Below are 121,896 nucleotides of genomic sequence, written 5' to 3' on the forward strand. Positions count from 1 at the left end.
GAGTGACTGGCCCAGTCACGATTGATTGATTGATTGATTGATTGACTGACTGATTGATTGATTGATTGATTGATTGATTGATTGATTAAAGGCTGCCCCATGGGGCAGTCTAAGCCAATCTTGTCATGATTGTGATGAGAAAAATGTCCTCCCGAGGTGGCCCGTCCAGGCCCTGGCCAAAGCCACAGCCCCGCAGGGAACTCGGCCCATGGGAGCAGGAAAGGCAAACAGCAGGGGGCCTGAGCACACAGCGCCTCCTCTCTGCAGCCCGGGGGAATTACACCTCGCTCAGGTTCCGGGGAGGCGGGAACACCGTAGCACAGCAACAGCCAAGCTCCAGCGTATAACTGGCTGGCGGGGAAATCCACAGGGTGGCCTTCCAACCAGCGTGCGCTGTACCTGCTCTTGGGAAAGAAACCCACCTCTGTTCCAGCCACTGCCTGGGTCTTTTCATTCCCGGCTCGGGACGACCCCTCGGTAAGTTTTCCTTCCAACGCTTGTATGAAACAAGACTGGAAATGGTCCGGGTGCTCTGGGCAACGCAAGGATCTCTCTTCTGCCAGATTGGTAAAAGGCAAAAGCGGTGCTCTCCGAGAACTGTAAAATGTAAGCTTTAATTTTAATCGCAGTCTTCGGAACACAGAACGCGGTGGGATAAATCCTAGACCAATGCTGTCCAAGGTGGGTCGTCTTGGTAATTTGAAGTTATCTCCGGAATCGCAGGCAATATCAACGCAGCTGCTAGACCGCCACAGTCACCTTCTTGTGGTTGGTGCCGAGCTGTTGAACGCATCCGCTTTGGGGCACCGTGGGCGGGACTTGATGGGGCGGGATTCCTTTTATCGCCTCATTTTGTGGGCTGAACACAGGGAATAAACGCCTTTGCAGTCTCGTGCTTCTTTATGCTAAACTCACCTATGCCGAACTGTGTCCGAAATGGAACCATATGGCAAAACCCCAAATAACCTCAGAGTTATTCCGAGCTGCTGTGTCTCAGAAAGCTCCCCCCTGGAGAGATTAGCCTATTTTCGCGCGCGTGCGTGCCCCCCCCGCTCCCCGCAATTCTTTTGAGGCGGGGGGTCACTTGGGTCATTAAGGAAACTTGAAAGGGAAGGAAACTATCAAAACTGCATAGGACATCCTTCTCACACAGTCTCCTACCTAGAAGCATGTTAGTGCACACACCATGGTTTCTCCTTCCGGAAAAAAGAGCAGCAAGAGGGAGATGGGGCGACTGTCCCAAGAAACGAAGGACAGGGAAAGGGGGAACAACATTGGAGGGAGAGATCAGGGTACAGAAGGAAAGAAAAGAGAGGGGAGTTGTTCGGGTGTTCCAAAAAGGGTTAAATTCACCAGGCAAACCAGTGGTCTTCGAAAGCCTTGACCCTTGGGATCAGCAGCAACATCTACAACCACGTCCACCTGATACTAACTCCTTGTTTTCAAAGTAGTCTTCCTATTGGTAACACAGAATATTTTTATAGCATTCAAATTTTAGAACTGCATCACAAACTTTGGACATGTGCACATTTTCATATACATGGGCTTTTATTTGCATATGGGTTCAAAATAATAAAATTTGAAGCTGAGTCATTATAAGTCCTAAGGCTTGTGCACTGGTAGTCAGAAAGCCAAGAAAAAGCCCAGTCAGGTCTTGCAAGGAAAATGCAAGTAATGGTCTAAGACAGAATTAAGGAACATAACTGGACAAAGCAGTGAAAGAACCAGGCCAAAAAAACCCAAAAACAGTTCAATGATCTAATCAAAGTGCAGAAAGATGCAGCAAATCAAGGTATAAAGCAATGCAGGAAGAGATAAGAAAAAAAATTCATATGGAAAGACATGCTCTGCACTCTCAGGATACAGACTTGTGGGCCAGGTGGATCTTACTTTTTGGGACCATGGGCCAGATGATCTGACTTGTGGGCCAGATCCAGCCCATGGGCCACAGGTTGCTGACCCAGCTCTGTGCCACACAGGGCTTTGTGAGTGATAATATCATATCCACCTGGCCTGCAAGTCAGCAGAGCACGTCTTAGTTTCCCCTTGTAGCCATGCCTCCCTTTCGCTGGCTGCCTCCCGCTGAAGTAGTAGCCAGAGCTAACCCTGCTTTTTTTTTTAGATCAGTCAAGGTCAGCTAGGTACTGTCCCAGGGAACCTTTAAAAGTGTACTGGTAAGACTTGGAATTTAAAATTATGTCATACTTCTTGTCATTTCCATTAACTCAGCTCTAGCAGAGTTTGATGAACCCAAACGATCAACTTTTGTGATGTTTGGAGTGCTTACCATAGCTGTCAGGATCTACCATGACCGATGGGGATATGGTGTCTACTCTGGACCAATTGGGACGGCAGTTCTCATGATAACTGTCAAATGGGTAAGGTCACATTTTTGTCACAGTAAAAAAGTGCTGCCACATAAGGGTCACTTCAGCTGAAATCCAAGAAGAACTGTAAAAATAAAATTATCCCCAATTCCAGGGAGGGATTGGTTTCCTGATGGAAGTGGCCAGGATACTCCCAATCACTGCCAGCTGCCATTTTCTTCCAATGCTGTCCTGCTATAGTTCCATGACATGGCTTGGCACCATTTGCACCCCTTGCAGGCACCAGGGGCTTCCTCAATGGAATTCCATCATGGTCAAACTAGTAGAAGCAAAAATGATCATCTCAGTAATAGAAGGAAAAGGCCTTTCAGCATAAATTCCACTTTGCAAAAAGGCAAAGACTCCAGAAGATTATAATAAAATTCAAAATGATCTTGATAGGACTAAGAAATGAGCGATAATTAGAGGACTAGGAACTATGAAGACAATTTGGAGGTCTGGAAATGTCTCACCTCAAGAAAAGAGACTGGGGGGTAGGGTGGGGGAATGATGGTACTCTCCAACTATCTGAAAGAATGCCATAGGGAGGAAGGTCAACATCAGCATCTTTTCCAGAGTTCAGGGTAGGGATAATGGACTTAGATTATAGGAAGAGAGATTCTGTAGGGAGGGGTAGAAAGAACTTTCTAACAAGAAGGGCAATCTGACACTGGAACTACAGTTCCTTCACTGGATGTGTTCAAGCAGGGTTCAAACACAGAGCCATTGGTCTGGGATGGTTCAGCTGAGATGCCTGCAAAAAGCAGTGTGTATGTGCATGCAGTCCACGGTCCCCTCCATCTTGAGGACGTTATGAATTAAGAGATGAATTAAGCTCCCCCCCTCCCCATGGCCTGGCAAAATATAATAGAACTGAAATTTCTTAGTAGGTAACAAAAGGTCCTAACCATCTGAAAATAAGCCCCACTGAACTCATTTCAACTAGACAAGTTTAATAGTATATTCTAACATCTTGAGGGGTATGAAATATGTCAATACAAGCAAAATTGTGTGATGGAATTATTCATGCATCCTCATGGTTCTAGTTTAAAAATAACTGTTGTGATTGGAGAAAGTTAGATCTTTGTAATCTCTTCTCTTTCCAGCTGCAAAAAATGAAAGAGAAGAAAGGGCTGTATCCAGATAAAAATGTCTACACACAGCAGATCGGGCCTGGGTTCTGCTTTGGGGCTCTGGCTTTGATGCTGAGATTTTTTTTCGAGGTAAGGTTGTCTGATAAAAATGCAAAAGAGAAAAACAACTCAGAACAATCACAACAGGCAGACTGTATCTAGACTGCCAAATGAAGCAAAGAGTTAATGTTTTCTGCCTCTGGATTTTGGCAACCCAGGTATTGGACAGTATGCCTAAACTGGATGCCTCTGATCTGGGTTAAAGATTTTTAAGGTTTACAATTTTTTGCTGAGCTAAGGAAGCATTTTTTGGAATCAGGATGTGCTGGTTTGGGAGAAGCAACATTATTTATTATTAATTTTATTTCATTTAAATGGCTGCCCACTCACAAGTTGGGGGGGGAGTTGCTGAGGGAGGAGGAGAGATACAATGGGCACTGCCTCCTTTTTCTGGTCCCCCCCCCCGACCTTAAATTAAAGCACCTGAGCATCCTGTTGGACCTGCTCGCTTAAGAAATGGAAAGAGCTGACACTAACAGCATAGACCAACCTGGCTTATTCCACTGAGACTGGCCAGGACCTCTCGTGAAAAGGTCACCGAGACAGGGGACAAAAAGGTGAGCAAGCATTTTAGATTTTGGAGCTCCTGGCTTCTCTGCTGGCATGAGTGGGCAGCAGCAGGTGGGGTGCCACGGCCAAAGAGAGCTTGTGCAGGCAAAAGATTCTTCTTTTTAGACCGGATGCACCGACTCAGCTTGGGGCATGTGTGAGGCAGGACAGAAATTTGGTGGAAGCCTTATTTATTCACCCCCACGGTGCTCCGTGTGGTACTTTAAGTTACTCTCTGGGACTGAGCCAAAATATTTTATTTGTATTTAAACAAGCAGTGCATCAGCAGCCATGGAAAATAAAACCAACAATATTTAAAAAGAGTAAAAGGGAAGTCTGTTTTAAATATGCAGTTTAGACTTGTAACCTTAGGGAGAGGGTCTTTTTGAAAACACATATGCCACTTTCTGCCAGTGGATTGTGGGTGAAGCCCCCATGTAGGATGCCACTGCCTTGATGTCCTGTTCCACTGGGCAGCCCAGCCGTACGGGGAAGTCTACCCCTGCCAGTTGAGTCTGGGCACCAGATGGCCGTTCTGTTTCAGGGGAGGGAGGGAGGGAGGAATACAGCCAGGTACCCAAGATTTCCAGATGAGGTCACCATCAGTGCAATCTTTTTTCCGGTGGAAAGACCATTTGCTCCTTGTTACTGAGGGAGGCAATCTTCTTCCCCACGGAGGAGCAGCCAGGAAGACTGTTCTCCTCTGAGTCTTTCCAAAGGAAAAGATTCCTTTCTCTGCAAAGCGAGGGCTCTGGGCAGGCAAGGCGGAGGGGGGGTCTTTGGCCAGGAGCAGGTGGAAAGCCGCTGCTCCCCTTTCTCCTGCATGGAGAAAGAGATTTTAGGAGCAGGGCTTCATCGAGTGGGTGGCGGCTCCCCTCCTTAAAGGGCCCCTCTCTGATATTATCCACACCATGTAATTTTCAGCTCTCCATAGCTTAAGCCCCACTCTGTCAAAGAGCTTAAGTCCTAGTGTGATAGAAGAAAAAAAAATAGGGCGTTTCCTAGAAGTAAGGACAGAGGTCTGCAGGTACCTGTATTCTGTTGCTACCAGCTAGGGTAAATTTCCTCATTTCTTAAGATTAATTTCACTCCTGCCTGTAAAAGATTAAGTAGCAAGGGCTGAGGCAGTGGCTGGCACTGTGGCTGCAGTCTTGTACTCTGTGTTGAAACCAACCAGCCAAATAGCCCAATGAGAGGCAGTGAGCTGGCACAAAAAGCCTTTCTTTTATTTCGTTTTGAGATCGGAGCTGGGGTTGCTCCAATCCCAGAAACACTCTGCTAAGAAGCCCCCTTTGCCGCAGGTGCAGTTTCCCAAGCTGGCGATCTAGTTTCCAGGGGATGTTTGTATGTACATGATTGTGAGACACTTAAGAGTCTATGACTGGGAAGACACAGACATACTGTAGAAGAATGAATGAATGAATTGTTCATAACAGCAATGAAAGACTGGAGAGCTTGGGGGGGTGTTTGTGTGTGTGTATTTATGTATGTATATATGTGTGTGCGTGTGTATCTCTCACGAGTATTAAGCAAGGCTGCAGGTTTTCCCCTCCCTCCCTCCCCTTCTCTTACGGCAGAACTTGATGCTGACACAATAGAGCGTGTGGTTACTTAGATATTACCATCCTCTCATGCATGATTCCTTTCGTTAAGGGCAAAATTTAGGCTATTATATTATGCTAATTGTTAATAAAGTAGCTGCTGAACGGTGTGGAAGTAAAAGAAACACAAAAGAAAAACCCTCGAGAGACCCCATGGCATTCTCCCCAGAAGGCTCGCCCATTTTTCTACAAGGAAGCGAAGGGCAGAACCTCATGCGCAAGGTTGCAAAGTCGAAGTCTAGCCATCCAGGGAGGGCTGGGAAAGGCTCTAGCCAGAAACTCTGGAGGGGCAGTGCCAGTCAGCAGAGGCAACACTGAGCTAGACAGACAAGACACCTTTCCATGTTCCTGTTCTAGAAGAGGAGGAGGGGCAATTTTGTCTTAAGAAGTGTGGAGATCTTTGGCAGTGGAAGCCGGAGGCATGCCAGCTTTGAGGGACGCAGACAGCAGAAGCAAATTACCAGCTGGAGCCCTGCAGCTGCCCTGACAGTTGTGTGTCAACTGACACAGTTCCGTGTTGCCTGCTCTGTAGTCCACTAGGATATTTGGAACGTTGGCCAGACCTTCTACAGACCTACAAATCATTACGCTCTGCCTGTAAGACTGTGATGTGGAGGTTTTACGGCTGTGGACAGACGTGGACTACAGTACAGGGGAGGGGGAGGAAGGGCAGCTGGTTCTGCCCTGGGGAAAGCGATTGCCCCTGGTTGTGGCTGTTGGCAGCCACCAGGTAGCTCAGTGAAAGCAGGATCTGACCTGTGGCTGGAGGAGGGGTGGTGGATTTTGTTCTGTTGGGCAGGTGGTACTCGGGAACTACTGAGTGTCTATCAGACGCAGCTGCCTGGGGCACTGCCAGCTCAGAAGGTGGGACAGTTGGCACTGGAGAGTATGAGTCTGGGTAGCTGGGCATCATGGCCTGGGGGTGGCATGGATCACCTTGGATCCAGGGAAGTATTCAGATGGGGGAGGGAGGGCAGAAAAGAAGATATTGGTGGTGATATGCAGAGGGAGATCCAGTGGGGGTGGGGGGTGTTGGGACACAAGCTGTTGTTTGAGAAGGCAGACCTGGCATCTTACCCCTGCATCGCCTTCCAGTTCCCAGCTTCCCAACAACTCCCCAGTAGCCTTGGTCTCTGGCGCCTCCTGCTACTGAATGCCAGACCTGCCTATGACAAAGCCTCCCCCATCCACAGCCTTACCATGGAGGAGAGGGCAGACCCGATGTGTGTCATCAGGACATAGATGGGTGTGCGGTGGGGAGCTCCTCTCTCAAGAGACACTCCATCTGGGGTTGGGGTCTGGCATCAGCTCTGGCCCCATGAGTGGCTATTGTCATTTGGGAAACAGAGATTTCAGAGGCGCTACTCTGCAGGTGTTGGGCTCCAGGCATTGTTGCTCCTGTTCCTGACGTGCAGAGGCTTCCTTGGCCACGCTGCTCGAGCCTCTGCTGGACGACTGGTAGAGTTTCCTGGGCTGATGGTTCTGGAGGCTTCAACCTGCCTCCTGTCAGCAAAGCATCTGAATCACATAGGTGCTGCATGATCCAAGTGGGAGACATTAACCCAGTCCCTTGCCATGGCCAAACCACTGGAAATTGCCCTGGAGCTCCTCTTCTGATCTGCCCTGGATGCCTGCTAGCTTGAGGAAATTCCTCAGATGGGCACTTTGAGGGAGGCCGCAATGTCCTCTTAGAGGAAGCTTCCCGAGCTTCCTGTTCAGGAGCTGAAGTGTAAAAAGAGACGCCCAGAGTGCCATGAACTCCCAATAGTCCAAATTAGTGGTATTTGCTTGGAAGCCAAAACAGTAAAAATGAATTATCTGAAAGTGATGCCTTTCTCTTAATTAGCAGGGAAAGCGCATACTATTCAGCAGCCCATACAGAACACCCCCAGCAGAACACACTTTTGGCAGCGCAAGAAACCCACAAGGGCTGCAGCCGGGCTGTGAGCGGCGAGGAAAGCGGCCACCTCTTGCCACTGCAGATGGTGGGGCTAACCACAATCCACGGTGGGATTCACCCTCCGCCACCAGCATGGTTTAAGCTGCAGAAATCTGTATGTGACATATGGATGAGGACACGTACATCCTCGTATTTCTACGTGTGCCGTGCGCACAGACATCCGGCCCCCCAACTCACACCGGGTGCCATCAGGAGGAGTTACCACCAGCTTTCGTGAGCTACCGATCACTTCTACGTGGAGGGCCCTCCCAGCACCTCATCCCCCCTCATGTCCTATCGCAGTCAAATCACTCTTGGGCTCAGGTGCTCTTGGACTTTTTCCAAGGGTGGTTTAGGGTAGACTAGCCTAGCTCTCCCCCACAACGTCTACGTAGCTCTCTGAGGTCCAAAGAGTTGTCCGTTCCTTTGCTAGAAGGAGCTCTTGTCCTCCTTCACAGCAATTTGTCCATTCACCACCTTGGCTGCATTCTTTGGCCCCAGAACCTTTGAGTCGAGCTGTCTGGATGCTGTCCCAGGAAAAGAGACTGGCCAGGAGTCAGCATAGCTGAAACCCTCTGAAATGCAAAACAAATAGCCCTAATTTCCCAATTTAGCAAAATGGCAAACTATGGTCAAGGAATTATTTCCTGGCTGGTTCTTGGCTTGCATAAAGTGTGGTGCAGAGTGATTACACATGTGCAGAACAATCACTGACGTTTTGGCTTAAATGTTGTCTAAATAAGGGCACTGTCTAGGGACCAAAGTCATTAGAGTAAGGAATACTATCCACCCCTCTCTCTTTTTAAAATGTTTCTCAAACCTTTGTCTTTCATTCAACGAATGCAGTATAAATGCAGACAGAATGAGAGACATCAGCTGGGATGTGTCCTTCTTGACCCTAACGTGATCGGTCCTACCTTTTTTCTAGGACTGGGATTACACCTACGTCCACAGCTTCTACCACTGTGCTCTGGCCATGTCTTTCGTCGTCCTCCTCCCCAAAGTGAACAAGAAAGCAGGCAATGGGGGATCCCCAGCCAGATTGGACTGCTCAACTCTCTGCTGCTGTGTTTGAGGACTTGGCCCTTGCAGTGAAGGTTCAGGGGATATTTTCCAGCCCTGCAGATGCAGCTAAACACAGCTCCATCACCAGTGTATGGTAGGTCTGATTTCTGCAGCCCATCAGATTCTGGGCTCCTGGATACTCACTCAGCAGCGCGCTTGGCTTGGGTCCAATATTACAGCAAAGCTCTGCTTTATTCTTAAGTGATTAGAACTTTAATCCCATTAAAACTTGCAGGGAAATGCCACAGCACTTAATCGAGCCACGCAGCACAACGTCTGCAGGCCGAAGTAAAACAGACCAGGTTGTTGATAGAAAGATGTGGCTCCATTCTGAGGATGGGCCACAATCCCCCGCCGAACAGTCTACCCCCAATTTGGGAAGTTTCTCCTCTGCGAGATTAGGGTTAACGCTAACCCTGGCCCTCCGCTCACCCCTGGCTCCTAGGGGCAGCTGGCGTTCTGTTTCCATCACTTCCAGTTTTATTCTCGTAGTTTTCTTCTGGGTAAAGCTTTAGGATGTGATGCTCTTATTGTATAGTGCCTCAGATACTTGCTGTGCAATATTTGATTCAGAAATGCAGTACATTCAGACCCTAGTAATGTTTGCTTCTGGCCACCCTGGAAATGTTAGAAATGAAACCTGAAATAAACCAGAGATGAAAAAATGAAACTTGCTCCCAAATGTCTCTGTTGTTGCCCTTGCCATCAGGATGGGAAGTCAGAGCAGAGCCAACTGGTGACGACATAAAAACCCATCACGGATTACTATGGAAACGGAGGCATGAGATCAGCCAAAGGGCCTTCCCGTGGCACTAGAGCTCGTCGTCCTTGCGTGAGAATCCGCGCAGAAACCCATATCCCGTTCGCGAAAGGAACTGTGTTTCTGAAAGCTGCTACTGAAAGGCCCTTACGGGGCCCTCCCAGCCACGAGCCGGTCTCCCTGGTGTACTTCCAGTCACTGTCCTCTCGGCCGGGCTGCTGCCCCCTCTTTAGGGATGGGGAAAAGAGAAAATATTGGGCTTGATTTACAGCCAGGTCTGTAGTTCTCGGAGAGGTCGTTAAAATGTTTTACTTCCTCAACAAATATGAACTTGAAAGAGACAAAACAATAACTTAAGTGCAGATCAAGTTCTGGAATAATTAGCCTTCCTTACCTTTTCTTGTTGGGGCTCACCAAGACCTCTCTGGGACTGCAGGGAGACGGCCTTGGAGAAATACAGAAGAGACTTGTGGCAGAGTGCGGGAAAGCATTTGGCCCGAGAGATCAGAAAAAACACACCAGGCATTTCTATAAAAATAAGCGTATTTACAGAAAGCACAAAACATATTTACAAGCTCATACTGAGTTGGACTGGAAGGGAGGCTGCAAAGAGGAAACCAAACAAGTCCCGGCAAGTGTCCTTCAGGCAATCAGCAGCTTTATCTTATGCGGGCATCTTTTTCACACCCAACCTGAGGATACTTAAGTTTGACCTGTTCACCCTGCCAAGTGATTTCTTACCGTAGTAACTTAGTGGCTTGCTGCTTGCAAACAACCAAATACTAACAAGGCTGAGACTAGCCTCAAGTTGACTGACTCAATAAAGTATCATTCTAGTCTTCTCTTCCTGCAGAGTCCATTTTCTAATTTGATCTACCTTGAAAGGCTGACAGGGACCCCACCAAGTCATGTTCTTGGCTACAATACTGTGCTGAAGCTGTTTGCCACTGCCTCCTTTACCCAAGGATCACCTGGTGATCCCCCATCCCAGGACTAACCAGACCCAAGTCCAGGCAAGGCTGGCCAGAAGTCGCCGCCTTCTTTCTTCCATCAATCGCCCTAACCCTGGCAGACAAACACTCCTTTGCTGACTGCCAATCTCCCCTTAGAGATTTCCTCCTTCCCCTGTTTCTAGGAGGACTAGTAACCCTTTGAAATGTAAAGAGATTACATTGCAGCGATTTCTGTTAAATAAAAAAGTAATGGCGGTTATGTACAAAGCAAAAACAACCCTCTACATATTACAGAAAAAAATGCAATAAAGTTGCTTTTTTGTTTTAACAGATATTTAAAACTATAGAGTTGGAAGTGGTGATAGAGATCATCTAGTCCAACCCCCTCCCCCAGAGTGGGCTCCACTTGAGCATCTCTGTCAGATGACCATCTAGCCTGTTTGAAGTCCTCCAGTGAAGAACTCAGCATATCCTGCGCCTGCCTGCCCATCATCAGGAACCTTATAGTTATATCCTTATAGTCACAAGCCCTTGGTTCTGGTCTTCCTTCCTCATACAACCACCTCAGTCTTCTCTACTTCAGGCAAAACATGCCCAGATCCTTTAACTGTTCCTCAGAGGGCTTGCTTTCCAGCCCCTCGCCATCTTGGTAGCCTTCCTCTGAACTTGTCCCATTCTGTCACTGGAGGTTTGAACATGGGATCCAGATCTGGGCCCAGTAAAAAGATACCTGCACAAAAATCCAGAGTACATGGGAGCCTGAAGTTCCATAAGCAGGAAGTCTGCTGGATTGATCCATTAGGTCTCAACACCCATGGCCATTTTGTCTCCCAGCAAGTTCAGAATCTCTCATTGGACATCATAGATAGAAGCTGACTTGTAAATTTGGGTGCACTTGGGCCACTCACTCCCCCGCAGCCCAGCTCACCTCGCAGGGTTGTTGTTGTGGGGAAAAGAGGAGGAGGGAGTATTGGGTATGTTCGCCACCTTGAGTTATTTATAAAAATAATACAGGTGGGATAAAAAATTTAAAAAAAATTAAAAAATTAAAAAACAAGGAAAATCTTGAATTATAATCATTAAAGGGTTAGCAACACTGAACTATCCACATACTTCCACATGACTCAAACATACCCTTTATCATCATCTTCTCCATCTCTTTCAAACACATTTTAAAAACCTGGATCTGTTGAGGTAACGTCTTTGACTTGCCAGGGTTGCCCTGCCCTGGATAGAGCTGGTGCACAAGGAGCAGGTGGCAGCCATGGCTAGGGGGTCTTGACACAGATTCACCTTGTGCAACAAATTCCTGTGTTATACCACTGTGTGTGTGTGTGTGTGTGTGTGTGTATCTACATATCTATACCTATACCTATATCTATATCATATATATCTATATCCATATCCATATCCATATCTGGTATGTTATACCAGTTCTTTTCTGGGTGCAATTCAAGGTGCTGGTTATCACCTTTAAAGCCCTGAATGGCACAAAGCCAGGTTATTTGCAGGACCACCTCTCCCTGAGGGTATCTGCTCATTCTACCATGTCCGATAGGATGGATGTGCTCCAGGTCCCTTCCTTTAAATGTTGCCATCTAGCAGGACCTGGGAAGCAGTCCCTGCCCTTTGGAACACCCTTCCCACGGAGATGTGGGAGCCCCCCCCCCCCCCCCCGCACACCTTTTAGCCTTCTGGAAGGCCTTAAAAACCTGGCTTCTCCCACAAGTATGTGGCTGGTGCTCAGGAAAGTTGTCTTTTGGATGCGAGGGTTGTGATGTTTGGTGGGGTGCTAGGAGTTTTTATTTTACACCTTTAATTGTTTTAGTATTGTTTGTAAGTCATCCAGGGCTATGATACCTAAGTATGTATTGCAGGTAAATAAATAGAAATTATGCAACCTGGGCATCCTCCAGATGCATGAATTTTGACTCTCAGAAATTCCCCAGCCAGTTATACACATTGGTGGAAATATTGGAGGTTAAGAAAACTTGGTTTATGCTGTGGACAACAGATTGGATGGCCTTCTGAGAAGTCTGTTCTCTGCCCTACCTTTGTGTTAATAAATGAGACAGAGTCGAAAAGCGGAACCCTACCCTTCCTCTGCCCTTCTTCTTCAACTGTCATTTCACAGCTGTTTATAGCACACTGCCTATTTCATGGGGAAACCAGGAGTTTCACTGACTAAATAAGGCAAAGCTAACAAACAGATGTTTGGGAAACAGAAATTTCAAACAGTGGGAGAAGAAAATAATTAATTTTAAAGATTTTTTTCCCTTTCTTAATCAGAAAAGAATGCAGGATATATATTGCAATGGGCAGGGCTGCAACTAGGGGGGTCAACCGGGGCATCTGCCCCAGGCGCCACGCTGGTGGGGCGCCAAAATGAGTGCTGGGGGGCGCCAAAATGGGCACGGAATCCATGTTTGCCCCGGGTGACACAGACCCTAGTTGCGGCCCTGGCAGTGGGTCTAAATGTGACAGGTTTAATAACGTGTCTGGTTTAAAATCTGTTGGTCTTTCCAGATAATGGGCTAGATCCAGAATTTGTCAAAGCTGTGCCACTAAAATGAGTGAGATTTGTTAGATACTGTCCTGTCGATTTCAAGGGGACAAATCTATTTCAAGGTCTATCCTAAGCATGGTCAAGTCTGATCCCAATCCCATGACTTTAGAAAACAAAAAGTAGAGGATTAAGCTGCTCAGCAGTACTGAAGCATTTCTAAATTTTGCCCACATTCGTTGTAGATTGGGAAAGTTTACATTTCCCCTCACATATTTCTAGTACATATGCAGGGTGGTGCCTAAACATATGAATGTTGAATGAATGAATGAATGAATGAATGGAATGAGTGCCCCTATACAACAATATGTATATCATACCAGAGTGATGCACTGTACCTATCAACTTCTTCACAACGCCCATAAAACTCTCAGGAATTAGTGAGGAGACCTTGCAGAGCAAAAGACTGACTCTCTTGTTCAAATTAAACCAAGAACTGGTTTTGAAAAGACATGCTTGCTTTATTCACTTGATTTGTGTACTGAATTTTAACCCATCACAAGCAAACAAGTTTTGGTCTTTCTGCTCCCATGTCAGATTTGGTTGTCTTCCTTACACTTCAGGCCCACAAGCAACCTGGGTGGCTTTGTGCCACTGACCTGCTTGCAACAAACATTCAGCAGGTATTGTTCACACAGGGTTTCATTCATACACACTGAAAAGAAATGTCTCCCAAATATCTCCCAAAAGCCTGTATTAATCCTAACTTGGCCTGAAATACATTCCAGCTGTAATCACTCATCAAGATGTGCATGTAACCTAAAGAATGCAAAATGTAAGGACTGAAACTGGAGGAAGAACAACTCAGAAGAAGGTCACCACCCAGTCTCTGGAGTGCAGGCACAGAACAATGGCTGCAAGTTGAAAGTAGATACGGTTGAATGGCCTATCCCAACGTCAGGATTCTTCACACACACCCTGTCCGCCGTTTCCCTTCCCATGTAGACCGGAGCTACTGGGGGCAGGAGGGGCAGACTGGGGGACTTATCCAGTATGAAAGACTGTTAGTGCACATAGAATATCATGTTTAATGGCTTCCTGAGACTCAGTAAAACTTATTTCAACTTATACCAAAACATGGAAGCAACCCTGGTCTGCTTGAAGATGTTCCTCAGCCGACAATGTGACTGAAAATTTAATTGCTCTTGGAGTGAGATGGGCGGTGATGAAATTCAAAATATCAATAAATCAGCCATTTCTTCATTAAGCACAGTTTTATTCTGCTACAAGTATTAGTGAGAGGATTAGTTAATGTTTGCAAGCATTTTGGCTCAAATGACATTTGTTCTACAGTATAATTCACTGATGGCAGTTTCCATTTGGAGTACAAATGAAAAGATAATTAAAATTATTTTCATCGATTGTTCTCTGCTGGACATCCCTAAGTCTGCTGGACTTCCCTAATGCTTAGGCTTCACAGTGTCAAGCAGCAGCATTTCCAAGTAATGGCAGTCAGCACAGTAATAATCCCCCCCCCAAAAAATACCAAGAGGACAGAATTTGAAACTACAGAGTTTTCTAGATGGATGATATATCTTCTGACTGAAAGAGTCACAGATGCACTCTTCAGAATAGTTCCTTTGTTTTTATAGTTCAGTTTTTTAGTACCTTGGACAGAGACATGTGTGTATTTTTTATGTCTGTCACTGCGCCTAGAGACAGCCTCGTGTGACGCAGAGTGGTAGGTGGCAGTATTGCAGCCGAAACTCTCCCCGCGACCCGAATTCCATCCCGGCGGAGGCTGGATTCTCTCTTGGGTAGCCGGCTCAGGTCAACTCAGCCCCCCATCCTTCCCAGGTCGGCGAAATGAGCACCCAGCTTGCTTGCTGGGGAGGGTGGCGACTGGGAAGGCGATGGCCAACCACCCCGCTCTGTGGTCTGCCAAGAAAACGTCGCGGAAGCGGCATCCCCCCAGGGGGTCAGACATGGCTCGGTGCTTGCACGGGGGACCTTTCACCTTTCACCACTATGTCTATAATGATTGTACACAATCTACTTCATAGAAGCTCTTCACTTTGTGGAAGTGAAACAACAACATATATTGGAGAGATTTAAGCACTTTTTTCCCCTTGGCTTATCCATTTGCAGAGGGAATGATGCTGGAAAGACAAGTTAATAGAAAAAACAGAGTCAAGATTTAAAGTGTTACCAGCTGTTCTAACCTAACCAAGAAGATGAAACCAAACAGAAAGGTATCTACGGCCCTGTACTTAGATTCAAGGAATCCGAGGGAGAAATATGGGGTTGAGGGGGGCATGGCAGCAGCACGGATTAAAATGATCTAGATATCTTAAGCCAACACAAGCAAGCAGTGTAATTTGTCAGTTAAAAAATCAATGGCATGCAATCTTAGGCTTTATGAACCATCATATTGTACAGGTTATGAGAATTAATAATGTTTCTCTATTCTGTATCATTGCTCTATTCTGTATCATCAGAATCCACTGCTTTCACTGAAATAACAAAAGCAGCATCATACCAAGCTTTGCCTATGTTCAACCCAAAGAAACAAAGATCAAGGAAGGTTTAATAGCAGCCACTAATTACCTGAAGGGTTACTTAAGAGAGGAACAGCTGCTTGGGAGGCGGTGCACTCTCTTTCATTAGCCTTAACCAGGGATGACAGGTTTGGTTTCGGTGAATTGTAATTGTTGTTGCTGTTGCTACTGCTGTTTTAGCGTTGTGGCACCACAACAACATCCAACAGAAATTTATTTGAGAAAATTAGGACAAGGTAGTCAATGTATAATGCTTTCAAGAGTTTCAAGTTGTATGGGGTTTGCTATATTTAAAAAACTTAATTTGAGCTTTGGAGGAAGAACTAAAGAAGACTGGTGGGCCAGCTTTCTGATGATTTGGGGCTCACAAAGGGTCTCTCTCTCTCTCTCTCTCTCCCTGGAGTCCAGACTGACTCAAAAGCAGAAAAAATAATTGTAAATACAAACAGGTTAATTAATGCAAATTGTATTTGCCTAATATTGCAGATATGTTTATTATACTGGGGTGCAAAACAGGTATCAGAACTGGAGATAATGAGCATTGCTAAATGTATTAGGAAAAATGTGGGTGACTTTATCTGGACAACACAAGTTAAATGCATAATTTAAGTGTCTAGGCAATGTTGTGCTTTTATTCAATTCAAAAACATTGAACTGATCTGCATTTTTAAAAGCAAGCTTCTAATATAAATATGTTCCCCTTGAAGTTCCAATGCTTCACTATGAACACATATTCATCTGTAAATTGGATATCTCAGTATTAATGTAGAAATGAGCTGCAATGTCAAAAAGCCAGCAACGTTTATTAACTCCTTGCTTAATATATTATTTATAGATGTTATTCATAATTGAGGTTTTATTAAATTAAAAACACAAAGGTTTATTGTAGTATTTTTGTTGTCTGATGATTTTTCAGAATGCTAGCTTTTGGTAGTAAGGTCTATGTCTATGGACATCATTGGCAGACTTGATTCTCCCTCAGACTTGGGCTATGCACCCTCCATTTTCTCCCCCAGATAGGTGGGAGATCCACAAGAGCAGATTTGGGAAATGTGCAAAGAGTCAACTTCCTGACATATGCAGAAGTCAACTTGTGTGGTATTGTGTGCAACCCATGTGGCTGATTGTGTGGGATACTGTTGTGTACTTCCCCTTTTATCTACCTTGTAAAGATGATGCAATTTTGGCGAACAACGGAGCCCACTATCTGCACTGCTGCATGTCTGACTGGATTCTCAGTCAACAATTGCTGGGACTGCGTAGGTAGCATATATTTATTCTCTGCTGATACGTGATATGATGGGGCCAATTGCCTCCGTAAAGCTGAAAGGATAATTTCTACTGCTGAAGAAGATGCTCAGATAATTTATTAAGATAATTGCACAATAGATTTTGTTATAAAATTATGACATAAAATAGTAACTTCTTGGAGGTTATCCAGTCACCAAACAGCAAAAGTAGATATTAAATCCACTCTTTCTTTCAATGACCAAATGATTTATGTGAACTTACTGTTAGAAGACAGTGGCAGCCAAGGCTGAAGCCCTAATAAGTAGAAAATATAGTTGAACGAAAAGTAATCCCCTGCTTTTTCTCAGGACTGAAAGAAGAAAGGTGCCCTTCTTTACTGCACAATTTAAGAAGTGCAGGCCGATTTTAATTAAATGAAATAAAAAGTAGAAGCTTAAAAAAAACTTTGAAAAAAATAATAAATCAAAGAGATTTTTTTTGTGTGAGAACTTTAGAACTTTTCATATATATCCACGATTTTCATCTGTATAATTATACAAATTATAACATTCTGACTTTTTTGGGTCAGATGAAGATATCAGATGAAACAGAGCCTAGAAAATGAAATCAAAGGACATCAATGATATGCAGCCATGTATTTGGGGGTGGCAACGACTGACAGGAAGCTCTGGCGTGGCGTGAGCTGGTCCATGAAGTCACAAAGGGTCGGAAGCAGCTGAACAAATAAACAACAAAAATTTTACCAGTAACTACTAAATCCCTGTATTTATTTATTGCTAAACAAGTCCTACTGAACTTAGTGCGACAAAGTGTACACCAGAGTCCCTCTGGTGGGAGGAGATGGGTGGTGACGATAAATAAATAAATGAAATAAATACATTTTCCATTGGATACACTTTTTAGCCAGTTTTAAGCCTGACCAAGTGTGAAAGAAATCCTATAAAACGTGTTCTTTCTGAAATAGCTTGTATTTTCTATATTATTTTATGCAATATAGACCTTTATCAACTTCCTTTTAATTTTGCATAGCCATTGCGATCTACAATGTAGCAAATCTCTTTATTCCTACCACCCTTCTCAATGAATTACTGTGCAAGCGACAAGGTCCACATATAGAAGAGAGCAATACAACCCATTTCAGTAAATTCTTTTTACTGAAGAATTTAGTAAGAAGAATTTTTTAGTAAAAAATTCTCCAGCCAACGAGAAAGCATACCTATTGATAATAAAGTTATTAAACCAAAGTAAAGGACTAATGATAAAGATATATGATAAATACTTTCTCCAAATCTTATTACTTGTCACTGCTTAAATTCAGCGGGTCCCACCTCCGATCTGAGGTCGCGGTCCGAGAGGAGGGCGGGCGGTGACGCACGCCGAGGTGCGCGTGCCCGGACGCCGCCCTCCCGCGAGGGCCCTGGGGGAGAGAGGAGGGCCGAACACATCCAAGGCGGGGGGCGGGCGGGACGCGCCCCTCGCGCGGGCAGCGAGGGGGACCCAGCAGGCAGCCGCGCGTGGAAGGACGCCCTCCGGACCCGGCTCGGGGAGACACAGCCCGTCGCGCCGGCGGGGTCGCCGCCGACCTCCCGCCGGGGGGAGGCGGCGCGGCCGCCGGCTTGCGCGCACGAGGCTGTCCCCGGGGCCCGAACCGCCGCGGGTACGGAACGGACGAGCTCCCCTCGCTCCCGCCGAGGAGGTGGGAAACGGGGCTCGCGGGCGGGGAGGGACGGACGCCGTCCGGGTCCGGACTTGGGGGAACGGAGGCGCGCCGGCCTGCAAACCCCAGCCGCGCCGGAGGCGGCGCTCTCCCCGAAGGACTCGGACGCCAGCCCCACCGCGCGTGCGCGCGCGCGGCGGAGAGGCGTCCGGCCCCTGGGAGCGAGCGGATCGCGGAACAACCCGGGGCGGCACGTGCTTTCGAAGGTCAATGATCCTGCAATTCACCATTGGGGTTTGTGTCTTATGTCTTAGCATGTGATGGGAACCCACCCAGTCAACGTGTAGCAACAGGCGAACTGCAAACAGGCAGAGATCTGAGCATAGTCCTCTCCTAACAGCACCATCTGTATCAACATTTTTACTTTCATTTCTACTTCTACCTTTAAAAATTAACCCCCTTCAGAAGAGTATTTCTACAGTTACTCCAACAATCTCTTGAAGGTGTTGCACTATATTCCATCATTCATAGTGAACACGGCAATGGATATCTGAAAGTAAGCAAATTGGGCAGTGTGTTATGTCTGGCTGTTGGACCTGTCAATCAAAGCAGGGTAATGGGGCCCCTTCCTCCCAAATCAGAAAAATGTTTGGTGGTAACAGCCCCAAAAATAGGTTCTTTAGAAGTATCCCTGGGTTAATGGGATTACACTTTAATTTTGAAGGAAGAAATAAAAATAAGGAAAGGGCCCCCAAAACAGAGTGGTTATGCAACAGAAGGCTGAAACGAACCAGATATTTAGCTTGCTCCAGGTTTTGAATATGAAATACTGCAGATAATTGTCATAGCAAAATGGAAAGTCATTTTCCACCCCCACAAATCTGCCATGTTGATCAGCCAATATAAGTCGTGGTTTTAGCTGGGGTTTGACATATAAGACAACTGCATTGATTTGTACTGTTCCCAGTTTTTCTTCTAACCCCCAAACAATTAAAAATATAAAATCATTGGGAGAAATTATCCCAAGGTTTGGATCGAGCTGCTTCCAATATTATTATGATGGACTATAATAATAACAACTATAACCGGTGTGCATGGTGGCCAGCAGCTCTCTCTGTCTCTCCTCTTTTTCACTGATTCCAGGTGGCACCACCTGGTTGTCTAGGAACTGTATGCAGGCTCCATGGTGGAATCAAGGAGAGCTGATCGATTGAGATTTAGAAATGTGGAAGCGAAGTACAAGCTTCTCTTCCTGTGGCCCATTCCTGTCTCACTGATGGGAAGAAAGAAGGGTTTGATGGATCAGAGCAAGGGACATAGCAACTCCATCCATGTTCTTCCGGAAGTTCAGAAGAGGACCTTCCTGTAACTGGTTTTCTGTTTTCTAAATTGAGGCTCAACCAAGCTCTCTGGCCTGGAGTGGCTTTTATCAGCTTCAACTCAGATGCCAACTGCACCCTTACCTGGATGAGGATGGATTCGTCTTCCAAGCACAGTACGGAGGCTTTCCACTGAACAACTGGTAAAAACTTCTGCCTGTTTATCACAGAGCTGCAGGATGCTTTAATGGTAAGGTTGGCACATCTCACTGAGGTTTTACCACCAGTGGTAGTTTCAGGTGTGTTCACTGGATCCAGTTCAAAGGGTGATTTTTTGCTGTTTTTCCGACTTGAGGCCAGGTTCCTTGCCTTCTCCCACATGTATCTCAGACTTGGAAGTCAGGTGGGCTGGGGGATTCCAAGGACTGGCTTTTGTGGACTAACCTCAGGAGAGGCACCCCCAGCATCTTTTGCTCGTGACCTTCAGGAATAGGCGAAATCTTTTTAAAGTTTTTCCAGGCCTTTTAAGATCCATCTATCTAATTAATTCTGTTTTATCCACACCCTTTATGGTTGATTGATGCATCATAATAATGTCCTAATCACTGTAAGCCACCTAAAGAACACGCCTTCTGAACAATGTAGGTGAATTCATGTCAACTGCTTGGCTTCTTAAATACAAGTGCACGTGTGGCAGATCCTGGTCCAAGATTCTGTCCTCTTATGAGCTGTTTATTGGGAGGCCCATTCAGAATTATCAACCCCATTGCAACACCATCAGTGGCCACCTAGGCTACTAGCCAGCAACTCTTCTTAAAAACAACCACCACCATCAAAACAGTTGCCCCTTATCTTGCTTTATGGGACTTACCTTCAAAATAGCACCTCATGAATTTCTGACCAGAGATGGCAAATGGGATCCCCCCCACAAACTGGTACATTATCTAAAACAGAAATGCAGCTGAATTTTAGATGGAACAGGGGCAGTTTTCAGCTTTTGTGCCCAGCGTTGGTCAGTGCCCAAGCTAATATTGCAACCAAAAAGGGGAAGGGGGGGAGCTTTTTTAAGGGTTTTTTAATCCTTTATTGTTTTTATAAATAACTCAAGGCAGTGAACATACTTAATATTCCTTTCTCCTCCTATTTTTCCCACAACAGCAACCCTGTGAGGTGGGTTGGGTTGAGAGAGAAAGACTGGCCCAAAGTCACCCAGCCAGCTTTCCTAACTAAGGTGGGACTTCAGCGCTTAGCCTCCTGGTTTCTAGCCTGGTACCTTAACCACTAGACCAAGGGTTTTTGCAGAAAACCTTTGGATGTATAGACTCCACCTCTCCATTATTTACATTGTCTACATTGCAATTTTATGTGAGTGCCCCTATGTTAATTCAAAGAGGTGTGCCTGACTGGTACAGATTCCAATTGCTGCTATGTTCTCCATTTCATCCCAGTCTTCTCTAGCATGTCTTCCTGCTATGGCCAGTGGCTGCTTTTTTGATAGATGGAAGGATTATCTTAACCTCTCCAAGGTTGTGATGGGGATCGTTGAGGACCGGAATAAGCCCCAAGGTTTCCATCCCCAGCGGGACCCCCTTGGGAGTGGTGCACCACCAGTTCCTCGCGAGGACCCCTCGGAAGCCCTTGTGCATCAGGCTAATGGAAGCAGGAGCAGCAGTGGAGCCAACAGCCGCAAGAAGGGCGCCTGCGGTGGACGCCTCCAGCCCACTCAGCCATCCGGCCAAGGGATCTGCAACTTCTGCAGATTTAACGGAGAGTCCAAGAAGTTCTATTCTTCTCACCAATTGCAAAGAGCTGATGGGGTGGTCACCTGCCCCATCTTGCGCAAGTACACATGTCCGATCTGTGGAGCCACTGCCGACAAGGCCCACACGCGGACACATTGCCCCCTCAATCGAGGGGAACAGTTCATATACCGCAAGTGTGGACGCAACTCAGCCGGACGCATGGTGAAGAGATAAAATGCCCCCAAGGGGAGCCCCCAATCCATATAATGGAAAAGCTGAAGGAAAAAGAAGTTATGCCTGGATGGCGAGAACGCAACGCACTGCCTAACATTTGGAAAGAAAGAAGTCCAAAGCAGTGGAGTTTGGTTCCCCAATTTTCAGTTCTTCAAAATTTTAGTTACAAAAGAGGTGCCTTTGTATTACTTTATTTCCAAACGTTAAAAAAAAACTTCAGAAGTACTCTTTTGTTTGTTCATGATTGTCCTGAATCATCCAAAAGAAGTCAACATTTGCCTTAAATTAACCCATGAGGAAATGAAAATATGCTGGTTTCTTTTGTTTTAGTTAATGTTCATTACTGAACACATTAGACAAGTTGAAATATTTTGAAATATATTTATATTTGCGTTTGCAATATGTAAGTTTGTTATGATTATGTTTTTAAATAATAGGTTGACTGTTTACACTTAATAAAAAATGTTTTTCATTATTGCATAAAATCACTGCTTCCTCCCTTTGCTTTTAATCACTGGGTTGAATTTTCCTCAGTTGGCTCTCTGCAGAAGCCAACTCTCTGCAACACTTAAATCTTTTTCTTCTTCCTTTCAGACCTTGGCGCATACCCGCATGTAGCTTCACAACTTTCCCACCCTTTTTTAGGCTTGCGTTTTTCCAAGCTTTCCAAGGGAGGGAACCCTCCCCACCGACCCCTCGCGCCGGCCTCAGACCATCCTCAGACGATTCGAGTGCCCTCTCCTTCCTCCCCTCCCCTTGAAGGTGCATTTGGTTTGCTGGCCCTTCGGAGGGACGAGGCGGGGCCGGTCTACTGAACTCCAGGAGCTCTGGGCCGGTCTATCGGACTCAGGGAGGGCCGGGACTGGACCGGACTACCCAGGGGGACCGACAAAAAGAAAACGGGGACGGGGCATTGGCCTGCGACAGGCTCCTGTCTACCTCTCTGATAATCCTTGCGCCCCTCCTTCCATGCCAGCAACAACGGGGGTGTCGAAGAGCACGCGGGCCCTACACGGAGGGCCCAAACTGTTGTAGAAATGAAGACTAGGACACTCGGGTCTTCATCCAGGAAAAGAGTTTAATGTGCACACAGGTTCAGACAAGCTCAAGCTTCAAATTCTGAACCCCGAAGGTTCGGGGTCCTACTTCTTTTATACCCCCCCCCCCACTGGGTGATTGCTTAGCATAGAATAAGTGACAACCTCAAGATATATGGTATATGTTTAAAAACAGGTCTGATGGGAGTCTGGTGGTCTTCCTGTTCCTTATCTTTGTTCATTTAGCTGCTACATAATATATGTGCATCCTGCTTCTTATCTGCCTGTCCAGCTGCTCCCCAATATACTATACTTGCAACATATAGTTTCCTGATGAGAGAACTTCATTTCTCGCTTGTTTCCTTGACCCTTATTCTACCTCAAAACGAAACAACCCTAACACGGAAAAATTGGGAAGGGGCACGGGAAAGGGACAAGATGCTCGTGACAGAGTCCACGCTACCTTTGCCGCCTCTCCTTCCTCACGCTGCGCGCCATGGAAGACCGGGAACGGCAGCTGGGACCAGCTCAGGAAACGCCAGAGCGCGCACTTCCCTCTGTCCTCCGCCGGAACACCGGAAGGCACGGGTGGTCCCGATCTACTTGGTACCCTCCGAGACCGCAGCGGAGGTCACAGGTCCGACGCCCCTACGGCGCGCGGGGATGGGGCGCTCTGGCGGGCGTCCATAGGCGGGGATGATCGCCACCCCCCCCACCCCCCGTCGGAAGAAGGCGGAGGAGGGCCCCGTTCTCCTGAGCCTCCGGAGGCTGTGACGGCCCCGGGTGGCCCAGGAGGGGGACGGGTCCGGGGGTCTGCAAGCGGGCGGCAGGAGGGGGAGGAGCCAGCATCCGCCGTTTCCCCGTCGGGCGCGTACCTCCGTGGTCCCGGTCTACCTTTCCCGGCCCCCGAGGAAAGGGGGGCGGCTCAGGGGGCTTGAGGAGTGGGCGGTCGGCACCGGGCCTTCTTCGGGCCGGTCTCCCTTGGGACACCTCCCAGAGGTGAAGGCGGGCGCAGGATGTCACCCGTACGTTCGAAGACGGGGATCCGTCCTGTCCCGAGCGGCCTCCCAACGACACTGTTATACAGACGGCTCGGCGGCCGTGCCGGACTCCCTGGAGTTGGTGAAGCGGGACAGGGACGGTCTTCCCGGCCACGGGGAGAAGGGGAGGAGGAAGAGGAGGGGGAGGCCCCGCCCATCCTCCAGGGGATCCGAGGACCACACCGCTCCACCAGAGCAGCCCCGTGGTGAAGCGAGATCGAGCTGGGGCTGGGCTTCTATGGCAACGGAAGGGGGGGAGGCTACGCTCATAATCCGGGGGAGCTAGGGTGATTGTTGTCCACCGGAGAAGCCCCGTGCTGGGCCAGCCGACAGGACAGGCACGGGCTTTGGGGAAGAAGCCCGAGGCGAGCCGGCCCTCCCGCCGAGCCACAAGAGGAGCGGAAGACGGGTCCGGCAAGGGGGCACCGGCGGACAGGAATCACCCCAGCCCCACTGGATTATGAGCGGACCCTCCTCCCCTACACCTCCTCCTCCCCTTCCCCCCAATTCCAGAGAAGCCCAGCCCCGGCCGATCAAGCTTCGCCAAAAGTAAGCCGGGCCCTTCCCGTGGATCGCCCCAGCTCTGAGGGCTGGGCCGGTCGGGGCTGGGTGCGGGCCGCGGCTGGTGGGGTCGGGGTGTTGTAATACTGGCTCTGCTGTAAATAGGTTTTTTAGTCTCTCGAACGCCGTTTGGCAGTCAGCTGTCCAGTTTAGTAGCGCCCCCGGGTTTCTCAATTTGCGAGTGTCTCCCAAGCCCTTGGTCCTTAGGAGGTTAGTTAGGGGCAATACAATCTCCACCAGCCCCGGGATGAATCCCCTATAGAAATTCGTGAATCCGAGGAAACTTTGAAGTTGTCTCCTCGTGCATGGGTGCTCCCACACCAGTATAGCTTGGACCTTGCTTGGGTCCATTTCTATTCCTTTTGCCAAAATCCTATACCCCAGATAGTCAATTTGTTGTTTATGAAACTCGCACTTGGAGAGCTTGGCAAACAGCTCTGCCTTGCGAAGTTTCCTGAGCACTTCCTTTAACAACCTTTCGTGCTCACGTTCCGTTTCTGTGTATATTAAGACATCATCGAGGTAAACCAGCACCCCCTTAAAAAGGTGGTCGCGCAGGACCTCGTTGATTAATTGCATAAATACACCCAGTGCCCCTGCCAGTCCAAAAGGTAGCACCTTGTATTGAAACGACCCCAATGGGCAGTTGAAGGCCGTTTTCCACTCATCCCCCTCCCTTATCCTTATGCGGTAATAGGCTTCCCTTAGGTCTAGTTTAGAGAATACCTTACCCTTTGCCGGGTGGGACAATATGTCCTTTATTAGGGGCATTGGGCTTTTATTGGATACAGATGCGGCGTTGAGGCCCCGGTAATCTGTACAGAGCCGCAGTGACCGGTCCTTTTTCTCGCGAAAGAGGACCAGCGCTCCTACTGGAGAGTTTGCAGGCTCGATAAAACCCCTCGCCAAGTTCTTATCTATGAATTCCCTTAATGCTGCCAGCTCCCTCTGGGTCATTGCATATATTTTGGGTTTGGGGAGGGGTACCCCCGGGACCAGTTCGATGCTGCAGTCTGTTTTCCTGTGGGGGGGGGGAGTCTGTCCTCCTCCTTCTCGCAGAAGACGTCTGCGAAGTCCGCGTAGTTGGCTGGCAGGCCGTCTGGCAATGCCGTCCCTCTGTGCTCCGAGGTCGTCGTCGCCCTTCCCATTGCTGCCCGGGGGACCCTGTCCCCTGTGGGTGCTTGGTAGTGTCCGTCAGCAAACTTGATCTCTCTGGTTTTCCAGTTGATGACTGGGTTATGCTGCACGAGCCATGGGATCCCTAGTATAATTAGGGGTTGCCTCACCGGTGCCACGATGAAAGCCAATTTTTCCTCATGGCTGCCGAGCCGTAGCGTGGTTTCACCGGTGTATTGGGTGACCGGGCCCCCTCCCGCTGCTGATCCATCAAGCTGTGTAAACACCAAATGGTGCTGAAGTGGATAGCAGCGGAGGTTAAGTGTGGCTACCAGGTCTGGGTGCATTAAGCACTTGGAGCAGCCTCAGTCAATCAGCGCCCAGACCTTTTTTGACTTTTCCCCATGGGTGAGGGTAACACGGACATAGAGGGTGGGGCATTCTTCACTCACCCCTCTGTCGGTGTGCCTGCTGCCTTTTTCCACCTGTCCTCTGGCGCCCCTTAGGCCAGGTGGCTGGTGTTTCCCGTCGGCTCGTCGGAGTTGCTTTCCTCCTCCTCTGAGCTGTAGGGGAACTGTCTGGCTCTGTTCTCCCCTGTCGCCACTGGTCGTTTTCTTGGTGCTGGGGTCGGCGTGGCTGGTGCCCTCCGCGTGCTCTCTCTGGGTTTAGTTTTGGGGCAAGCCGCCACCTTGTGATCATCCTTGCCGCACTTGAAGCACTCGCCCTTTGTGAATCGCCGGTCCCGTTCCTCCTTCCACGTGTGGGATCTTGCCTTCCTTGGCCCTGCAGCTGTGCGTGATGCTCTCATTGCCTCCGCCTGCTGCGCTTCCCTCTTGGCTTGGAGGAAAGTGTCTTGGGCATCCTCTGCTTCCCCCGCCAGCCGGATCCACTCGGTTAGGGAGTTGGGGTTGTTGCGACAGAGTGCCCACCTGAGCACATTCAGGTTGAGTCCTTCTTTAAATTTCTCAATCAGAGTTGATTGAGACCAGACCTCCACTTTTCCGGCCAGGGCTTGAAACTCCATGGCATACTCTGCCACGGGGCGCTGTCCTTGCCGGAGCGTTTTCAAAGTCCGTTTTGCTCTTTCTTTCTCCAGGGGGTCCCTGAAGTGTAGTTCCATCGCCTGAAGGAACTCCATACTGTTCTGCAGCTCCCGGGCACCTGATTGGCACAGTTGGACATACCAGTCAGCGGCCCGTCCTTTTAGTTTTATGGCCAGGGCATTCACCTTGCCCCTTTCAGTCCTGAAACAGGGGCCCCACTCTTTGAGGTAGTATCTGGTGTTCGTTAAGAAAAAGGAGAGTTTCGAGGGGTCCCCGTCAAACTTTACGCCCAAGTCCTTGGCTGCCATTCTGGTTTGGCTCCAGGTCACATCTGGGCCATGCAGTGTGCTTCACAGGGGTTGGTGTGGGTCGATTCGTCTCCAGGCGTCTGACGGTGTCGGTGTCCTCTCTCGCCGGGTCTCCTCGTAAGCAGGTCGTCCCCTCGACAGGGTGGGGGGGTGGGATGTCGTCCATCTGGTGGGCTCCTGGAACCGGGCTCTCCCGTAGTCACCGCTGTCCTCTTGGTCGTCTCTCCGTCTTTCCTCCGGGCATGCCTCCGCTCGTCGGGTGGGCTCCTGGGGTCGGGCTCTGCCGTAGTCGCCGCCATCCGCTGGGTCGTCCCTCCGTCTTTCCTCCGGGTGCGATTCCCATCGTCGAGCGGGCTCCTGGAACCGTCTGCCGTCTGCCGGGTCATTTCTCCACCTCTCCTCCGGGGGCGACTCCGGCCATCAGGTGGGCTCCTGGTGCCGGACTTTGCGGCGGTCTGTGCCATCCTCTCGGTCGCCCCTCCGTGTCTCCTCCAGGTGCGTCTCCACGATGCTGCCGCCGCGGGATCCCTGCGCCACCATCAGCTGCTGGAGCAACAGCTGTACTGCCTGCAGCCCCTCCTCCATCGCGCTTAGCCTCGCCGCCGTTCCCGAACTCCTCTGGGTGCGCTCGGCTCTCCGCTCGCTCTCGTCTTCGTTCGCTGTGGACGACGGTCCGTCCCTCGGTTCCTCGGGGTTGGGTGGTGAACCTAGAGAGGATCCCCTTGTCTCGTCCGCGGTGGCCCGCGGGCCCCGGGACGCCTGGGTGGTCACCCCCCTTTCCTCTTCCCCCGAGCTGGATCCCGCGCTTACCTGGGCGTCGCGCCGCCCGGACCTCAGGCACATCCCGCCCGAGGGGAGGGGAGCTTCGCCGCTGGTTGCTGGGTGGTCCTGTCGCCGCACTCCATTGCTCTCCATAACCTAGCTGGGTCCCTCACAAACTGGTTGGATAGGTGCTAGGTAAATTTTTTTTGTCGATTCCCGTTTTTATGTCAGGGCCAGCCTCGCTCCGAATAAGACATGGACTCACTTAATGGGGATTAAGGATTTCCAGTTTATTGAAACGATGCTGACAGAGGGAAAAACGGGAATGGAGGTGTGGTGGCACAGTACCCTGTTTATACCCTCTTGCCGGACCCCGTGCTCCTCCACCCTCCATTGTCCCCACTCCTCTGACTGGACGGGCGATTTAGGTATTGATGTGATTTGTGATAGGTGTCTGGGCGTTTTCTCGGCTGCCGTCTTTGTCCTCTGGTTGCAGGTGCGTCCTCCGGGGCACAAGGCTTGAGTTCTCCTGTGTCATTGATGCTTATCTGGATTACCTAGTGATATCCTTCTATTAAGCTGTAGATCAGTTCATGGGTGTGGACGCTTGGGTGATTATCTGAGCATTGATTTGATTGTGATCCTTCCTCTCTTTCCTGATGATCATGTTGACCTCACGTTGTGAGGCTCTTGTGTGCCTTGCAACGGGTTCATGACAACTTCCTGCCGGCCAACTGTCCAGCTGCAGCTGCTGGTCCTGGCTCCCGCTGCCTTGGTGATGGTCCGAGCCCCCCTTCCTGCTCCCTGGCCAGGCTGAGAACGGGGAGCAGCTCCTCCGGTTGGCCCCCTTCTGCTGCACGCCACAGGGAGAGCTTCATCTTCCCACAATCCTCCCACAATTTGGCTGTGGCAAGGAGGCTAATACCATCCTTTTGTGCACCAGCAAACAGGCCAAGGCCATGCCCGGAATTCTTTTGGCCCAAGGGGGACGCAGACCTTCACCTTCTGCTGAGGTGGGAGTGGGTCACGGCCTCTCCCCTGAGGCTCCTTGGAGCACGTGCGCTGCTTGGGTGGGCTTGTCGCGCTGGGTGATAATGCGGGTCTCGGTCCCTCTTTCCAAACATGTTGTGATCTCCACGGCTTGCCATCCGACCGAAAACATCATCGCCTCTGCAGCCCTAGAGAACGACAAAGCCATTAAATTTTGGAAGAGTGACTGTTAAATACTTTTGGCACCGACATCACGTGGAGACTGTTGGGGTGGTGTCCATAACATTGGAGGTTATTTCGTGTTTGTGTTTTTTAAAAAAGGAAAAAAAACACACATTTCAGCCGCATTAGCAGGAAACCCAGAGTGATTTTTCAGAGGGAAGGTGCAGCATCACTTGATGGAGAACAGAAGCTTCCTTTTCTTTTGCCTGATCCTGTTGCTGGGAGTCTCCTTGGTTTTGCTCGGAGAAAGCAGTTGCCCTGCGTTTGGGGGGGAGGGCTTTCTGTCCCCCACAGCTAGAAATAAGGTGAATCTTTTTAAAGTCCTTATTTAAGTCCTGGCTCAGTGAGCTTACATGGAATTGCTCAGCGGTTAATGATATGCCTCATCACTCAAGACAAAAGAATATTTTTAATGCGACCAAATGAGTGTGTATTGTGTTGTCCCCTTTCTACCCAGTTTCAAGAGCCCTTTCCTCCGTGTTGTGTGCTGTCATGCGCTGCCTACCGCTGAGTAAAACACAGACACTGTTCCAGGGAAAGCAGGTTCAGGTTTATTTCAGCGTAGTGCTGGATCAGAAAAAAGCTGAGAGTGAAGGGAGCGCGCCGGTGCGGGGTTTAAATACCCCGCGCCGGTCAGCGCCCCCTCACTTTGGGTTGCGTCATCCCCCCTTAGTCCTGCATGCTTCCGTGCCGGTAGGTGAAGGGTTGCGGGGCCCCTGCTGGTGCCCCGGGATTGCCCATAATCTGTTTCTTCCTTCGGCCGGTGATTGCTGTCAGCTGGGCAATCTCCGTTGCGCTTTGCTGACAGCTTCAGGTGTGCCTCGTGATCCGCCCTGTCTTTGTCTTTCCTTCTTCCTCTTTTGTGTCCTGATGGCTGAATCATCCGGCCAGGGTCTGTGTCTGTTGTTGTGCGAGCTTTGCTTATCTTAAGTCCCTTCCTCTGCTTCCTAGGTATTGTCATGTGTGCCGTTGTGCTGATGTCTTCAGCTCAACGGCACTCATGACATGTGCTCTGATAGAAGCTATTGCGGTGAAAATCTTCAAGGCTTTTCCCTCTTAGCTGCCCCCCCCCCCAAAAAGAACCAGCTCTTGTGACCCTTTTTTGTTTTTACTTTTTAAAACCGTTCTGGCAAATTTCACAATATGTGTACAGTTTCTTCAGTGTAAAAAGTTTTTTTTATCTGGAAAATCTTTCTGTATGGACTTGTATTGCTAATAGTATGACTGTGTCTTTTCTGGCATTGACACTTTTTCATCCTTTTCCTTTCTCTTACCACTCTCTTCATATCTGACACATCCCAGACTGACCGCATGACAGAATAAAAAGTGGGATTTAATGTGGTTGACAGCAGGACCAGCTGGCTGGCGTGAGTGTGTTCTGGGAGTGGCATTCAAGGCAGCTTCACCTGGGACACCCGTAACTCGGTCCAGAGGGACAAGGCGCCAGCAGAACGTGCCCGGGGCGGGTTCAGGGCCCGTGGGCGGGACCCCAGCCGCCCAGGGGCTGGCCGCTTCTCTTCCCCCTCGCAAATGCCGGGAGCCCCGTCGCTCCGGGAACTTTGGCCAAGAAGGGACTGGAGGGTGTTCCCGAGGGCTGTGAGGTGGGCGGCAGGTCGAGGCGGCTAAGCTCTTGAAAGCCCTCTGGCTGGGGGAGTCCAGCACGATTGGGAGGGCCGACCCCAGGAGCGCAACTGGGAGCAGGGTGTTGGGTCTGGCCGGCCAGGCTCAGGCGAAAGCTCGGGGCCCGCAGGAGAAGGGGGTTGTGAAGCCAGCTAGGAAGCCAAAGGAGCCAGCAGGACGCACACTCCCCCCACCACTTTATTATTTTTTTTAATGGCTCTCGTGCTGTTTTCCTGATTCTCCAGAGTAAGGAGAAAGACTGGAACAGAAGCCCTCAAATAGCACTCGGCTGCCGAGGACTCGTGGATGCCTCTACAGTAGTTTTCTTGGCAGCCGTTTCCTTCTAGGATTTCTTTTTCCGGTAACTTGCTACCCTAGCCTGCAGCCCTGGATCTCTTGGTAGTCTCCCATCCAAGCCCTCACAGGGTCCGACCCTGCTTAACTCTCCAGAGATTAGACTGGGGGGGGGGGGTTGCCACCTGGCTGGTTTTAGAGTGGCAGTGATGGATCCCGACCGAAGGGGTGGCCTTGGGTGCAAATCCCCAAAGTGGTTCCGTTTAGCTGCTTCGGAGTAGGAGGGAGCTCTGTTAGAGGCGAGCAAGCCCTTAAGCGAGGTCCCCGCCTCTTACCCGAGAGCGCCCTCTGGCAGGCCTGGCTGTGTTGTCCTTCGGCCTCGCTCCAAGCTGACCGCCCAGAACCCAAGGTCTAGGCGGGGCCTGATAGGGCAAAGCAGGGGTAGCGACCCCTTCCCCTCAGCTGGACTCGATGCTCCAGGAAAGGCGCTCAAGACAGCCCTTGCCTGCTTGCAGCTGCGTGACGCCGCTGGCACCTTGCGGTTGAAAGGACACCCGATCCTTTCACACAGGCTCAGCGGCATCCGCGGGTTATGGTCAAAGAAGCCAAGACGGCAGCCGCTATGGTATGACCAAAGTTCCGCTCGCATTTTGACATACATAAAAAAACAGGCAGAGCTTCGATCACACTGTCGTGGCTGCCATCTTGACTCTTTTGACCGTACCCTTCAGCTACCCCAGTGTGTGGTCTTGCCAGACAGTCTCTGGAGCAGTGGGGGTTTCCTGGCCCCAGTGTGCCCCGCTGACCAGTATGGGGCCCTTCCTGTTCATTCCCTCTTTCCATTCAGGAGCTCAAGGCAGCGTTCCTGGGGTCCTGCTTCCTTTAATCCCGGAGTCAATCCTGAGAGCGCAAAGTCACCTGGAAGCCTCCTGACTGCGAATGGACTCGGGCTGGTGTCCTGGTCAAACCCATTCACTGCCCGGTGGCTTGGCCCTGGTTCTGCACCAGGATCCTGCTTCTGCAGTGCACCAGACAGATGTGAGGAAGGGTGCCCTCTCGTCCCCGCAGAGGGAATTGGATGGACTTTCCAGTGGGAAGCGTGCATGCAGCCATTGCCATGCGCTAAGTTGAGTAACATTTAATTTAAAATGTAGCAGGTTAGAAAGGAAATCCAGCTTTTAAAATTTCTTTCATTCTGGTATAAATCAGTTTCCAGAATGGTTGAGCTTTACAACACTGCCACCAAATATTTAAAAAGATATGATTTTTTAGAAAGAGCCGGTTACATTTCAGCATGCCCCTTTTCTGTCATCTTCGTTCTTTGAATGCCATAATTTTAGGCTTAAAACTTGCCTTATTTCTATTAAGCATCAACACAACAGCATTGGGGGAAATTACTCCTGCTGGTTAAAATGGGAGCAGGGATCATCCCTGAGCTTGCTTCTTTCCGTTCTCCGTCCTTGGCAGTGGGGCTGTGAGTCCCTTTGACCAGCGGATGTGCCACCCCCCACCATTGCCAGCAGCAGGAGCTCCCGGGGGTCCGGATCCACTGCTGCAGCAGCAGAGACCTTTGCAACAGGTCCCCTCCTCGCCCTTCCTGCCCCGTCTGCGGCTTCCTGATACTGGCGGTGGTCCTGGTCACCTCCTTCCTCTGAAGCAGAGCTCCAGGGGAGCAGAAGAGCCAGTGTGGAAGCGGCAGGATCTCCTGATGCCCGTTGGCCGCCAGGTCTCCTCTTCTCCCTTCATCCTCCCTGGCAGCCATCAAAGGCAGGGGAAAATACTGTTGGCTTTTTTCATTGATTTTTGTAAGAACTGGCAAATCTAAATAAAGCAGGCTGAGAAAGTGCTTTTGGAAAGTGGTAATGTTTCTCCCTTGTCTTCCCCCACCAGCCATGTCCTCCTTTCCCAGCGGCTGCCTGAGTCTTCTCGGGGACTTCGGCTTCTCCAAAGTTCCTCATGCAAAGGCCACAGAGTTTCCCTTCCCGATGCCTGTCATTCCAATCCAGGAAAACCAACCTAGGTTTCCTTCCAGGGATCTACATGTATACGTAGATGATACACATGCTTTTTTAATGCCTTCGAGTCAGTGTTGGCTCCTGGCAACTGCATGGATCAGTCCCTGCAGTTTTCTTGGCAAGATTTCAGAAGTAGTTTGCCCTTGCTTGCTTCTTCCCGGGGCTGAGGGAAAGGGACTGACCCAAGGCCACCCCACTGGTTTCGTGCCTAAGGCAGACCCAGAACTCACAGCCTCCTGGTTTCCAGCCTGGTGCCTTAACCACTAGGCCAAACTGGCTCTTGATAAGGCATGGCAGACAGATGCCATGTGAATACCCTGGCACGCAAGTATCTTTCTGCCTTCAAATCCATAATATTGCACAGCCTGTCTGAAAGTCCCTACGTACATAAACAAACATGTATTCAGACAAAATATGTCATTACGTTTTTCTTTCAGATTAAAGTTATTCTCCACTCCATATAAACATTACAGACTCAGGAGGCAGAAAAACAAAGTGTCACATGAATCTTAATCACACTATTTGCTTCACTGTAGTAAATAAATGGAAAGAGAAGAGAGAGATTAAGTTTATGGGGAAGAATCCAGATATTTTCAGATAACTTCTATATAAAATTCCAGGGCAGGTGTGTGTGTGGTTGGTTGGTTACTGGAAGTCTATCCTACTTTTCCAGCTATTAAAAACAATATTGAAATGGCTTTCGACACCATCGACCATGGTATCCTTTTGGGGCGGCTCAGGGAGTTGGGGGTGGGTGGCGTGGTTTTGCACTGGTTCACCTCCTTCCTCCAGGGGTGGTCCCAGTCGGTGGTGATAGGGAAGGAGAGATCGGGCCCGTGACCCCTCCTTTATGGGGTGCCGCAGGGATCGGTACTCTCCCCTCTCCTTTTTAACATCTACATGAAACTGCTGGGCAGGATCATCCATCGCCATGGGGTGAGGTATCAATATGTGGATGATACTCAGTTATACATCTCCATCCCGGCTGAAGTAAGTGATGCTGTGACCACCCCCTCTGAGTGTCTGGGGGCTGTGGGGGCCTGGATGGGGAACAACAGGCTTCGGCTGAACCCTGGTAGGACAGAGTGGCTGGGGGTTGATGTCTCCTCTGCTTCTGGGAAATTGTCATCCTTAGTTCTGGATGGGGTTGCACTGCCCAATTCAGACCCAGTGTGTAACTCGGGGGTCCTCCTGGACTCACGACTCCTGCTCAAAGAGCAGGTGGCAGTCATGGCCAGAAGGGCCTGTGCGCAACTTCATGTTGTGTGCCAGTTATGCCCCTTCCTGGAGCGAGAGGCCCTTCAAATGGTCACTCATGCCCTGGTTATCTCCCATATAGACTACTGCAATGCGCTCCTCGTGGGGCTACCTTTGAAGAGTATCTGGAAGCTTCAGCTGGTCCAAAATATGGCTGCGCAGGCTATTCTTGGTGCCCCTAGATCGGCACATATAACACCCTTTCTGTGCGAGCTGCACTGGGTGCCAGTTTGCTTCCGGGTCCAATTCAAGGTGTTGGTTATGACCTTTAAAGCCCTACATGGCATGGGGCCAGGCTACCTGAGGGACCGTCTCCTCCACATCACATCAGCCCGTCCCACCCGGTCAGGCAGGGAGGGCATGCTACGGACCTCATGGGCAAAGGCATTTCATCTAGCGGGGTCTAGGAGGCATGCCTGCAGTGGCACCCGCCCCTTGGAACATATTGCCCCCGGAGATGAGGCAGGCCCCTCTGCTCTGGTTCTGGTTCTGCCGCCTCACTTGGGGTGGGAGAGGCAATAGTTCCTCCTGGGGATGGCTGGTATCATAGAGCCCTCCCCAAGAATGACGTCTTCACTCCTTGGATTCTGTATCTCTTTTATTCTTTATTTATACTGGTTGTTGATATTGTAATTATATTTTTATGGTTTAAATTGCTGATTTTATTGTGAACTGCCCAGAGTCCCCCTTTTTGGGGGAGATGGGCAGTGATATAAATTTGAATAATAAATAAATTTGTTAATCTTTCTACTCATGCCATAAATCTCCTTTGAACTGTCCTCATTAATACATAGTTGTCAGGACTGCTGGCAGCCCTAGTTAAATGTAAGTCATTTTGTAGTAACCGCATGACAGAAGAAACGGATCCTGCCATTTCCAATGCACCGTTCCCACACAGAATGGGATTTGTGAAAATAACGTTGCATACTTAGAAACTTCTTTCATATACTGAAGCGATCATCAAAAAGGTCAAGATTTCATGAAATAATGAAAATTCATGCTGCCTGGAACTCAGAGATTTATGTCTAAATTTGGTAGGGTTGAAGGTTGAATGGTAGTAGAAGGTAGAAAGAGTAGGTAGAAAGAAAAATACCTCAGATATCATAAATACACATAAATAATGGGATAAACTGTTTAACTTAAATGAGCGGTCAAATCCACCAAAAATGCTAAATCTGTGAGCCATTTTTCATCGTCAAGTTTTGGCACAAATTTTCTTTTTGATTCCAAAAACGACTTGATTTCATTTCGCAAATCATAACATCTTTTCAGCATTTTACCCCGACTTAGCCACCGTACTTCGGAAAAGTAAAAGATGTCCCCATAATCAGCATCCATACTTTTAAGGAACTCCTGGAATGGGCGATGATTCAGTCCCTCGGCCCTTACGGCATTCACTGCTTTGATGACGATTTGCATGGCATTATCCATTTTTAAAGCTTTCGCACATAAATTTTCTGGAGGTAGAGTGCAGTGATACTTCGTCAAACGTGAGTTGCCGGCGGCACTTGCATCGTCTTCCATCTATTTTGTTAGTCCCTCACTTTTACCAACCATCGCCAGGGCACCATCAGTAGATATACCAGATATGTTGACAATGGTTAAATAAATTGCTTTAATGTCATTTTTACTACTTCATACAAATCAAGCGATTTAGTTGTGTCTTTTAACGGCACCAAAGAAGCCATTTCTTCAGTGACGTTATATTCGTTATCAATGCCTCTAATAAAAATGGCAAGCTGAGCTGTATCTGTAGCATCAGTACTGTCATCCATCGTCAAAGCATAAAAATTGAAATTATCAGCTTTACTCTTCAAACCTCTTTTGATAGATTTTCCTATTTCTTCAATTCGCCTGGCTATAGTCTGGTGAGACAAAAACTGATTTCAGAAAAATCGCTTTTTTTATCAGGACAAATTATATCTGCCAGGCTTTCCATACGTTGCTTAATAAACTCACCATCGGTAAATGGTTTTGATTTTTTTGCAATCAGATTTGCTACCAAATAACTAGCTTTTATAATAGAGCCCTTTTGAGTTGTGACTCTTTAAAAAAAAATTGTTGAGATGACAGATTTTTTTTCAGTTCTGCTAATTTGTCTTTACAACAAATTCCTTGATACGCTTCAAATTTGGCAGCATGTTTTTCTGTATAATGCCTTTTCAAATGGTAGTCTTTGAAAACTGACACATTTTCCCTACAAATTAAGCATAGTGCCTTAGTATTTGTCTTGACAAAAAAGTACTCATCTGTCCATTTTTTGTTGAATACTCTTACTTCATCTGCAATCTTTCTCTTTTGGGTTCTGTTTTCTGTTGAAACCATGTTGAAGCCATGCTGGAATAAATTTATTTAGGAATAAATATATATTTTAAGAAATAACAAGCCCATCGTAAATCGTTAGGTAGGCAAATAAACAAAGCAAAGTTTAATTTACACTTATTTTGAGTGGCTTTTTGTTGTTGTTATCCTGAGTTGTTACTATGTATTGTAGGCTAGCCTCCCCTCCAACATTAATGTACATTGTACTTACTAACCTGGACAGAACAAGAAAAAAGGTGATAAATAACCAGAACCAACACATTCTTGTCATGTGCTCCTTAAAAATTATATCACAGTATAATTTCGTTTTTTTTCTAATGATAAACAGTAAAGGCCTTTATGTATCTAACAGCCTATCAACATGTGAGTTTTCCTTGCTGTAGTTCCACACTGCTGGAAGTCTTTTATGGCTGAGTGGGATGAAATATATTTAATAAAAACTAGAGAAAGATTTGCTCAGCATTTTTGCGTTGAAGGTGCAAATCACTAGTAAGGCTTCGTAAAATACTGCATACGTAGTCACTTTGTGGCTTACGAAGACTAGACTGGTTCATCTGAGCTGCAAAAGATTTGTCCTAAAAATTAGGCCACAATTACAGTGTTAAAACCACTCTTATGGTCCTATAGCTTAACTGTAGCTAAATAGCAGAGGGAATAGTCAGTGCCTACTTGGCCCTTTTCTTGTAGTTCCTGGAACCTCAGAGATAACATTGCTAAATAATGGCAAAGCGATTCTCTGTTTGGTTTCTTAACCAATTAATAAGAGTCAAATATTTTGAGAAATCTGCCATGAAACCCAAAAAGAAAAGGCTCAAGAATTGCAGTATAGATCATCTATACTGTAGTATATCTATTATAGTCACATGGCTACCATTATTGCCTGAGAAAATATTTTTAAAATGGTATTGTGATGTGTGTTGCATGAAGGTGTGAAGAACACTGTATGTAAATGCATATGTATATATGTGTACATGTTTATGTACTGTATATGTGCTTCAGCAAAGGATCGTTACCTTGCCGTAGTGCTGGAGCTTGAGCACCTCAATGATGCCATGAGCTAAACCGTGAAGGGCCACCCAAGACGGGAAGGTTATGACAGAGAGGTCAGACTAAATGCGATCCCTGGGGAAGGTAATGGCAACCCACCCCAGTATTCTTGCCGTGAAAACTAAATGGATCAGTACAACCAGAGATATGTCGGTATAACATCGGAAGATGAGACCCCCAGGCCAGAAGATGGTCAAAATGCTACTGGGGAGGAACAGAGGATGAGCTCAACTAGCCCCAGACGTGATGACGCAGCTAGCTCAAAGCCGAAAGGACGGCTAGCGGCCGACGGTGCTGGTGGTGAACGGCGAATCCAATGTTCTAAGGATCAACACACCATTGGAACCTGGAATGTAAGATCTATGAGCCAGGGCAAATTGGATGTGGTTATTGGTGAAATGTCCAGATTAAAGATAGACATTTTGGGCGTCAGTGAACTGAAATGGACTGGAATGGGCCACTTCACATCAAATGACCACCAGATCTACTACTGTGGACAAGAGGACCACAGAACAAATGGAGTAGCCTTCATAATTAATAGTGAAGTGGCTAAAGCAGTGCTTGGATACAATCCAAAAAATGACAGAATAATCTCAATTCAAATTCAGGGCAAGCCATTTAACATCACAGTGATCCAAATATACGCCCCAACCACAGATGCTGAAGAAGCTGAAGTAGAGCAGTTCTATGAGGATCTGCAGCACCTACTGGACAACACGCCTAAAAGAGATGTTATTTTCATCACAGGAGACTGGAATGCTAAAGTGGGCAGTCAAATGACACCTGGAATTACAGGTAAGCATGGCCTGGGAGAACAAAACGAAGCAGGACATAGGCTGATAGAATTTTGCCAAGACAACTCACTGCATAACAAACACTCTCTTCCAACAACCTAAGAGACGGCTTTATACATGGACTTCACCAGATGGACAACACCGAAATCAGATTGACTGCATCCTCTGCAGCCAAAGGGGGCGGACATCTATACAGTCGGTAAAAACAAGACCTGGAGCTGACTGTAGTTCCGATCACGAACTTCTTCTTGCACAATTTAGCATCAGACTAAAGAGATTAGGGAAGACCCACAGATCAGCTAGATATGAGCACACTAACATCCCTAAGGAATATTCAGTGGAGGTGAAGAATAGATTTAAGGGACTGGACTTAGTAGATAGGGTCCCAGAAGAACTATGGACAGAAGGTCGCATCATTGTTCAGGAGGCAGCAACAAAATACATCCCAAAGAAAGAGAAAACCAAGAAGGCAAAGTGGCTGTCTGCTGAGACACTAGAAGTAGCCCAAGAAAGAAGGAAAGCAAAAGGCAACAGCGATAGGGGGAGATATGCCCAATTAAATGCAAAATTCCAGAGGTTAGCCAGTAGAGATAAGGAATTATTTTTAAACAAGCAATGCGCAGAAGTGGAAGAAGACAATAGAATAGGAAGGATAAGAGACCTCTTCCAGAAAATTAGAAACATCGGAGGTAAATTCCAGGCAAAAATGGGTATGATCAAAAACAAAGATGGCAAGGACCTAACAGAAGAAGAAGAGATCAAGAAAAGGTGGCAAGAATATACGGAAGACCTGTATAGGAAGGATAACAATATCGGGGATAGCTTTGACGGTGTGGTCAGTGAGTTAGAGCCAGACATCCTGAAGAGTGAGGTTGAGTGGGCCTTAAGAAGCATTGCTAACCACAAGGCAGCAGGAGATGACAGCATCCCAGCTGAACTGTTCAAAATCTTGCAAGATGATGCTGTCAAGGCATGCTATATGCCCGCAAATTTGGAAAACACAGGAATGGCCATCAGATTGGAAAAAATCAACTTATATCCCCATACCAAAAAAGGGAAACACGAAAGAATGTTCAAACTATCGAACAGTGGCACTCATTTCACATGCCAGGAAGGTAATGCTCAAGATCCTGCAAGGTAGACTCTAGCAATTCATGGAGCGAGAATTGCCAGATGTACAAGCTGGGTTTAGAAAAGGCAGAGGAACTAGGGACCAAATTGCCAATATCCGCTGGATCATGGAAAAAGCCAGGGAGTTTCAGAAAAACATCTATTTCTGTTTTATTGACTATTCTAAAGCCTTTGACTGTGTGGACCATAACAAATTGTGGCAAGTTCTTAGTGGTATGGGGATACCAAGTCATCTTGTCTGCCTCCTGAAGAATCTGTATAACGACCAAGTGGCAACGGTAAGAACAGACCACGGAACAACAGACTGGTTTAAGATTGGGAAAGGAGTACGGCAGGGCTGTATACTCTCACCCTACCTATTCAACTTGTATGCAGAACACATCATGCGACATGCTGGGCTTGAGGAATCCAAGGCTGGAGTTAAAATCTCTGGAAGAAACATTAACAATCTCAGATATGCAGATGATACCACTTTGATGGCTGAAAGTGAAGAGGAACTGAGGAGCCTTATGATGAAGGTGAAAGAAGAAAGTGCAAAAGCTGGTTTGCAGCTAAACCTCAAAAAAACCAAGATTATGGCAACCAGCTTGATTGATAACTGGCAAATAGAGGGAGAAAATGTAGAAGCAGTGAAAGACTTCGTATTTCTAGGTGCAAAGATTACTGCAGATGCTGACTGCAGTCAGGAAATCAGAAGACGCTTAATCCTTGGGAGAAGAGCAATGACAAATCTCGATCAAATAGTTAAGAGCAGAGACATCACACTGACAACAAAGGCCCGCATAGTTAAAGCAATGGTGTTCCCTGTAGTAACATATGGCTGCGAGAGCTGGACCATAAGGAAGGCTGAGCGAAGGAAGATCGATGCTTTTGAACTGTGGTGTTGGAGGAAAATTCTGAGAGTGCCTTGGACTGCAAGAAGATCCAACCAGTCCATCCTCCAGGAAATAAAAGCCAGACTGCTCACTTGAGGGAACGATATTAAAGGCCAAACTGAAATACTTTGGCCACATAATGAGAAGACAGGACACCCTGGAGAAGATGGTAATGCTAGGGAGAGCGGAAGGCAAAAGGAAGAGGGGCCGACCAAGGGCAAGGTGGATGGATTATATTCTAGAGGTGATGGACTCGTCCCTAGGGGAGCTGGGGGTGTTGACGACCGACAGGAAGCTCTGGCGTGGGCTGGTCCATGAAGTCACAAAGAGTCGGAAGCGACTAAACGAATAAACAACAACATCTTCCCAGAGAAAAATATCCCTCGCTTCACAATCACGTCTTATTCATGACATTGCTTTTTGGGAACACGTACATTTGTGAGCAACTATTTTCAAGGATGAAGCACATGAAGAGTAAAATTAGAATTAAAATTTCTGACGAGCACCTTGAGAACTCACTGAGAATTGGAACCACTCATCGAACCAGACATTGATGCATTAGTTTCACAAAAACAAGTCAAGTATCCCACCAGTTTTATGTTGCCCTCTTTTTTAAAATTTTATGATAAAAAATATAAAAAAATAAATGATGTTTTCTCAGTTATATACATTAACTATATTATATATTTTATGTGTGGCCCACAACAATTCCTCTTCACTCAGTGTGGCCCAGGGAAGCCAAGAGGTTGGACACCCACGAGTTAGAGCAACGAATCCGAGAACAGACGTGCCTCGGGGACTCTGGAGCAGACGCTGCTGGGAAACGCGCTCCCCTCGGTTCCGCAGCCAAGCCACCAGGCGCTCGGCTGAAAGTTGGGAGACTTATAGCAAGGACCTGACCGATTTCTTCTTTATGATGCAATTCCTCTTCAAGAAACTTGGCAGGATAATTTGTTACCCGGGTACCACATGTGGCTTGAACCTGCCTGGAAAATCAAAGATAAGGGGAGAGCAATAGCTGGTCTGTCAATATCTGTTAACGAAGACTCAGGATGGTCAGGTGAGCTACTGTCAAATATTCACATGCCCCCAAACTGTATTGCTGTCCAATTAAAAACCCCAAGGGAAACCATAATCCTGGTGAATCTACACATCCCTCCAGTAAACTCCAATGAGTAGACATCTGGCACCTCCTGGAAAAATTGCTGGAGGAAATTTATCTATCTATCTATCTATCTATCTATCTATCTATCTATCTATCTATCTATCTATCATCTATCTATCTATCTATCTATCTATCTATCTATCTATCTATCTATCTATCTAATTTATCCCCACCCATCTCCTCCCTTCGGAGGCCTCTGGGTGGTTTACAACAAGTGATTAAAACCGTCAGAATAATACAAAAATAAAATACTATAAAAGTACTATAAATAGAAATAAAAATGAAGAATAAAAAATCCAAGCGATGAAACATCTAAAACAGTCCCAGTGTGGGAGGAGTGGTCTATAACAACCATCCCCATGTAACTCTATTCCCCTCTCTATCAACACGGTATATCCAGATAAGCTAACCCTTGTGTTCGGCGACTTTAATGCCAGAATAGGACCGACCTCCTCACAATTAGTGGAGCAAGGGGGTCTCCAGGGGAAATTTTTAAAAAATGTGTTATTGGTTTCCCAGCGAATAAAAAAAAAAGCAGGGCGTGATTACATTATAGCATACATTTGGGCTGCAGATTTTGGGCCCCAGTGACCCTAATTTATTATATTGTTGTTCAACTACAGATATTCAGGTTCACTTAACCACTCACAAAAGTTTATAAAGCAAAGGGGTTGCCTGCACTGGCCTTCAGTGCTGAAATATGGGGGATTCCTATAACTAAGAAAATTGAAGGCATCCAGAACCACCACCTATGCTTGATCTTGGGAGCTTCCCCAGCACATGCCATCAGAGCCAAACTTGGATTGCTCACAATAGTAGATCCAATCCATTTTGGGCTGTTTAATTACTTGGTCACACCAACCCAAAGCCTCCCTAGGATTTGTCTAAATGAGCAGATGGTTAAAATCCTTGATTTCCAAAACTGGCACTTCACTATGGTTTTAGCTCGGAGCCTTTGAGTGTACCCGACACCAATATGAAACACCCTCACACAAAGAATATGAGAAGTTGGAGGACAGAGGGACATAGAAGCCAACGCAATGACTGGCTAGAGCTAGAAGAAAAGTACCCGTCCTTTCCATTGAAAAGAGGTCATTGTGTGGCCTTGACTCATCTCCGATTTGAGCAAATGGACACAATCGTGATTCCGAGGCAGATCCTGGCACGAGAGAGGCTCTGTGTGCGAGGGGCAGGTGGAACAGAGGACCTGACACCTTATATATTGGAATGCCGGTTCTGATGTTAAACATAGGGATCTATTGAGCCCCATTCCTCAGTAGCGTGAGGAACTGGAATGCTGAAAATCAACCGAATTTCCTCCCACAACGTAGCAATCCAATTGAGACACAGCAAGTTGCTCACTTGCAGTTAAGGCAGAAAGACTAAGGGGGAAAGCGATGGTAGATTCTGCCTGACACGCAACACCAACATTTCCCATGAATCTGAGAACTTATAAAGGTTAAAAGATTTTTCCTCTTCCTCCTCTTCTTTAGATTTTAGATTGGAATTTTAATCTTTGGAATTTGTTTGTAAATTAACGTCTTGTTTCCAGATACACATGTATTGCTGTTACCCGCGGCATGCTTGAAATGGAAACTTCTTCAATAAACTATTTATGTTACATTAACTAAGGGAGGCATGTTTACCATATCATACCCCTAAGTAGCGGGAGAAGGGGGTCAAAGTGCACCTTCCCACCGCTTGCATGCCTGTGCCTGGGAGCCGTGGAAGAGCAGAATGGCCTAGGCGGGGCGCCAGAGAGTCCCACTTCCGGCAATGGGGACACCTTGCAAAGGGCCTCTGCTGCTGATCGACGCTGCGGGACGCATTCAAGTGGAATGGGCCCTCTGGAGATCTTCAGGCACCGAGCCCCAAAGGGCTGCCAAGGGCCATACCGGGACCTTTCATTCAACCCAGAAGACCCGGGATCATCGCTGTTCTACAACCTCACCCTGGGCAGGGACCCTACCCAGCCAAATCATCACTGGCCGAGGGCCTGGGCAAAACCAACGTGCCTGCTGCGCTCGCTTGGAGGCTCATGGGAGATTAGTGAAAGGTCCCCACAGCCACCACGGGGCTTTGTTGAACAAACAAGACTTACCAAACTTTCACAGAGACAGAAAGCAATGTTGAATAATCCTATCACTACTTTTGAAATAGGTGAAGCTATGAAAAGAACTAAATTGGGACAAGCACCAGGTCCCGATGGTTTATCTTCATTATACCATAGATGTTTTCAAGATCAGATTCTTCAACCTTCTGAAAGAGGGAGGAACTCAGTTTTGCTAGGTTTTGCAGTGCCAGAGTCATGGAAAGAAGCCAACATTGCACTTTTACCAAAGGAAGGACAAGACCCCTCTCTAATTAAGAAATATAGACCCATTTCACTGTTGAATAATGACTATAAAATATTTGCTTCAATACTGGCCAAAAGAATGGAGGAAATTCTACAGGACTTCATTCATCCAAAAGACAGTTAAGGGACAATGTAAGAATTGTTGTGGACACTATAGAAGACTTACAATACCATAAGGAACGTCAAGCGGCTCTTATTTTCCTAGACGCAGAAAAAGCTTTTGACAATTTGAACTGGTGTTTTATGTTTAAAGTCTTGGAAAATATGGACTTTGGAGAGTATTTTATTCAGGGAGTCAAATCAATCTAGACCCCTCAAAAGGCAAATGTGATTGTGAATGGCGAGCTAGCCGAACCATGCCAAATACAAAAAGGGACAAGACAAGGATGTTTTTTGTCTCCTTTGTTGTTGACTTTGGGGTTGGAAGTTTTCTACAGAGATATTAGAAGAGAGGAACAAATCAAGAGGTTAAAGATAAAAAAGAGACCTTTAAACTGAGGGCTTTTGCTGACGATCTAGCTTTGATATTACAAGACCCTTTGGACAATGTAGAGCATCTCAAGAAGAAATCGAGAGTTTGGGTCATGGGCAGGGCTGAAAGTAAAGAAACAAAAAAGAAAGATGCTGACCAAAAATATGACTTTGTCCAGCCAGGAATTGCTGATGGGTAAGACTGGTCTGAAGACTGAGAGAAAGGTTCGATATTTGGGGGTGACCTTATCAACTGGGAGGAGAAAGTTGTTTCAGAATAACGATGTTACAATTTCGAATGATGTGAAACAAGACTTGTTAAGATGGGAAAAACTACAACAGTCTCTTATGGGGAGAGTTTCTGTGATTAAGTTGAAGTTTTGCCTAGGATGGTGTTTCTTTTCACGGGGCCTTGGCCAACCACCCACTTCTACCCATGGCACAAATTCTCTCCTCCCCACTTTGGGATTTTTTATTTCATGATCTAATATATTCATTTATTATTTTTAAAGGAAAAATGTATTAATGTCTTCCTTGAATTCCTCCTTCCCTCCCTCCCTTCCTTCCTGTAACGTAACACATCATGTACTTCCTATTGAGCTCAAACTCATGGCTCTTGTAGTCACCCAGGCCCTTTTTCCCATTTCTGAAGACAGAAACATTTTTCACCTTCCTCAGCCCTCTAGCCCTGTGCCTCTTCTCCAAGGTTCTCACAGGTCACAGAAGGGGGCTCCAAGGTGACCTCCACAAGATTCAGGAGGAGGTCCGTTTCTTGGCTTGGCCTGCCTGGAGATGGAGAGACAGCAGTGGATTATCCAGAAGGACCCCATCGCTTTCCCCGGGTTCATCGGCCACCCTTCCTTCCTGCAGGCCTCTGCCTGGATAGGCAACCCAACCAGAGGGTTCCACTGACGGAGCTGGGATTCCTCCCTCCCCTCGCCCTTTTGGCAGAGGAGGGGGGCTCCAACTGGCTTCAGACCTTAGCTTTCCCAAGCCAGCAGGACCACCCAGTCTCCTTCCTTACACCACACTTCTTTCCCAAACAAATTGCCCAGACAGAATTCCCTGCACTTCTCCTTGGCTTCTCTGGATGTAAAAAGGGGCAACTACAATCCCGGCTGGCAAGTTCCAAGCCAGGCCCCTCCAGGGCAAATCAAGTGGGATTTCAGAACACTGGGGTCAGCCAGGCCTGGAAAACAGAAAAGCAAGGCACTGGTGGAGCCTCTGCCAGCCCATCCTTGGTCTTGCCCCTGCTAGGCTCATGCCAGAGACCTGCTTGAGGCTTTGCTGAAGCCAAGGCAAAGGATGTTCTCCATGCCTGCCCACCCCACCCCAATCACCCAACCGGCCCCTCTCTCGAAAGCAGGAGATGCGCTCCATCCCACCTCCCAAGAGTGAGGAACACGTTGAGGCCAGCGCTTAACTTTAACTGCAGCAATGGGGTTTGCTTGTATTTTTTGTTGTTTTCGCTACTCTGACCTCCCTCAAGGATTTCCCAAATGGAGGGAAGGGCTGTTTAGAAGGGCATTCCAGGGGCTTACAGTCATTACAGCTGAGTGAGGCCTGAGGCATCATTTTTTAAGATAGTTAGTCTTGGCTGTATACCAGCTCTCTTTATTGAGTCAGCCCTTCGTCTAACCATCAGACTAACCCTAACCATAAAGGTAAACTAGCCCTTTGCCGCCTTTCCAAAATATCGGGAGATTCAGGGCAGCGAGCAACTCCCCCTTTGGGAGCCAGGGGCCTTCCCTCACCACCTCTCCTGAGGCTTGGCGTGACGTACATTGACCACACGGGCGACGAGCGTAGACAGAAAGGGCGAGAAACGGAACAGGCCCATGGCGTGCGCTAGGGCCCTGTCTATGCACCAAGGTGTGCCGCCTATGAGCCCGTGTCCTGGCCTCGTGCACGGCACACTGAGCGGCACCGGAGGAGGAAGACCTGAGACTTGACCACAGGGGGCAGGGTTCTCCCATATCCTTACTGGCAAAGCTACACCCTCCGACCGCCAGCGCCCAAGGCAGCAGAGGGGGCTGCTGAGGGAAAGGAGCCCAGGTGAAGGCGGTGGCAGATCACACAGCTACGTGCCACACCCATTAACCAGCACGTAGCATGGGCGATCTGTGTCGCCGCCATCCACCATCACGGCAGGATGCAGAACGACAACGGCGGCCGGATGTAGAGGCTGCATCGAAGGGCACGGCTGCTCTCCTGTCCGGCTGCCACAGCACCAACCCTCACGCTTGGAGCCCTTCCCCTAGGCTGGCAGCTGGTCCTGAAGCAAGACCTCCAGGAAGCCAGAGAGGGAGTCCGGAGAACTCACCCTTCCTGGGGCTGTCCTGGGACAGGACCTACCTTGCTCCATCATGCACCACTTGCAACGGCCACAAGGAACCAGCTGTGGAGAAGAGGGGACCGGGGTGGTCGGGCCAGGCGTCCAGGTAGTTACGGGAGCAACGTCACATGGTTGCACAGCTTGTTTCTGTGACGACCTAGGACTTTCCTTCCCGGCTTTCCTTCTGGTCAGGATGGATGGAGAGAGAGATTTCAATTGATTGATTGATTGATTGATTGATTGATTGATTGACTGAGTGCAATCAAGTTGTTTTCAACTCATAGGTAGCTTCTCTCCATGAAGATCTGTCTCCAACATGGTCCTTCAGTTCTTCCAATGGTGCCGCCATCACCACTGTAACAGAGTCCCTCCACCTTGCTGCTGGTTGTCCTTCTCCTTTCTCCCACCTTTCCCAGCATTAGAGCCTTCTCCAGGAGCTAGGTCACAGGTAAAATCAATCAATCAATCAATCAATCAAAAAGAGCAAGGAACATGGTGAGCAGGGTGCTTTTTAGATGTTTTGAACTTCTCCAGCTAACATCCTCCCCAGGATGGCGGATAGCGTAGGAAGACAGGATCTGTATCTGGGGGACATCAGTTTGCCTGCCCATATATGCAGATTGCACCCCATCAAAGTAATCAGTGCAGATCCAACTTTCACTGTTTTGCTTTAGAGTCCATGTGCACATTCTCTGCCACCTCAAGAGCATACAAATCTTACTAGGCTTCACATTCCTGTGGTGATGCTCTCTTTATGAACTGGATCTCTCTGTATTTTTCTGTAGCTTATCTTTTTCTATCATTATAATTATATAACCACCTTTATTTATTTTTTTAAAGCAGTGTTTCTTGATCTTGGCAACCTGAAGATGCATGGACTTCAACTTCCAGAATTCTCCAGCTAGCCATGCTGGCTGGGGAATTCTGGGAGTTGAAGTCCACACACCTTCAAGTTGCCAAGGTTGAGAAACACTGCTTTAAACATTTCTACCCTGCTGGAATTTAAAAAAAAAATCAGCAGCTTACACAGAATATAGCAGAACAATTCAAAACATGCATGATAACATGTAAAATCAAGTCAGGACTTTAGAAATAGCCACCATTAAAGCAGCAACCAATCCAAAACCCCAAGGTCAAAACAATAAAAAATGAGAATTAAAGATAGACTCATAAAACTGGGGGAAGGTTCCCCAAAACAACTGCCTCTTCAACAATTTCCAAAATGTCAGCAGGGAGGGGACCAGCCTAATCTCTGAGAAGCTGTTCCATAGTTGATTACTCTGTCTACTGGGAGATTTGAATCAAGTCCTAACTAACCATCACAGCAGACTGAGAACGTGGCCATCCGGGTTCAGAATGATACTTTCAGGCTAATTTGCAAACCAAAGAGACCTGAAGATTATTATGGCTTATTTTACAGTCTGCTTTCTTTCCCCGCTTCCTTAGTGGGGACAGGATCTCCTGAGCGAATGCAAGAAGCACCTGGTGCGACACTGTGGCGGAATTCCTGTTTTTGTGCATAACTGTCCCTGAGACCTTAAGCCGCACCACATGTGGGACAACAAAGACGGAGCTGGTCGGACTGCAAGAGCTCACTGAGTAAAATACGTTGGTCCAGCCGCCCATTTCCTCTTGGTTTCTTGCTCTTTCCTTTAAACCATTTTCGGAATGGAATAAACTCTTCTAGGATGGGGTTGGTTTGTGGTGGCAAGTATATACGTCACCTCTTGGGGCAGCTTAATGCCGGGTGAGGTGAACGGAAGGAGAAGAGGAGGATGACTGGCAGTTATCGGTGCCAGCCTTACCAGGTGGACCAGACAGGCAACATGACCAGATGAGCTTGTTGTTTATTCGTTTAGTCGCTTCCGACTCTTTGTGACTTCATGGACCAGCCCACGCCAGAGCTTCCTGTCGGTCGTCAACACCCCCAGCTCCCCCAGGGACGAGTCCGTCACCTCCAGAATATCGTCCATCCATCTTGCCCTTGGTCGGCCCCTCTTCCTTTTGCCTTCCACTCTCCCTAGCATCAGCATCTTCTCCAGGGTGTCCTGTCTTCTCATTATGTGGCCAAAGTATTTCAGTTTTGCCTTTAATATCATTCCCTCAAGTGAGCAGTCTGGCTTTATTTCCTGGAGGATGCTGGTTTGATCTTCTTTCAGTCCAAGGCACTCTCAGAATTTTCCTCCAACACCACAGTTCAAAAGCATCGATCTTCCTTCTCTCAGCCTTCCTTATGGTCCAGCTCTCGCAGCCATATGTTACTACGAGGAACACCATTGCTTTAACTATGTGGACCTTTGTTGTCAGTGTGATGTCTCTGCTCTTAACTATTTTATCGAGATTGGTCATTGCTCTTCTCCCAAGGATGAAGCGTCTTCTGATTTCCTGACTGCAGTCAGCATCTGCAGTAATCTTCGTACCTAGAAATACAAAGTCTTTCACTGCGTCTACATTTTCTCCCTCTATTTGCCAGTTATCAATCAAGCTGGTTGCCATAATCTTGGTTTTTTTGAGGTTTAGCTGCAAGCCAGCTTTTGCACTTTCTTCTTTCACCTTGATCATAAGGCTCCTCAGTTCCTCTTCGCTTTCAGCCATCAAAGTGGTATCATCTGCATATCTGAGATTGTTAATGTTTCTTCCAGCGATTTTAACTCCAGCCTTGGATTCCTCAAGCCCAGCATGTCGCATGATGTGTTCTGCGTACAAGTTGAACAGGTAGGGTGAGTATACAGCCCTGCCGTACTCCTTTCCCAATCTTAAACCAGTCCGTTGTTCCGTGGTCTGTTCTTACTGTTGCTACTTGGTCGTTACACAGATTCTTCAGGAGGCAGACAAGATGACTTGGTATCCCCATACCGCTAAGAACTTGCCACATACCACTAAGAACTTGCCAGATGAGCTAATTGTACTTTATTGCAAGGCTACATCGATCAAATCTTGCAAGGCTGAAAATACAGTCCTCCCCCGCCTCCTTTACAGCCCGAGAAACCAGGGAGGGTCCCTCCTGAACCTCTTGCCCCACCCACTGTGCAGCTGTGGGCGCTGCCGTCTCTTATCTGACCACTCCCTTGGCAGCATTCCCTTCCCAACTGGCTTTGCGCCCAAGGTGAGGCTAACATTTACGGTCCCCTGGTTTCTGGCCTGATGTCTTAACCACTACACCAAACTGGCTCTCAACAGGAAGACTGAGCTTTGACAAATATCTGAAGGAAGAAATGTCCATTTTGGTGGATGTGACCGAGGACCTACTGCTCTGCATCCCAAATATGATAGAATGTCTAAAAGGGCAAGAAGGCAGGGCAAGAGGCTCAGAAGGGACCCTCCCTGGTTTCTTGGGTTGTAAAGAAGATGGTGAAAGAATCATACTTTTGATTTGCAAAATTCTGTCAATGTTGCTTTGCAAGGAAGTGGAATTAGCTCATCTGGTCGTGATTGCTGTCTGGTTTACCAAGCGAAGCCGACACCATCCTTGCTTCCTGTGTATTTTATTTATGTATTGGCTTGATGTGATCTGTAACCCATCTTTCCTCCAAGAGCTCAAGGCAAGGTATATATATCACATACCCCTCTATTTTTCCCACAACAGCTATCCTGAGAGTGGCCCAAAGTCCTGAATTGCCAGGACTGGGAGTGGACTTGAACCCAGGCCTGCCTAGACTAGCCCAGCTCCTTAACCGCTACATGCCAGGAGCACTGTTAGTGCTGTGGTACCAAGGGCTGCTTCTAGCTTTCGGGAGCAAGCTGGGGAACACACCAGAGAGCAGAGGCATAGGCATAGGCAAGACAAAAAAATGGCATTTTGAGTTGGTTTCATTGTATGCAAATGTCATTAAAATGTAGTCTGTTGGCTGGTTCTCCTCTCACATTCACCTTCTGTTGCAAGAGAAACTACATTTTGATAACCGTTTTGGGATGGCTCTGGGAAGTAGCCTCAGGCCTCACCTCAACTCCTCACCTCCTTTTTCCTAAAAGGCAGCAGCGGTTGATCTCCTGGTCCCAGAAGTTGGAGAACTTTGTGGTGGGAGTTTGAGAGAAGATCATGTGGATTTTCCGCAGTCTCGCCTACAAAGGTAGCGGGGATTTCTCTGCCTGGCTGTTTGGGAAGGGCTGGGAACAACTTCGTAAATCATCCAGGAGGTTTCTGAAAGACATCAAAAATTAATAGGAGGAAGGCTCGGGCAGGAGATGACCGATGGGGAAGGTGTTTGCCAGGGGCCCCATCTTCTCTGGGTGACTACAGCATGTCTCCAGTTCAGATGTTCCTCGGGTCTCTTCTCCAAGAATGATGCTCAAACACTAAGTGGCTGAATTTGGGTTAGGGAAGGAAATGCACTTTTGAGTCACTGCCTGCGGGCACTATGGAAAATAAGGTATTCTGATGCTTTTTTGGAACAGTAAGATGTGGTTGGCCTTGCCTTCTTCTGGGGTGGTTTTTCAGTTTTCCTTTCATGCCAGATTACAGGTCGCAGATCCTTCTGCAAGAATGGTCCGTGCCCAGCGCCTAATGGATTCCACAGGATTCCAGAAGGCGCTTGGGGATTTCCCCAGCAAATTGGCAGGCAGTTCCATCTCAGGCTGATCCAGGACCACCCTTCCAAGATGGCCAGAGTGCTGGATAAGATCACTCTTGCGAGGACTCCTTGCAAGTGAGTCTTTGGTTGCCAAGGAGCCGAAGGAAACCGAGTGACTGAGAAGATACCGAGAGCAAGGGCAGCACAAGCCTGGAAGCGGAGGCCCCAGGCAGGGATAAGCGCTCGCATCTGAAGCTCTTCTCCACACTTCTGCATCCTCAGATTCCCCCAGCAGCACCCTTTGGCATAAGCTTTTGGGGAAAAGCTGGAAAGCAGGCACACAGGGGTTGCAGGCACAATTGACATCATACAGGTAGTCCTTGCTTGAAGCACCCGTTCCCAGGCCCAGGTCATAACTTTGGACCATCATTAACGAGCGGTTGTAAGTCGAGGACTACCTGCATTTTGTTTCTCTTTCTCAGACTCCCTCCTTTCTGAGGGCTGAGCTGTTGTTTACTTTCTCCTTTATTATCTCTTAATGGCTCTGCTAACAGTTCTTGCGCTCCCTCTTCCACCTTATCTCTGCAACCCTCTATAATCTACGTGGCCCCTGAGAGTCAACGCCAACTTGATGGCACATAATCAATCAATCTGTGCTCAGGCCAAGTCCTACATGGTTCTTTGGAATACTTTTTGAAGCATGCACACTCCTAGTAAAGATACTTCCCCTCTTCTAATTCAAGGAAAGGCTGCTTGGTTTTAATTCAGCTTTAATGCAGACAAGAGACTAAGTCCAGAAGATGGTTTCCAAATTATGGAATAGCCTTCCTTACAACATTAGATAGGCCCCACTTTCCAGCCTTTAGGGAGGCTGTTAAAACCGAGCACTTCTGGCTGATCACCATTGGGCTTATTATATTCATTAATTATAATTACTCCAAGGATTGCTATTAGATTTAGAGATAGTTGTATTTTGATGTGCTGCATTAGAATGGATGTTATTTATTGTATCATGGATGTTATATTGTTTTGGGCTGCTGTGAGTTTTTATCATTAATGCCCCACTGACATTTCAGTTATGCTGGTAATATGAATATTTTCTGTTAATACCTATGGATATTTTCATTTTTGAATTAGCCATTATGTTTTAGTTGGGTTGTTTTCATTTCTGGGTTAGTTATTCTTAGTTATTCTTATGTGAATTATATTCACATATAGAAGAATTATATTCTTATGAGAATTCCTATTCTCAGATTTATTGCGGTGGTTGTAATTTTGGCTCTTGTAAGCCACTCTGAGTCTGGGTGATTCAGCAGCTTGTAAAGCCAATCAATCAATAAGTAAAGCATTCAGATAAGGCAGTGGATGCGGTGGATCGCTTCATTAGTTCCCCTGTACGCCGCAGAGTGTTGGACTTGATCCCTTCCAGATTCGTGGTTCCATGCCTGATTCCGTGATTCATGCCCATCCGTTCTTCCACCATTCCAAGGTCGTAGCCTAGTGGACACAGCTTTGGATCAACTTCTTTAATAGCACTAGGGGTTATGTTCTTCCATGCATTCCTCTAAAAAATTGTTATAAAACCTGTTGGGAGCAAAATTCATATTTCACAGGCATGAGAATGATCACATCTGTGCGTAAGTTTGCTCTTTTAAACTTGCTTAATGTCTGAACACAAAAAGGTGCTTTTCAATACTTCCAGTGTCTTTGTGTTAAAATAAACGAAAGGCCTGTGGCATCTTAAAACAGGGCTATCGTATCCCCTATTTTATCCTGGCTACAATCAGTTGGACACCTTTGAGGTGCTACAAAACTACAAAATTGGTATTAATCTAATTCATGTATATGCCACCTCCTCTGGCAGCTCTAGGCAGCATGCAAATCTGATATTCTTGCAAACCTTCTAGAGTTCATTCTTCTTGCTGCTGTGCTGAGAAAAAAATTCTTTTGTTGTTTCTACAGGTTGAAGCTTGAAGACGCCTATCAATGGTAAGATGTATCTCCAAGGTAATATCCGTCTATTGCATTGGCCTTTTGAAATCCTCCGAGGGAAAGCAGATGAATTCTCAGTTCAACCAGAAGCCAACATTTACTGTTAGGGATGATCCTTTATAGTAAATGTGACAAACTGACCACCTGTGCATCAGCTGGGACACAGTAAAGTCCTTTTTTTAAACTAACCAAGTGACCAACATTGTATTTCTTATAGGCCTCTTAGAGAACTTTATCTTACCAGGTGGATGATAGTGAAGAGAGGAAAGGTAGTTAAGAGCAAGTGTCATAACTGAAATAAACACCAGCCTCTGGTCGAATTGAGAACTTACCACCTGGAAGAAACTGCGCAGAGAGCGAGGCTTCCAGGCCATCAGAGGCGAGCTTTTAAACAACTGGGTCCATCATTGTCCTGGGGAGTTTTGATAATATTTCCTATCAAGATCATTTACATTTATGTTTAGATCTTGAAACTGAATCAAAAGCTTGAGTGTACAGACCTGAATTGCCACACATTTCATTCTTGGAGATCAAGGATGATCTTCCCTCTAACCATAAACCACACAGCCCCAACAAGCAACTGTGCATTTCCTACTGTGATCACGTTTCCGGAAAACTGATTGGTTTTTTACTACAGTATAGCAATTGCTGCTCGCTGCATCTGAGCAAAATCTAGCTATGATGAGTTTCTGTTACAAACACGGTTTTTATATACAGGTAGCCCTTGCTTAATCACCACAATTGGGACCAGAATTTTGGCTGCTCTGCAATGCAGTCATTGAGTGACTCCAACCCAATTTTACAACCTTTTGTGCAGCAGCTGTTAAACGAATCACCATGGTCATTAAGCAATCATGTGGTTGTTAAGCGATCCACATGGTCGTTAGGTGAATCACGTGGTGTGGCCCGGCCCGCGGGAGCGGGCGCAGGAGGCGGGATCGCGCCCTTGCCGAGGCTGGAAGATTGCGGCCGGGGGAAAGCCGGAGGCGGCGGCGCCCAGGGAGGCGGCGGCGGGCAGGGCGCGGGCGATGGACGGCGGCACCGGCTGCGGAGGTCGCTTCGGGAGTGGAGCGCTGCAGAGACCAAGGAGGCCGCCCCCCCGGATGAGCGGCGACGGCGTGGTTTGCTCGGGCTGGCTCCGCAAATCGCCGCCGGAGAAGAAGTTACGGAGATGCGTAAGTCGCAGCGCGGCGCTCCGGGGGCCGCGGAGTTCCGGGCGCCGCTGCCCTTCTGGCGAGCCCCGGGCGCAAGAGCGAGGGCCTTCGGCGGGGAGCGGCGCCCGCCCGTCTCAGCCCCAGCTGGGCTCGCGCCCCCGCCCCCGCCCGGCTTGCCCCGAGTTCGAGGTTGCTTGGCGGGGCCCAGAGGTGATCCGGGGGGCGGCGGGCGGGGGCCTGCTCCGCCGCCCGCTTCTTCCCGGCTGTTCTTAGCCCCGCTGCAGCCGAGGGCGAGGCCGGAGGCCGGCTGGCTGAGAGGAGGTCGCCTGCCTCGGGGGATGCTGCTGCCCGCGATCCCCGCGGGGCGGGGTGAGGCGAGGCGGGAGCCGCTCCCCGCCCCGGGCTGGGGTAGGGGCGGCGGCGACTCACTCCCCTTCCCGGCCCGGCCGGAGCGACTCCGTCGCGGCAAGCCGGGCAGCGGGGCGGAGCGGGCTCTCCCCTTCCCGCGGCGGGCTGCGCCTGGCGGCGGCGTTTCGATTAGAGCGCTGGCGGGCCGCCTGCCCCTAGCCTCCCTGACCGTTCGGGAGACCGGGGTGGGGTTCCCACGACCACGCGAGTCCTCCGGCCGGGGAACAGCCTCGCGACGGCTGGGCTGGGCTGGCCGTTTCCAGCCTTGGGTCGGCTTAGCCTGAGCGGCGTGAACCTGGAAAGAGGGTTAACCGGCTAACCAGGTTCGGCGTGTTGCGCACCTGCTCGGGGAGGGGCCCCGGGGCGGAACGCGCCTTGGGGCCGCCGCTTGAGTGACAGCAGTTTCTCCTCCTCCGGCGGAGCGGTTTGCCTGCCGAAGTTGCTGTTAGCTGCGGAGTTTGGCTGCCTGAGTGAGAAGCATCCCGGCATCCGTTCAGATGCCGGCCTGAATGCGGAGACACCCCCCCCCCCCCATTAGGCCGACCTGTAGAGCAGTGTTTCTCCACCCCGGCGAGTTTAAACTGTGCGGACTTCGACTCCCAGAATTCCTGGGAATTCAACTCCCAGCATGGCTGGTTGGGGAATTCTGGGAGTCGAAGTCCGCACAGCTTAAACTCGCCGAGGTGGAGAGACACTGCTATAGAGGCATGGGCCAAGTACTGGCCAGCTCTGGCCCTGCTTAGCTTTACAACACCCACCAAGATCAGCTAGATGCCCTGTCTCTTCAGATGGGTGGATGGATTTTGCACCCGCCCTGTGGATAGGCTGCTGCGATCGGAACCCCCTTTGAGTGCCTCCAGGCCCACCTCTCTAGCTCAGAACACAACGTCCATAAAATTCCACTGCTGTTGGCTGAAGAGTGGTGGGTGGACAGGTTTTTATATTGTGGATTGTAATTTTGTAAGCTGTCTGGGATCACTGTGTGTGAGTTGGGCAGCCATATAAATTTGTTTAATAAATAAAAAAAAGTGAGCGATAAAAAATGACGTCACTTTGGAGTTGAGCTCAGAGACAAAAGCGTGTGGTTTACTTGACAAGAGTGGAAATGATTTCTCGTGATCAGGGAAGTTTTTTTTCCAAGTTCCCAGTCTAGCCTAGGACCCTGGCATTTCCTGGTGGTCTCATCTCGTTTCTGCTGATGGAGGTACCTTACCTTTAAGCGAGGCACCAACTGGACAATCCTTCTAACTCAACGTGTTTTCCTAGAGAAGATGTTCTCTAAAGTAATGGATGCTTGGCCAGGAGCACTTGTTGTCCTCCAGGAATTTTGTACGACACCTCCCCGACTCTCTGGCCATTGGCTGTGCTGGCTGCGGCTGATGGGAGCAGAAGTCCAACATTTCTGGAAGACGCCCTACCTATCTGTGCAAAAGCATCCAGCCGTGTCCTAAGGGTCACGTAAGAGTTTCTGTGTTTTCTTTTGAGCAACTATCTGCATGAAGGAGTCTGTGCCTGTATCTGGAGCTTGTCTGCACGAAAATTTGTGGGGGTCCTCTATTTATTTCCAGTTTAAATGTCTTGGCTTTAGCAAGAGCCTTGCAAACTGCTCAGTGAGGGCTGACCGGACAGGCTGGAATCTCGCAGGATTTCGTGGGCTGGGGAGAGGGCAGCTGCATCTGGCCTGCGGATGATGGAGATGATGCTGACCTATTTTTATGGACCACCCAGGCCTTAAAGACTCTTGGCCATCTACAGATAAGATACATATGAAACAATATGCAGGGAACTAAAAGTACACAAATAGAAGGTCTAAAAACGAATGGAAAAGAGAGAATAAAGTTAAACGAAACCAAATGGTAACCAAACCGAGATGGGGTCAGATGGAAGATTTCTGTTTTGGGCAGCTTCCAGAAGGTGTGTGTGTGTGTGTGTGTGTGTGTGTGTGGAGACAACTGGATGTCTGCTGGGAATGCCATTCCAAAGAACCTGCGCAGCTTCTGACATTTTATCATGCTTGGTGGATGTGTAAAAAAGCTAGAAAATTTTGGATGCAAATACATGCACTGATTCAGAAGATTTTAAAGATGAATATACAATTGAGACCAGAGGTCTTTCTTTTGGGATTGATGGACAAACAGTTGGAAAAATGTCATGGAACTTTGTTTTTGTACATGGTAACTGCGGCGAGATTATTGCATGCACAAAGATGGAAAGATTCGGCATTGCCCACAATGGAGAAATGGTGAAGATGGCACAACTTCTGAGATGGCCCAATTGACTTCTTTGATCAGAGAAAAGACAATATCTACCTTTATTGCTGACTGGAAGCTCCTTATGGACTTTTTGCATAAAACAGAAAAAAATGAACTTATGATTTAAGTTCATTTTTTAATCACCCAGATATAACCACCCAGAGTCCTTCTTCTGGGGGGAGACGGGTGGTGGCAAAATTTGAAAAATAAATAAAATAAACTAAATAAATGATTTATGGTTTGGATGATTAGACAGGATAGATTATAGAAAGAAAGGAATCATGTTGTAACCTTAGAGTAAGAGGTAAATTTATAATTGTACTTATAACTGGTATAAAGAAGATCAGAAGCCATACCTTTGTATCTCTTTATCTTTTTTCATCAAAAAACCAAGTTCGTTTTTTTTCTTTTTTACGCAAAAAAAAGTCCATAAGGGTTTTCACCAATAAATGTAGATATTGTCTTTTCTCTAATCAAACAAGTCAATTTATTATTTAATTGATCATATAAATCACTTTTGATGGATTACATGCCATCAAGTTGGTGCCAGCGTTTTCCAGCCACAGAGACTGATTTTCTCCAGGAATGATAGCTTGAATATAAATATATCTTTCCTCCCCCCCACCCCTTTTTATTTTTCAGATAGTAAAGGGGGTTGGGCTGACAGCCCGTGCAGCTGAGCATTGCCAGCTGTAATGATGGTGGCTCAATAGAGGGCTGTCTGAATTTATTTTATTTATTTATCAAATTTATTACCGCCCATCTCCCCCCGAGGAGGGCCTCTGGGTGGTTTACAATAAAAACAATTAAAACAGTACGATATAAAACTATACAATAAATATAAATACACAGTAAAATATAAGCATGATAAAAACCAGATGGCTAAAAGTTCCCTATGAATTCTCAGAGTCTATCACCGCCCAGAGTCCCCTTTTTGGGGGAGATGGGCAGTGATAGAAATTTGAAAAATAAATCTGCAAGTAATACAGGGTCCTTCTAGGGATCTAGCCATCCCCAAGAGTGACTGCTCTCCTTCCTGCCCCAGGCAAGATGGCAAAACCAGGTTTTCAATTGCTTGCAGACATCCAGGAGCGAAGGGGCCGGTCTCACTTCTTCAAGGGTAGCCCCATGTAGAGCGTGTTACAGTAGTCTATACAGTAGTCTTTGAGCAGGAGTCGTGAGTCCAGGAGGACCCCCAGATTACGCACCGGGTGGCTCTGGGGCAGTGCCACCCCATCCAGAACCAAAGATGGCAAAGTCCCAGAGACTGAGGAGCCCCCAACCCACAGCCACTCCGTCTTACCAGGGTTCAGCTGAAGCCTGTTGTTCCCCATCCAGGCCCCCACAGCCCCCAGACCCTTGGAGGGGGTGGTCACGGCATCACTTACCTCACCCGGGATGGAGATATACAGTTGAGTATCATCAATATGCTGATACCTCATCCTGTGGTGACCGATGATCTCGCCTAGTGGTTTCAGTTTAGGTATTGGGTGCACAAAAAAGGAGACCTCAGTGGTCCTTTTCTCCAAATGGGTACATAAGGATTTGGACAACAGGGCAGGGGAGCCCCAATTAACTTGCTGGTTGTTTGTCAAGCAGTCCAGCTTGCCATCCCCAATCCTCCCTCCCTCCTCTTCCCACTACCTCTCCCACTCCTCCCTCCCTCCCTCCCTCCCTCCCTCCCTCCTTCCTTCCTTCCTTGAGAGAACAAAGCCTTTAAATTAATTGAAAATTAGTGATGTTGCAAAATGGTGGCCTCCAGATGGCAGGATGTCACTTCTGCACCCAGGCAATGTCCTACTTGGGTGACCTGTGCGCAGCCCTCAAAGCCAATTAGCTTATTTTTCTAGTCTCTGAGGGCCGGGAACTGAGAAATCCAAAACACGTTAAAGACAACGACAATGGCCCACCTCTTCCATGCTGGTGCCAAGAAAATTGTGAGGTGTTCTGTGAAGTCACCAGGGGTTGCATTTGACCTGAAGGTGGCTGCTAGCCATGCTGTTAAGGACCAGAGGCCTTGGCTTATCACACATGTGCTTGGTTTAGCCACATGGAGGCATCTGCAGAGAGGAGGTGTTAAAAAAAAAATCACGACGACAGCTGCCTTTTTGAAACCCTGCCCCCTTTTAATGTGGGCAAAAAGGGTGGAGCTTCAAACACACAGTTACAGCCAACATCTTGACTTTGGTCTAGTGGTTTAGGCAACAGGCTGGAAACCAGGAGGCTCTGAGTTCTAGTCCCACCTTAGGCATGAAAGCCGGCTGGGTGACCTCAGGCCAGTCCTTCTCTCTCAGCCCAACTCACCTCATGGGGTTGTTGTTGTGGGGAAAATAGCAGGAAGTTGCACTGAAGTTGCACAAATAAAATTGGCCAGTCCAGGACAGAAATCTCAAAAGGCAGAGCTTAAGGTAAACCTGCTTTAAACCTAGCCATTGTATTTCTTCCTGTTCCAGGCATAAGAAAACTTAGTTTTTCACTGGGCATTGCTAACACAAATGCTTGCTGGGTGTTTTAAGCATTATATTCCCAACACTGGAGGCTCCATTTTTGGAAGGGATGGCCCAAGTCAGCATTTCTCCATGTGGTGTCCTCTTTAGTCTGATCCTAAATTGTGCAATAAGAAGTTCATGATCTGAACTACAGTCAGCTCCAGGTCTTGTTTTTACCGACTGTATAGATGTCCGCCACCTTTGGCTGCAAAGGATGTAGTCATTCTGATTTCAGTGAAGTCCATGTATAAAGCCATCTCTTAGGTTGTTGGAAGAGAGTATTCGTTATGCAGAGTGAGTTGTCTTGGCAAAATCCTATCAGCCTATGTCCTGCTTCGTTTTGTTCTCCCAGGCCATGCTTACCTGTAATTCCAGGTGTCATCTGACTGCCCACCTTAGCATTCCAGTCTCCTGTGATGAAAATAACATCTCTTTTAGGCGTGTTGTCCAGTAGGTGCTGCAGATCCTCATAGAATTGCTCTACTTCAGCTTCTTCAGCATCTGTGGTTGGGGCGTATATTTGGATCATTGTGATGTTAGATGGTTTGCCCTGAATTCGAATTGAGATCATTCTATCATTTTTTGGGTTGTATCCAAGCACTGCTTTAGCCACTTCACTATTAATTATGAAGGCTACTCCATTTCTTCTGTGGTCCTCTTGTCCACAGTACTAGATCTGGTGGTCATTTGATGTGAAGTGGCCCATTCCAGTCCATTTCAGTTCACTGATGCCCAAAATGTCTACCTTTAATCTTGACATCTCACCAATAACCACATCCAATTTGCCCTGGCTCATAGATCTTACATTCCAGGTTCCAATGGTGTGTTGATCCTTAGAACATCGGATTCGCCGTTCACCACCAGCACCATCAGCCGCTAGCCGTCCTTTTGGCTTTGAGCTAGCTGCCTCATCACGTCTGGGGCTAGTTGAGCTCATCCTCTGTTCCTCCCCAGTAGCATTTTGACCATCTTCTGACCTGGGAGTCTCATCTTCCGATGGTATACCGACATATCTCTGGTTGTACTGATCCATTTAGTTTTCACGGCAAGAATACTGGGGTGGGTTGCCGTTACCTTCCCCAGGGATCGTATTTAGTCTGACCTCTTTGTCATGACCTTCCCGTCTTGGGTGGCCCTACACGGTTTAGCTCATGGCGTCATTGAGGTGCTCAAGCTCCAGCACCACGACAAGGTAATGATCTGGGGCTGCTTTAACGAATTGACTCATTAAAGCAGCCCCATCTCTTTGTTTAAGCTCATGATGTGGAAGTCTGAAAGAAAGATGGGGCTGTATTAATAGCAAGTCCAAAGTGCCTCTTCTGAATCATTTCCAATCGTGCACAGCTCTCCTATAAACCCATAATGTGTTTTGACAATTCACGCTTTATTAGGAAACACAAATGAATTAACATGCATCTCTTGACACATTTTAGCCAACAGGCTTCAAAACAAGTCCTCTGGATGTTTATCTCCTGCTGTGATTTATTTTTCTCTGAAATTGCGGTTGATATGGCTGTTTTATCCTCTCCTCTGCTGAAGAACAAATGATTCAAGCTGTGTTGATTTGTCACCTGTATTTCTTGGATTTGCAATGATACCCTAATGATGTGTTGAACTTCAGGATTAGCCATTGGAGAGAAACCATTAACGGCAGGAGGAAGCATCTGCTCTCCCCCTTCCCCCTTCTCATTTAGTGAAAGAGATTCTGCTTTTGGCATTTCTTTCCAAGGAGAAGAAAAAGTGGGAGAATATCTGTGTGTAGCATTTTGGCCCTATTTGTTGGTTGCTGTATTGATTTATGAGGTTTATAAGCCGTCCCAATCTGTTTGTGCCTCTGGGCAGTGTCCAGAACACGACAATTAAAAAGAAAAAAATTACATCATCCAAAAAGAGAGCCCAGAAAAAAAATTCCACCATCATTTCACACACCAATGTTGGACATGTGACACCAAAGCACAAAGTGGCTTACAGGTAGTCCTCACCTAACCACAATTGAGGCTGGAATTTTGGTTGCTAAGTCACCCAATTTTACAATCTTTTTTTTATGGCAGGAGTTAAGCGAATCACCGCAGGCATTAAGCAAATCATGGTTGTTAAGCAAATCACACAGTTGCCCATTGATTTTGCTTGCCAGTAGCCAGCTGGGAAGGTCAAAAATGGCAATCATGTGACCACTGGTTGCCAAACACCCAAAATGTGATCACATGACTGTGGGGATGCTGTGATGGTCGTAGTGTGAGGACCGGCCATAAGTCAGTTTTTCTGGCACCTTCATAAGTCTGAACCATCACTGTCTGAACCAAATGAATGGTTGTTAAGTGAGGACTACCTGTATTGACAGTGTTGAAGGCAAAGACAGGCTTTAAAAAGGGAGGGGCTCCGTCCCTCTTTATCGGCTTATGCAAATGAGAATGGATGTGATTGGGCGCAGCTGCCAGATGTTTCATTGGATGCCGACAATAGCGATATAGCGCATCATGTATCAGTGAGGCTGTTAGGCCGTAACTAGGAGAGAATGGAGCAGGACTACAAAGACAATGAGTCTTTTAAGACGACAAAGAGGCAGGATTCCATGAACATAGCTTTTTTCCTTACAGTTACTTTCTTCGGCTTTGCTCCCTTCCCAGTATCTTTTCCCTGTTTATCATCATTCCTTGGACTTCTAAATGTTTTTATGGCAGGGCTGACAGTTTTAGTTTCCTGGGAAAGTGCATTTGTGAAGGGGGCAGTTGCCTGATTTGATGCCATGTACTGTAGCTGGGCCAGTAGTTTGTGTTCCCTGGGAAAATGTGTCTGGGTGAGGGGTCTTAGCTGGGCCCCTAAAATGCACCCCACAAGGGGTCCATTGCCCACTCAGACCCAGGGCCTGGGGATAGGGCTGGATTTAAGGGTTTGTTCAAGTATGGCCAGAGCGGGGGCCATGCGAATCTCGGGAGGGGGTTGCTGTCAGAGGGTGGGTGCAGCGATGGAGAAGCCCTGCTTCCTGGGTCCCACCAGGTGACGTCGTTTAATTGATGGGATCCAGAGCATGCTGATTCTTTCCTTCAGACCGTATTTTTGGTGGCCAAGATCATACGTGACTTTCCGTGTTCAACGATCTGCAGCCTCTCTGACTTCCCAGGCTACAGTTAAAGTAACTTTTTTCATTGGCCTTTTTTTAGATGGCAAAGCATGGACATCCAGGTCATCTTAGAAGGGTGGAAAGATGTTTCACATAACATGACACAAACAGATGCATGCGGTGGCATTCACGGGGGGTTCAAAACAGGCAAGATGCCAGTGGTGGCAGCAGGATGGATCAGTGTGTGTGGATCAGTGTCTCACGTGCACACAAAGGAGTGGGGCTGTGCTGCTGTGACTGCCATCTTGCCTGTTTTGACTGAACCCCCCCACTTCCTCTGGACAACACTGGAGCCTTGCCCTGCCCCCTCCAACAGTAACACTAGGTCAGTAGCATCACTGAGAGAATTTTGAAGGACGTTCTCAAGCATCCTACGCATAAGAGGAGAGCTGGGCACCAACCACAAGAAACTCGCTGGCTCTGAACAGAGAAGATCTCAAGTTGGTTTGTTTATTGACTTGACTAGACTTCGATTGGATATGGTTGGCCTTTATGACCAGCTCTGTTCAAGTTCAGTCCACAGAGGCTGCACTCGAGAAGATTTGGGCATTTTGGCAATTCTAGCCCAAGTAACTGGAGGCCAGCAGGCTAAGGCAGCCACTGACCTCAGCTAAGAAGGGCCATCTAGGCCAGACTGAGGCAGCTCCGTCTGTTTCCAAGAAGTAAAACAATCTCCTTCTCTGTGTCTTCTAGGCATGGAAGACACGATGGTTTATCCTTCGCAGCGGAGACCCAGGTGTCCTAGAATACTACAAAAACAATCACTCCAAGAAGCCTCTGCGTGTGATCAACCTCGGTTTTTGTGAACAAGTGGATGCTGGGTTGACCTTCAACAGGAAGGAGCTTCGGGATAGTTACGTCTTCGATGTCAAGACCAGTGAAAGGACCTTCTACCTGGTTGCTGAAACAAAGGAGGACATGAACAAATGGGTGCGCAATATTTGTCAAATCTCTGGGTTCATCCAGTCTAAAGACCGCTCAGGTAAGGTCCAAGTTTCACATCAGGGGCATACAAAATTTTGGGCAGAGAAGTGTGACAAATTAGGAAGCAGATTACAGAGGGAAGAAGGTTGTCCATCTATCAAAGTTAAACATTAGAAATGCTTCTTCTGAGATGAGAAGGTTCTCAAGAAAAGATTGGACAACCATTTCTCCGAGATGGTATGAGCATTCCTGCCTTGGACTTGGGCAGGGGGGTGGACTAGAAGACCTCCAAGGTCCCTTCCAACCCTATGGTTCTGTGATTCTGTGATTTGGAATGTGGTGTGTTTCAGCATGTTTGGATGGTCTGCTGCAGAAACAAGCAGCTTCCTTTGCACTGTGGGCTGTAGCACACTTCCCTAACCCGCAATCAGATGTCACCAGAATGAAATGTTTAGTCCAGATGTTGGGGCCTTGGAGGGTTTTAAAAGTGGGATGAGAATATAAATCCTTTGGAGAGCAAATGGCTCCAGTTCTTAAATCTGTGAACTCCCTCAAAGAACCAAAACCACACAATACAAATCCTGCCATTTTGCTTCTGAATTTTAACTGCACTATTCTCCCTTCTTCTGGTTCTTGGACGCAGGGGCAGGAGATGGGGTGAGATTGTGCTCAGTGGCCTCCTGTTCCTTTGCTTACTCTATGTTTGTTTCCTTGTCCTTCTTCCCCTCCCCCCCCATTCCACTGTTGAAATTTGGTCATTTTGCCTCCAAATTCTAGCAGTGCAATCTCAGGACATGGCAGAGATGCTGGTGCAATACTTTGTGTGACCACTCCTGGTACCTGATCCTCAGATTTCCTTACCAAACATCCATATTTTTTCTCCTTATGGAAAGAGAGTCATAGAAATATTAATTGTGTTAATTTGTTCCGAGGGTTTAGTCATGGAAGTGGTGGAGCAGGCAGATTAACACAATAACTGTAAGCTACAATGACCTGAGATGGTTGTGCCCTTGAACAAGAGCAACTGTGATCCAAACTATTTGGAGAAGTGTTTCGCAAACTTGGCAACTTTAAGATGTGTGGACTTCAGCTCCCAGAATTCCCCAGCCAGCATCTTAAAGCTGCCAAGTTTGAGAAACACTGATTTAGCGGGCTCCAAACTGGTTGTTCCAGACCAGAGTTTCTCGGCCTTGGCACCTTTAAGCTGTGTGAACTTCAGCTCCCAGAATTCCCCAGCCAGCAATGAATGGCTGAGGAATTCTGGGGGTTGAAGTCGACACAGCGTAAAGTTGTTAAGGTTGAGAAACGCTGCTCTAGACTGTAAACGTAGTATTTCAAAACTGTTCCAAGTTAGTCTTCAGGATTTACTAAGTTCTATGAATAATAAAGCGGGCAACACATTGTGTGTGGAGCTGCATGTGAAGCACGTTTGAAAACTAGTATTAGTGCAAATCAAAGTTGCCTGATATGTAGCTGCTTGACCAGAGTCTGCAGACTTGAGTGAAAAATGAATATCTTTATGGCTTCTGGTTGGTTTATAAGTCCAGTTCAAAGTGCTGGTTTTGACCTTGAAAGCCCAACATTGGAGTTGATGATCACATTTAACATTTCATTATGGTCAAGAATCACAGAGGACTTTAAGGCAAAGTAGGACAAGCTTGGATTTTCTGATTTTCTTTCGTATGTTTTTAGGGGAAAACATGTGGATTATTCTCTAAACTATGTTGAGCCCATTTTAGGGTTTAGCAGCAAACCAAGATAATATACAAATAATGACACACACAGTGTACCGTCATGAAAAACTCCACCTGTGTGCGCTGGCATCCCCACATTTGATACAAGTATCAATCAAAGCGAATATTTGTAGTTCAGGGTTGAACTGGGGAGTCCTTGGTGCTCTCTGAGCCTGGTTGTTTCCTTGCAGATGTTTCATTGCCAGACTCGGCAACATCTTCAGTGCAAAGAGGGAGTGGGCCTTGCTCTCTGTTTATATACCGTGGCTTGCCCTGCTTGTGTTGGTGGGGGTGTTGTTCTCTTCTTGGGAGTTCTTTCATTGGGCTGTTGTTTGCTGCTTAGTTGATTGACTGAGTTAATAGTTCCTTGATTAGGGTGTATTGTGCTGTTTGTGCTGTTAATCTGGTGTTAATCCTAGTGTTGATTTTTGCATATCTGGGTGTTGATTGCTGGCAAGGGAGGGTACTGGTCTTTTGGCTTTTCTACTGTCTCTTTTGAATGTTATGTAAATGTTGTTTACCTCTATGTGTCTGTTGATGGCTGCTTTGTCTGAGTGCCAGGCTTCCAGGAATTCTCTGGCGTTTTTGGATTTGGCTTGGTTTAGGATGCTCACAGTTTCCCAGTTGAAACTATGGTTGAGTCTGTCCAAGTGCTGTGAGATTAAGGAGTTCTCATCGTGTCTTCTGACTGCCAGTTGGTGTTCGTGGATGCGCTCTGCTAGTCTTCTGCCTGTCTGTCCTACATAGTGGCTGTTACAGTCTTTGCACTGTATGTTGTAAATAACTCCTGCTTTTTCTTCTTGGGCTATTGGGTCTTTTGGGTTACTTAAGATATATATATATATATATATATATATATATATATATATATATATATACACACATACATATACATATACATATACATATACATATACATATATTTACTTACTTACTTACTTACTGTCTCGCCTTTATTGTGTTTATAAATAAATCAAGGCAGTGAACATACCTAATACTCCTTCCTCCTCCTATTTTTCCCACAACAACAACTCTGTGAGGTGAGTTGGGCTGAGAGGGAGGGACTGGCCCAATGTCACCCAGCTGGCTTTCATGCCTAAAGCAGGACTAGAACTCACAGACTCCTGGTTTCTAGCCTGGTGCCTTAACCACTGGACCAAACTGGCTTTCTGTTTTGAACGAGTTTTGAAAACTCTCTGTTTTGAAGAGTTTTAGTTGGTTTATGCGCTATGGTGATGCCATGTGGTTATAACAGTCTGTTGGTGTTTTCTGAAATGTTTCTGATGTATGGCAGCGTTATCCTTTTCATAGCTTCTGTTGGTTGGGTTGTAGTTGGTTGGATGGTGAGGCACTTTTTGATAAAGTTGAGAGGGTATCCATTTTGCTGGAAAAAAAATCCATTTTTTAAAAATCCATTTTACCCTAAGAAAGTTTTTTCCAAGGATAAATCTAAGGAAAAATCTTCTAAAGGTGAAAAGGCTTTACACACTGTTTATGTCCTGGCTAAGCAAAGATCGCAGACGAGGAGAAAGTCTCTAGTGTTTTATTTAACTGCTATTGTAGACAGAAAATCCTACCAAACTGAAGAAGCGTGGGAAAACCCAGACAGATAAACCCCAAAACTCAAGGTGGGCCTGTTCTGGGTTTCTCTGAATGACAGCTCAAAGTCTCTAAACTATGCGTGTGTTTTCCCCACTGCATCGGGGCCTCCTCCTGCTCACCATCCATACTCATGACAGTTTATAAAGCTGATACCAATAAATGTCCTAGACAATGGTTAATTGATTCAGGGGATAGCAGGCATCTATGTGGGAATAAAAGTGACTTTTGTGAGCTAAATGAAACCACAGAAGGAAGCATAACATTAGCAGATGGCAATTCAACTTCCAACTCAAGGAAAAGGAAGGGTGCCATTGCAATGCATCAGTGGAAGTGAATACAAAGATCTCGTAGCAGAAGATGTTTTCTATGTGCCAGACAGAGAAGTTAATTTACTAAGTGTTTCAACATTGAATAACAAAGGCTTTGATGTGATTTTTAATGCTAATGGAGAAGGTAAAGTCACCAGTGGAGAAAAGTTTTATGTTACAGGCTTTCAAAAGGATGGCTTCTACCAGGTGCACTGCAAACAACTGCCACCAGATGTCAGCCTCGCCTGTCAGCAGCAAAAGGAGGACAACAGCACCACCATCTGGGACAGACGCTTTATGCACCATGATTTTAACACAACCTTCAGAATGAAGGCATGGTAAGAGACTTTGAAATAAGCAACCGTGATAAATGCCAATCAAAATGTGTGATATGCATCAAAGGAGAAGCAACAAGACCAGCCATACCCAAAGGGAAAGGCGGGCAACCAAGCCACTTGAACTTATCCACACTGATTTGTGTGGACCTCTTCAAGCATCAGCGGGCAGAAATAAAAATGTTTTGTGCTTTATAGACGATTTTTCCAGATGCTGTGTGACCTACCTAATGAAGGAGAAATCCCAAACAGTGGACATGCTGAGAGCGTATGTAGCCATGGTGACCAACAAGTTCAACATAACCCCTCAAGCCCTCCAAAGCAACCCCGGGGGTGAGTTTATTTCACAAACCATGCAGACATACCTAACACAACTAAGTATAGAACACAGACTAACCACTCCATACACACCTGAACAAAATGGAGTTGGAGAAAGAAAAAAACGCTCACTAATGGACATGGTAAGATATATGCTTTTAGAAGCAGGTCTGCCTGACAAATACTGGGCAGATGCTGTTTTAACAGCTACATACTTACAGAATAGACTGCCAACCAAAGCCAACATGGTAACACCTTTTGAGCTATGGTATGAACGCAAACCAAGCGTAAAGCATCTGAGAGTATTTGGATCCAAGGCTTATGCACACATGCCAAAGGAGAAGAGATCCAAACTAGACCCCAGAGTTGAAGAAGGCATCATGATCGGGTATGCTCCAGGAAGCAAGGGATACAGAATCCTGAACCCGAAGACAGGAAAAGTAAGCATGTGCAGAGTGGTGTACTTTGCTGAATGAGAGGGAGGCTACCATAGTCATGCTGATGACGACTGTGCAGAAACCAACAGCGGCAGTTATCAGCTTGAGATGTTTAGCCCAACAGTCAAAGACACAATCACCACGCCAACTCAGAGGGAGATAGAAGCCCAGGCAGAAACTCCACCAGAGTCAGATGATGAGTCCACGGATGCAGAAGGGGTTGAACCGCCAAGTGCCACTCCTGAACCTGCTCCAAGATGCTCATCATGACCCAACAAAGGAGTTCCAGCCAAGAGACTCACCTACTTCGCAAGGTCGTCGTTACCAGGAGAACTGCATTGTGGAACAAAGTCCAGCAAATGCCACCAGATGAGGCAAGCAAGTGGAAGAAGGCAGCACAAGAAGAGCTAGAGGCTCTACACAAGAACAAAACATGGACTTTGACAAAAACTACCAACAGGCAAGAAAGCCATAGGATGCAAATGGGTTTTTCAAAGCTAAACAAGATGAACATGGAGAAGTACAAAGATACAAAGCTAGACCAGTCGCAAAAGGCTAGTCACAAATATATGGATGTGATTACAATGAATGTTTTGCTCCCGTTGTAAAACATACCACAGTCAGAATGCTCCTGAGTCTAGCAGCTTCCAGGAACATGGGTGTTGAACACCTAGATCTAAAGACTGCATTTCTACATGGAGAGAGAGAGGAAGAACTGAACTGTACATGCTACAACCTCCAGGCTTCGCCAGTCCCAAGACACAGCAACTCGTTTGCAAACTTCAGAAGGGGATTTATGGCCTGAAGCAAGCAGCAAGAGCATGGAATAAGAAGTTGAACCAAGTACTTCTTAAGCAAGGTTTTGTTCAAGGCAAAGCTGGTCCCTGCCTCTACGCAAGGCACAGAGATGGCAGAGAGGTGTACATTCTCTGTTACGTGGATGATTTGATGATTTGCCACAATAGCAAAAGAGACTGATGAAATCATGTCCAACCTGAACAACGAAGTAGAAGTCAAGCATCTGGGCAATGCCAGCTACTGGGAATACAGATTGAAAAAGAAGAAGATGGAAGTTTTCTTCTAAGCCAGAAGCAAAAGATCCTAGAACTGTTGGAGAGCTTAGGACTGCAAGATGCCAGTCCGATGCCAACACCGATAGAAACAGGCTTCCACAAGCAACAGGAACCTAATGAACTTTTACCTGAGAACAATGGCTATAAAAGTGCCATAGGTAAGCTACTGTATCTAGCCACTACCACTAGGCCAGACATAGCAGCTGCAGTAAACTTTCTTTGCAGAAAAACTAGCACACCCACACAGAGAGACTGGACTGGTGTTAAGCGGGTGGGAAGGTACCTTAAGGACACTATACACCTGAAACTAAAACTACCAGCCACTGACAGTCCTAAACTAGTGGGGTTTACAGATGCAGATTGGGCAGAAGACATTACTGACCGTAAATCCACTAGCAGGCATGTATTTTTCTATGGGGGTGGAGCAGTGAGCTGGGGAAGCCGTAAGCAAGCTACAGTTGCACATTCGTCCACAGAGGCGGAGTATGTGTCAGCAGCAGAAGCCTGCAAAGAGGTTTCATGGCTCAAGCTACTGCTTGAAGACATGGGAAGAGAGGAATCTACCCCTATTCAGGTCTTTGAAGACAACCAAAGTTGCATTAGACTCTCACGGTCAGAAAAGATTAATGGGAAAACTAAACACATTGATGTAAAGTATCATGTAGTAAAAGGCTTGCAAGAGCAAGGAATAGTCAGACTAGACTATTGTCCCACAAGGAACATGACTGCGGACATTTTCACAAAGCAGTTGCCGAGGAGCAGTTAACAAGATTCATCCAGTGGCCAAGAGGCCTTCAACACAGATTCATGCCCATTCAGCTGCTCAGTCAGACTGTTGCAATGTGCTGTACATGAGGCCGCCCTTGAAGATCGCTTAGAAGCGGCAGCTAGTCCAGTGATGGGTATGCCCATGAGTCACTGCTCTGGTTGCCCGTGGGCTTCTGGATGCAATTCAGGTGCTGGTTACTGTTTATAAGGCCCTTCATGGCATAGGGCCTGGTACTTGAGGGGTGTCTGTCTTCCATAGTTTCTGCCTTCCAGTAAGACTGGGCAGAGTGGGTGTCCTCCAGATCCCTTTCATTAAACCATTTCAGCTTTGGGTAGCTGGACCTGAGAATACAGCAGCATAACTAAATGTTGTGCCCAGGCTCAGGCAGTGAACAGGAAATTTCAGCCACTGTTCGAATTATTCATCCATCCATCCATCCATTATTGAATTAATATCTCATCTTTCTGTTTATACAACTTCCAACCCTCAAGATGGCTTACAACAATTTTTTAAAAATACAGAGAATAAATACCACATCATACCACATCATACCACAAATCAGAAGGACGTGGAAACAGCCAACTGAAAGCAGAGCAGCCCTCAGACACCTAAAGATGGACCAAACCATCATCATCCTCCCAGCAGACAAAGGTCGCACCACCATCATTATGGACAGATCACAGTATATACAAAAGGCCAAAGAAGGCCAACTTGAGGACAAAGAAACTTACACCCCGGTGAACACCAATCCCATACGGAAACTGGACAACCAGGTAAAAAGAATTCCTAACAACCTCACCAAGAAAGGTCAAATTACACAAGAAGAACAGAGGCGGATGAAAAGCAGCAGGTCCGTCCTCCCACGCTTCTACGGATGCCCCAAGATAACCAAGCCAGGCACACCACTTCGGCCCATTGTATCATTACCAGGGACTCCCACTTATAACATAGCTAAAGAGCTTACAAAGAAACTCAGACACCTCACAGAGGGGAGCGAACATTCTATTAACTCCGCACTACGGTGCCTCCAGAAAGTCAAAAACCTAAAAATAGAAGAAGGTGAGATCATGGTATCATTCGACGTAACAGCTCTCTTCACATCCATAGACCTGGGACTAGCGAAAGAATCCATGGCGGCAGTCCTGCGCAACACACTGGACCTAGCCAAATACACCAAAATAGAAATACCCAGGATAATGGACCTCATCAACCTCTGCCTTACAACCTACGTTCAGTTTGATGGAGAAATATACCAACAGATCAAAGGAACACCCAGGGATCACCTATTCCAGGACTTACAGCAGAGATTGTAATGCAGCGTCTGGAAAGGATAGCACTCCCACACATACAACCCAGTATGGATCCGGTACCTAGATGACACTTTTGTCATAATACAAAAGAAACAACTGGAAGAAACCCACAAAACCATCAATAACATCTTTAATGGAATAAAATTCACAAGGGAAGAAGAAAACAACAACACACTACCTTTCTTGGACATCCTCATCAGTAGAGGAAATAATGGTAAGTTAGAAACACAAGTCTACAGGAAAGCTACCCACACCAACCAAGCGCTCCACTACCGAAGTAACAATCCAACCTCCCACAAGAGAAGCTGTGTAAGAACATTATTCAGATGAGCACTTACACACTGCAGCAACCCAGAACACCAGAAAAAGGAAAAAGATCATCTGCACAGCATCTTCCAACAAAATGGATACCCGCTCAACTTTATCAAGAAGTGCCTCACCACCCAACCCACTACAACCCAACCAATAGAAACTATGAAAAGGATAACACGGCCATACATCAGAAACATCTCAGAAACCACCAACAGACTGTTACAACCACACAGCATCACCGTAGCACATAAACCAACTAAAACTCTTCAAAACATCTTAAGTAACCCAAAAGACCCAATAGCCCAAGAAGAAAGAACAGGAGTTATTTACAACATACAGTGCAAAGACTGTAACAGCCACTATGTAGGACAGACAGGCAGAAGACTAGCAGAGCGCATCCACGAACACCAACTGGCAGTCAGAAGACACGATGAGAACTCCTTAATCTCACAGCACTTGGACAGACTCAACCATAGTTTCAACTGGGAAACTGTGAGCATCCTAAACCAAGCCAAATCCAAAAACGCCAGAGAATTCCTGGAAGCCTGGCACTCAGACCAAGCAGCCATCAACAGACACATAGAGGTAAACAACGTTTACATAACATTCAAAAGAGACAGTAGAAAAGCCAAAAGACCAGTACCCTCCCTTGCCAGCAATCAACACCCAGATATGCAAAAATCAACACTAGGATTAACACCAGATTAGCAGCACAAACAGCACAATACACCCTAATCAAGGAACTATTAACTCAGTCAATCAACTAAGCAGCAAACAACAGCCCAATGAAAGAACTCCCAAGAGAGAACAACACCCCCACCAACACAAGCAGGGCAGGCCACGGTATATAGACTGAGAGCAAGGCCCACTCCCTCTTTGCACTGAAGACGTTGCCTAGTCTGGCAATGAAACATCTGCAAGAAAACAACAAGGCTCAGAGAGCACCAAGGACTCCACAGAGAATAAATCTTAAAAAAAAACACAGAACAGTACAATTATAGTCAAACCAAAAGTTAAAACTAGAAATAAAGATCAGTATCATTCCAGGCTGATCTTGTTTAGGTCTCATCCCCTGATCAAGGCAAGACAAGGTATCTTTACTGCATCAAATGAGGTACATAACAGTAAGTAATTTTAAAAATGTGGAAGGTCCTTTTTAAAGGAAGAGGGTTAAATTACTCCAGTAATCAGAGGGAATTGATGCAAAAACAAAGGAGATATGCAAAGGCTGCTTGCAAAGCAATTAGAACTTTTGCAGAGAGAGGAAGAAAACAGATCTAAAAAGAGGTTTTAGAATGTCAGGTTTTCAGTGTAGGTCAGTGCCAAACATCAGTGCAGATGCAGGCAAGCATCCTTTAGTATGCCAAACCAAGGTTTGTTAAATTTATTTATTTATTTATTTATTTATTTATTTATTTATTTAACAGACTTATAAGGCCACCCAACTCACACACAGTGACTCTGTGTGGCTTACAGAATTAAAAACCATAAAAACACAATAGACACTGCAGTTGGCTGGCTTCATATATAAATAACACTGATCTGCAAGCCGTAGCTTATGAAACACAGTGCCTGAATTGGGCCAACAAGCAAACAAACCCCATGATGGTTTAGTGCAATGTCCCAATGGTTTGACCCCCCACCATCACTATCAAGGTCACAATAGACCCTGAGTCGCGCACGTGCATCTTTCCCTGCAGCCAGCTTTGAATTCCTGCGCAGCTAATTTGCACTTCTTTAAGATGTGTGGACAACTTTAAGATGTCTGGACTTCAACTCCCAGAATTCCCCAGTCTGTTCAGTTTATTCATAGCACTGGCTGGAGTGATTCTGGAGTCTAAAGTTGCTGAGATTGAGAAACACTGAACTAGTGCACTTATGTCTGGATTTACTGCTCCACTTGTTTCAGCAAATTGGCCCAAAATTTTGGTGCCCGTTTCCTCTGTCATGAGATTCCCTGCAGATCCTATGGTGCAACTTGCCCCAGCGTTAACCGTTCAATTTTTATAAAGGCTTTTTAAATACCATGCTGTTTTCTCTCTCTGCATTCACTGAAGTTTCGTCATCCAAGGAAAATACTGACTGGGCCTTTTTGAGACTAAAAACAGCAGCAGCGCAGCAGCAGCAGCAGCGTGTGTTTCCCACACTTCTGAAAGAAGTGGGTAAATGCTGATCACAGATAATTCCTCATCTTTATTTGCTCCATTTCAAGAATCATATTCTTAATACTCTTCCTGTTTTCAAGTATTTGCATGTGACCTAAATGTCTTCTCATCCTGAAAGCTTGAAAATCAGTTTCCTGAGCTGAATCAGCCTTGCATTGCTTTGAGATTTTCTTCTTTTTAAAAATTTGTTGCATTAAATGCATTGAATGCTTTACCTCTCTGTCTTCCCACTGGGAAAGCAAATAAACTTACAACATCCAAACCATTTCCACTACTACGTGGTAATCCGATTGTTCTCTATTGGAATTAATTTACACAATCCCCATATTTGTCCAGGCAAGATAAGCAGTAATATTTTATCACGAAAATAAATCAGTGCTCTCTCATCCAACTATTAACCAGATTTAACCCTGCTTAGAGCTATGAAAACAACTGGCTAGGTGCTTCCCTCTAGCTGCACGAGCGGAGAAAAAACAGGATTTAAATGTGCTACATAAGTATTTTTTCCTATATAGTTGGCATCTAGGATTAGAGGCTTAGGTTTCCTTTGACATTAAGGCCAGTCGTGTCCGACTCTAGGGGGCGGTGCTCATCTCCGTTTCAAAGCCGAAGAGCCGGCGTTTGTCTGTAGACACTTCCTCCATGGTCATGTGGCCGGCACGACTAAACGGAACGCTGTTACCTGCCCACCGAAGCTGTACCTGTCCTAACAGCCAGGAACCATGCTGAGACAAGGAATAGGCCTCTAGTGTTTTATTACTGCTACATAACAGAGAATCCTAACAAACTGAAGAAGTGTGGGAAAACCCAGACATATAAACCCCAAAGACTAAGGCGGTCCCGATCTGTGTCTCTTTGAATGGCCACCTAATTCCTCAGTACTACGCATGCGCTTTACAGCCTGGATGGGAGCCCCCTGCTCGCCATCCTCACTCATGACATCACCTGTTAATCTACTCACATTTGCATGTTTTCGAACTGTTAGGTTGGCAGGAGCTAGGACTAGCAAAAGCATATTGAAATAATAGAAATAGACACCTATCCATTGCATATGGGTTGATAAAAGCTTTATCATGACAGAACAATGAATATGGTAATGAAACGCAGCTGGAAGTGATTAGAGAAGCACAATGGGACAGAAGGATGGAGAAAGAAGGTGGGGTACCCCTGATCTCGGTTTCCCCAAGAGATTGATAGATATGAAAGGATCGGCTTCTCTTGTCTTGTTTGAGCCTGGATCAAATGTGGAAGAACAGTGGTTTGAGCCAGGCACATCCATGGGTAGAACACTGGGGCTCAGGTTGGATCTTCCACTGCAGGTCTTTGTGCTCATACTAGTGTTCTTCCTCCTCCTCCTCCTCCTCCTCCTCCTCTCCAAATAACACAAGAGTGAGAGTGAGCAGGAGAGTGCTCTCACCACGTAGGCATGCAATGGATATAAATGGGAGTGACTCCTAGTTGAGATGTGACCGGTGTTTCCATAATGCTGGCATTCTTTTCCAGGGCCGGCCCTGTTGTTAAGCAGAGGTACAAGGGCGCAGGAAAGGAAGAGGCAAAACAACAATACACAAAGGGCACAGTGTAGAGCAGTGTTTCTCAACCTTGGCCACTTGAAGACCGGTCCACAGGTCTTCAGGTGGCCAAGGTTGAGGAACACTGGTGTAGAGGGAGGCAGAGGTAGCAAAGGAATCCAGACATTGTTAACGGATTAAAGAGGCAGTAAATGAAATCTTGGCCCTGGGAAAGAACAGGCTCAGGTGAACCCCGCCTTGGTTCTGCATGCTGTATGAGAGGAAGGGGGGAACCCTCGTAGACTTCCAAGATTCTGTGACTACTGATCGATTATGCACCATCAAGTCATTCTTTTACTCCTAGCGACCACACAGATAGATCTTCTCCACGAGGATCTGTCCCTAGCGTTGTCCTTCAGGTCTTCTAATGGTGCACTTGCTGCCACTGTCACTGAGTCCCTCCCCCTCGCTGCTGGTCTTCCCCTTCTTCTCTTTCCTTCCACCTTTCTCAGCATCAGAACCTTCTCTAGGGAGCTGGGGCTTTGCATGAAGTGTCCAAAGTAGGATACTTTGAGCCTGGTCATGGTGCCTCGAGTGAGAACTCCGGCTTGATTTGTTTGATGATCTGTTGGTTTGTCTTCTTGGCTGTTCACAATTTTCTCAGAAGTCTTCTCCAATCCCAAAGTAGTTCAAAAGCATCAATGCTCTTCCTATCCTGCTTCTGCTATTACACTCTACAACAACAGAGTTCCAGTAGGCTGACACAAAACTGGTTGCTTAACACACTTTCTTCTTTGCCTTCCATAAGCTAGCCTGCTGCTCTCAAGGGGTTGAAGGACAGCGTCCCATGCCCACACTGAAGATTCAGTGGTCAGTTGGGTCTGAGACCGTGAGGAGGTGAGAGAGAGAGCAAATGATCTTTACTTCGGCCTGTAAATATCCTTGGCTAATTTTCTTCTTTCATTGCGTTCTTGCATCTGGCAGTTGCTGAAATAATGGAGGCATTGATTAAATGACCGAGTTTGGACTCCAGGTGGTTGAGCTTCAAAACCCCAAGGAGACTTGTTTTGAATTTAATGCAGTTTCAATCATCTTCACATAAACGTTACTATAATGGTTTTGACAATCATCTGTTTAAGTTGCTGACATATCTGGGTGGAAAAGATGTAAGGCAAAAATGTAGGCTGGGGGATAACTAGCTTGGCAATGGTCCATGTGAAAGAGACTGCAAATTAAACATTAGCCAGAAGTGTGACACAGCTGCTGAAAAGGCCAATACTATCTGAGGTGCATTAATATTAATGCCACCACTTGCCAATTAGACCCATGTTTCTCCTGGCTGGTGAAAGCAGCTCGGGAGGTGACACGTGGATGGGTCCAGGCGATGGTCAATGCATCCTTGGGGCAGGGGGTGTTCCCAACTGCCTTTAAGGAGGTGCTGGTACAACCCCTCCTCAAGAAACTATCGCTGGACCCTACTATACTGGATAATTTTTGTCTAGTCTCCCACTTCCCCTTTTTGGGGAAAGTGGTTGAGAAAGTGGTGGCATTACAACTCCAGAGGATTCTGGAGGAAGCAGATTATCTGGACCCCTTTCAGTCAGGTTTCAGGCCTGGATATGGGACAGAAACGGCATTGGTCGCACTTATGGATGACCTCTGGCGGGAGCGGGATGGGGGCAGTGCGTCCATCCTGGCTCTTCTTGACCTCTCAGCGGCTTTCGATACCATCGACCATGGGATCGTTTTGGGTCGGCTCAGGGAATTGGGGATGGGTGGCGTGGTTCTGCGCTGGTTCACCTCCTTCCTCCAGGGCTGGTCCCAGTTGGTGGTGATGGGGGGGAGAGATCCGACCCTCGACCTCTCCTTTGTGGGGTGCTGCAGGGTTCGGTTCTCTCTCCTCTCCTATTCAACATCTACGTGAAACCGCTGGGCAAGATCATCTGTCACCACGGGGTGAGGTATCATCAATATGCCGATGATACTCAATTGTATATCTCCATCCCAGGTGAGGTAAGTGATGCTGTGATTGCCCTCTCTCGGTGCCTGGGGGCTGTAGGAGCCTGGATGGGGAACAACAGGCTTCGGCTGAATCCTGGTAAGACGGAGTGGCTGTGGGTTAAGGGTTCCTCCGTATCCGGGACTTTGTCATCTTTAGTTCTGGATGGGGTTGCACTGCCCCAGACAGACCTGGTCCGTAATCTGGGGGTCCTCATAGACTCACGGCTCCTGCTCAAAGAGCAGGTAGCAGCCGTGGCCGGAAGGGCCTTTGCACAGCTTCGTGTTCTGCGCCAGTTACGCCCTTTCCTGGTTCGGGAAGCCCTTCAGACAGTCACTCATGCCCTTGTTATCTCCCATATAGACTACTGCAATGCGCTCCTCATGGGGCTACCCTTGAAGAGTATCTGGAAGCTTCAGCTGGTCCAGAATGTAGCCGCGCAGGCTATTTTCGGCGCCCCTAGAAGGGCGCACATGACACCTTCACTACGCGAGCTGCATTGGATACCAGTTTGCTTCTGGGTCTGATTCAAGGTGTTGGTTATCACCTTTAAAGCCCTGCATGGCATGGGACCGGGTTACCTGAGGGACCACCTCTTCCCTGTATCATCAGCCCGTCCCACCCACTCATGCAGAGAGGGCATGCTGCGGACCCTGTAGATAAGAGAATTCCATCTGGCGGGGTCCAGGAGGCGGGCCTTCTCTGCAGTAACACCCGCCCTTTGGAACATCTTGCCCCCGGAGGTGAGATTAGGCCCATCGCTCCTAGCCTTCCGGAGGAAGTTGAAGACTTGGCTCTGCCACCGGGCTTGGGGCAGGGAGGAGAATCAACATACTTGGGGTTGGCTAGTGCCTTGAAGTGCCCCTCCTACATAATGACTGAAGGAGATCACAGCCATCTGGATTTTATGAGCTGGGGTTGTTAAGAAATTGTTTTAGAGGGATTTTTGTCATGAGTACTGATGGTGAGCAGGAGGGGGCCCCTATCCAGGGGGGAAAACGCATGCGTAGCACTGAGGAGTTAAACAGCCATTCAAAGAGACACAGGTCAGACCCGCCTTAACTTTTGGGGTTTATCTGTCTGGGTTTTTCCCACGCTTCTTCAGTTTGTTAGGATTTTCTGTCTAATGTAGCAGTAATAAAACCCTAGAGACCTATTCCTTGTCTCAGTGTGGTTCCTGACTGTTCCTAACAATTCCATTCCTAACAAACTCTACTACTCCCATTGAAAGAGGGAGGATGTCATGATCACCGTTGCGATGTTCGCTCCATCGTAACGGTTCGCATGCCAGAGTGTTGATGCGTGTTCCTGGCTGGGAGGGTGCTGCTGATAAACCTTGTACGGGGAGATGTGTAGGGCTGTGCCAGGAAGGAATGTGTTTGGGTTATCTCTTAAATGTCAAGGTCTTTTTGCCCATCGATCAGCAGAGCTCGTTAGGAGCACCTGGGAATGTGGGATTGTTCTGTATGCAAGGGGGGGTTGTTGTTAGAAACGGAGCTATTTAGTTTGAGTTTAGGCGCGCTTTTCTCATTCTCAGCTTTCTTTCTGTTTGCACCTTATTCTAAATAAACCAGACCTTAAACTTAGGTTTGGAGACTGAGCTTTTTATTTGAGTAGGGCAATCGTTACAGAGGAACACAAAAAAAAAAAAAAGGAAGAGACATTTGGGAAAATGTCTTCGGAAAACCAGGAAATTCAGCTGGCCATCCAACAACTGGCAACAGCATTGCAACAACATCAACAACAAGTAGATCTCCAGATCAACACATTACAAGCAGCCATGCTACAGCAGTTACAACAACCAGCTCTGATTAACCCACAACCGGTGCCAGCAGCAGCAGCTCCGCCAGTAGTCTTGAGATCCCAGGGCAGTCTACCAGAGAAGTTTGGAGGAGAAGCAGGACAGTTGAGAACCTTTCTCACACAGTGCACAATGTTTTTCGACAGCAGACCGGCAGAGTTTCCCACAGACCGAACCAGAGTCACCTTCATTTTAAGTCTGCTAAAGGGCCCAGCAGCCAAGTGGGCTATTCCCATGGTGGAGAACAATGACCCAATTCTCAACGACTACCAGAATTTTCTGGCAGGGTTCCAAGCACACTTTGACGACCCGATCAGAGAGGTCACTGCCAGCCAGGAAATTCGGAAGCTCAAGCAAGGCAACAAGAGGGTGGGAATTTACATTGCTGATTTCAAGCTGTTAGCAGGAGATCTGGACTGGAATGAGAGTGCCTTGAAAGACCAACTCAAACGGGCTGGATGAAGAAATTAAGAATGAATTAGTGCGCCAGGGAACACCAGCTACCCTAGAAGGTTTATATCAGCTGTCCGTGGTCATAGATGCCAGGCTAGAAGAGCTCAGACAGATGCAGCCGGGGAGGAACAGGGGCCTCAGAGCGCTTCCAGGATTTCCAGCTCTCTCCGCAGCATCTCTTTACTCAGGACCAGAGGAGCCGATGCAGATCGGGGTGAGCAGGAGGCTTATTTCTGAGGCTGAGAGGCAGAGAAGGAGAGAGCAAGCCCTCTGTTTCTACTGCGGAGTCCAGGGGAACATGGTGAGAGCTTGCCCAGCGAGAAGCCAAGCAAATTCCATAAGACCCCCAGGACAAGCAGCAGAACCAAGAGCCACCTCCACCTCTACTTCCAACCAGGGAAACTCCGTCGGTCTCCCTCCACAGAGCTCAGCAAGGAGACCATCAATCAATTAAGAAGGGCTCATTCTGAGGATTCCAGGCAATCCTTTTACTACTTACCAGTCATAATGCCCGTAAACCCAGAGCACCAGGTCAAGCTAGAGGCCCTCGTGGATTCCAGAGCTTCCACCAATTTTATTGATGTACAGACTGTACAAGACCTAAACATCCTGACCAGAGAATTGCCACGTCCCATAGAAATTGAGACCATTGACGGCCAGCCCCTCAAGGCAGGGCCGATTAGAAGTTTCACGGAACCCTTGCAACTAACAATGGGAGACACACTGAGTGGATCCAACTTTATGTTACTGCATCACTTAATGTGCCTATAATCCTGGGCACACCTTGGCTGAAGATCCACAACCCATTGTTGAACTGAACTATGGGAGCAATCTCCTTCCCAGCTAAGGAATGCCAGCACCACAAGATTCAAGCCGCTCTTCTCTCTCCAGCAACCAACGCAGTTACGGAAGCAGGGGGGGTCCAGTTGCCAGCCAAGTATGCAGATTTCGCAGACATTTTCAGCGAACAAGAGGCCACAGCACTACCCCCCCATAGGGACTGTGATTGCACCATTGAGTTGATACCAGGAGCCAAGATTCCAGCAAGGAAACAATATCCCATGTCCCCCAAGGAACTAGCCACCTTAAAGGATTACTTGGATTCTAATCTCCAAAAGGGTTTCATCTGACCATCTACTTCCCCAGCGTCTGCTCCTACCTTCTTCGTACCAAAGAAGCCTGACCCGTTGGCACCGGCAAACCAGGAGGCACCCATGAGAGTGGTGCATGATTTCAGTTCCCTCAATAAAGTCACGGTCAAGGAAAATTACCCGCTCCCCCTAATGCCTGATCTGGATCGCTTACAGAAAGCACGCATTTTCACTAGGTTGGACCTCAGAAATGCGTACAATCTGATCTGGATGAAAGAGGGGCATGAATATCTGACTGCCTTCGATACCAGGTTTGGTAAATTTGAGTACCTTGTTTTGCCCTTTGGCTTGTCTAATGCAGGAGCCATATTTTCCTGATTTATGAATCAAATTTTCTCTGATTTACTAGAGAAATCATTTATCTAGATGACATATTAATATTCTCTGAGGATGCTACAACTCATGTAACCCATGTACGTAATGTCTTACAAAGACTGAGAGAGAACAAGCTGTTCGCCAAGCTAGAGAAGTGTGCCTTCGATTTAACTGTATTACATTTCCTGGGCTATAAAATATCAACAGAAGGCATATCCATGGATCCTTCTAAGGTCCAGGCAATTCTCTCTTGGCAACCCCCCCAAAATGTGAAAGAGGTACAAAAATTTCTAGGGTTCTGCAATTTTACAGGAGATTCATAAATAAATTTAGTGACAGGGCTAAACCCCTCACACAGCTTTTGAAGAAAGGATCAAAATTCATTTGGGGGGAGAGGGAGCAAGCAGCCTTCCAAGAATTTAAGCAGCTCTTTGCATCCCAGCCGCTTTTGAGGCATCCTGATCCCACAAAGCAATTCATAATGCATTCAGATGCTTCAGATTTTGCCACAGCTGCTGTTTTATTGCAATATACAAACAAAACAGAGAATACATTGCTACCTAGTGCATTTTTCTCCCGCACGCTCTCACCAGCAGAGAGAAACTATGATGTTTTTAACAAGGAGTTGCTAGCAATTAAAGCAGCATTTCAAGAGTGGAGGCACTGGCTAGAAGGTGCAGCCTTTCCTGTGAAAGTTTGCACCGATCACAAGAATTTACAGCTTCTACAAAACACCAGATCCCTCACCCCACGCCAAATCAGATGGAGCCAGTTTTTCTCCCGTTTCAATTTTGTTATTTCTTATGTTCCCAGGGCGCAGAACTGTTTGGCAGATGCCCTGTCTCGATCCATTCAGGCAAACCCCGCCACTCACCAGGAGGTACAGGCTACCATATTACAACCTCACAACTTTCAGCAGTCTATGAGGGGGAACCAGACAGAGATTTTAGCAGCAGGCAGACAAGCAGAGGACCTATTTACAAGAGTCAGAGCTCAGCAGCAACAGGACCCGTATGCCAGGGCCAGGATGGATGACCTCCAGAGGGGCCTGCAAGACACTTCCTCCCCATTTAATGTGGAGGCAGGAATCCTCTGGCATAGCAGGCGATTATACATTCCCCCCTCACTGAGGGAAGAAGTACTGAGACTTTGCCATGACCATCAAACGGCAGGCCACAGAGGTGTTTTCAAAACTCTCCATTGAGCTCTGAGAGACTACTGGTGGCCTAAGATGACTGCAGACATAAAGGGTTACGTTGCTTCTTGTCATACCTGTAGATGAGCCAAGCCTCTCCCAGGGAAGCCCACAGGACTCTTGCAACCCCTAACCACCCCTAGTAGGCCTTGGGATACAATCTCCATGGATTTCATCACTGATTTACCCCCAGTCCAGGGGCTGACTTCCATACTAGTGGTGGTGGACCTTTTCACTAAAATGGCGCATTTTATTCCTTGCAAGGGCCTCCCATCTGCGCAAGCCACAACACAGTTGTTTATGGACCATGTTTTTAGGTATAGAGTCATGATAAATCACTTGGTGAGTGACAGAGGCCCTCAGTTCACTTCCAGGTTCTGGAGGGCCCTTTTCCTGTCATTAGGGGTCCAGATCCACCTATCATCATCACATCATCTGGCTAGTAACGGGCAAGCTGAGAAAATTAACCAATGGTTACAGCAGTATCTCAGGTGTTACACCACTTATCAGCAAGACACTTGGCCAGCCCTGCTCCCCATGGCAGAATTTACTTATAACAACTGTGTGCAATCCTCTACCAAGATGTCTCCTTTCCAAGCACTCTACGGGGTTAACCCTCAGGTGTTGCCCACCTCCTCCCAGCAGGGAACTGTTCCAGCCGCGGCTGATTTTCTTAAAGAGCAACAAGCCGCACAGGAGTTGTTAAAGGAGCAGCTGAACAGGGCAAAGAGTGCTTACAAGAGAGCTGCAGATGCTCAGACAAGAGGGGCCAGTGATTGCGGTAGGAGACAAAGTGTGGCTCTCTACCAAGTTTTTGACCTCTACCAGGCCCTCCAAGAAGTTGGACTCTAAGTTTGTGGGCCCTTTCACTGTGGTACAGCAGATAAATCCAGTGGTTTATCGCTTAAAGCTGCCAGCATCCATGAACATCCATCCAGTCTTTCACAGAGCCTTGCTAGCTAAAGACCCTCCCCCAAGTACCTTACGATTGCAAATGCCCCCCCCTCCAGTAATTGTGGAGGGGGAGGAGGAATACGAAGTCAAGGAAATTCTGGACTCTAGGAAGAGGGGAAGGGGCATCCAATATTTAATACACTGGAAAGGGTACCCTGAGGAAGAGCGCACGTGGGAAAATGCCAGAGATGTGCATGCGCCAGCGCTGGTTCAATGATTCCACCAGCTTTTCCCTCACAAACCCAAGCCTCGCACTCTACCAGAGATTCCTCACTTGACTGAGCAAGCAGAGGAATCCCAAGCAGAGGAGTTCGTAAGTTTGCAACCTCCACCCCCACCAGAGGCTCTGAGGCCAGAAGGAGAGGAGGAGGGAGAGCCGCAGCCCTCCACCTCAGGCTTGCAGTTCCCAAGGGGGAGGGGGGAAGAATCTTCTAATTATCTAGCTATTTTCCAGCAGCAGCCATCTGGGCCAGAAGTGTTATCAGACCTGGAGAGCAGCACTTATTCGTCCTTGGAGGAGTTTTCCTTTGAAGAATTTCCATCGTTGCCCAGTTCCCATGGGAGCTTGGAGGGGGAGATGGACTCTCATGAGACCTCTGGAAAGGAGGCGCTGAAATGGAATGTGAATCTGGAGGGGAGGGTGTTGTCATGAGCACTGAGGGTGAGCAGGAGGGGGCCCCTGTCCAGGGGGGAAAACGCATGCGTAGTTTAGAGACTTTGAGCAGCCATTCAAAGAGACACAGAACAGACCCGCCTTGACTTTTGGGGTTTATCTGTCTGGGTTTTTCCCACACTTCTTCAGTTTGTTAGGATTTTCTGTCTAATGTAGCAGTAATAAAGCACTAGAGACCTTTCCTTGTCTCAGCGTGGTTCCTGACTGTTAGGACAATTTTATTAGAATTTTATTGTATATTTATTGTTCTGTATTGTAAACCACCCAGAGTCCCTCCAGTTGGAGGAGATGGGTGGTGACACATTTGATTGATTGATGATAGATGATAGATGATAGATGATAGATGATAGATGATAGATGATAGATAGATAGATAGATAGATAGATAGATAGATAGATAGATGATAGATAGATAGATAGATAGATAGATAGATGATAGATGATAGATAGATAGATAGATAGATAGATAGATAGATGATTGATTGATTGATAGATAGATAGATAGATGATTGATAGATAGATGATAGATAGATAGATAGATAGATGATTGATAGATAGATAGATAGATAGATAGATAGATAGATGATAGATAGATAGATAGATAGATAGATGATAGATAGATAGATAGATAGATAGATGATAGATAGATAGATAGATAGATAGATAGATAGATAGATAGATGATTGATAGATAGATAGATAGATAGATGATAGATAGATAGATAGATAGATGATAGATAGATAGATAGATAGATAGATAGATAGATGATAGATAGATAGATAGATAGATAGATGATTGATAGATAGATAGATAGATAGATAGATGATTGATAGATAGATAGATAGATAGATAGATAGATGATTGATAGATAGATAGATAGATGATTGATAGATAGATGATAGATAGATAGATAGATAGATAGATGATAGATAGATAGATAGATGATTGATAGATAGATAGATAGATAGATAGATAGATAGATAGATAGATGATAGATAGATAGATAGATAGATAGATAGATAGATAGATAGATGATTGATAGATAGATAGATGATAGATAGATAGATAGATAGATAGATAGATAGATAGATAGATAGATAGATGATTGATAGATAGATAGATAGATAGATAGATAGATAGATAGATAGATGGGAGCTCTGAGTCCAGATCACAGGAAGTCATATTTCCAATTTACCGTGCTCTGGCCAGACCCATTAGGAGTCCATTTCTAGGACCACCTTTCCAAAAGGCAGTGACAAATTGAAGCAAATTCAAAGGAGGGCTAACAAGATGGTGACAGGTCTGGAAAATAAGACCAATAAGGAACAAATTAGAGTCTGGGTATGTTCAGCCTGAGCCAGTTTGGTGTAGTGGTGAAGGCATCAGGCTAGAAACCGGGAGACCTTGAGTTCTAATCCTGCCCTAAACACAAAGCCAGCTGGGGGACCTTGGGCCAGTCACTTTCTCTCAGCCCTAGGAAGGAGGCAATGGCAAACCACTTCTGAAGAACCTTGCCAAGGAAACAGCAGGGACTTGTCCAGGCAGTCTCCGAGAATTGGACATGATTGAACAGATTAAAAAAAAAGTTCAGTCTGCAGTAGAGATGACTGGGGGAGATATGACAACAACCTTCAGATATCTGAAGGGTTCATAAAAGAGAGAGTGGATTTATTTTTTGTTGCCTCAGAGGGAAGGGCCAGAACCAGTGGTTCAAACGTCAAGGAAGCAAGTTCAGACTAGACATCAGCAGGAATTTCCTGATGTTCAAGATGTCAGCCGGTGGAACAGGCTGCCCCATGAAATGATAAATTCTCCATCACTGGAAGTCTTCAAAGAGAGGCTGGATCATCCTTCATTGCAGGTGCTTTAGTGGATCTTGCCCTGACCCAGGCAAGGGGTTGACTTAGACGATTTCCAAAGTCTCTTCCAACTCTATAATTCTGTGATACAGCACACTATTTTCATAATATGTTCATCGAGTATAAATATATAACGTGATGCACAGTTTATTGGAATATTTCCCAAAGTGCCCACACGAAGTTGTTTATGCCAGGGATCCTGGATTTCCCAGCCCAATTGTGTAATATCACCTACACAGACAACACACCCAACCACACACACTCTCTAGTTTTCTCTCTGGCCAGTTTCTCTAGCTGAGGTTGTCATTATACCCATTTGCCGAACAAAATTAAACATCCAGGAGAAATGCAGGCAGTGAAAGTGTTTCTGTTCGGCCCATCTCTGGCAGCCAGAACAGAGAAATGGTGTCATCTTCCCAATCTGTGCGGTCCCATGGGAATGGAACAGCCTTGTAGCACTTCCCTGATTTTTAAGAGGTCAAGGGGCCATTTTGCCTCACTGTGGCATGGTGTGGCCATTTCCGATTTGGTTCTTGCATGTTTCCATTAAAAAAAGCTAATCACCCAAAGTCAGCAATCTTGACCCCCAGTTTCAGTGACAGAATCTCAGAGTGCTTTGGGGATCCCGCATAGGGGTCTTGGGAATGCCTTGTGCTCCCTGCCCTATGGGTCTGCCACAGCTTTTGGATGCATCTCTGCCTTCTTCTCTTGGTGGACTTCATTCCCAAATGGGGAGGAGAAGGAGGTTGACCAGCATCCTAGGGGACAATCAAGCACTAAAGCGAAGCATCTGAACAAGAAGAGTTTCCAGAGCAGCTTCCCACCCCATCTCCGCAGTCCGAACCTGATGTCCACACATTGCCTTGTTCTGAGGAGACTTCAGGGTGAAAAATGGGATGGGTGGAAAAACTACTCCTGAAAGTTACATGTTGATTCAGTGCCTCTCTCTCTGAGAAGTCCTCAAAATGAGACATCCACAACAGCCTGATCTTCCACCTGAGACAGAAGAGTGACTTTGTTGGAGGTGTCATCTGCCAGAGATGGTCTAGTGGATCTTGAATTTGAGGAGGAGGTTGGATGAAATAACATTCCTATGAAGGGATGATTCTAAAAGGTCCACCATTGAGAAGGAGGGGAACCTTCGTTTCTTCACCACCCCTGCTTTCCATGGTCCATCCAGGACACCCATCTGGAACGCAGGAAAGACTCAGCCATTGCCTACAGCATTTGTGGAAGCCCTTTCACTCTGGACCATCTCCTAGGAGTTCCTAGAAAGGAATTACAGGTAGTCCTTGCTTAATGACCACAATTGGGACTGGAATTTTGGTTGCTAAGCAATACAGTTATTAAGTGAATCTGACCTGATTTTATGACCATTTTTGCAGCAGTTACTAAGCAAATCACTGTGGTCATTAAGCAAATCACATGGTCTTTAAGCAAATCACACAGTTCCCCATTGTTTTTGCTTCCCAGAAGCCAGCTGGGAAGGTTGAAAATGGAGATTATGCGACTATGGGATGCTGCAACGGTCATAAATGCGAACCGGTTATCAAGCGCCTGAATTGCAATCAATGACTCTGGGAATGCTGCAATGGTTGTAAGTGCGAGGACCAGTTGTAAGTCGGGCTTTAGCAGTGTCGTAAGTCCAAACCATAGAAATGGTCGTTAAGCAAGGATACCTGTATCACTTTCTAAAGAAGTTTTAGAAGTTACTTTTTTAGCAAGAAACCTGTGGTTCAGTTCCTTTCCTTGAAAGCAGAGGTAGAAAAGATGCACTTACAGGCAACATTTTTAGGAATCAAGAACCTTGTCCTGTTAATTGTAATAATGATGGCAGCATTGCCCTTCTCTGTTGTTTTTCCTCCTGGGCAGATTCATTGCGAAATATTCCTCTTGTGAGTCATGGTCCGCACTCATCCCCCACGGAGCTCAGTGGCTCCAACCAACGGTCGTTGAGAGAACGAAGGACATCCGCTCCGTCGCACTCAAGCCAATCCACCCTCTTCACTTCTGAGTCACCTCCTAATCATATCCGGACCACACTTCCCACCAGTGCTGCTCGCGACTCTCTCTTCCTACACCAGCAATCAGAAAACACTAGGTAACTCTTAGTTTACCAAACGATGGGCATCTTCGTACGCCTTCTTTTTAATCTACCTGCTTATTTGGTTGTTAGTTTAATTTAAAACTTCATGGATTGCTCTTCCAGTGCATTTGCATTGCTCGGGGTGAATTAGAACAAGTAAAAGCAGTAAAAATCAAACAATGGTAGTAACAGTGGCATGAAAACAAAAACAAGCTCAACAGGTAAAGCAGTGTTTTACTTGGAAGTTCACTGCATTTGACCTCTTTTGAAAGTCCAGCTGTTGCTGCTGCAAATTATCTTAAAGTCTTAGAGTGGGCTTACAGTTTAAAAGATGGGACACAGAAGAAGGAAGACTAGGAAAAAGGAAGAGGGGGTGAAAACACAAGACACTCAGTCACCAGTTCTTAAAGATGCAAATTTCTAACGTGGACCAACTGGTTTTGGTCAGTAAAAATTCTTTGAGGCTGAGTTTGCACAACTCAGCCAATGTGAGTTAACAAAACACAACAGCTGTGTTGGTATAACATGCTAGACCCACACAGATCAACCCTGTTATGACTTAGCATTATGGCCTGGTTCACACCATACACTCATACAACAAATGGTTCCCACAACGCATTGAACCATCAAGTACCCAGCCCTATTTCAGCCTCATCTAGCACGTCCTACAAACTCTTCACACGGCTCCATTGGGGAAACAGAATATCAAATAAAACCTGGGTTGTTCTGGGTTATCCAGATCTCTTCCAGTGCTGATAGTGAAGTAATCCTTCTTTCTCCTCTTGTTTTGTTGTAGGATTGCAAGTTTCTCTCAAGCTACAAGGTTCTTCATGAGAAGCAACCCACCGGTTCAGAAACTGTCTCAGGAGAACGGGCACTACATCAACCGGGTGGGCGGGCGAGTCCATGCCTTCTACGGTGTGCCCAAGCCAAGCTGGCACAACTCGGAGCTCAGGGGCAGTGCCTATGACTTGCCAAGAAGTTTTGGGTGCTACGCCCACACCAAGTTGAGCCGCACCAGCTCAGAAACATCAGAGATTGAGGAGGTCTACACCTTCAAGACCCCCAACAGCACCCGTTGCAAAGACTTTGGGGAGCTTTCCACCGACTCCTGCGACATTCCCGGCGCCCCTCTGTCAATTCATCAGACCCCAAGGGCCTGCATGCTGTACAAAAACCACAATGCCTTGACGGTGGCTTCTGGGGACACGGCGGCAACTCCCCCACCCAGGCCTCCCAAACTAGGGCAGGCAGAATCCTGCTGGGGCAGCCCCCAACAACGCCTGATGGACGGCAGAGGCCTGAGCGTGAGTCCAGTGGCCACTACCACTCCCAGAAGGAACATGCTGCCAGCAGTGGGGAACTGCAGGCTACTCCGAGGTAGATCTGGAGGCTGCGGAAGACGTAGGATGGCATATGCATGGTCTGAGCAGAGACAGTGACGCTCCCACCAAGCAGCCCGGAAGCGTGATCCGTTGCTCTCTAAATGCTTCTTTGGTGCCATATTGCATCAGCACGCCCAGACATACCCGCACACAGTCGCATGCACACTAGTCAAGTGGGAGTTGGGAGAGTCCAAAAAATCTTTTAGGGCAAATCTCAGCTTTTCGATTCCATATATTATACTGTACACGGGCTGTGTTGTCTGTGCTGATTCTCACAACAGTCTTTTCACAGGTTGTTCTGGCCTCCTGTCTTCCCTCTGTTGCTGTTGTTCGTTGTTAGGTTTTCTTCCTCCACTTCCTCCTTCCTCTCTTCTCCCCCCTTCCCCTTTTCTGGCCAGCTAGTAATAGAAGGATACACAGAGATCGCAGAGGAGTCACAGAGAATAGAATCGGAGACCGGTAGAAAATAGAATAAAGTTGTTATGTGGAGGATGCAAGTGTGCTGCCTATCACACATTTTGTAGCAGCTACTGGCTGTCGGGAGGCATCAGCCTAAAGCAGAAGAAGGGAACCTTTTGGGGACGTGGGGCACATTGGAATTTGGGGACGTGTGGTTGACCCGCCCCCGAAACGAAGGCCGTGGGAGGTCAGGCAGTCGGGAAATGCTCCTTGACCAGAAGGCAGAGTGGCTTCTCCAAGGTGTCACCTGCCGTTGCAGGGGGATATTTGCACGGACGAAAAGCATCGTTGCAGATAAGTACGTTGCTGGAGGCTGAGCCCTCTTCCCATCTGTTCATTTTTAATTAAAGGAACCTTAAAAAAAAAAAAAAAGCCCAGGAGAAACAGGGAGCCTTATGGGCGTGAGGCAGGTGTTGGGAACACACGGCTCCCTCTGAGGACCACCTTGCCTCCGCCAGGTCAAGGAATGCCTGTTTAAGAAGGTGTTCCCGCGGGAGCGTCCAGCAGTGTGTCCAAATGTCCTGGGACTATAAACCTCAGAATTTCCAGAAAAATGCCACGGGAGAACTCCTGAGTTCTTCGAAGAGGGGACTGGCGCGCATTCACTGAGGGGTTAATTGGTGCATGGATCAAAGGGAGACCCCAAAGAGGCGAGGGGTCACAGCCCTCTTTACAGACTGGCGAACGAGAGTAGGCCTGGGGCTGGGTGCCAGGTGTCGGGGTATCAGTCGTGGCAGAGTATTTGATTAGATACAGCACATCCTGCACCTGGTGAGCTCCGTGAGGCATCGGGGTGTAAGTTTTGAGATAATAGGGCAGGACTACAAAGTCAGTAAGGCCTTGTGAGAGAACAGAGGGGTGGTATTCTGTAGTCTCTTTCTAGGGAGTGAGTTTGTCTGCTTTCTCAGAGCTCTGCTCACCTTCCAGCATCTCATTCCAGCTTGTCATCCTTCCTAGTCCTTCTCAATGTTTACAGGTAGTCCTCACTTAACTACCACAATTGAGACCGGAATTTCACTTGCTAAGTGAATCTGACCTAATTTTACAACCTTTTTGTGCTAGTCATTAAGCGAATCACTGGGGTCATTAAGTGAACCACATGGTTGTTAAGCGAATCACACGGTTCCCCATTGATTTTGCTTGCCAGAAGCATGACGATCATGTGACCATGGGATGCTGCAATGGTCATAAATGCGAGCTGGTTGCCAAGTGCCCAAATCATGATCATGTGACCATGGGGACGCTGTGACGTTAGTGTGAGCACCGGTTGTAAGTCGGTTTTTTCAGCACCGTTGTAAGTCTGAACCATCACTAAATGAATGATCATTAAGTGAGGACTGCCTGTAATGGTGGAATCGACAGCTGAGTTGGGAAAACGTATCTCACAAAGGGAATAATTGTACTTGCCTGATTGGATGCCAGGTGGCTGAGCTACTGCTTTGTTTTCCCTGGGAAGATGTATTTGGTTAAGGGGCTTTTTCCCAGAATCCCCCTTAGGCGTAGCCCCAACCTGTGTGAAGAATGGGAACGTGGCATTAGAGGAACGTCTCGGTCGACTTGCTCTTCTGTTGCTTCATGTTCATTTTCATGCCTTTTGATTCCAGCTTCTTCCCGTGAAACCCACAAACATCCCCAGCCCAGCAGCGGTGGCACAGTGCCGTCAGCAGAGTCTGCAGTTGTCGGGCCCAGTTCATACCTGGTGAGCTTTGTGGGGCTTGAAGAAACATCTCAAGTCGCCTTTTAATCTCCAGGAAATCTGTTTGGAGGATTGCACGTTGCTCTAAAGCATTTGTCTTAATTTGGTCTTGATGGCCCAGCATTGCAAGCAGAGCTGACCAAGGCAGAATCCAATGGAGAAATTATGCCCGCTGCTGTCCCCCGTAGTGCCAGGTCATGTAAACCAGTGCTGCCTGGGAGAAGTGGCTGGGGATGGAAAAAGATCAATATGAGTGGTGGGTGGATTTTCCTGAGGAAGGCATTTCATAAGGGGGCCCCTTAACCAGGAAGGCCTTGGCAGCCCCTCGCCTCAGTTTGATGGAGGCACCTCAGTGATGATCTCCAGAGCTTCGTAGGTGGGAAGCACTCCTTAGATACTCTGATTCTGCAGGGTTCAGAGTATAAAAACTCCTCACCAATGTCCTAACTTGGCGGCAGAATGAGCTGCCGGCTGATGACAGCTGATGAAACACGAGGGTCAGATATATCATTCCTTCAGGAATGGGTGGCATACAGTTAAAGTAAGTAAGTAAATATTGGCTCGTATATGTTAGCAACCTCGTAGAATTCTCTTTTCCTGTTTGTGCTGAGATTTCCCATGTCTTCCCCCAATACTTTCCAAGGCCTTGTCTAGAGTCTTAAGGACTAGAAACTTGTTTTAAAGAAGCAAAGCTGAAATTCAGGCTGCCTTACACAATTCTGGAGGCCTAGAAATGGAGCACTTTTCCTCCGTCCCTCCTCTGACTTGACTTTTGCTTTCTGTCCCAGCAAAACAAAACTCTGGTGGCTCGCTCCCGTAGCGTGGACTCCGAGGACGACTACGTCCCTATGAATCCAGTTCCTTCGCTCCTGCAGAACACGGAGCGGCCTAATGACAGCTCCCAGCACCTTTACGGCCCGATGAGTCCCGGGCCGCACCAGCTTGACTTGATGGGATGCTCCTCGTCTGCCTTCCCAGCTCAGAAAGGCAGCAGCAGCTCACAGCCGTTGAGGCGGATGGGTGAAATCCAGCCCCCGCAGGTCAACCGCAACCTTAAACCAGATCAAAAAGGTGAAGACTTGCAACAGGAGTGGAATAGCCCGGAGCAACTCTTTCTGATTGATTGATTCTTTGGGAGTGAAGCAGGAGCCAGGAGGGGCGGAGTTATGATGCAAAGCGGGTGGGGCTGCATCCTGTTCTTGGCTTTGGGCTCTCAGAGCTGTGTTGGAAATCCAGTCAAACAATAGGTGGCAGCAGAAAGTCTGTGGCCCGCTCAATTTTTGCAGCTCAATTTTTGCAACTCAAAAATCTCAGAAGCCTCATGGACGAAATGAAACTCTTTTGGTTTCAGGGGGCAAACGGAATTTTCTTTTGATTTTTAACAGAAGAGAATATTTGTAGCTGAGGGTTGAACTGTGGAATCCTGGATGCTCTCTGAGCTTGGTTGTTTCCTTGCAGACGTTTCGTTGCCCGACTAGGCATCACCTTCAGTGCGAGGGAGGGCGGGTCTGCTCCCTGTTTATCTACAGCAGCCTGCCCTGCCAGTGGGGGTGGGCTGTGGTTTCCTTCTAGAATGATAGGTCCTTGATGATGGTTTTAGAATTTTTTATATTTCCTTATCAGGCTTGTTTCTGAGCCAGGACCAAAGACACAGGCAGTTGCATGAAATTAAGTTCTTCACCCAAGAACAAAAGCAACAACAGCAAGCTGTTGGGTGGGCGGCCCCGCAAGACCCCCTCCGTACAGCCCATTATATACCTTCCATTCAACTCCTCCTTCAGAAGACCACCCCTGACTCAGTCACCCATCCTCCACCTTACCCTCATTCCATATTAGGAATTTCCTTCCTTCCCTCTCCCTCAATGTCATTCCATAGAAGGGACTTCCTTCCTTCCTTGCTAGGATGCCTTGACCAAACAATGCCTTTTCTCTGGAGAAGCTTCTTGCAGAGTGCTGGAAAGCATTTGGCCCAGAGAGATCAGAAAAATCACACACCAGGCATTTCTATAAAAATAAATTTATTTACAGAAAGCACAAAAACACGTTTACAGGCTTGTGCATTCACACACTCTCAGAGAGAACTGAGCTGCTTACTCGGCTGCAAGGCTAAAAACTAAACAAAAGTCCTGCAAGTTGCCTTCCCCTCAGGCAATGCAACTATTAACACCTAAACCGAGGACAATTAAATTCGACCTCTTCACCCAGCCGATACTTAAGGAAGTACTGAATTACCTTGGTAGCCAAGAGCAGAAAAAAAATGCCAACAAAGCTGTCCTTGGAATGTACGCCTTACCTTGTTTCTATGCACACAGCTACCTATCAGGGCCTGATAGAAAGGAAGAGTAAGAAAGTCAACAAAATTCTTCTAGGAAATACAACATGGCTTCAGGGCCATAATACAAGTGCAAAGGTCTCTAATATATGAACACTATGTATAAAATATATGAAAATGAAATATATTCGTATTTAAGTTCTGTATATGCGAAATCTTCTATCAAAGGTGTCATCTACTTGCCTCACAACCTACTTTCAGTCTGATGGACAAATATATCAACGCCCATGCAGGGCTGCAGCTGGGGGGGGGGCAAGTGGGGCATGTGCCCCAGGCACCGCGCTGGGGGGGCACCAAAATGGGGGCGGAATCCATGTTTGCCCTGGGTGACACAGACCCTCGTTGCAAGCCTGCACCCACGGGATCCCCACTCTCAGGTCTCACAGTGGAGACTGCAATGCAGCACCCGGAGACTATGGCGCTCCCACAGAGACAACCAAAAGTGTGGATCCGGTACATGGAAACAGCTCAGGAACAGCCAGGAGGCCATCTCAGCCATGTGGCATCCCTGGAGCACCCCGGCCACCAAAGCCATCCAGGACTCCTCAGGTGGACCCAGAGATCCTGGGGCCCAAGAAGGAAAACAGGAGCCCCCTGCAGCCGCAGGGCAAGGACAGTCGCAGCCACTGCGGAGGGCAGGCAGGCAGGAGGCCAGCGGGGCCCATCCAGGGACACCAGCAGGCAGCTCGGAGACACGATAGGAGCCCCTTCGTCTCACAGCGCAGGGACAGGCTCAGCCACACTTGCAACTGGGGAATGGTCAGCATCCTGGACCAAGCCAGATCCAGAGCCGGGCACTCAGGCAAGACAGCCATCAACAGACCCAGAGAGGGAAACCCCATTTGCACACCATTCCAAAGAGGCAATGGGAAAGCTAGGAAGAAAACAGAAAGGCCGGAACAGGTCCCCTCCAGCAGCCAGGGAAGCAGGGATCGCCCCAAGAAACCCATCCCCACCAACGTGGGCAGGGCAGGCTGCCACAGACAAACGGGGCAGACCCCGCCCGCCCTCACCCTGAAAACACTGCCCAGTCGCGCAGAGACGCCTGCAGGCCAACAGCCGGGCTCAGAGAGCGCCCGGGACGCCACACTTTGGATGGTTAAAATGAAATTAAGTCTCTTTAGACTTGCCCTGTGGTGTTTGCATGTTTGCTGCCCCACAGTGGGCAAACGTTTTCAAGTCTCCAAAAGGAATGTGCAGACCCCACGTAAACCACAGGTTACCACGTGTGGCCTCAGAGTTTTGTTCCATTTGATGCTTGTGGGAAATATTACGGTTTTGATCCTTTCAGCTCAAGGGATCGTTAAGCAGCTGCTCGGACCTAACTCTGATCTTTCTCCTCCAGGAAAACCAGCCACACTTGACCTGAGGGGCAATTCAGTCATCCGTGAACTTCCCTTTAAATCTCCGGTCACAAACTTGTGGTCTAGGCCTGGGTGAGTATAATCCTGGATTGTTTGCTAAATATCTGCCATAGTTTGCCACAAGGCAGGCTGGGTTTTCACCTGTGAGTAGCCAGGAAGTAACAGCATATTATTCCCTAGTAGAGTAACAGGAGCAAAGAATGTGGTTGGCTTCAACAAGAAATTGCATAAAAATATATGAAGGATAGCAACGTAAACTGTAATCCCACAGAGGAAGATTTGTAATGGCCTAGAGCAGTGCTTCTCAACCTTGGCTACTTGGAGACAAGTGGACTTCAATTCCCAGAAGTCCCTGTCCACCCATCTTCAGCTGGCCCAGGTTGAGAAACACTGCTCGAGATGCCTTGGTGGCAAAGTTCTGGGTTGCCTGACTGGGCTTCAGATGAGAGGCAGCATGCAGATCTTTAGACCTTCAGTCCAAATATTTAGGGAAACATTTATTTATTTATTTTTCAAATTTCTATCACCGCCATCTCCCCCCTGAAAAGGGGGGACTCTGGGCGGTTTACAATAAAAATAATTCTTTTTCATAGGGCTGCGCACTGTTTCAGACTCCAAAGATGCTTTGGACAGTCTGGTGTTTGTGGGGGGCTTAAGTCTGCAACTCCTTAAATGCGGTGAGTCTTTTCCTGGAATTGCGCGGCAGCGGCGGAGAGCAGCTGCATGATCCTGAGAAGAGATGCGGCTGTTCAAGGAGTGCAGCCCGGGGCCCCGGCTCTGCCAGATTCTCCACAGCACGCGTGGGTCAAAGCCCGGCACAGCTCTTCCCTCTGCACGCCAAAGCGGCCACTGACCCTTCTGGCACAGAGCACCTCTCCCCTGGGGCTGAGCGGCTCCTCCGCCCATTGCCTGTTGGGCTGCAGAGAATTTGTCATGCCCTAATTCAGATTGTAATTCATCGTCTGTGGAGATAAAGAGCGGGTTTGTGTCTTGGTGAGGCCGCAGTTGTTGAATCAGCCACCGTCCACCAGCTCACACATCATCCTAAGCCAGGAGTTTGCAAACCACGGGGACTGAGTTCACACATCGCCTTACGGCAAGCCCACGCCACCCCCATTTGTAGCTCTGTCTAAAATTGGAAGCCAGCCATGGCTTTAAAAGAGGCAAGGCCTTATCCAAACAAACCATTTCCATTAGTGCTTGATTCTGAAACACTTACTCATGATGCCACTTTCCCTTGGCACACCATCAGCCTTTGCTCTTTGTTGTTGGGCATTTTGCATGCCACTGTAGGTAGTCCTCACTTAACAACCATTTGTTTAGTTATGGTTCAGACTTAGGACAGTGCTGAAAAGTCTGACGGCCTTACACTTACAACTGTTGCAGTGTCCCCATGGTCACGATTTGGGCAGTTGGCAACCGGTTCGCATTTATGACCGTCGCAGCATCCTGTGGTCATGTGATCGCCATTTTTTACCTTCTTAGCCAGCTTCTAGCAAGCAAAATCACTGGGGAACCCCGTGCTTTGCTTAACAACCACATGGTTCGCTTAATGCCCATGATGATTCGCTTAACAACTGCCGCAAAAGGTCGTAAAATTGGGTCAGATTCACTTCATGACTACTTTGCTTAGCGACCGAAATTCTGGTCCCAGTTGTGGTCATTAAGTGAGGACTCCTGTACTTGATTATCTGAATGACAAGGTCAGACCTGCATCTGGAATTCTTCACGGTATTCCCTTACCTTGGTTGTCTTCCTGTGGCTCCAAGCTTGGGAGATAGGATTCTGAGAGCCATCTTGTGACCTGCTGTAACCTTTCCTCTGGTTGCTCTCATTTCAGCCAGACCTTCCACTCCAACTTTTCTCAATATTGTCGCCCCACCTGTGCCCAGAGCATCACCAGCACCAACTCGGGAGGTAGCGCAGAAGATTATGTGCCCATGGTAAGTCTTTGCAGGAGCTTCCCTCTGTTTTTGTTTCTCTCCCACACCTCCTCATCTTTCATGCACTGAGGTCACTCTTCTACCACGGCTGACACGGCTCTTCGAGGAGGACATGAGCCGTGGCCTGCCGGGCTGGACCTCTGGCCCATCTTGTCCAGCAGTCTGTTCTCCCGCCAACTGCCCAAGGAAGCCCCCCGTCCTCTCCCAGCAGGTGCCTTCAGAGGCAGTCCCATATCGAGGCAAGAGCCGCAGGTGCCCAGGAGTTCCCCGAGTTGGCCCAGCCCTTTCTCGAAGGCACGATCAGGCAGGTGGAGACATTTAGTGGTCCCGGTGAGGTCGGTCGAGGGGTTCTGAGAGGAGATCAGGGCCGAAGTCGCTCAGTGACATCCGGCTGAAGCCACAAGGACGTCACGGTGATGTCTCACATATCGTGATGCTGTTGTGCAACTGATGTGGCAACATGTGAGATGTTGCCTGCTTCTTCCTGCAGACGCCCACAGTGTTGCCTGTGTAGAATCCTTTAAGTTACTCTGTTTTTCAATTATTTCTTCTTAAAGGCTCTAACTTCAAATGCTTCAAAACTCTATCATGATACTCAGAGGCCTGAAACACCTGAGTAAAGGGCAAGTAAAATCTCATTCTTAAGGTTCTGTAGGCACCTGGGAGTAAACAATGATCCCCTGAAGTCAGTGGCTTACATATACAAATGCATGTTTTATACTTACACTGAATTTGCACACAAAGGAGCCTTTCATCCTTGAATTGGTGGGGAAGGAAGCCTGACATCCCCCAGAAGTTACAGAAGTCAAACCTTTACAGGTAGTCCTCACATAATGACCATTTGTTTAGTGGTGGCTCAGACTTACGACAGTGCTGAAAAAACTGACTTACAACCGGTGTTCACACTTAGGACCGTCGCAGCGTCCCCGCAGTCACGTAATCATGATTTGGGTGCTTGGCAACTGGCAGCACCCTGTGGTCACGTGATTGCCATTTTCGACCTTCCCAGCCGGCTTTTGGCAAGCAAAATCAATGGGGAACCATGTGATTCGCTTAACGACCATGTGATTTCCTTTACAACACCACTGATCCGCTTAATAAGATAGGGTCAGATTTGCTTAATGAGAGCTTTGATCAGCAACTGAGATTTTGTTCTCAATTTTGGTCATTAAGTGAGGAATACCTTTATGCAGATTTGGACTGATAATTTGAATTGTTGCTTTACTGATTGCATCCCAATCGGTTGCTCTAATCTTAGCAAAACCTACTTTCTGCGTCTCCCGTTCCTGGTGGGAAAAGCAGTCCGGCGCCAGAGAAGAGCACAGCAAGCGGTAACTACCTGGTCCTGGACTTCGAGCTGAGCTCACCTGGTCCTCATCAAAAGGTACCATCCAGTTCTGAAGTCTTTGCAATAATCCCATGGGCTGCAGACCAGTCCTGGAGTTCTTCTCTGAAATCTAAACCCACCCACGCACCACACACATCCACAGGTGCATGCTTTTTTGGAAGCAGGTGGAAGGAGGGTAACTCAGCAGCTCCTAGATTACTACTAATAGGGGAGATGGCAAATTAACCATAGTTTATTGAATAGCCCCATCACACATAGCGCAAAGCAATTAAGAGTGATTTACCAAGTACAGTGGCTTGGTTCGCACAGCGTGATGCTGAAGATCCAGAACTTAAGCGCGCTCTGGTCTGATGCGTTGGTTTGCTGCTTCTCACACTGTGGGACGAAGGAGTTGGGATCTTCTAGAACATGTTCTCCTTCAGCACTGTCACCTACCTGGTTTCTGAAGGGAAGCGGATCTGAGAAAGTTCTCTAAGCACAAGACCGCAGTGAGGTGGCAGCTAAGGATTGTTTTCCCCCCATCATTTGGTTGATAGTTCCTGAATTTTGCAAAATGACAGAGTCATCTGGTGAAGGCAGTTCAAGGCCACGCTAAGCTTGATGCATCATGTTGAGTCCCTTTCTCTAAACTTAGAGGAGCATGGTCCATATGGAGAGGGGGATACAGGAGTTTAAAGGGTAAAAGTCCTTAAATTGGCTATTTTGCTCCTTAACCTCACTGAAAACACTCCAAAGCACACACACTTTTTGTACCCATAGGGTAGGAGAAGTTCCCACCACACACAAAAGTGCTAGGAATGGGACATGTTGCTGGGGAGGAAGTTGAGAATATCAAATGGCATCCCGTACAGGTAGTCCTCACTTAACCACCATTAATTTAATGATGGTTTGGAGATATGATGCGGCTAAAAAAGTTACTTACGACCCATCCTCAAAGTTATGACTGTTGCATCCCCCCCCACAGTCACGTGATTGTGATTTGATCACTTGGCAACTGGCTCACATTTATGACTGTTTGCAGTGTTCTACAGCCACATGAACACAATTTGTGACCTTCCCAGCTGGTTTCTGACCCAAAAAATCAATTGGAAACAATTGATTTGCTTCATGACCATCATGATTCACTTTACGACCACATGACTTACTTTACGACTACCTCAGAAATGGTCATAAAATCAGGTCTGGTCACATGGTGCCTTGCTTAATGACCACATCGCTTAGCCACCAAAATTCCAGTTCCTATTGTGGTTGTTAAGTGAGGACTACCTGTAGGTGGGTTTACACATCTTAATCCATGATAAGTTGAGCTACGGTTTACTCAGTTTTCTAGGTTGATATCACACCCCAAACCATAGGCAAACCACGCTGGCACAGTACAGCAGGCTAAAGTGCAGTTGGATGGAACCTCAGCCAGTCTGAATTACAGGAAAGTAATGTAAAGAATAGCAAGGAGAGATAAGAAGGCCTTCTTCAATGAACAATGCAAAGAAATCAAGGAAAACAATAGAATGGGGAAGACTAGAGACCTCTTCAAGAAAATTGGAGATATCAAGGGAACGTTTTGTGCCAAGATGGGCATGATAAAGGACAAAAAAGGCAGGGACCTAACAGAAGCAGAAGAGATTAAGAAGAGGTGGCAAGAATACACAGAAGAACTATACAAGAAAGACCTTAATGTTCCTGACAACCACAATGATGTGGTCCTTGACCTTGAGCTGGACATCCTAGAGAGTGAAGTCAAGTGGGCCTTAGGAAGCATTACTAACAACAAAGCTAGCGGAGATGACAGTATTCCAGCTGAGCTATTTAAAATCATAAAAGATGATGCTGTTAAAGTGCTGCACTCAATATGCCAACAAATCTGGAAAACTCAGCAGAGGCCACAGGATTGGAAAAGGTCAGTTTGTGTCCCAATTCCAAAGAAGGGCAATGCCAAAGAATGCTCAAACTACCATACAATTGCGCTCATTTCACATGGTAGCAAGGTTATGCTCAAAATCCTACAAGCCAGGCTTCAGCAATATATGAACTGAGAACTACCAGAAGTACAAGCTGGGTTTCAAAGAGGCAAAGGAACGAGAGATTAAATTGCCAACATCCGCTGGATCATGGAGAAAGCAAGAGAGTTCCAGAAGAACATCGACTTCTGCTTCATTGACTACGCTAAAGCCTTTGATTGTGTGCATCACAACGAACTGTGGCAAATTCTTAAAGAGATGGGAGTACCGGACCACCTTTCCTGTCTCCTGAGACACCTGTATGCGGGTCAGGAAGCAACAGTTAGAACCGGGCATGGAACTACCGATTGGTTCAAAACTGGGAAAGGAGTACGACAAAGCTATATATTGTCACCCTGCTTATTTAACTTATATGCAGAGAACATCATGAGCTGGATGAATCACAAGCCGGAATTAAGATTGCCTGGAGGAATACCAACAACTTTAGATATGCGGACGATACCACCCCAATGGCAGAAAGGGAAGAGGAACTAAAGAGCCTCTTGATGAGGGTGAAAGGAGAGCGCAAAAGCTGGCTTGAAACTCAACATTAAAGAATTAAGATCATGGCATCTGGTCCCATCACTTCCTGGCAAATAGAAGGGGAAGAAATGGAAGCAGTGACAGATTTTATTTTCTCGGGCTCCAAGATCAGCCACAGATGGTGACTGCAGCCATGAACTTAAAAGGCGCCTGCTCCTTGGAAGGAAAGCTATGGCATATTAAAAAGCAGAGACATCACCTTGCTGACAAATCAAAGCTATGGTTTTCCCAGTGGTGACATATGGCTGTGAGAGTTGGACCATAAGGAAGGCTGAGCACCGAAGAATTGATGCTTTCAAACTGTGGTGCTGGAGAAGACTCTTGAGAGTCCCTTGGATTGCAAGGAGGTCAAATCAGTTGATCCTACAGGAAATCAGCCCTGACTCTTAATTGGAAGGACAGACACTGAAGCTGAAGCTGAAATACTTTGGCCACCTAATCTGAAGAGGGGACTCACTGAAAAAGACCCTGATGCTGGGAAAGACTGAAGGCAAAAGGAGAAGGGGATGGCCAAGGAGGAGATGGTGAGATAGCATCACCAATGCAATGAACATGAATCCGAGCAAACTCCAGGAGACAGTGGAGGACAGGAAGGCCTGGCATGCTGTGGCCCATGGGGTCACGAAGGGTCGGACATGACTTAATGACTGAACAATGTAAAGCCACGTCTAACTGGAAGGATGAAAAGTAGGGAGCCAGGACAATTTTAAGACTCTGAGATCCCTTCCTAAGGATCCAGCACAATTGCTCTCATTATAAAAAGGTGGGATAAAAATGTTGTTGTTGTTGTAGTTATTAATTTATTTTGTTACTAATTTCTTATTATTAATTTCTTGTTAATTTCTTATTAATTTATTTTTATTATTAATTTCTTATTGTTAATTTCTTGTTAATTTCTTAATTATTTTTATTATTAATTTCTTATTAATTTCTTATTATTATTATTATTATTCTCCCTTCCCTATCCCCCCAAAATAAAGCCTTGAAGGGAACAGGTGATCTGGTCTATGAACCTAACGGTAAAAGGTGAAGGTTCCCATTTAGTCGTGTTAGGGGGCGGTGCTCATCCGTTTCATGGCCGAAGAGCCAGCGTTGTCCAAAGGTGCTTCCGCGGTCACGTGGCCAGCGTGACAGTCACGGAACACTGTTACCTTCCCGCCGAAGCGGCACCTATTTATCTACTCGCTTTTGCATGCTTTCGAATTGCGAGGCTGGCAAGAGCTGGGGCGAGTGCGGGAGCTCACTCCGTCACGCGGCGCTTGGGCCGAACTTGCAAGCTGCCAGTCGATAAGCCTGGCGTCTTACCCGCTGAGCCACATAAGAGGTTGCTAATAAAGCAACATGCTTTGCCCTGCAGAAGCTTCTGCCTGGGATCTTTTATTTTTTTTAAATGTTTTTTATTAACTAAATGCAAAAAAAGAAAAAAGAAAACCCCAAATTATAAAAGAAGGAGGGAAAAGCCTGAAAAGAGGAAGCAAAAACATGCAAACTGTATATTTGCAGACATGCATATATTGATAAATTGAAATCATGATTCATTATGCTCCTCTCTGGTTGATCTATATTAATCAATTAATCTTCAAACCACTAAATTGCTGCAGCCATACGTTTGCCTTTCCAAAGTCTTTTGATTACACATTTGTTTTCTCTGTCTGAGATAAATCTCGGGTTGAGTTAATACACGTAATTGCTTCTTACTGAAATGGAATACATTTAAATAAGGTGTTTGTTTCCCTGCATCTCCAACAACAAAAACTCAGTGTGGTCATTTCTGAAATATTCTTTCTTGTTGAAAAGGACGTGATCTAAAAACCTATTAACATTTTTCTGGTTTTTTAATCTCTTTTTTATTGGTTAAATAAAACGTTCAAGCAAAAAACAGAGGCAAAAACAAATAGAAAATCTTTTACTGAGAGGGTTGATTCTGGTACTTTACACAGGCTGGCTGGAGAATTCTGGGAGGTGAAGCCCACCCATCTTAACGTGGCCAAGTTTGAAAACACTGCTTTACGCTGAAAAGCAAACCACGCAAAACCTGGAGCTTTCTCCCATCTCTCAGTTCGCTAACCACATCCCTTCTCTCCCGTCCTCTCCTTCTGCGGACAGCCCCCCACGTCATCTGTCGCCTCTGACGAGAAGGTGGATTACAAGCAGGTGGACAAGGAGAAGACGCAGGCTTTGCAGCGCACGATGCAGGAGTGGGTCAACGTCCGGCAGTCATCTGAGCCCAGCAAGATGGTGAAGCAGTAGCCAAGCGGGGGAAAACCTGGCTAATGCTTGTGCATTTACAGAGGCGTACCTCCAGAAGGATATTTTGTACTGCCCCTTGCCTAGGTATTGAGATGGGATCTAAAACAACACTTCGAATGAATCCGTTTCACCAAATTCCAACAAAGAGGCCCCATTAGTCTGCAGGTCCTTTCCATACTAATCTAGTTTTTATTACAGTGTTGTTTTTATGTGGGTAACATACATCCCTGCAAAGCTGTGAAAAGCAGAGCTTTAACTACATGTGAATGAATCGCCTTGGTCTCCTTAGTGTGGTCCCACCTGGCCAGGTGAGCAGGGTGGCAGTTTGCTCCTTGCTGGAGATAGGAGGCCATCTGGGTTTCATGAAAATCACAGTGGTTATGCAAAAGCCCCCAGGATATCGTGGCATTAGCACCAACGACAAGCAGAACAGGCAGTCAAAACACCGTTGCAAGCAAGTTTTGCAATGGTCTGCCTGTGATTCCAAGGAACCTCCATCATAAAATTGGTGGAGAATTCTAGCACCCGGGTTCTGCGGTCAGTTCATCCTTCCCCACAGAACGACCCAAAGGCAGGGGACTGGGAAAGGAGGTTGCAGAGGGCTAGGATCCCTTGGAGAGTTTCTGGGACAGACCCTGCTGAAAACTGGTTAGTCCTCCTTGGCTACACACTCCTGATGGTGGAGAAAGGGCAAGAGTTGTGTTCACACAACACACTTACCTGGGTCAGGTAAAGGTGTAGCAGATGCACTCATGTATTATGCTAAAACAGGGTTTGTGTTTGTCTAGTTAGGGTTTTCTCTTACAGTTTAGTACCGTGTTTCTCAACCCTGGCAATTTTAAGATGTGTGGACCAACTCCCAGAATTCCCCAGCATGCTGGCTGGCACATTCTGGGAGCTGAAGTTCACACATCTTAAAGTTGCAGAGGTTGAAAACACTGCCTTAGGGAGATGCTCAGGCTGGGAGAAAAGATTTTCCTGTTGCTAAGATCTATTTTTCTGTTTTTTCAAGAAGGAGAAAACTTGGGGCCCCCACATACTTGCCGAGTTAAAAATCCCAGAAAATCCATCCAACAGGGTGTAAGGTCGGACTGGGCGGAGATACTGGTCAGCAGCGGAAGAGAATCACAAATTTTCTACCTCTGTACAAGATGCAATTGCAGAATGCTTAAGGCATTCTTCATTTTGTTTGCATTGCAGATGAAAATAGATTGGGTGGGGTGTGTTTTTTCCCCCCTTTTTGAATAGGAATTTGGAAGCAGTCTGGCCAAGGTGTTTTTTTTCTCTAGATTTTTTAAATTATCATTCTCTGCCACTTGCTGAACTAAATTCCATCACTTTAAAAAAAATTTTACCTTTCTGGATGTGGGTATTACTCTTTAAACAGAACAGACATCTTTTAGCAGCTGTGACATTGTCAATACTTACTAATGAAGCAAGACACATTTCTTACCACTAGCTGTTGGCAGAGAAAGTCCTGGCCTGCTAAATTTCAGTTTACTGGCATTAAAAGGATGGCCCTTTAAAAAAAAAGACTGCTTCCTTAGTTCTGGAAATGGCATGAGGATTGCCATATTTTTCCCCTTACCTGGCTGCTGTACCTTCCAACATAAACGTTAAGTGGGCCAAGTTATTCTGCCGTGGACATGAAGTCTTGGGGAACTCATCCTCAGCCGCTACTAAAAAGGGTTTATGACAACGTCAACGCAAAGGGCAGCTGTAAAACAAATGGCCACTTCCTTTGGTGCGTTCAGATCACCAGGAATGCAAGTATTATTTTGTTGTCTTCCTCCTCCTCAGCTGAATAAGCTAATCCTTAAATTGCTAGCTCTGCTAGCAGGACAGCCCCATCTGACAGTCGGAGGCTGGTGTCTGCCAACGCGGTTTCCCTTTTTGGTGGCAGGGATTCAGAGGGTCACACGGGGTTTCTTAAATGCTCCAGGATCCACAGATCAAGTACTGGGGTCATTGTTTCCAAGCCATGAAAATCATTCGGTCCTCTGCAGTGATAACACCTTAACCAACTTTCTGCATCTAGTAGCACCCGGACATGGTCAATAGCAAATGATTCTTCCTCAGTTTAACAATAGGTGCATAGCCAGGCTGCTACTGAAGGCAGAGGAGCTGGTGCTGTTTTCTAACAAAAAAAATCTGGCAACCTTAGATGCATGTTTAACAAGTGTTTAAATGTGGAAGATACCAATGGGGTTTTTCTTCTGTTAATAGTAATGTTTACTGTTTCTTTTTCTCTTTTTAAATAGTTACGCTTTTTCTTATTGTACAAGACTGTTGAAATAAAGCTAGTTGAGTTTGGTGGCGCTGAAGGCTTGGATAGTTCTTTGCAATGCAAAAGGTGTGAAGCAGGAAAGTCTCTCTCAAAAGGGTGTTACACAAATGAACTGCAAAAATAAGACAGATGCTTGTTTCTGTAGATAATTGTTCTGATGCTCTAGTGAGTCCACTCAGGGCAAGTCAGTTTTACAGCTTTCAAAAGTATGTTTTAATGGCTGTGTTTTGCCAAGTTCACAGGATGCGCTGCACCAAAAACTAATACAGGTGAAACCTGCAGCAGACAGCCTGCGCTAAAATGTTGGCTGTTTGTGATTTGCTTACTTTTTTTTTTTTAAGTAATTAAATTAGGGACCCTCAGCCACAACTGGCATCGAAAATGGGATCCCGAGCAAGATGTGAGTCTTCAGTTTATGGAAAGGGCCGTGCCTCGGCTGTTTGATCAAACTGATCCCAGGGCATCATAACGCATCTAAGCCGATCGGGACTCTCTCTACTTAGCCCGATCCTCTGGGCTGCAAAACCTATTCCCGGAAGGCTAGGGGCTGTCGCCCCGTGGGTCACGCTCACAGAACACGCATCCTCCAGCAGGGAGAGGAAAGGCCGTGCAGATGCGTTCAATCGCGATCCCGGGGGAGCGCACGGTGGAACAGCAACCCGGTAGCGTCTCGCGCGCTCGCCCGCGCCAAAGCCGCTTGCGCCAACCTTCGCAGGCGGGCCCCTTCGCCCCACCCTCTCGATATCCCATAATCTTCCCAGGCTGCACTAATAGAGCCCCGAGCTGGCCGCAAAAGGTTCGGACGGATCGGTTCGTAAGCCTCTCTGCAGCCACGTGGGGAGCCGCTGTAGCGCGCGGTGCTTCCCGCTGCGCCGCCTTTGCGCCCCCGATCCTGAGCTGGGACGCGACCCCTCCGTACTCCCAAGGTGATCGATTTCTACCCCGAAGCCTCCTTTGCTCAGGCGGTTTGGGTTTGGCTTGCTATCTTATCTGCCCGGTTCTGCAAAAGGCAAGCTAAGAGATAGAAAGCAATCTTGGCTGCACCTGCCGGCACGGTTGGATGGGAGTTGTAGTCCCCGCATTTTTGGAGAGCGCCGATTGGGGAATGCAGTAGGAGAGGGGAGGACGCCCGCCGAGGTTTGCAGCTTAGCTTTTCCCTTGCTGGATTTGCAGGGTAGGCCTAACCATGGTTAACTAAACTCTGGTTTATTCCATTAATCCGGAGTCCTGGTTTTTCGCATAAGCTAACCACACCCAGGCTGGGCTCAACCCAGAACAGGCTAAAATGTGGTTGCTTAGGTCATCGAAACAGGTATTGTCCACAAATTGGACCTTTGGATTCGTTACCCGGCACGAAGGACAAAAAAAATTCACACCCAGTCAGAGGATTGAGTTCACACGTTTCTTGTGGATCTACCCTAAAGGATGTCTCCCACACAAAGGGATGAGAGCCCACAACAAAGGCAGTCAACATCTTTTATGTACTCTGAAAGTCATTGTCACAAATGCCATCTAGTAATTAGAACTTCTAATTGGTTCACTTCCTAGCGTCTGCGCAAGCGCCTCTGCACGTCTAATTTTCTAGCGCTGCGGAGCTGCTCGAGTGCTGATCATGCCGCTCCGCCTCCTGGAACGGAGCCCATCCCCGCCTCGGGCTCCTAACTCGCCCAAGCGGGGGGGGGGCGCGGCTGTGCTCTTAATGAAGATGGTTCACTCTCGGGCAAATCGAGGCTAGTTCCTAACAAGTGTGTCTCTAAGAGCAAAGCTTTCTCAGCGAGCTTGCAGTTAAGCTCCTCTGTTCTTCCCCTCGGGGCAGCGGTGGCTGCTCTATCTCGTGGCCCTGGCAACGTTCAGCACAGCTGCGCCCAGGCGCCCTTCCCTCCTCTGATGCTCCTTCCTCGGAACCTTTCCACACCCGCATCTATGCAGGTCCCCAGTTGGGCCTAACACAGGCCAACTTCTTAGAAATATTGATCAAGTGCATCTTCCCTCCGCATTTGGAAACACTGAGGGCAGCTTTATACCTTCACGATAAAACTTTTTCCCACTGTTCATCAGCTGTTCTTTCTTTGCACAGGAGAAAAGGTCGTCGCTGAAGCCCTCATCATTTCACTGGTGTTTTTCCTCCCGAGAAGATCTGGTGGGATCTTGGCTGGGCATTGCTCTAAAATGGCCAGCTCAGTCGCTAAGGACTCTTACTTCAGATGCTGGCTAAGAAGGTTTGCACCCAGGAAGTCCGTGAGCCACAGAAAAGGAAATTTGGTACAATTTCTGATACACCAATTTACACCACCACCACCACCACCACCCCGCGTTATACTGGAGTATAGAATGGGCGTGTCCTGAGCTTTCTCCATTAAATTTAATTTGATTCCAAGAAAGATTCTGATGGAGCTACCTTAGAAGACAATAAGCTACCTTACTGTCCACCTTAGAACCCTGAACAAGGCTCCTTTTCTAAAATGGGCAGCTGGGAGAGCTGGTTCTAGACAACAGGAGGTGGTTTATCTTTGTTTTCTCTCATTTAATGGGAAATCCACTGGTCTGTTTTCAAAGGAGTTCCAGGAAGCAGGCTGGGGGATGACAAGAGTGCTCAGCCCAGGAAGAAGAAAAAGAAAGGAAAGTGTCTGAGGAGGGAAAATACCACGGTGGTTGCCCCTGTGGGCAAGCTGAGCCAAGCATCCCCAGACAAACCAGCAGGCACGAACGTTAAGAAGCCAGAGTGAGTTACCCAAATCACACCTGGTGCCAGCGGAGAGGAAGGAAATGGAAAATAAACTTCTGTAACACCTGGTGTTACAGGTAAGCATGGAATAGAAGGGGGAATGGTGGGAACACATCAGAGGGAAATCCTGCTTCTGGTCTGCATGGATGGCTACTGACATTTTAAAAACAAGAAGCAGTGTTTAAGTGTGCTTCCTGCTGGAACAGGCTGGCATGATGCCCCAGCCTCTCCTGATTTTCCATTTCTTTGCCTGGGTTCACACATCATGCTAAGTTGGGGTTTCCCCAACTGTGGTTCCTCGGATGAACCACCGTTGGCTGAGTCCATGCAAAGCACAAAGCCATAAACGGCCATTTCTGATTCACAATATCTGGGATTGCAGCTGCAGAGCCAACCCTAAGTGCTGAAGGTGCTGAAGCAGGGATCAGTGATTCCAGGACAGACCAAACCATTGGGGAAATCTGGAACAAAGACATTTCTTCTGCAAATACATGACCTCTTTTTTCACCTCCTACAAATAGCATATCTAGCTGTGCCAGAGCAGAGAAGCTTCTCCTGGTAGCTAGTTACTGAATGCAGGCTTGACCTTCTGGATTGCCACACTTAATGGATGTTGGACACACTGCAGATCCCAGAATTTCCAACTTTGGGCCTTTTCGTTTGGACATTCTGGGAGTTACAATGCTAGGCGGGGGGAGGCTGCCCAGTTGGGCAAGGCAGGTCAAAATGTCCTTCAGTTTCTGGAGCGTTTCCCATTCCTTGCAGGGAAGTTCAAAGCTCTGTCACCCGCTGTGCTGGAGAAACGCCAGCGAAGGAAATACGAGCGAGAGAGAAAGAAATGGAGGAAAGAGATACGGGTGAAGGAGAAATTGGAGAAGAAAACAGCAGGAGAGGCATCGGCTGCCGTGCTTGCCGAGACCCAGCAGGTGGACAGCAAGGCTGAGATCTTGTTTAAGAAAGCGGAGACCTGCGCAGAGGAGGAGCTTAACAAAGCGAAGAGAAAGGAAGGGGGAAAAAGGATATCAAGGGCAACATAACGCCACTGACCGGGAAGAACTATACGCAGCTCTTGAGCCGGTTGGAGTCTCGCAAGGCCAAGCTGGAAGAGCTGAAAGCCGTGGACAATGTCCTCTGTGAGGCGGAGGGTCTGAAGATCCGGGATGATGAGGAGATGCTGAAGGCAGCCCTGAAGCACGCGAAGCGCAAGGCCCAGCGTCAGAGGCAGCGGGAGAAGCGGGTGGAGCAGGTGGCCGAGAGGAGGCAGAACCGCCGGCAGAAGCAATGGGCCCAGATCGAGAGGAAGAAAGCCAACGCTCGGAAGAAAGGCCGCATCCTACCCGAGGGTCTCAAGAAAGCCAGCCCTAACTGAAACTGAGTTTTAACCCAGTCTGGGGGGAATGAACAATTTTGTGTATTTCAGGGAATCCACAGAAACCTCGCTCTGATCCGATGGGGTGTGGAGACAATGCAACCAGGTCCGTTTGGGGTCAACCCTTGGGTTGAGACGGACCTCGAGGGTGGAAGGTGTTTCTTTCTGAAGTCTCTCAACCAATGTTGAGTCACTGGATTGCCTCTTTCCAGGTTTTGCCTATCAGATTACCCTTCCCTGTTTTGGGGAGTGAGACTGAAGTCCTGTGCAGTAGAATCATGGGGTGGGAGGACGAAATTTATCACCTTAATCTTGGGAACAAATTGAAGCAAGGAAGGGATTCTTAAGAATTCTATCCTGGCTGCATTCTCAGCTTGTTTGTTGATTTAACCCATTGTTTGATTTGGTATGATACATACAGCCATAAATCAACCCAATTGCCTGGATGTATACAACGTGTTGAAAAGTAAAACAAAAATGGACATTCAGTTGTGTAACAGTTACTGGATTTTAACTGACCTGGTTAAACATCTTATAGTATGTAGTTTTTGCCAGTAAGTGGTTTGGGGATAAACCTTTTTGGCTACATTTCCTGGAAAAATGGGGTATGTGTCCCTCAGGAAAAAAATCTGCTTGAGTTGAATGAAACTCAAGGTATCCTGTTTTCAGCAGTGGGGTCAGCCAAATTTATTTATTTATTTAATTCAATTTTTATCTCCCCTTTATTATTTTTATAAATAACTCAAGGTAGTGAATGTACCTAATACTCCCTCCTCCTCCTCTTCTCCCCACAACAACAACCCTGTGAGGGGGGCTGGGCTGAGGGAGAGTGACCGGCCCAAAGTCACCCAGCTGGCTTTCATGCCTCAGGCGGGACTAGAACTCTCCTACTACGCCTGATTGGCTCTTGGGCTGAGAGGGAGGGACTGGCCCAAGGTCACCTAGCCAGCTTCCATGCCTCAGGCAGGACTAGAACTCACAGCCTCCTGGTTTCCTTTGCACCCAGGCAACCACCATTTTTGAAAATAGAAAAATTGTGGCCTAAAATAGTTGGAAGAAAACTTTAAAATCTTTTACTATATCGTTTATAATATCAGCTGCTTTGCCCCAAAATACACTGTTGCTGAGATTCAGCACACTCTATGAAACCTTGGCAGAAATTTTAATGCTGCTCTGTTTATTCAGTGACAGCCAACAACGAGGAGTGTTTCCTGACAAAAGAGGTCACTGCAGATATGCCTCTCATCGATTTCCATGTGCTTTTTTTCCCCACCAGAATCTATCAGAATAAATTATTTTGCAATTTTGTGAGGAGGTATCCCTACTGCTAAGTACATGTAAGTAAGGAGCGAGACTTCTGCAGGAGAGTACCGCACATGCATCATTCCGTAGGTGCCGGATCGTGAGGAGGCGCCCAGGAGGAAAGTCAGGGAGGGCCCCCCAGGAAAGGGCCGTGAGGCGGAAGCGCCATCCCCGAGACCCACCCGGCCCCGCACGTCTGGCCCGGCCGGCCATTCCCCCGCGCCAGAGAAAGAGCAAACCGGCCGAGCAGGCGGCGGCCTCACTGGAACCCGAAATCGGAGTTCCGGGCTGAATCAGGAAACGAGCAGGGGTCAGTATGATCAGCTTCGGACCTTTCAGGCTGCTAGTTTGGCCACGCCACGGGCAAAGAAAGGGATTCTTATAATTGTTTTAATTGATTACTGTAAACCGCCCAGAGTCCCCCGAATGGAGGAGATGGGCAAGGACAAATTGGAGGATGGATGGATGGATGGATGGATGGATGGATGATAGATAGATAGATAGATAGATAGATAGATAGATAGATAGATGATAGATAAAACTCCGAAGGAACTCAGTGGCTTCGAAGATGGAAGAAGGGAGCCCCCATGTTCAGGAGCGGTCCACTGAAAACTACACAACAATGAATTGAATGGGGTTTCTTCCCTGCCACACTCGTACCCCTATAATGCTCTTCCTGCGTCCTCTGGCGGTTTCGGCAGGCATCCACTTGGCACCCTCCCCTCCTCCTTCCACGTCAGCCTACGTATCACTCATGTTCCCCGCTCTCTGTCACCTGCAGCAGGGTAGACAGTGCGATGCTCATCAGCGGACCCATGGGCCCCTCCCTGGGTACCCGGTGCATTTCCTTTCCCCCAAGACTTAGACTGAGGTTTCAGACATTAAAGGAGAAGGTGGTGTGTAGCCAAAGTGCCAGCCTCTGCATGCCGTGGCCTGATCTGAAACACAGCACCGGAAACGAAACGTTCCTGGGACTCTGTGGGACCTCTCCCAGAAAGTTAAGAGTAACCTGCAATTCCACAGGAGCAATTTCGAAAGGCATCCCCGGCTCCGGGGCGCGGGGCTGGCAGGGAGGCAGCTGAGCTGGGGGCTTCCGCCGAATCCCAAGGTGCGCTTGCGAGGGCAGCCAGGCTCTCTCCCAAGCGCACCGGATCCGGTCGGGAGCCCGGGCTTCGCTCCCGCTTCGGACGGACACCTCGGTTCGCGTTCTTCCCGGTTCTGTGGAAGAAGCCCCCAGACCCGTTCCGAGGCCTCCCTCGTGCCCGCTCCGCTCCGCGCCCCGCCCCACCCCACCTGAGCAAGGGCGGCCGGCCGAGCGGGCGGAGCGGGCGGGGCTCAAGTTCCGCCGCTTCCGGCGCGCGAGCCCTGCAGATCAACGCGCGACTCCCAGCAAAGGCACGCTTGCCACGGGGGCGGGGGAGTGGGCCGGGGGGGTCGGCCTGGCGATCAGGGCTTTGCTTTCCCCGTGGCCCGGCTGGCCCGGACACGTGCGCGCAGACCACGTCAAAACGAGCCATCCTCGCCCCGGCCGCACTACTGCGCCGGCTGCCCGTAACGGGAGAGCGCCTTTCCTTGAACCTGCCTCGGGAGCTGATAATCCCGGGAGGCAGTCCTGGACGCCGGCTGCGGACCGTCCGCTACCTGCGCGTCTCTGGCCGCCCGTCCGCCGTCGGAGCAGGGAGGGAGGGAGAAGAGCGCATGACCCCCGCCCGGGGCCTGCCGGCGCACGTGGCCCAAAAGAGGGACGGGAGTGGGGAGGGGCGCCACTGCTGCTCTCTGTAGCTGCCCCCCGCCTCCAAGCGCGCCCTCTCCGCTGGAGCGGGGCTTCTCGGCCTGGGGTCGGCAAACCCACTTGGGGGCGCCGGACAAAACAAAACAACTGACCCCAAGAAATCTTCACGTGGAAACAGCAAACGTGTTGCGTATTAATTAGGGCTGTGAAGGGATCCTTTGCTTTGACTTACATTTGTGAAAAGCGCACTTTAGAAGCCACCTTGTGAAGCAGCACAATTTCACCCTCCCTGTTTCCGAAAACAAATCTCAGCCGTGCTGCTTTGTTTCATGCCATTCCAAGCCCCGCATCTACCGGTTCCAGGAGTAGAACATGTGTAGAAAACTCACTATCTGACTTTTCCAGTTAGTGACTGGAACGGTCTGAAACAAAACTTAGAAATGCATCACTTCCGCTGCATGAGATGCCTTGCTGAAGCAAAGTGTTGCTGCCTACCCAAGCCTAATATAAATCAATCACTAGGGTTTTTTACATAGAATTTGAGAAGGTGTTCAACCTTTTGCCCTATTTCATGGGAAGCTTGCAAGATCTACGCTGTCTCCTGTTTCTGTTTTCTCCAGCCTCCAGAACTGTTGAGAATGTAGCTTCCCACTCAAGCTGACTGGCAATTCTAGAAGCTTGGTCCGAATAGGTACAGCGGACACCAGATGGATAAGAGCGCCTCACTCTTTTGAAGGTTACCTCCACCACCTCCACCTCTATATCTATCTATCTCACAACTGCAGGGTTAGATTCAGAAACACATCTGCTTGACAAAAAAGCTAGAGTGTAGAAACGAACAAACTAAATCCAGAAAGTTAAGCAATTTAACTTAAATTTAATACATCACCTGATATCAAATAAAAACAGCCTCAACACACTCAAAGCACCTGAAAGAAGACTGGAAACAACAGCAAAAGCCAGCAGCCTGGATGTTCCCTTGGTGTACATTTTGCAAACCACGTATCTTAGGTTAACTGTACTAACTTCTGTTTTGTTTCAGGACAAAGCCACGGTACTGATATCTCCCTAAAAGCCTTAAACAATTTAGCTCTACAACAAGCACCATGCAAACCTGTTCTAGGCTACAGTAAACCTCAAAGATCCTCTTGTCTGACCCAACTTTAGAAGAGGTTCTGTTATGGGAATATGAGATAAGAGATTTGTCATGATGGTTAGCCTCATTCCATTGGCAGCAATCTTATTACAGCTCTACTTTTGATGGCATCGAATTTGGAAAGAAACAATAAAGTGTAAGAAATCAGTACAGTTTAAAAACAATTCATAATTAATTTCTATTTATTTCACAGGGGTGACCTATTAGAAACTAAACGTTCTTTTCATCCCTGAAGGTGCTTAGGCAGTCTATTATAGCTAGTATTAGACTGAGAATGAAGCAACAGCGTCAAAATAAAACACCCAGTAGAAGAGAATCTCTGCAGCTCAGGGTGGAACCGTGGGATCTTTGGCGCTCTGTGAGCTGCGTTGTTGGCTTGCTCCTTGTCTAATCGCAGCAGCTTTCCCTGCCAGAGGCTGCTGTGGAGAAACAGGGAGCAAACCCCCCCCCCTCGCACGGGCGATGGTCCCTAGCTGGGTGATCCGACGTCTGCAAGCAAACAGCCCAGCTCAGAGAGCACCCAGGACTCCAAAGTAAGATATCAAATAGAACTATGCGATAAGCCTTCCGTGAGCTTCAGATTTACCTCCAAAGCCCGTTCCGAGTTCTGCTACCATCCGCAGTGGAGTTTTAACAGTAACACAGCAATTAGGGAACTGTCCTCTCCTCCCAGAGAAGAACATATTGCCTCCTGTTGGTTGACGTAGGGATGGCACAGAACAACACTGTTTTTCTAATGAAGGAGCTCTGTGCGACTCTCTTGGAGGAAATGTTCTGCTTAAACTGCTTTCTCTTTTATTCTTGCTCCACAAGTGACTTAATTTTATATCTTTTCTTTTCTTAATTATTTACCTATGCATTTACCTATTAAATTTACAAGATGCAATTGTAAAGCAAAAAGTAAAATACAGACACACATAGACACACTTATTAATTAACAAATTAACAATTAACAAACTAAATTATTTTTTTAATCAGTTCAATCGTGTCCGATCCTCGGAGACTGCCTGGACAAGTCCCTGCAGTTTCCTTGGCAAGGTTCTTCAGGAAGGGCTTGCCATTGCCTCCTTCTCAGGGCTGAGAGAAAGTGACTGGCCCAAGGTCGTCCAGCTGGTTTCACACCCAAGGCAGGACTGGAACTCACGGTCTCCCAGTTTCTCACCTGGTGCCTTAACCACTACAGCAAATTGGCTCTCTCAAAGTAAATAGAAAATTAGCAAATGAAGAAATAAATAAATAAATATTAAAATAAAGAGGGAAACTCCAACAAGAATGCCCTTCTAGCCTCATTTTTATGTATTCAATAACATTTAAGATACAGGAAAGGAAAAGTCCAGAATTCTAAGGCAAAACATGCATTATTGACAAATTATCTACATCACAGATCCACTGAAACTGGACAAGACTGAGTAAAAGAAATGATTCTAATGTCTTTCTTTGGCTCAAAATACTTTTCCCAATATAAACAGCTGTTGTGAAGATTTATAATTATTTAATTAACCTACTTTACTCTTTGTGAAATGTGATAAGTATAAAAACAAATGACAGATCAGATTTGGCAGCAGAGGAGACAAGAATGCAAAAACACTCTTCCAGGGATGAACATCTGTAGAAAGGAGATTTGTGTTTTCCAAATTTAGGCATGGAAAGAAAATTATATTTGTATTCATGCTATATGTGTTTCCCCTACTTTGCACGGTGAAAAAAATCCGTTTTATTGAATCTGAATTGTATCACAAATAAAAGAACTCTGAAAGAATAGCAGGCTAATAAGCAGAACAAAGGGTCGGATGTTAGCTATCTGTCTGATTCTCATGAGTTCTGTGTTAAAATGTGTTGTCTCAGTATCTATCCAGAAAGCTAGGGAGGTAGTGGGAAGCTTGCTTTACTACCTTTTGGGATTAGGGAGTACATGCTGCAGCACCTAACTCAGAACAATGTTATTTTAGATGGGTATTGCAAACGTTCTAATTTCATTGTAATGAAATTAACTGGCATCGGATACGGTTGTGTTTACAACCATCTTTATACTGGCCACATAAAATCTTGTTTTCCAATCATCCTAAATAACATATTGTTCAGAAGTACCAAAGTCCCAGCTCTGCAACTCAGATCATTTATAAAGAGCGTTTCAGAGCCTCTGCAATTCCAAATGAGTTTTGGGGATGGTGGGAAGCAGTGGGACTCACTCGGTCCCACTGGCAAGATGCAGGGAAAAGGGCTGCACTGCAAGGTTTCTGCCGAATGCCTCTGAAGGGGATGGGTCCATATCCATATCTATCTATATCTATATATCTTTCCAGACATGAGTAGCTCGCTCTCGCTCTGTGTCCATGTGTATGTGTATGTGTATGTTTTTGTACAGTAGAGGGGTGTGTGTGTGTGTGTGTATGTACGTATGTATTCTTCCCAGACATGAGTAGCAGTGAATTCAACGGATGAAACATCAACTTTCTGGGCACTGAAAAGGGAAAGGGTACTGGATTCAGCCTACATTTTTACTGCTTCACATGGGCTACAATACTCTGAAGCTAATTTATGGTTACTGACTCAATGTTGTTTGATTTTAAAGAAATAATTTAAATCGAAATAGCGCACAGTTGCAACTTTGTCAACGTGTTACTCCCGTTCTTATGTTGCTATGATTGGTGGGGGGAGGGGAGGCAGCGGGACTTTTTCCTGCCTTGTCCCCCAGCGGCAGTGCCGCAGATCCCCACCGTGAGGTCTGTAGCTGACAGACCCATTTTTTCCTCATTTGTTTAATCCTGTTGCTCAATGTTCTTATTTATGCTGCTCTGTTACAAATGCCACACAGAGAAATTGCATCATCCTTTTTTTTATATTCTCTGAATCTGATTCAGTGTTGAATAAGACTGGAGGGTGTAATGAATTTAGTTCTTATGTATCAAACGGTCAAGAACACCGGTTATTTCAAATTACCTAGCATAGAATTAAACTGTCAGAGTCCCCGATCAGACGAACACGGCGCATCCGGGCGTGCTTCTCTGCCTTAAGTGATAACGCGTATCAAGCTGGGCTGTAAAAGGATGGGAGGAGGGAAATTCCAGAGCGGAGAGGTTGTTTAGGTAACTGCAGAAAGCCAGGGTCGAACTGTTGGAAGACCGTCGGAAGGGGGGCGAGAATGGCAAGTGAGGGCTAGCCTGCTGTGGGGGGATGTTTAATCTAGGGGAAAAGGCGCGAATTGGCACTTGCAGCTTTACTTCTGAATTGTGTGCATCTTTCCCACAATAAAGGCTTTCCCGCTTCTATGTTGAATAGACTGAAAGCTTTAATATTGGGAATTGAGCATTGCAGCTCTTACGTAAACACTGTATTGGCGGAAGACCAGATTATAAAAGAGACCGAAGTGCTATGAAACTCACTCTCTTCAAATTTGGGTTTAAACCCCTTCCAGTTTCATTGAGGGCCACCTTCAGGGAGCATTGGATCCAGTGACCAACGTGCCTGCGGTTATATCAGAATAAGCTTACAATCAAATTGACGTTGGTCAGACCGATAATAGCGTCCGTGTGAAAATGGAGAAATCCTGGGGATAACTAAAATCCTTCGTGTTATCGCGTGCTTTACTCACTGCCTTCCAATTTCGATTTTTTGTGCCTTTGTTTTATATACTACAATATGTTTCTGGCCAGACCTAATGACTGATTTCTTTCTGAGAAAGAAAGACACTCTGAACCATTTTAAAGGCATGAACTAAAACTGCATAAAGGTTCCAGTTTGCAACTTGGCACCCGAATCAGAGCATGATCTGGAAAAAGAGATTCTTGTATATTTTAACATGGGAAAAATAAAAAACAGTCATAACTACTTAATTTTTCAGTAGTATGCAATTTGAAGGCAAGATAGACCTTAAGATGAGATATACCAAAGTTTATGTAGGTTAAAATGCAAGGTTCGAGCTTCACTCCAAACATTTTATTTTGGAAACACCATTACTGAATTAGAGGCGGTGCTGCTGTGAACATAACCGTCCACTTTGAAACGAAAAAATAAAATTCTCTGTGACCACCATTATCAGCTATTTCACGTTTCCAATTTATTTTGATCCCCTGTTCACAAACGGTTGGAAATAGGGAGTTATAATCTTAGCAGGCCATTACAAGCAAATGTGGGTTAAAACCAGGCAATTGGCAGCTAAGGACATGGAAATAATTTCTTAAATCTAGGGGGCTCCTAAGTCCACAACTTCGGAAAGGGTATCTTCTGCAGAATCCAAAGATTGTAGGAATAATTGGATGGTTAAATATTAAAATTACATTTTCTTATTCGTACCTATCAAATGAGTGTTGTTTCAGTTGTTTGGTTGCATTGTTTGTTTATTTTTTTAGCTCTGTGAAATAATACAGATAATAAAAACCTCAAAGTACGAGTGAAGAAGGAAGCTTTGTGTCCCTATAAAACTTACCATCAGAAAAGAGTCCAATAGAAAAGCACACCTGTGTGCAGGAGGGGAAGAATCCTGTTGGCAAGAGAAGTGGCCATATACATCTAAATAAATCAGTAAATAAATATTGGATGAAATGGCTTGAGGAAGTTTGAAGTTGGAAGACATTCATTTGCAGTGAATGTCACTGGATATAACGCACACAGGATTAAGAACTAATCTGTATTTTTTTGTTCCCTGTGATGCTGATTTTACTACATCCTCTGCAAAGGTCAAGATTAATTTAAAAAAAACTTTCTGTTGTGGTAGGAGTTTTGTACTACGTATGCTTCAGCAAGGCATCTCATGCAACGGAAGTGATGCATTTCTAAGTTTTGTTTCAGACCGTTCCAGTCACTAACTGGAAAAGTCAGATAGTGAGTTTTCTACACATGTTCTACTCCTGGAACCGGTAGATGCGGGGCTTGGAATGGCATGAAACAAAGCAGCACGGCTGAGATTTGTTTTCGGAAACAGGGAGGGTGAAATTGTGCTGCTTCACAAGGTGGCTTCTAAAGTGCGCTTTTCACAAATGTAAGTCAAAGCAAAGGATCCCTTCACAGCCCTAATTAATACGCAACACGTTTGCTGTTTCCACGTGAAGATTTCTTGGGGTCAGTTGTTTTGTTTTGTTTTCAAGAATATTTCTGATTAAAAATGTCTTTTTTTGTAGAAGATGCTATTAAAAAAAACAGATCACATAGTTTACAGCATTATTCCAAAATAAAATCCTTTGGACTAAAATAATCAAACTAATAAAAGAATTTTAGAGAAAATAGATGATATTGTGATTGCTGCACAAATAATACCTCAGCACAATAAAGCATACATTAGAGGTGAGGAAAATAAAACAATGCTGCATTTATTAGGTCATCTTTTGATATTAATTAATATTTGTTGAATTTCTCCAAGAATGCCAGAGAAATCGATATGGTTCTTTCTGTTTTTTTCCCCTTCATATACTACTCTAGTTGAAAGTCATGCTGTATATAGATCACTCTAATTTATCACTTAATTCAGCCAGTGTATCACATTGACAAAAAAGGGAGACAAATAAAACAAAATGCTAGTGATTAAAGAATAATACACTTACTAATATAGCATTCGTGTATATTGTAAGGTTTTAAAAGACACATTAGAATTTTGTCTTAATGTTTTAAACATACTCTTTATTTGAGCTGAGGTACATCTGAGCAGTTTTCACAGCCTGAGGGTTTCATCAGCCCTTTCCTAAGTACTCTGAAGTTCTGGCCAGTTGAGGTCTTTTCTCGTAAGTTTTTTTTCCCCGTGTCAGAAGCACCTACCAAGGCGCTTCTGTACTGAAAGGATTTGCCGGTGACGTCCCCGCGGCGGCCCCTTTCCAGTAAGTGCCTAATTGTATATTTATTTGGGCAATTCCCATCTGACAAGTTAGCCCATAGATAGCAATACTCAGTCTGCTGAGGCACCAAGTCCTTAAGACGGCACCAGAACAGTTTTAACTGACAATATTGAAAAGTACCATTTTTTGTTTTTCCACATCTGCCTACCACGATTAATGTTTCTCAACCGTGGGAAACGTGCTGCTTGGGGAATTCTGGGAGTTGAAGTCCACACATCTTAAAGTTCCCAAGGTTGAGACTCCCTGGGTTAGAGATAGTTAAAAGTGAATAGAATGTGAGAGAATCAGTTAAGGATATACTAGCTCCTTTGATAGATACGTTTATTGCTATTTTTAAATTCTTTGCTATTGGGAATTTACAACCCATGGGCTGTCATGTAACGCTGTTTTCCCTATGTGTTCTCTGCGCATTGTGTCTTTTTCAGGCAGGCTGCCGAATGCAAACAGGGGCACAGTGCAGGTGCATTGCAGATCGCGTTGCTACACTCTTGAGCCTTCAGGTTGCCAAATGCAAACAGGGGCAAAGTGCAGGTGCATTGCAGATCGCGTTGCTACACTCTTGAGCCTTCAGGTTGCCAAATGCAAACAGGGGCACAGTGCAGGTGCATTGCAGATCGCGTTGCTACACTCTTGAGCCTTCAGGTTGCCAAATGCAAACAGGGGTACAGTGCAGGTGCATTGCAGTTCGCGCTGCTACACTCTTGAGCCTTCAGGTTGCCAAATGCAAACAGGGGCACAGTGCAGGTGCATTGCAGATCGCGTTGCTACACTCTTGAGCCTTCAGGTTGCCAAATGCAAACAGGGGCACAGTGCAGGTGCATTGCAGATCGCGCTGCTACACTCTTGAGCCTTCAGGTTGCCAAATGCAAACGGGCACAGTGCAGGTGCATTGCAGATTGCGTTGCTACACTCTTGAGCCTTCAGGCTGCCGAATGCAAAAACTGTATTACTCTGTCAGTTAAGCTCTGCAGGCAGACTGCCAAAAGCAAAGAAAGGGCGCTCTCCCCCTTCTTCCGGCGCGGCGGGGCCCTTCGAGTCCGGCAGCGCGCGAGTAGGCGGGACTTGCGCTGCCTCGGCGGGACGGGCAGGTAATGAAGGCTCCGCACCCACGCAGCGGCGGGCGCCTCGTTCCGGCCAGACGTCGCTCCCTGCGGGCCCGGCGATCCCGGCTGCGCCCCGCGGGAGGCGCGGAGTTCAGGGCCGCGCTCCGGGGTTATCAACCCCCGCAGAAAGGCGCTCGCCCGTGCGCGCACGTGCCCGGGCCGGCCGCGCTACAGGGACAGCGAAGCCCCGAACGCCCGGCCGAGCCCCCCGGCGCGCCCCCGTGCCAGGCGGCCGTTGTGCGGACCGGGCAGCGGGGCCGGAGCTTCGCTGGGAGTCGCGCTCGGGCGTGCGTCAAGGGCGGCGCGGTGCGGCGGCGGGGGTTGCGCGGTGCTCTGCCGGGCTCGCGCGCTGGAAACGTGGAACTTGCACCCCCCCCGCCCGCCCTGGGTCAGGTGGGGCGCGGGGCGGGCACGAGGGGGGCTTCCGCCCGGGTCTCGGGGCTTCCAAGCCGTCGGGAAGACCGCGAACCGGGGCGTCCGTGCAAAGCGGGGGCGAAGCCCGGGCGCCCGACCGGATGCATGGCTGCTTCCTCCCCCTGTATTTTTTCTTATCTGACCGGTATAACAGGCAAAATGCCAAATGGTTTCTCGATTACGTTTGCCATCTTAGATAAACTCCCTTTGAAACAATCACTTGGAACATACTGATACTCACTGCCGAGTAATGGAATTACCTTGGAATTGCATTGTACGTACTGCAAAATGCTGCAAAAAAGAAAAGTAGGGCTTTTTTTTGTTGTTCGCAAAAACGCCACACATTTTCTACACTCCTGTGAACCAAGCAGCTGCACCGTGTGAGGAAAAGTGGGAGAACAGGAAGCAAAATTGTACTGGAAACAGTTTTGTTTTGAACTGGGAACAATAACAGCTTTTTAAAATCGAATCACTGCACGTATAAGGCGCAGTTCACTGGGATTGCGCTATACGAGAAAACGTCTCCAGTTGGCTCAGATTGGCGTGAATCTGAGCATATGTGTGTATGTACTGTGTGCACGTATGAATTTGGGGTGTGTGTGAAAAAGTGCAGATGACCCAACCCACCCTTCGCTTTGGCTGTGCCTGTTTGCTGCGTATGCAAATGTTTACAAAGAACTTGGTCCTTGGGCTGAAAAAGCGTCGTCTTCCTAGCTATCTGGCTTAAGATCCCTAAACTTCGCTGCCTCTTGCAGCGGATTGCTTCATCTCTCCTCTTTTGCTCATCCCGGTCCCAAGATAGTACCGCGGTGGATAACTGGCTTTGGTTTTGGATTCTCCGGCTGGCTTGTTGCCCGTGGGAAAGTGCAGGGCAGGCAGCGGCCTCTGATCTGGCGCTTGGAAAAAGACTTCTGCAGTCATGCGAATCGTAGCGGGCTGATTGCTAACGTGGGCGCTGCATTGGCCCTTTTCCCGGCTACTGTGTGGGGTTGCCCCCTATCTAAAT

The 121,896-nt window shown here is 47.2% G+C and overlaps 2 protein-coding genes and 1 pseudogene across 2 annotated transcripts; all 3 read left to right on the top strand.

Annotated features, from left to right (window-relative positions):
- Window positions 1–21,216: 21,216 nt before the first annotated feature.
- LOC134487780 (nanos homolog 2-like) lies at window positions 21,217–21,690 on the top strand. Its single transcript, XM_063289836.1, has one exon. It carries the CDS (start codon window positions 21,247–21,249, stop codon window positions 21,688–21,690), a length of 444 nt encoding a protein of 147 aa, XP_063145906.1. The 5' UTR covers window positions 21,217–21,246.
- A 32,367-nt stretch (window positions 21,691–54,057) lies between these two features.
- Window positions 54,058–102,977, top strand: LOC134488547 (GRB2-associated-binding protein 2-like). The gene is made up of 10 exons (XM_063291028.1): window positions 54,058–54,129; window positions 63,072–63,360; window positions 87,447–87,675; window positions 88,457–89,040; window positions 91,109–91,203; window positions 91,989–92,271; window positions 94,878–94,968; window positions 96,737–96,839; window positions 98,098–98,223; window positions 102,834–102,977. Exons 1-10 carry the CDS (start codon window positions 54,058–54,060, stop codon window positions 102,975–102,977), a joined length of 2,016 nt encoding a protein of 671 aa, XP_063147098.1.
- A 4,398-nt stretch (window positions 102,978–107,375) lies between these two features.
- On the top strand, window positions 107,376–109,724 carry LOC134491029 (surfeit locus protein 6-like; annotated as a pseudogene).
- The last annotated feature ends 12,172 nt before the right edge of the window (window positions 109,725–121,896 follow it).

The sequence above is a fragment of the Candoia aspera genome, chromosome 1 (genome assembly GCF_035149785.1).
Source record: "Candoia aspera isolate rCanAsp1 chromosome 1, rCanAsp1.hap2, whole genome shotgun sequence".
NCBI lineage: Eukaryota > Metazoa > Chordata > Lepidosauria > Squamata > Boidae > Candoia > Candoia aspera.

Excerpts from the sequence above, each read along its gene's own strand:
- LOC134487780 (XM_063289836.1), top strand. The coding sequence starts at position 21,247 with ATGGGGATCGTTGAGGACCGGAATAAGCCCCAAGGTTTCCATCCCCAG.
- LOC134488547 (XM_063291028.1), top strand. The coding sequence starts at position 54,058 with ATGAGCGGCGACGGCGTGGTTTGCTCGGGCTGGCTCCGCAAATCGCCG. Across the intron at positions 87,676-88,456 it reads CAGCAATCAGAAAACACTAG|GATTGCAAGTTTCTCTCAAG; the intron begins GTAACTCTTAGT and ends GTTTTGTTGTAG. Across the intron at positions 98,224-102,833 it reads CACCTGGTCCTCATCAAAAG|CCCCCCACGTCATCTGTCGC; the intron begins GTACCATCCAGT and ends TTCTGCGGACAG.